The sequence below is a fragment of the Ambystoma mexicanum genome, chromosome 14, assembly GCF_040938575.1.
Source record: "Ambystoma mexicanum isolate Mex_15411 chromosome 14, UKY_AmexF1_1, whole genome shotgun sequence".
Classification (NCBI taxonomy): domain Eukaryota; kingdom Metazoa; phylum Chordata; class Amphibia; order Caudata; family Ambystomatidae; genus Ambystoma; species Ambystoma mexicanum.
Window position 1 is genome coordinate 195,792,997 of NC_090940.1, and position 144,179 is coordinate 195,937,175.

Sequence of the window (144,179 nt, forward strand, 5' to 3'; positions counted from 1 at the left end):
TACAGTGATGCAGAATAAGCTGAACTCCGACGGGTACACTGACATATAGTGATGCAGAATAAGCTCCTCTCCCACAGGCACGCTGACATACAGTGATGCAGAATAAGCTCCTCTTCCACAGGCACGCTGACATACAGTGATGCAGAACAAGCTGCTCTCACGCAGGCAGACTGACATAAAGTGATGGAGAATAGGCTGCTCTCCCACAGGCAAACTGGCATACAGTGATGCAGAACAAGCTGCTCTCCCACAGACACACTGGCATGCAGTGATGCAGAACAAGCTGCTCTCCCACAGACACACTGCCATACAGTGATGCAGAACAAGCTACTCTCCCACAGATACGTTGGCATACAGTGATGCAGAACAAACTGCTCTCCTACAGACACACTGACATACAGTGATGCAGGACAAGCTGCTCTCCCACAGACACACTGACATACAGTGATGCAGAATAAGCTGCTCTCGCACAGGCACACTGACATACAGTGGTGCAGAATAAGATGCTCTCCCAGAGACTAACTGACATTCAGTGATGCAGAATAAGCTGCTCTCCCACAGACACACTGGCATACAGTGATGCAGAATAAGCTGCTCTCCCACAGACACACTGGCATACAGTGATGCAGAACAAGCTGCTCTCCCAAAGACACACTGACATACAGTGAAACAGAATACACTGCTTTCCCACAGACACACTGACATTCTGTGATGCAGAATAAGCTGCTCTCCCAAAGGCACACTGACATACAGTGGTGCAGAATAAGATGCTCTCCCAGAGACTAACTGACATTCAGTGATGCAGAATAAGCTGCTCTCCCACAGACACACTGACATACAGTGACGAAGAACAAGTTGCTCTCCCACAGGCACACTGACATTTAGTGATGCAGAATAAGCTATTCTCCCACATGCACACTGACATACAGTGATGCAGAATAAGCTGCTCTCGCACAGGCACACTGACATTCTGTGATGCAGAATAAGCTGCTCTCCCAAAGGCACACTGACATACAGTGATGCAGAATGAGCTGCTCTCCTATGGGCACACTGACATACAGTGATGTAGAATAAGTTGCTCTCCCACAGGCACACTGACATACAGTGATGCAGAATAAGCTGCTAGCCCGCAGGCACACTGGCATACAGTGATGCAGAATAAGATGAACTCCGATGGGCACACTGACATACAGTGATGCAGAATAAGCTCCTCTCCCACGGGCACGTTGATATACAGTGATGCAGCATAAGCTCCTCTCCCACAGGCACACTGGCATACAGTGATGCAGAACAAGCTGGTCTCCCACAGACACACTGGCATGCAGTGATGCAGAACAAGCTGCTCTCCCAAAGACACACTGACGTACAGTGAAGCAGAATAAGCTGCTCTCCCACAGACACACTGACATACAGTGATGCAGAATATGCGGCTCTCCCAGACACACTGACATACAGTGATGCAGAATACGAAAAAGGCTGCTCTCCCACAGACACACTGGCATACAGTGATGCAGAATAAGCTGCTCTCCCACAGACACACTGACATTCACTGATCTAGAATAAGCTGCTCTCCCACAGACACACTGACATACAGTGAAGCAGAATAAGCTGCTCTCCCACAGACACACTGACATACAGTGATGCAGAACATGCGGCTCTCCCAGACACTGATATACAGTGATACAGAATACAAAAAGGTTGCTCTCCCACAGACACACTGGCATACAGTGATGCAGAATAAGCTGCTCTCCCACAGACACACTGACGTACAGTGATGCAGAATACACTGCTCTCCCACAGACACCCTGACATACAGTGATGCAGAATGTGAATAGGCTGCTCTCCCACAGGCACACTGACATTCTGTGAAGCAGAATAAGCTGCTCTCCCACAGGCACACTGACATACAGTGATGCAGAATACACTGCTCTCCCACAGACACACTGACATACCGTGATGCAGAATACAAATAGGCTGCTCTCCCACAGACACACTGACATTCAGTGATACAGAATTAGCTGCTTTCCCACAGACACTCTGATATAAAGTGAAGATTAATAAGCTGCTCTCCCACAGGCACACAGACATACAGTGATGCAGAATAAGCTTCTCTCCCACAGACACACTGACATACAGTTGTGCAGAATGAGCTGCCCTCCCACAAGCACACTGACATACACTGATGCAGAATAAGCTGCTCTCCCACAGACACACTGACATACAGTGATGCAGAATAAGCTGCTCTGTCCCAGAAACATTGACCTACAGTGATTCAGAGCGAGCTGCTCCCCCCAGACACACTGACATAAAGTGATGAAGAATAGGTTGCTCCCCCACAGGCACACTGACATACAGTGATGAAGAATAAGTTGCTCTCCCACAGGCACACTGACATAAAGTGATTCAGAATGGGCTGCTCTCCCCCATACCCACTGACATACAGTGATTCAGAATAAATTGCTCTCCCACAAACACACTGACATTCAATGATACAGAATTAGCTGCTTTCCCACCACAGACACTCTGATATACAGTGATGAAGAATAAGCTGCTCTCCCACAGGCACACAGACATACAGTGATGCAGAATAAACTGCACTCCCCCAGAGACACTGACATACAGTGATGAAGAATAAGTTGCTCTCCTGCAGACACACTGACATACCGTGATGCAGAATAAGCTGCTCTCCCACAGAAACACTGACATACAGTGATGCAGAATAAGCTGCTCTCCCACAGACACACTGATATACAGTGATGCAGAATACGCTGCTCTGCACAGAGACACTGACATACAGTGATGCAGAATATGCTGCTCTCCCACAGAAACACTGGCATACAGTGAAGCAGAATAAGCTGCTCTCCCACAGACACACTGACATACAGTGATGCCGAATAAGCTGCTCTCCTACAGGCACACTGACATTCTGTGATGCAGAATATGCTGCTCTCCCATGAGCACACTGACATACAGTGATGTAGAATAAGTTGCTCTCCCACAGGCACACTGGCATACAGTGATGCAGAATAAGCTGCTAGCCCACAGGCACATTGACATACAGTGATGCAGGATAAGCTGCTCTCCCACAGAAACACTGACATACAGTGATGCAGAATAAGCTGCTCTCCCACAGACACACTGTTATACAGTGATGCAGAATAAGCTGCTCTGCACAGACACATTGACATACAGCGGTTTAGAATAACCTACTCTCCTACAGACACACTGCATTCAGTGATGAAAAATAAGCTGCTCTCCCACAGGCACACTGACATTCTGTGATGCAGAACAAGCTGCTCTCACGCAGGCAGACTTACATAAAGTGGTGGAGAATAAGCTGCTCTCCCACAGGCAAACTGGCATACAGGGATGCAGAACAAGCTGCTCTCCCACAGACACACTGGCATACAGTGATGCAGAACAAGCTGCTCTCCCACAGACACACTGCCATACAGTGATGCAGAGCAAGCTACTCTCCCACAGACAAGCTGGCATACAGTGATGCAGAAAAAACTGCTCTCCTACGGACACACTGACATACAGTGATGCAGGACAAGCTGCTCTCCCACAGACACACTGGCATAGTGATGCAGGACAAGGTGCTCTCCCACAGACACACTGGCATAGTGATACAGAATAAGATGCTCTCCCACAAACACACACACATACAGTGAAGCAGAATAAGCTGTTCTCCGACAGACACACTGACATACAGTGATGCAGAATATGCTGCTCTCCCACAGACACACTGGCATACAGTGATGCAGAACAGGCTTCTCTCCCACAGACACACTGGCATACAGTGATGCAAAATAAGCTGCTCTCCCACAGACACACTGACATACAGTGATGCAGAACCAGCCGCTCTCCCACAGACACACTGGCATACAGTGATGCAGAAAAGCTGCTCTCCCAAAGACACACTGACATACAGTGAAGCAGAATAAGCTGCTCTCCCACAGACACACTGACATACAGTGATGCAGAACATGCGGCTCTCCCAGACACTGATATACAGTGATACAGAATACGAAAAGGCTGCTCTCCCACAGACACACTGGCATACAGTGATGCAGAATAAGCTGCTCTCCCACAGACACACTGACTTACAGTGATGCAGAATACACTGCTCTCCCACAGACACCCTGACATACAGTGATGCAGAATACAAATAGGCTGCTCTCCCACAGGCACACTGACATTCTGTGAAGCAGAATAAGCTGCTCTCCCAAAAGCACACTGACATACAGTGATGCAGAATAAGCTGCTCTCCCATGGGCACACTGACATACAGTGATGTAGAATAAGTTGCTCTCCCACAGACACACTGGCATACAGTGATGCAGAAAAGCTGCTCTCCCAAAGACACACTGACATACAGTGATGCAGAACATGCGGCTCTCCCAGAAACTGATATACAGTGATACAGAACACGAAAAGGCTGCTCTCCCACAGACACACTGGCATACAGTGATGCAGAATCAGCTGCTCTCCCACAGACACACTGACTTACAGTGATGCAGAATACACTGCTCTTCTACAGACACACTGTTATACAGTGATGCAGAATAAGCTGCTCTGCACAGACATATTGACATACAGCGGTTCAGAATAACCTACTCTCCTACACACACACTGGCATTCAGTGATGAAAAATAAGCTGCTCTCCCACAGGCACACTGACATACAGTGATGCAGGATAAGCTGCTCTCCCACAGGCACACTGACATTCTGTGATGCAGAATAAGCTGCTCTCCCAGAGGCACACTGACATACAGTGATGCAGAATAAGCTGCTCTCCCACATGCACGCTGACATACAATGATGCAGAACAAGCTGCTCTCACGCAGGCAGACTGACATAAAGTGGTGGAGAATAAGCTGCTCTCCCACAGGCAAACTGGCATTCAGTGATGAAAAATAAGCTGCTCTCCCACAGGCACACTGACATTCTGTGATGCAGAATAAGCTGCTCTCGCACAGGCACAGTGACATATAGTGAAGCAGAATAAGCTGCTCTCCCACAGACACACTGACATACAGTGATGCAGAACATGCGGCTCTCCCAGACACAGATATACAGTGATACAGAATACGAAAAGGCTGCTCTCCCACAGACACACTGGCATACAGTGATGCAGAATAAGCTGCTCTCCCACAGACACACTGACGTATAGTGATGCAGAATACACTGCTCTTTCACAGACACCCTGACATACAGTGATGCAGAATACGAATAGGCTGCTCTCCCACAGGCACACTGACATTCTGTGAAGCAGAATAAGCTGCTCTCCCACAGGCACACTGACATACAGTGATGCAGAATAAGCTGCTCTCGCACGGGCACAATGACAAACAGTGATGTAGAATAAGTTGCTCTCCCACAGACACACTGACATACAGTGATGCAGAATAAGCTGCTAGCCCGCTAGCACACTGACATACAGTGATGCAGAATAAGCTCCTCTCCCACGGGCACGCTGACATACAGTGATGCAGAATAAGCTGAACTTCGAAGGGTACACTGACATATAGTGATGCAGAATAAGCTCCTCTCCCACGGGCACGCTGACATACAGTGATGCAGAATAAGCTCCTCTCCCACAGGCACGCTGACATACAGTGATGCAGAACAAGCTGCTCTCACACAGGCAGACTGACATAAAGTGATGGAGAATAAGCTGCTCTCCCACAGGCAAACTGGCATACAGTGATGCAGAACAAGCTGCTCTCCCACAGACACACTGGCATGCAGTGATGCAGAACAATCTGCTCTCCCACAGACACACTGCCATACAGTGATGCAGAACAAGCTACTCTCCCACAGATACGTTAGCATACATAGATGCAGAACAAACTGCTCTCCTACAGACACACTGACATACAGTGATGCAGAACAAGCTACTCTCCCACAGATACGTTGGCATACATAGATGCAGAATAAGCTGTTCTCCCACATGCACACTGACATACAGTGATGCAGAATAAGCTGCTCTCGCACAGGCACACTGACATTCTGTGTTGCAGAATAAGCTGCTCTCCCAAAGGCACACTGACATATAGTGATGCAGAATGAGCTGCTCTCCCATGGGCACACTGACATAGAGTGATGTAGAATAAGTTGCTCTGCCACAGGCACACTGACATAGATCGATGCAGAATAAGCTGCTAGCCCACGGGCACACTGGCATACAGTGATGCAGAATAAGCTGAACTCCGATGGGCACACTGACATACAGTGATGCAGAATAAGCTGAACTCCGATGGGCACACTGACATACAGTGATGCAGAACAAGCTGCTCTCCCACAGACACACTGGCATACAGTGATGCAGAACCAGCCGCTCTCCCACAGACACACTGGCATACAGTGATGCAGAACAAGCTGCTCTCCCAAAGACACACTAACGTACAGTGAAGCAGAATAAGCTGCTCTCCCACAGACACACTGACATACAGTGATGGAGAATATGCGGCTCTCCCAGACACACTGACATACAGTGATGCAGAATACGAAAAAGGCTGCTCTCCCACAGACACACTGGCATACAGTGATGCAGAATAAGCTGCTCTCCCACAGACACATTGGCATTCAGTGATCTAGAATAAGCTGCTCTCCCACAGACACACTGACATACAGTGAAGCAGAATAAGCTGCTCTCCCACAGACACACTGACATACAGTGATGCGGAACATGCGGCTCTCCCAGACACTGATATACAGTGATGCAGAATACGAATAGGCTGCTCTCCCACAGGCACACTGACATTCTGTGAAGCAGAATAAGCTGCTCTCCCATAGGCACACTGACATACAGTGATGCAGAATACACTGCTCTCCCACAGACACACTGACATACCGTGATGCAGAATACAAATAGGCTGCTCTCCCACAGACACACTGACATTCAGTGATACAGAATTAGCTGCTTTCCCACAGACACTCTGATATAAAGTGATGAAGAATAAGCTGCTCTCCCACAGGCACACTGACATACAGTGATGCAGAATAAGCTGCTCTCGCACGGGCACAATGACATACAGTGATGTAGAATAAGTTGCTCTCCCACAGGCACACTGACATACAGTGATGCAGAATAAGCTGCTAGCCCGCTAGCACACTGACATACAGTGATGCAGAATATGCTGCTCTCCCACAGACACACTGGCATACAGTGATGCAGAACAGGCTGCTCTCCCCACAGACACAATGGCATACAGTGATGCAGAATACGAATAGGCTGCTCTCCCACAGACACACTGGCATACAGTGATGCATAATGAGCTGTTCTTCCACAGACACGCTGACATACAGTGATGCAGAATAAGCTGCTCTCCCACAGACACACTGTTATACAGTGATGCAGAATAAGCTGCTCTGCACAGACACATTGACATACAGCTGTTCAGAATAACCTGCTCTCCTACAGACACACTGGCATTCAGTGATGAAAAATAAGCTGCTCTCCCACAGGCACACTGACATACAGTGATGCAGAATAAGCTGCTCTCCCACAGGCAAACTGACATACAGTGATGTAGAATGAGTTGCTTTCCCACAGGCACACTGACATACAGTGATGCAGAATAAGCTGCTAGCTCATGGGCACACTGGCATACAGTGATGCAGAATAAGCTGAACTCCGACCGGCACACTGACATACAGTGATGCAGAATAAGCTCCTCTCCCACGGGCACGCTGACATACAGTGATGCAGAATAAGCTCCTCTCCCACGGGCACGCTGACATACAGTGATGCAGAACAAGCTGCTCTCACTCAGGCAGACTACCATACAGTGATGCAGAGCAAGCTACTCTCCCACGGGCACGCTGACATACAGTGATGCAGAATAAGCTGAACTACGACGGGTACACTGACATAAAGTGATGCAGAATGAGCTCCTCTCCCACGGGCACGCTGACATACAGTGATGCATTATAAGCTCCTCTCCCACAGGCACGCTGACATACAGTGATGAAGAACAAGCTGCTCTCACGCAGGCAGACTGACATAAAGTGATGGAGAATAAGCTGCTCTCCCACAGGCAAACTGGCATACAGTGATGCAGAACAAGCTGCTCTCCCACAGACACACTGGCATACAGTGATGCAGAACAAGCTGCTCTCCCACAGACACGCTGCCATAGAGTGATGCAGAACAAGCTACTCTCCCACAGATACGTTGGCATACAGCGATGCAGAACAAACTGCTCTCCTACAGACACACTGACATACAGTGATGCAGGACAAGCTGCTCTCCCACAGAACACTGGCATAGTGATGCAGGACAAGGTGCTCTCCCACAGACACACTGGCATAGTGATACAGAATAAGCTCCTCTCCCACAGACACACTGACATACAGTGAAGCAGAATAAGCTGCTCTCCCACAGACACACTGACATACAGTGATGCAGAACAAGCTGCTCTCACGCAGGCAGACTGACATAAAGTGATGGAGAATAAGCTGCTCTCCCACAGGCAAACTGGCATACAGTGATGCAGAACAAGCTGCTCTCCCACAGACACACTGGCATGCAGTGATGCAGAATAAGCTGCTCTCCCACAGACACACTGCCATACAGTGATGCAGAACAAGCTACTCTCCCACAGATACGTTGGCATACAGTGATGCAGAACAAACTGCTCTCCTACAGACACACTGACATACAGTGATGCAGGACAAGCTGCTCTCCCACAGACACACTGGCATACAGTGATGCAGAACAAGCTTCTCTCCCACAGACACACTGGCATACAGTGATGCAGAATAAGCTGCTCTCCCACAGACACACTGGCATAGTGATGCAGGACAAGGTGCTCTCCCACAGACCCACTTGCATAGTGATACAGAATAAGCTGCTCTCCCACAAACACACACACATACAGTGAAGCAGAATAAGCTGCTCTCCGACAGACACTCTGACATATAGTGATGCAGAATATGCGGCTCTCCCAGACAAACTGACATATAGTGATGCAGAATACAGAAAGGCTGCTCTCCCACAGACACACTGGCATACAGTGATTCAGAATAAGCTGCTCTCCCACAGACACACTGACATACAGTGATGCAGAACCAGCCGCTCTCCCACAGACACACTGGCATACAGTGATGCAGAAAAAGCTGCTCTCCCAAAGACACACTGACATACAGTGAAGCAGAATAAGCTGCTCTCCCACAGACACACTGACATACAGTGATGCAGAACATGCGGCTCTCCCAGACACAGATATACAGTGATACAGAATACGAAAAGGCTGCTCTCCCACAGACACACTGGCATACAGTGATGCAGAATAAGCTGCTCTCCCACAGACACACTGACGTACAGTGATGCAGAATACACTGCTCTTTCACAGACACCCTGATATACAGTGATGCAGAATACGAATAGGCTGCTCTCCCACAGGCACACTGACATTCTGTGAAGCAGAATAAGCTGCTCTCCCACAGGCACACTGACATACAGTGATGCAGAATAAGCTGCTCTCCCACGGGCACAATGACATACAGTGATGTAGAATAAGTTGCTCTCCCACAGGCACACTGACATACAGTGATGCAGAATAAGCTGCTAGCCCACTAGCACACTGACATACAGTGATGCAGAATAAGCTCCTCTCCCACGGGCACGCTGACATACAGTCATGAAGAATAAGCTGAACTCCGACGGGTACACTGACATATAGTGATGCAGAATAAGCTCCTCTCCCACGGGCACGCTGGCATACAGTGATGCAGAATAAGCTCCTCTCCCACAGGCACACTGACATACAGTGATGCAGAATAAGCTGCTAGCCCACTAGCACACTGACATACAGTGATGCAGAATAAGCTCCTCTCCCACGGGCACGCTGACATACAGTGATGCAGAATAAGCTGAACTTCGACGGGTACACTGACATATAGTGATGCAGAATAAGCTCCTCTCCCACGGGCACGCTGACATACAGTGATGCAGAATAAGCTCCTCTCCCACAGGCACGCTGACATACAGTGATGCAGAACAAGCTGCTCTCACGCAGGCAGACTGACATAAAGTGATGGAGAATAAGCTGCTCTCCCACAGGCAAACTGGCATACAGTGATGCAGAACAAGCTGCTCTCCCACAGACACACTGGCATGCAGTGATGCAGAACAAGCTGCTCTCCCACAGACACACTGCCATACAGTGATGCAGAACAAGCTACTCTCCCACAGATACGTTGGCATACAGTGATGCAGAACAAACTGCTCTCCTACAGACACACTGACATACAGTGATGCAGGACAAGCTGCTCTCCCACAGACACACTGGCATAGTGATACAGAATAAGCTCCTCTCCCACAGACACACTGACATACAATGAAGCAGAATAAGCTGCTCTCCCACAGACACACTGACACACAGTGATGCAGAATATGCTACTCTCCCACAGACACACTGGCATGCAGTGATGCAGAACAAGCTTCTCTCCCACAGACACACTGGCATACAGTGATGCAGAATAAGCTGCTCTCCCACAGACACACTGCCATACAGTGATGCAGAACCAGCCGCTCTCCCACAGACACATTGGCATACAGTGATGCAGAACAAGCTGCTCTCCCAAAGACACACTGACATACAGTGAACAGAATACACTGCTTTCCCACAGACACACTGACATTCTGTGATGCAGAATAAGCTGCTCTCCCAAAGGCACACTGACATACAGTGGTGCAGAATAAGATGCTCTCCCAGAGACTGACATTCAGTGATGCAGAATAAGCTTCTCTCCCACAGACACACTGACATACAGTGATGAAGAACAAGTTGCTCTCCCACAGGCACACTGACATTTAGTGATGCAGAATAAGCTATTCTCCCACATGCACACTGACATACAGTGATGCAGAATAAGGTGCTCTCGCACAGGCACACTGACATTCTGTGATGCAGAATAAGCTGCTCTCCCAAAGGGACACTGACATACAGTGATGCAGAATGGGCTGCTCTCCCATGGGCACACTGACATACAGTGATGTAGAATAAGCTCCTCTCCCACAGACACACTGACATACAGTGAAGCAGAATAAGCTGCTCTCCCACAGACACACTGACATACAGTGATGCAGAACAAGCTGCTCTCACGCAGGCAGACTGACATAAAGTGATGGAGAATAAGCTGCTCTCCCACAGGCAAACTGGCATACAGTGATGCAGAACAAGCTGCTCTCCCACAGACACACTGGCATGCAGTGATGCAGAATAAGCTGCTCTCCCACAGACACACTGCCATACAGTGATGCAGAACAAGCTACTCTCCCACAGATACGTTGGCATACAGTGATGCAGAACAAACTGCTCTCCTACAGACACACTGACATACAGTGATGCAGGACAAGCTGCTCTCCCACAGACACACTGGCATACAGTGATGCAGAACAAGCTTCTCTCCCACAGACACACTGGCATACAGTGATGCAGAATAAGCTGCTCTCCCACAGACACACTGGCATAGTGATGCAGGACAAGGTGCTCTCCCACAGACCCACTTGCATAGTGATACAGAATAAGCTGCTCTCCCACAAACACACACACATACAGTGAAGCAGAATAAGCTGCTCTCCGACAGACACTCTGACATATAGTGATGCAGAATATGCGGCTCTCCCAGACAAACTGACATATAGTGATGCAGAATACAGAAAGGCTGCTCTCCCACAGACACACTGGCATACAGTGATTCAGAATAAGCTGCTCTCCCACAGACACACTGACATACAGTGATGCAGAACCAGCCGCTCTCCCACAGACACACTGGCATACAGTGATGCAGAAAAAGCTGCTCTCCCAAAGACACACTGACATACAGTGAAGCAGAATAAGCTGCTCTCCCACAGACACACTGACATACAGTGATGCAGAACATGCGGCTCTCCCAGACACAGATATACAGTGATACAGAATACGAAAAGGCTGCTCTCCCACAGACACACTGGCATACAGTGATGCAGAATAAGCTGCTCTCCCACAGACACACTGACATACAGTGATGCAGAATACACTGCTCTTTCACAGACACCCTGATATACAGTGATGCAGAATACGAATAGGCTGCTCTCCCACAGGCACACTGACATTCTGTGAAGCAGAATAAGCTGCTCTCCCACAGGCACACTGACATACAGTGATGCAGAATAAGCTGCTCTCCCACGGGCACAATGACATACAGTGATGTAGAATAAGTTGCTCTCCCACAGGCACACTGACATACAGTGATGCAGAATAAGCTGCTAGCCCACTAGCACACTGACATACAGTGATGCAGAATAAGCTCCTCTCCCACGGGCACGCTGACATACAGTCATGAAGAATAAGCTGAACTCCGACGGGTACACTGACATATAGTGATGCAGAATAAGCTCCTCTCCCACGGGCACGCTGGCATACAGTGATGCAGAATAAGCTCCTCTCCCACAGGCACACTGACATACAGTGATGCAGAATAAGCTGCTAGCCCACTAGCACACTGACATACAGTGATGCAGAATAAGCTCCTCTCCCACGGGCACGCTGACATACAGTGATGCAGAATAAGCTGAACTTCGACGGGTACACTGACATATAGTGATGCAGAATAAGCTCCTCTCCCACGGGCACGCTGACATACAGTGATGCAGAATAAGCTCCTCTCCCACAGGCACGCTGACATACAGTGATGCAGAACAAGCTGCTCTCACGCAGGCAGACTGACATAAAGTGATGGAGAATAAGCTGCTCTCCCACAGGCAAACTGGCATACAGTGATGCAGAACAAGCTGCTCTCCCACAGACACACTGGCATGCAGTGATGCAGAACAAGCTGCTCTCCCACAGACACACTGCCATACAGTGATGCAGAACAAGCTACTCTCCCACAGATACGTTGGCATACAGTGATGCAGAACAAACTGCTCTCCTACAGACACACTGACATACAGTGATGCAGGACAAGCTGCTCTCCCACAGACACACTGGCATAGTGATACAGAATAAGCTCCTCTCCCACAGACACACTGACATACAATGAAGCAGAATAAGCTGCTCTCCCACAGACACACTGACACACAGTGATGCAGAATATGCTACTCTCCCACAGACACACTGGCATACAGTGATGCAGAACAAGCTTCTCTCCCACAGACACACTGGCATACAGTGATGCAGAATAAGCTGCTCTCCCACAGACACACTGCCATACAGTGATGCAGAACCAGCCGCTCTCCCACAGACACATTGGCATACAGTGATGCAGAACAAGCTGCTCTCCCAAAGACACACTGACATACAGTGAACAGAATACACTGCTTTCCCACAGACACACTGACATTCTGTGATGCAGAATAAGCTGCTCTCCCAAAGGCACACTGACATACAGTGGTGCAGAATAAGATGCTCTCCCAGAGACTGACATTCAGTGATGCAGAATAAGCTTCTCTCCCACAGACACACTGACATACAGTGATGAAGAACAAGTTGCTCTCCCACAGGCACACTGACATTTAGTGATGCAGAATAAGCTATTCTCCCACATGCACACTGACATACAGTGATGCAGAATAAGGTGCTCTCGCACAGGCACACTGACATTCTGTGATGCAGAATAAGCTGCTCTCCCAAAGGGACACTGACATACAGTGATGCAGAATGGGCTGCTCTCCCATGGGCACACTGACATACAGTGGTGTAGAATATGTTGCTCTCCCACAGGCACACTGACATACAGTGATGCAGAATAAGCTGCTAGCCCACGGGCACACTGGCATACAGTGATGCAGAATAAGCTGAACTCCGATGGGCACACTGACATACAGTGATGCAGGATAAGCTCCTCTCCCACGGGCACGTTGATATACAGTGATGCAGAATAAGCTCCTCTCCCACAGGCACACTGGCATACAGTGATGCAGAACAAGCTGGTCTCCCACAGACACACTGGCATACAGTGATGCAGAACAAGCTGCTCTCCCAAAGACACACTGACATAAAGTGATTCAGAATGAGCTGCTCTCCCCCATACCCACTGACATACAGTGATTCAGAATAAATTGCTCTCCCACAAACACACTGACATTCAATGATACAGAATTAGCTGCTTTCCCACCACAGACACTCTGATATACAGTGATGAAGAATAAGCTGCTCTCCCACAGGCACACAGACATACAGTGATGCAGAATAAACTGCACTCCCCCAGAGACACTGACATACAGTGATGAAGAATAAGTTGCTCTCCCACAGACACACTGACATACAGTGATGAAGAACAAGTTGCTCTCCCACAGGCACACTGACATTTAGTGATGCAGAATAAGCTATTCTCCCACATGCACACTGACATACAGTGATGCAGAATAAGGTGCTCTCGCACAGGCACACTGACATTCTGTGATGCAGAATAAGCTGCTCTCCCAAAGGGACACTGACATACAGTGATGCAGAATGGGCTGCTCTCCCATGGGCACACTGACATACAGTGATGTAGAATATGTTGCTCTCCCACAGGCACACTGACATACAGTGATGCAGAATAAGCTGCTAGCCCACGGGCACACTGGCATACAGTGATGCAGAATAAGCTGAACTCCGATGGGCACACTGACATACAGTGATGCAGGATAAGCTCCTCTCCCACGGGCACGTTGATATACAGTGATGCAGAATAAGCTCCTCTCCCACAGGCACACTGGCATACAGTGATGCAGAACAAGCTGGTCTCCTAGGACACACTGGCATACAGTGATGCAGAACAAGCTGCTCTCCCAAAGACACACTGACATAAAGTGATTCAGAATGAGCTGCTCTCCCCCATACCCACTGACATACAGTGATTCAGAATAAATTGCTCTCCCACAAACACACTGACATTCAATGATACAGAATTAGCTGCTTTCCCACCACAGACACTCTGATATACAGTGATGAAGAATAAGCTGCTCTCCCACAGGCACACAGACATACAGTGATGCAGAATAAACTGCACTCCCCCAGAGACACTGACATACAGTGATGAAGAATAAGTTGCTCTCCTGCAGACACACTGACATACCGTGATGCAGAATAAGCTGCTCTCCCACAGACACACTGACATACAGTGATGCAGGATAAGCTGCTCTCCCACAGAAACACTGACATACAGTGATGCAGAATAAGCTGCTCTCCCACAGACACACTGGCATACAGTGATGCAGAATAAGCTGCTCTCCCACAGACACACTGGCATACAGTGATGCAGAACAAGCTGCTCTCCCAAAGACACACTGACATACAGTGAACAGAATACACTGCTTTCCCACAGACACACTGACATTCTGTGATGCAGAATAAGCTGCTCTCCCAAAGGCACACTGACATACAGTGGTGCAGAATAAGATGCTCTCCCAGAGACTAACTGAAATTCAGTGATGCAGAATAAGCTTCTCTCCCACAGACACACTGACATACAGTGATGAAGAACAAGTTGCTCTCCCACAGGCACACTGACATTTAGTGATGCAGAATAAGCTATTCTCCCACATGCACACTGACATACAGTGATGCAGAATAAGGTGCTCTCGCACAGGCACACTGACATTCTGTGATGCAGAATAAGCTGCTCTCCCAAAGGGACACTGACATACAGTGATGCAGAATGGGCTGCTCTCCCATGGGCACACTGACATACAGTGATGTAGAATAAGTTGCTCTCCCACAGGCACACTGACATACAGTGATGCAGAATAAGCTGCTAGCCCACGGGCACACTGGCATACAGTGATGCAGAATAAGCTGAACTCCGATGGGCACACTGACATACAGTGATGCAGAATAAGCTGCTCTCCCACAGACACACTGACTTACAGTGATGCAGAATACACTGCTCTCCCACAGACACCCTGACATACAGTGATGCAGAATACAAATAGGCTGCTCTCCCACAGGCACACTGACATTCTGTGAAGCAGAATAAGCTGCTCTCCCAAAAGCACACTGACATACAGTGATGCAGAATAAGCTGCTCTCCCATGGGCACACTGACATACAGTGATGTAGAATAGGTTGCTCTCCCACAGACACACTGGCATACAGTGATGCAGAAAAGCTGCTCTCCCAAAGACACACTGACATACAGTGATGCAGAACATGCGGCTCTCCCAGAAACTGATATACAGTGATACAGAACATGAAAAGGCTGCTCTCCCACAGACACACTGGCATACAGTGAAGCAGAATCAGCTGCTCTCCCACAGACACACTGACTTACAGTGATGCAGAATACACTGCTCTTCTACAGGCACACTGACATTCTGTGATGCAGAATATGCTGCTCTCCCATGAGCACACTGAAATACTGTGATGCAGAATAAGCTGCTCTCCCACAGGCACACTGACATACAGTGATGCAGAATAAGCTGCTCTCCCACAGGCACACTGACATACAGTGATGCAGAATAAGCTGCTAGCCCACAGGCACACTGACATACAGTGATGCAGGATAAGCTGCTCTCCCACAGAAACACTGACATACAGTGATGCAGAATAAGCTGCTCTCCCACAGACACATTGTTATACAGTGATGCAGAATAAGCTGCTCTGCACAGACACATTGACATACAGCGGTTCAGAATAACCTACTCTCCTACACACACACTGGCATTCAGTGATGAAAAATAAGCTGCTCTCCCACAGGCACACTGACATACAGTGATGCAGGATAAGCTGCTCTCCCACAGGCACACTGACATTCTGTGATGCAGAATAAGCTGCTCTCCCAGAGGCACACTGACATACAGTGATGCAGAATAAGCTGCTCTCCCACATGCACGCTGACATACAATGATGCAGAACAAGCTGCTCTCACGCAGGCAGACTGACATAAAGTGGTGGAGAATAAGCTGCTCTCCCACAGGCAAACTGGCATTCAGTGATGAAAAATAAGCTGCTCTCCCACAGGCACACTGACATTCTGTGATGCAGAATAAGCTGCTCTCGCACAGGCACAGTGACATACAGTGAAGCAGAATAAGCTGCTCTCCCACAGACACACTGACATACAGTGATGCAGAACATGCGGCTCTCCCAGACACAGATATACAGTGATACAGAATACGAAAAGGCTGCTCTCCCACAGACACACTGGCATACAGTGATGCAGAATAAGCTGCTCTCCCACAGACACACTGACGTATAGTGATGCAGAATACACTGCTCTTTCACAGACACCCTGACATACAGTGATGCAGAATACGAATAGGCTGCTCTCCCACAGGCACACTGACATTCTGTGAAGCAGAATAAGCTGCTCTCCCACAGGCACACTGACATACAGAGATGCAGAATAAGCTGCTCTCGCACGGGCACAATGACAAACAGTGATATAGAATAAGTTGCTCTCCCACAGACACACTGACATACAGTGATGCAGAATAAGCTGCTAGCCCGCTAGCACACTGTCATACAGTGATGCAGAATAAGCTCCTCTCCCACCGGCACGCTGACATACAGTGATGCAGAATAAGCTGAACTTCGAAGGGTACACTGACATATAGTGATGCAGAATAAGCTCCTCTCCCACGGGCACGCTGACATACAGTGATGCAGAATAAGCTCCTCTCCCACAGGCACGCTGACATACAGTGATGCAGAACAAGCTGCTCTCACACAGGCAGACTGACATAAAGTGATGGAGAATAAGCTGCTCTCCCACAGGCAAACTGGCATGCAGTGATGCAGAACAAGCTGCTCTCCCACAGACACACTGGCATGCAGTGATGCAGAACAAGCTGCTCTCCCACAGACACACTGCCATACAGTGATGCAGAACAAGCTACTCTCCCACAGATACGTTGGCATACATAGATGCAGAACAAACTGCTCTCCTACAGACACACTGACATACAGTAATGCAGGACAAGCTGCTCTCCCACAGACACACTGGCATAGTGATACAGAATAAGCTCCTCTCCCACAGACACACTGACATACAGTGAAGCAGAATAAGCTTCTCTCCCACAGACACACTGGCATACAGTGATGCAGAATAAGCTGCTCTCCCACAGACACACTGCCATACAGTGATGCAGAACAAGCTTCTCTCCCACAGACACACTGGCATACAGTGATGCAGAATAAGCTGCTCTCCCACAGACACACTGCCATACAGTGATGCAGAACCAGCCGCTCTCCCACAGACACACTGGCATACAGTGATGCAGAACAAGCTGCTCTCCCAAAGACACACTGACATACAGTGAAACAGAATACACTGCTTTCCCACAGACACACTGACATACAGTGATGCAGAATAAGCTGCTCCCGCACAGGCACACTGACATTCTGTGATGCAGAATAAGCTGCTCTCCCAAAGGCAGACTGACATACAGTGATGCAGAATACGAATAGACTGCTCTCCCACAGGCACACTGACTTACAGTGGTGCAGAATAAGCTGCTCTCCCAGAGACAAACTGACATTCAGTGATGCAGAATAAGCTGCTGTCCCACAGACACACTGACATACAGTGACGAAGAACAATTTGCTCTCCCACAGGCACACTGACATTTAGTGATGCAGAATAAGCTGTTCTCCCACATGCACACTGACATACAGTGATGCAGAATAAGCTGCTCTCGCACAGGCACACTGACATTCTGTGATGCAGAATAAGCTGCTCTCCCAAAGGCACACTGACATACAGTGATGCAGAATGAGCTGCTCTCCCATGGGCACACTGACATACAGTGATGTAGAATAAGTTGCTCTGCCACAGGCACACTGACATAGAGTGATGCAGAATAAGCTGCTAGCCCACGGGCACACTGGCATACAGTGATGCAGAATAAGCTGAACTCCGATGGGCACACTGACATACAGTGATGCAGAATAAGCTGAACTCCGATGGGCACACTGACATACAGTGATGCAGAACAAGCTGCTCTCCCACAGACACACTGGCATACAGTGATGCAGAACCAGCCGCTCTCCCACAGACACACTGGCATACAGTGATGCAGAACAAGCTGCTCTCCCAAAGACACACTAACGTACAGTGAAGCAGAATAAGCTGCTCTCCCACAGACACACTGACATACAGTGATGGAGAATATGCGGCTCTCCCAGACACACTGACATACAGTGATGCAGAATACGAAAAAGGCTGCTCTCCCACAGACACACTGGCATACAGTGATGCAGAATAAGCTGCTCTCCCACAGACACATTGGCATTCAGTGATCTAGAATAAGCTGCTCTCCCACAGACACACTGACATACAGTGAAGCAGAATAAGCTGCTCTCCCACAGACACACTGACATACAGTGATGCGGAACATGCGGCTCTCCCAGACACTGATATACAGTGATACAGAATACAAAAAGGTTGCTCTCCCACAGACACACTGGCATACAGTGATGCAGAATAAGATGCTCTCCCACAGACACACTGACGTACAGTGATGCAGAATACACTGCTCTCCCACAGACACCCTGACATACAGTGATGCAGAATACGAATAGGTTGCTCTCCCACAGACACACTGACATTCTGTGAAGCAGAATAAGCTGCTCTCCCATAGGCACACTGACATACAGTGATGCAGAATACACTGCTCTCCCACAGACACACTGACATACCGTGATGCAGAATACAAATAGGCTGCTCTCCCACAGACACACTGACATTCAGTGATACAGAATTAGCTGCTTTCCCACAGACACTCTGATATAAAGTGATGAAGAATAAGCTGCTCTCCCACAGGCACACAGACATACAGTGATGCAGAATAAGCTGCTCTCGCACGGGCACAATGACATACAGTGATGTAGAATAAGTTGCTCTCCCACAGGCACACTGACATACAGTGATGCAGAATAAGCTGCTAGCCCGCTAGCACACTGACATACAGTGATGCAGAATATGCTGCTCTCCCACAGACACACTGGCATACAGTGATGCAGAACAGGCTGCTCTCCCCACAGACACAATGGCATACAGTGATGCAGAATACGAATAGGCTGCTCTCCCACAGACACACTGACATACAGTGATGCAGAATAAGCTGCTCTCCCACAGACACACTGTTATACAGTGATGCAGAATAAGCTGCTCTGCACAGACACATTGACATACAGCTGTTCAGAATAACCTGCTCTCCTACAGACACACTGGCATTCAGTGATGAAAAATAAGCTGCTCTCCCACAGGCACACTGACATACAGTGATGCAGAATAAGCTGATCTCCCACAGGCAAACTGACATACAGTGATGTAGAATGAGTTGCTTTCCCACAGGCACACTGACATACAGTGATGCAGAATAAGCTGCTAGCTCATGGGCACACTGGCATACAGTGATGCAGAATAAGCTGAACTCCGACCGGCACACTGACATACAGTGATGCAGAATAAGCTCCTCTCCCACGGGCACGCTGACATACAGTGATGCAGAATAAGCTCCTCTCCCACGGGCACGCTGACATACAGTGATGCAGAACAAGCTGCTCTCACTCAGGCAGACTGACATAAAGTGGTGGAAAATAAGATGCTCTCCCACAGGCAAACTGGCATACAGTGATGCAGAACAAGCTGTTCTCGCATAGACACACTGGCATACAGTGATGCAGAACAAGCTGCTCTCCCACAGACACACTGCCATACAGTGATGCAGAGCAAGCTACTCTCCCACAGACACGCTGGCATACAGTAATGCAGAAAAAACTGCTCTCCTACGGACACACTGACATACAGTGATGCAGGACCAGCTGCTCTCCCACAGATACACTGGCATAGTGATGCAGGACAAGGTGCTCTCCCACAGACACACTGGCATAGTGATACAGAATAAGCTGCTCTCCCACAAACAAACACACATACAGTGAAGCAGAATAAGCTCCTCTCCGACAGACACACTGACATACAGTGATGCAGAATATGCTGCTCTCCCACAGACACACTGGCATACAGTGATGCAGAACAGGCTTCTCTCCCACAGACACACTGGCATACAGTAATGCAGAATAAGCTGCTCTCCCACAGACACACTGACATACAGTGATGCAGACCAGCCGCTCTCCCACAGACACACTGGCATACAGTGATGCAGAAAAAGCTGCCCTCCCAAAGACACACTGACATACAGTGAAGCAGAATAAGCTGCTCTCCCACAGACACACTGACATACAGTGATGCAGAACATGTGGCTCTCCCAGACACTGATATACAGTGATACAGAATACAATAAGGCTGCTCTCCCACAGTCACACTGACTTACAGTGATGCAGAATACACTGCTCTCCCACAGACACCCTGACATACAGTGATGCAGAATACGAATAGGCTGCTCTCCCACAGGCACACTGACATTCTGTGAAGCAGAATAAGCTGCTCTCCCACAGGCACACTGACATACAGTGATACAGTATAAGCTGCTCTCCCACGGGCACACTGACATACAGTGATGTAGAATAAGTTGCTCTCCCACAGGCACACTGACATACAGTGATGCAGAATAGGCTACTAGCCCACTGGCACACTGGCATACAGTGATGCAGAATAAGCTGAACTCCGACGGGCACACTGACATACAGTGATGCAGAATAAGCTCCTCTCCCACGGGCACGCTGACATACAGTGATGCAGAATAAGCTGAACTCCGACGGGTACACTGACATAAAGTGATGCAGAATGAGCTCCTCTCCCACGGGCACGCTGACATACAGTGATGCAGAATAAGCTCCTCTCCCACAGGCACGCTGACATACAGTGATGAAGAACAAGCTGCTCTCAAGCAGGCAGACTGACATAAAGTGATGGAGAATAAGCTGCTCTCCCACAGGCAAACTGGCATACAGTGATGCAGAACAAGCTGCTCTCCCACAGACACACTGGCATACAGTGATGCAGTATAAGCTGCTCTCCCACGGGCACACTGACATACAGTGATGTAGAATAAGTTGCTCTCCCACAGACACACTGGCATACAGTGATGCAGAACAAGCTGCTCTCCCACAGACACGCTGCCATACAGTGATGCAGAGCAAGCTACTCTCCCACAGACACGCTGGCATACAGTAATGCAGAAAAAACTGCTCTCCTACGGACACACTGACATACAGTGATGCAGGACAAGCTGCTCTCCCACAGACACACTGGCATAGTGATGCAGGACAAGGTGCTCTCCCACAGACCCACTTGCATAGTGATACAGAATAAGCTGCTCTCCCACAAACATACACACATACAGTGAAGCAGAATAAGCTGCTCTCCGACAGACACTCTGACATATAGTGATGCAGAATATGCGGCTCTCCCAGACAAACTGACATATAGTGATGCAGAATACAGAAAGGCTGCTCTCCCACAGACACACTGGCATACAGTGATTCAGAATATGCTGCTCTCCCACAGACACACTGACATACAGTGATGCAGAACCAGCCGCTCTCCCACAGACACACTGGCATACAGTGATGCAGAAAAAGCTGCTCTCCCAAAGACACACTGACATCCAGTGAAGCAGAATAAGCTGCTCTCCCACAGACACACTGACATACAGTGATGCAGAACATGCGGCTCTCCCAGACACAGATATACAGTGATACAGAATACGAAAAGGCTGCTCTCCCACAGACACACTGGCATACAGTGATGCAGAATAAGCTGCTCTCCCACAGACACACTGACGTACAGTGATGCAGAATACACTGCTCTTTCACAGACACCCTGATATACAGTGATGCAGAATACGAATAGGCTGCTCTCCCACAGGCACACTGACATTCTGTGAAGCAGAATAAGCTGCTCTCCCACAGGCACACTGACATACAGTGATGCAGAATAAGCTGCTCTCCCACGGGCACAATGACATACAGTGATGTAGAATAAGTTGCTCTCCCACAGGCACACTGACATACAGTGATGCAGAATAAGCTGCTAGCCCACTAGCACACTGACATACAGTGATGCAGAATAAGCTCCTCTCCCACGGGCACGCTGACATACAGTCATGAAGAATAAGCTGAACTCCGACGGGTACACTGACATATAGTGATGCAGAATAAGCTCCTCTCCCACGGGCATGCTGACATACAGTGATGCAGAATAAGCTCCTCTCCCACAGGCACACTGACATACAGTGATGCAGAATAAGCTGCTAGCCCACTAGCACACTGACATACAGTGATGCAGAATAAGCTGAACTTCGAAGGGTACACTGACATATAGTGATGCAGAATAAGCTCCTCTCCCACGGGCACGCTGACATACAGTGATGCAGAATAAGCTCCTCTCCCACAGGCACGCTGACATACAGTGATACAGAACAAGCTGCTCTCACACAGGCAGACTGACATAAAGTGATGGAGAATAAGCTGCTCTCCCACAGGCAAACTGGCATGCAGTGATGCAGAACAAGCTGCTCTCCCACAGACACACTGGCATGCAGTGATGCAGAACAAGCTGCTCTCCCACAGACACACTGCCATACAGTGATGCAGAACAAGCTACTCTCCCACAGATACGTTGGCATACATAGATGCAGAACAAACTGCTCTCCTACAGACACACTGACATACAGTAATGCAGGACAAGCTGCTCTCCCACAGACACACTGGCATAGTGATACAGAATAAGCTCCTCTCCCACAGACACACTGACATACAGTGAAGCAGAATAAGCTGCTCTCCCACAGACACACTGACATACAGTGATGCAGAATATGCTGCTCTCCCACAGACACACTGGCATACAGTGATGCAGAACAAGCTTCTCTCCCACAGACACACTGGCATACAGTGATGCAGAATAAGCTGCTCTCCCACAGACACACTGCCATACAGTGATGCAGAACCAGCCGCTCTCCCACAGACACACTGGCATACAGTGATGCAGAACAAGCTGCTCTCCCAAAGACACACTGACATACAGTGAAACAGAATACACTGCTTTCCCACAGACACACTGACATACAGTGATGCAGAATAAGCTGCTCCCGCACAGGCACACTGACATTCTGTGATGCAGAATAAGCTGCTCTCCCAAAGGCAGACTGACATACAGTGATGCAGAATACGAATAGACTGCTCTCCCACAGGCACACTGACTTACAGTGGTGCAGAATAAGCTGCTCTCCCAGAGACAAACTGACATTCAGTGATGCAGAATAAGCTGCTGTCCCACAGACACACTGACATACAGTGACGAAGAACAATTTGCTCTCCCACAGGCACACTGACATTTAGTGATGCAGAATAAGCTGTTCTCCCACATGCACACTGACATACAGTGATGCAGAATAAGCTGCTCTCGCACAGGCACACTGACATTCTGTGATGCAGAATAAGCTGCTCTCCCAAAGGCACACTGACATACAGTGATGCAGAATGAGCTGCTCTCCCATAGGCACACTGACATACAGTGATGTAGAATAAGTTGCTCTGCCACAGGCACACTGACATAGAGTGATGCAGAATAAGCTGCTAGCCCACGGGCACACTGGCATACAGTGATGCAGAATAAGCTGAACTCCGATGGGCACACTGACATACAGTGATGCAGAATAAGCTGAACTCCGATGGGCACACTGACATACAGTGATGCAGAACAAGCTGCTCTCCCACAGACACACTGGCATACAGTGATGCAGAACCAGCCGCTCTCCCACAGACACACTGGCATACAGTGATGCAGAACAAGCTGCTCTCCCAAAGACACACTAACGTACAGTGAAGCAGAATAAGCTGCTCTCCCACAGACACACTGACATACAGTGATGGAGAATATGCGGCTCTCCCAGACACACTGACATACAGTGATGCAGAATACGAAAAAGGCTGCTCTCCCACAGACACACTGGCATACAGTGATGCAGAATAAGCTGCTCTCCCACAGACACATTGGCATTCAGTGATCTAGAATAAGCTGCTCTCCCACAGACACACTGACATACAGTGAAGCAGAATAAGCTGCTCTCCCACAGACACACTGACATACAGTGATGCGGAACATGCGGCTCTCCCAGACACTGATATACAGTGATACAGAATACAAAAAGGTTGCTCTCCCACAGACACACTGGCATACAGTGATGCAGAATAAGATGCTCTCCCACAGATACACTGACGTACAGTGATGCAGAATACACTGCTCTCCCATAGACACCCTGACATACAGTGATGCAGAATACGAATAGGTTGCTCTCCCACAGACACACTGACATTCTGTGAAGCAGAATAAGCTGCTCTCCCATAGGCACACTGACATACAGTGATGCAGAATACACTGCTCTCCCACAGACACACTGACATACCGTGATGCAGAATACAAATAGGCTGCTCTCCCACAGACACACTGACATTCAGTGATACAGAATTAGCTGCTTTCCCACAGACACTCTGATATAAAGTGATGAAGAATAAGCTGCTCTCCCACAGGCACACTGACATACAGTGATGCAGAATAAGCTGCTCTCGCACGGGCACAATGACATACAGTGATGTAGAATAAGTTGCTCTCCCACAGGCACACTGACATACAGTGATGCAGAATAAGCTGCTAGCCCGCTAGCACACTGACATACAGTGATGCAGAATATGCTGCTCTCCCACAGACACACTGGCATACAGTGATGCAGAACAGGCTGCTCTCCCCACAGACACAATGGCATACAGTGATGCAGAATACGAATAGGCTGCTCTCCCACAGACACACTGGCATACAGTGATGCATAATGAGCTGTTCTTCCACAGACACGCTGACATACAGTGATGCAGAATAAGCTGCTCTCCCACAGACACACTGTTATACAGTGATGCAGAATAAGCTGCTCTGCACAGACACATTGACATACAGCTGTTCAGAATAACCTGCTCTCCTACAGACACACTGGCATTCAGTGATGAAAAATAAGCTGCTCTCCCACAGGCACACTGACATACAGTGATGCAGAATAAGCTGATCTCCCACAGGCAAACTGACATACAGTGATGTAGAATGAGTTGCTTTCCCACAGGCACACTGACATACAGTGATGCAGAATAAGCTGCTAGCTCATGGGCACACTGGCATACAGTGATGCAGAATAAGCTGAACTCCGACCGGCACACTGACATACAGTGATGCAGAATAAGCTCCTCTCCCACGGGCACGCTGACATACAGTGATGCAGAATAAGCTCCTCTCCCACGGGCACGCTGACATACAGTGATGCAGAACAAGCTGCTCTCCCAAAGACACACTGACATACACTGAAACAGAATACACTGCTTTCCCACAGGCACACTGACATACAGTGATGCAGAATAAGCTGCTCTTGCACAGGCACACTGACATTCTGTGATGCAGAATAAGCTGCTCTCCCAAAGGCACACTGACATACAGTGATGCAGAATACGAATAGACTGCTCTCCCACAGGCACACTGACTTACAGTGATGCAGAATATGCTGCTCTCCCAGAGACAAACTGACATTCAGTGAGGCAGAATAAGCTGCTCTCCCACAGACACACTGACATACAGTGACGAAGAACAAGTTGCTCTCCCACAGGCACACTGACATTTAGTGATGCAGAATAAGCTGTTCTCCCACATGCACACTGACATACAGTGATGCAGAATAAGCTGCTCTCGCACAGGCACACTGACATTCTGTGATGCAGAATAAGCTGCTCTCCCAAAGGCACACTGACATACAGTGATGCAGAATGAGCTGCTCTCCCATGGGCACACTGACATAGAGTGATGTAGAATAAGTTGCTCTCCCACAGGCACGTTGATATACAGTGATGCAGAATAAGCTCCTCTCCCACAGGCACACTGGCATACAGTGATGCAGAACAAGATGCTCTCCCACAGACACACTGGCATACAGTGATGCAGAACCAGCCGCTCCCCCACAGACACACTGGCATACAGTGATGCAGAACAAGTTGCTCTCCCAAAGACACACTAACGTACAGTGAAGCAGAATATGCTGCTCTCCCACAGACACACTGACATACAGTGATGCAGAATATGCAGCTCTCCCAGACACACTGACATACAATGATGCAGAATACAAAAAAGGCTGCTCTCCCACAGACAAACTGGCATACAGTGATGCAGAATAAGCTGCTCTCCCACAGACACACTGGCATTCAGTGATCTAGAATAAGCTGCTCTCCCACAGACACACTGACATACAGTGAAGCAGAATAAGCTGCTCTCCCACATACACACTGACATACAGTGATGCAGAACATGCGGCTCTCCCAGACACTGATATACAGTGATACAGAATAGAAAAAGGTTGCTCTCCCACAGACACACTGGCATACAGTGATGCAGAATGAGCTGCTCTCCCACAGACACACTGACGTATAGTGATGTAGAATACACTGCTCTCCCACAGACACACTGACATACAGTGATGCAGAATACGAATAGGCTGCTCTCCCACAGGTACACTGACATTCTGTGAAGCAGAATAAGCTGCTCTCCCATAGGCACACTGACATACAGTGATGCAGAATACACTGCTCTCCCACAGACACACTGACATACCGTGATGCAGAATACAAATAGGCTGCTCTCCCACAGACACACTGACATTCAGTGATACAGAATTAGTTGCTTTCCCACAGACACTCTGATATAAAGTGATGAAGTATAAGCTGCTCTCCCACAGGCACACAGACATACAGGGATGCAGAATAAGCTTCTCTCCCACAGACACACTGACATACAGTTGTGCAGAATGAGCTGCCCTCCGACAAGCACACTGACATACAGTGATGCAGAATAAGCTGCTCTGTCCCAGAAACACTGACCTACAGTGATTCAGAGTGAGCTGCTCCCCCCAGACACACTGACATAAAGTGATGAAGAATAGGTTGCTCCCCCACAGGCACACTGACATACAGTGATGAATAATAAGTTGCTCTCCCACAGGCACACTGGCATAAAGTGATTCAGAATGAGCTGCTCTCCCCCATACCCACTGACATACAGTGATTCAGAATAAATTGCTCTCCCACAAACACACTGACATTCAATGATACAGAATCAGCTGCTTTCCCACAGACACACTGTTATACAGTGATGAAGAATAAGCTGCTCTCCCACAGGCACACTGACATACAGTGATGCAGAATAAGCTGCTAGCCCACAGGCACACTGACATACAGTGATGCAGGATAAGCTGCTCTCCCACAGAAACACTGACATACAGTGATGCAGAATAAGCCGCTCTCCCACAGACACACTGTTATACAGTGATGCAGAATAAGCTGCTCTGCACAGACATATTGACATACAGCGGTTCAGAATAACCTACTCTCCTACACACACACTGGCATTCAGTGATGAAAAATAAGCAGCTCTCCCACAGGCACACTGACTTTCTGTGATGCAGAATAAGCTGCTCTCCCACAGGCACACTGACATACAGTGATGCAGAATAAGCTGCTCTCCCACAGGCACGCTGACATACAGTGATGCAGAATAAGCTGCTCTCACGCAGGCAGACTGACAAAGTGGTGGAGAATAAGCTGCTCTCCCACAGGAAAACTGGCATACAGTGATGCAGAACAAGCTGCTCTCCCACAGACACACTGGCATGCAGTGATGCAGAACAAGCTGCTCTCCCACAGACACACTGCCATACAGTGATGCAGAGCAAGCTACTCTCCCACAGACACGCTGGCATAGAGTGATGCAGAAAAAACTGCTCTCCTATGGACACACTGACATACAGTGATGCAGGACAAGCTGCTCTCCCACAGACACACTGGCATAGTGATGCAGGACAAGGTGCTCTCCCACAGACACACTGGCATAGTGATACAGAATAAGCTGCTCTCCCACAAACACACACACATACAGTGAAGCAGAATAAGCTGCTCTCCGACAGACACACTGACATACAGTGATGCAGAACAGGCTTCTCTCCCACAGACACACTGGCATACAGTGATGCAAAATAAGCTGCTCTCCCACAGACACAGACATACAGTGATGCAGAACCAACCGCTCTCCCACAGACACACTGGCATACAGTGATGCAGAAAAAGATGCTCTCCCAAAGACACACTGACATACAGTGAAGCAGAATAAGCTGCTCTCCCACAGACACACTGACATACAGTGATGCAGAACATGCGGCTCTCCCAGACACTGATATACAGTGATACAGAATACGAAAAGGCTGCTCTCCCACAGACACACTGGCATACAGTGATGCAGAATAAGCTGCTCTCCCACAGACACACTGACTTACAGTGATGCAGAATACACTGCTCTCCCACAGACACCCTGACATACAGTGATGCAGAATACCAATAGGCTGCTCTCCCACAGGCACACTGACATACAGTGATGCAGAATAAGCTGCTCTCCCATGGGCACACTGACATACAGTGATGTAGAATAAGTTGCTCTCCCACAGACACACTGGCATACAGTGATGCAGAAAAAGCTGCTCTCCCAAAGACACACTGACATACAGTGATGCAGAACATGCGGCTCTCCCAGACACTGATATACAGTGATACAGAATATTAAAAGGCTGCTCTCCCACAGACACACTGGCATACAGTGATGCAGAATCAGCTGCTCTCCCACAGACACACTGACTTACAGTGATGCAGAATAAACTGCTCTCCTACAGGCACACTGACATTCTGTGATGCAGAATATGCTGCTCTCCCATGAGCACACAGAAATACTGTGATGCAGAATAAGCTGCTCCCCCACAGGCACACTGACATACAGTGATGCAGAATTAGCTGCTCTTCCACAGGCACACTGACATACAGTGATGTAGAATAAGTTGCTCTCCCACAGGCACACTGTTATACAGTGATGCAGAATATGCTGCTCTGCACAGACATATTGACATACAGTGGTTCAGAATAACCTACTCTCCTACACACACACTGGCATTCAGTGATGAAAATTAAGCTGCTCTCCCACAGGCACACTGACATACAGTGATGCAGAATAAGCTGCTCTCCAACAGGCACGCTGACATACAGTGATGCAGAACAAGCTGCTCTCACGCAGGCAGACTGACATAACGTGGTGGAGAATAAGCTGCTCTCCCACAGGCAAACTGGCATTCAGTGATGAAAAATAAGCTGCTCTCCCACAGGCACACTGACATTCTGTGATGCAGAATAAGCTGCTCTCCCACAGGCACACTGACATACAGTGAAGCAGAATAAGCTGCTCTCCCACAGACACACTGACATACAGTGATGCAGAACATGCGGCTCTCCCAGACACAGATATACAGTGATACAGAATACGAAAAGGCTGCTCTCCCACAGACACACTGGCATACAGTGATGCAGAATAAGCTGCTCTCCCACAGACACACTGACGTACAGTGATGCAGAATACACTGCTCTTTCACAGACACCCTGACATACAGTGATGCAGAATACGAATAGGCTGCTCTCCCACAGGCACACTGACATTCTGTGAAGCAGAATAAGCTGCTCTCCCACAGGCACACTGACATACAGTGATGCAGAATAAACTGCTCTCCCACGGGCACAATGACATACAGTGATTTAGAATAAGTTGCTCTCCCACAGGCACACTGACATACAGTGATGCAGAATAAGCTGCTAGCCCACTAGCACACTGACATACAGTGATGCAGAATAAGCTCCTCTCCCACGGGCATGCTGACATACAGTGATGCAGAATAAGCTGAACTCCGACGGGTACACTGACATATAGTGATGCAGAATAAGCTCCTCTCCCACGGGCACGCTGACATACAGTGATGCAGAATAAGCTCCTCTCCCACAGGCAGGCTGACATACAGTGATGCAGAACAAGCTGCTCTCACGCAGGCAGACTGACATAAAGTGATGGAGAATAAGATGCTCTCCCACAGGCAAACTGGCATACAGTGATGCATAACAAGCTGCTCTCCCACAGACACACTGGCATGCAGTGATGCAGAACAAGCTGCTCTCCCACAGACACACTGCCATACAGTGATGCAGAACAAGCTACTCTCCCACAGATACGTTGGCATACAGTGATGCAGAACAAACTGCTCTCCTACAGACACACTGACATACAGTGATGCAGAATAAGCTGCTCTCCCACAGGCACGCTGACATACAGTGATGCAGAACAAGCTGCTCTCACGCAGGCAGACTGACATAACGTGGTGGAGAATAAGCTGCTCTCCCACAGGCACACTGACATTCTGTGATGCAGAATAAGCTGCTCTCCCACAGGCACACTGACATACAGTGAAGCAGAATAAGCTGCTCTCCCACAGACACACTGACATACAGTGATGCAGAACATGCGGCTATCCCAGACACAGATATACAGTGATACAGAATACGAAAAGGCTGCTCTCCCACAGACACACTGGCATACAGTGATGCAGAATAAGCTGCTCTCCCACAGACACACTGACGTACAGTGATGCAGAATACACTGCTCTTTCACAGACACCCTGACATACAGTGATGCAGAATACGAATAGGCTGCTCTCCCACAGGCACACTGACATTCTGTGAAGCAGAATAAGCTGCTCTCCCACAGGCACACTGACATACAGTGATGCAGAATAAGCTGCTCTCCCACGGGCACAATGACATACAGTGATGTAGAATAAGTTGCTCTCCCACAGGCACACTGACATACAGTGATGCAGAATAAGCTGCTAGCCCACTAGCACACTGACATACAGTGATGCAGAATAAGCTCCTCTCCCACGGGCACGCTGACATACAGTGATGCAGAATAAGCTGAACTCCGACGGGTACACTGACATATAGTGATGCAGAATAAGCTCCTCTCCCACGGGCACGCTGACATACAGTGATGCAGAATAAGCTCCTCTCCCACAGGCAGGCTGACATACAGTGATGCAGAACAAGCTGCTCTCACGCAGGCAGACTGACATAAAGTGATGGAGAATAAGATGCTCTCCCACAGGCAAACTGGCATACAGTGATGCATAACAAGCTGCTCTCCCACAGACACACTGGCATGCAGTGATGCAGAACAAGCTGCTCTCCCACAGACACACTGCCATACAGTGATGCAGAACAAGCTACTCTCCCACAGATACGTTGGCATACAGTGATGCAGAACAAACTGCTCTCCTACAGACACACTGACATACAGTGATGCAGGACAAGCTGCTCTCCCACAGACACACTGGCATAGTGATACAGAATAAGCTCCTCTCCCACAGACACACTGACATACAGTGAAGCAGAATAAGCTGCTCTCCCACAGACATACTGACATACAGTGATGCAGAATATGCTGCTCTCCCACAGACACACTGGCATACAGTGATGCAGAACAAGCTGCTCTCCCAAAGACACACTGACATACAGTGAAACAGAATACACTGCTTTCCCACAGACACACTGACATACAGTGATGCAGAATAAGCTGCTCTCGCACAGGCACACTGACATTATGTGATGCAGAATAAGCTGCTCTCCCAAAGGCACACTGACATACAGTGATGCAGAATGAGCTGCTCTCCCATGGGCACACTGACATACAGTGATGTAGAATAAGTTGCTCTCCCACAGGCACACTGACATACAGTGATGCAGAATAAGCTGCTAGCCCACGGGCACACTTGCATACAGTGATGCAGAATAAGCTGAACTCCGATGGGTACACTGACATACAGTGATGCAGAATAAGCTCCTCTCCCACGGGCACGTTGATATACAGTGATGCAGAATAAGCTCCTCTCCCACAGGCACACTGGCATACAGTGATGCAGAACAAGCTGCTCACCCACAGACACACTGGCATACAGTGATGCAGAACCAGCCACTCTCCCACAGACACACTGGCATACAGTGATGCAGAACAAGCTGCTCTCCCAAAGACACACTAACGTACAGTGAAGCAGAATAAGCTGCTCTCCCACAGACACACTGACATACAGTGATGCAGAATATGCGGCTCTCCCAGACACACTGACATACAGTGATGCAGAATACGAAAAAGGCTGCTCTCCCACATATACTCTGGCATACAGTGATGCAGAATAAGCTGCTCTCCCACAGACACACTGGCATTCAGTGATCTAGAATAAGCTGCTCTCCCACAGACACACTGACATACAGTGAAGCAGAATAAGCTGCTCTCCCACAGACACACTGACATACAGTGATGCAGAATACAAATAGGCTGCTCTCCCACAGACACACTGGCATACAGTGATGGAGAATAAGCTGCTCTCCCACAGACACACTGGCATTCAGTGATGCAGAATACGCTGCTCTCCCACAGACACATTGACATACAGTGATGCAGAATACGAATAGGCTGCTCTCCCACAGACACACTGACATTCAGTGATACAGAATTAGCTGCTTTCCCACAGACACTCTGATATAAAGTGATGAAGAATAAGCTGCTCTCCCACAGGCACACAGACATACAGTGATGCAGAATAAGCTTCTCTCCCACAGACACACTGACATACAGTTGTGCAGAATGAGCTGCCCTCCCACAAGCACACTGACATACACTGATGCAGAATAAGCTGCTCTGTCCCAGAAACACTGACCTACAGTGATTCAGAGTGAGCTGCTCCCCCCAGACACACTGACATAAAGTGATGAAGAATAGGTTGCTCCCCCATAGGCACCCTGACACACAGTGATGAAGAATAAGTTGCTCTCCCACAGGCACACTGACATAAAGTGATTCAGAATGAGCTGCTCTCCCCCATACCCACTGACATACAGTGATTCAGAATTAATTGCTCTCCCACAAACACACTGACGTTCAATGATACAGAATTAGCTGCTTTCCCACCACTGACACTCTGATATACAGTGATGAAGAATAAGCTGCTCTCCCACAGGCACACAGACATACAGTGATGCAGAATAAGCTGCTCTCCCCCAGACACACTGACATACAGTGATGAAGAATAAGTTGCTCTCCCGCAGACACACTGACATACCGTGATGCAGAATAAGCTTCTCTCCCACAGACACACTGACATACAGTGATGCAGGATAGGCTGCTCTCCCACAGAAACACTGACATACAGTGATGCAGAATAAGCTGCTCTCCCACAGACACACTGATATACAGTGATGCAGAATACCCTGCTCTGCACAGACACACTGACATACAGTGATGCAGAATACGCTGCTCTCCCACAGAAACACTGGTATACGTGAAGCAGAATAAGCTGCTCTCCCACAGACACACTGACATAGAGTGATGCAGAATAAGCTGCTCTCCTACAGGCACAATGACATTCTGTGATGCAGAATATGCTGCTCTCCCATCGGCACACTGACATACAGTGATGTAGAATAAGTTGCTCTCCCACAGGCACACTGACATACAGTGATGCAGAATAAGCTGCTAGCCCACAGGCACACTGGCATACAGTGATGCAGAATAAGCTGAACTCCGACGGGCAAACTGACATACAGTGATGCAGAATAAGCTCCTCTCCCACGGGCACGCTGACATACAGTGATGCAGAATAAGCTCCTCTCCCACGGGCACGCTGACATACAGTGATGCAGAATAAGCTCCTCTCCCACGGGCACACTGCCATACAGTGATGCAGAACAAGCTACTCTCCCACAGACACGCTGGCATACAGTGATGCAGAAAAAACTGTTCTCCTACGGACACACTGACATACAGTGATGCAGGACAAGCTGCTCTCCCAAGGACACACTGGCATAGTGATGCAGGACAAGGTGCTCTCCCACAGACACACTGGCATAGTAATACAGAATAAACTGCTCTCCCACAGACACACTGACATACAGTGAAGCAGAATAAGCTGCTCTCCCACAGACACACTGCATACAGTGTTGCAGAACAGGCTGCTCTCCCCACAGACATGATGGCATACAGTGATGCAGAATACGAATAGGCTGCTCTCCCACAGACACATTGGCATACAGTGATGCAGAATAAGCTGCTCTCCCACAGACACACTGACATACAGTGATGCAGGATAAGCTGCTCTCCCACAGAAACACTGACATACAGTGATGGAGAATAAGCTGCTCTCCCACAGACACACTGTTATACAGTGATGCAGAATAAGCTGCTCTGCACATACACATTGACATACAGCGGTTCAGAATAACCTGCTCTCCTACAGACACACTGGCATTCAGTGATGAAAAATAAGCTGCTCTCCCACAGGCACACTGACATTCTGTGATGCAGAATAAGCTGCTCTCCCACAGGCACACTGACATACAGTGATGCAGAATAAGCAGCTCTCCCACAAGCACACTCACATACAGTGATGTAGAATTAGTTGCTCTCCCACAGGCACACTGACATACAGTGATGCAGAATAAGCTGCTATCCCACGGGCACACTGGCATACAGTGATGCAGAATAAGCTGAACTCCGACGGGCACACTGGCATACAGTGAAGCAGAATACACTGCTCTTCCACAGACACACTGACATACAGTGATGCAGAATAAGCTGCTCTCCTACAGGCACACTGACATTCTGTGATGCAGAATATGCTGCTCTCCCATGGGCACACTGACATACAGTGATGTAGAATAAGTTGCTGCTCTCCCACAGGCACACTGACATACAGTTATGCAGAATAAGCTGCTAGCCCACAGGCACACTGGCATACAGTGATGCAGAATAAGCTGAACTCCGACGGGCAAACTGACATACAGTGATGCAGAATAAGCTCATCTCCCACGGACACGCTGACATACAGTGATGCAGAATAAGCTCCTCTCCCACGGGCACGCTGACATACAGTGATGCAGAACAAGCTGCTCTCACGCAGGCAGACTGACATAAAGAGATGGAGAATACGCTGCTCTCCCACAGGCACACTGACATACAGTGATGCAGAATAAGCTGCTCTCCCACAGGCACACTGACATACAGTGATGCAGAACAAGCTGCTCTCCCACAGACACACTACCATACAGTGATGCAGAACAAGCTACTCTCCCACAGACACGCTGGCATACAGCGATGCAGAAAAAACTGCTCTCCTACGGACACACTGACATACAGTGATGCAGGACAAGGTGCTCTCCCACAGACACACTGGCATAGTGATGCAGGACAAGGTGCTCTCCCACAGACACACTGGCATAGTGATACAGAATAAACTGCTCTCCCACAGACACACTGACATACAGTGAAGCAGAATAAGCTGCTCTCCCACAGACACACTGACATACAGTAATGCAGAATATGCTGCTCTCCCACAGACACACTGGCATACAGTGATGCAGAACAGGCTGCTCTCCCCACAGACACAATGGCATACAGTGATGCAGAATACGAATAGGCTGCTCTCCCACAGACACACTGGCATACAGTGATGCATAATGAGCTGTTCTTCCACAGACACGCTGACATACAGTCATGCAGAATAAGCTGCTCTCCCACAGACACACTGACATACAGTGATGCAGAATAAGCTGCTCTCCCACAGACACACTGTTATACAGTGATGCAGAATAAGCTGCTCTGCACAGACACATTGACATACAGCGGTTCAGAATAAACTGCTCTCCTACAGACACACTGGCATTCAGTGATGAAAAATAAGCTGCTCTCCCACAGGCACACTGACATACAGTGATGCAGAATAAGCTGCTCTCCCACAGGCAAACTGACATACAGTGATGTAGAATGAGTTGCTTTCCCACAGGCACACTGACATACAGTGATGCAGAATAAGCTGCTAGCTCATGGGCACACTGGCATACAGTGATGCAGAATAAGCTGAACTCCGACCGGCACACTGACATACAGTGATGCAGAATAAGCTCCTCTCCCACGGGCACGCTGACATACAGTGATGCAGAATAAGCTCCTCTCCCACGGGCACGCTGACATACAGTGATGCAGAACAAGCTGCTCTCACTCAGGCAGACTGACATAAAGTGGTGGAAAATAAGCTGCTCTCCCACAGGCAAACTGGCATACAGTGATGCAGAACAAGCTGCTCTCGCACAGACACACTGGCATACAGTCATGCAGAACAAGCTGCTCTCCCACAGACAAACTGCCATACAGTGATGCAGAGCAAGCTACTCTCCCACAGACACGCTGGCATACAGTGATGCAGAAAAAACTGCTCTCCTACGGACACACTGACATACAGTGATGCAGGACCAGCTGCTCTCCCACAGACACACTGGCATAATGATGCAGGACAAGGTGCTCTCCCACAGACACACTGGCATAGTGATACAGAATAAGCTGCTCTCCCACAAACAAACACACATACAGTGAAGCAGAATAAGCTCCTCTCCGACAGACACACTAACATACAGTGATGCAGAATATGCTGCTCTCCCACAGACACACTGGCATATAGTGATGCAGAACAGGCTTCTCTCCCACAGACACACTGGCATACAGTAATGCAGAATAAGATGCTCTCCCACAGACACACTGACATACAGTGATGCAGAACCAGCCACTCTCCCACAGACACACTGGCATACAGTGATGCAGAAAAAGCTGCTCTCCCAAAGACACACTGACATACAGTGAAGCAGAATAAGCTGCTCTCCCACAGACACACTGACATACAGTGATGCAGAACATGCGGCTCTCCCAGACACTGATATACAGTGATACAGAATACAAAAAGGCTGCTCTCCCACAGTCACACTGACTTACAGTGATGCAGAATACACTGCTCTCGCACAGACACCCTGACATACAGTGATGCAGAATACGAATAGGCTGCTCTCCCACAGGCACACTGACATTCTGTGAAGCAGAATAAGCTGCTCTCCCACAGGCACACTGACATACAGTGATGCAGTATAAGCTGCTCTCCCACGGGCACACTGACATACAGTGATGTAGAATAAGTTGCTCTCCCACAGGCACACTGACATACAGTGATGCAGAATAAGCTGCTAGCCCACTGGCACACTGGCATACAGTGATGCAGAATAAGCTGAACTCCGACGGGCACACTGACATACAGTGATGCAGAATAAGTTCCTCTCCCACGGGCACGCTGACATACAGTGATGCAGAATAAGCTGAACTCCGACGGGTACACTGACATAAAGTGATGCAGAATAAGCTCCTCTCCCACGGGCACGCTGACATACAGTGATGCAGAATAAGCTCCTCTCCCACAGGCACGCTGACATACAGTGATGAAGAACAAGCTGCTCTCACGCAGGCAGACTGACATAAAGTGATGGAGAATAAGCTGCTCTCCCACAGGCAAACTGGCATACAGTGATGCAGAACAAGCTGCTCTCCCACAGCCACACTGCCATACAGTGATGCAGAACAAGCTACTCTCCCACAGATACATTGGCATACAGTGATGCAGAACAAACTGCTCTCCCACAGACACACTGACATACAGTGATGCAGGACAAGCTGCCCTCCCACAGAACACTGGCATAGTGATGCAGGACAAGGTGCTCTCCCACAGACACACTGGCATAGTGATACAGAATAAGCTCCTCTCCCACAGACACACTGACATACAGTGAAGCAGAATAAGCTGCTCTCCCACAGACACACTGACATACAGTGATGCAGAACAAGCTGCTCTCACGCAGGCAGACTGACATAAAGTGATGGAGAATAAGCTGCTCTCCCACAGGCAAACTTGCATACAGTGATGCAGAACAAGCTGCTCTCCCAGAGACACACTGGCATACAGTGATGCAGAACAAGCTGCTCTCCCACAAACACACTGCCATACAGTGATGCAGAGCAAGCTACCCTCCCACAGACACGCTGGCATACAGTAATGCAGAAAAAACTGCTCTCCTACGGACACACTGACATACAGTGATGCAGGACAAGCTGCTCTCCCACAGACACACTGGCATAGTGATGCAGGACAAGGTGCTCTCCCACAGACAAAACTTGCATAGTGATACAGAATAAGCTGCTCTCCCACAAACACACACACATACAGTGAAGCAGAATAAGCTGCTCTCCGACAGACACTCTGACATATAGTGATGCAGAATATGCGGCTCTCCCAGACAAACTGACATATAGTGATGCAGAATACAGAAAGGCTGCTCTCCCACAGACACACTGGCATACAGTGATGCAGAATAAGCTGCTCTCCCACAGACACACTGACATACAGTGATGCAGAACCAGCCACTCTCCCACAGACACACTGGAATACAGTGATGCAGAAAAAGCTGCTCTCCCAAAGACACACTGACATACAGTGAAGCAGAATAAGCTGCTCTCCCACAGACACACTGACATACAGTGATGCAGAACATGCGGCTCTCCCAGACACAGATATACAGTGATACAGAATACGAAAAGGCTGCTCTCCCACAGACACATTGGCATACAGTGATGCAGAATAAGCTGCTCTCCCACAGACACACTGACGTACAGTGATGCAGAATACACTGCTCTTTCACAGACACCCTGACATACAGTGATGCAGAATACGAATAGGCTGCTCTCCCACAGGCACACTGACATTCTGTGAAGCAGAATAAGCTGCTCTCCCACAGGCACACTGACATACAGTGATGCAGAATAAGCTGCTCTCCCACGGGCACAATGACATACAGTGATGTAGAATAAGTTGCTCTCCCACAGGCACACTGACATACAGTGATGCAGAATAAGCTGCTAGCCCACTAGCACACTGACATACAGTGATGCAGAATAAGCTCCTCTCCCACGGGCACGCTGACATACAGTAATGCAGAATAAGCTCCTTTCCCACAGGCACACTGACATACAGTGATGCAGAATAAGCTTCTAGCCCACTAGCACACTGACATACAGTGATGCAGAATAAGCTCCTCTCCCACGGGCACGCTGACATACAGTGATGCAGAATAAGCTGAACTCCGACGGGTACACTGACATATAGTGATGCAGAATAAGCTCCTCTCCCACGGGCACGCTGACATACAGTGATGCAGAATAAGCTCCTCTCCCACAGGCACGCTGACATACAGTGATGCAGAACAAACTGCTCTCATGCAGGCAGACTGACATAAAGTGATGGAGAATAAGCTGCTCTCCCACAGGCAAACTGGCATACAGTGATGCAGAACAAGCTGCTCTCCCACAGACACACTGGCATGCAGTGATGCAGAACAAGCTGCTCTCCCACAGACACACTGGTATACAGTGATGCAGAACAAGCTACTCTCCCACAGATACGTTGGCATACAGTGATGCAGAACAAACTGCTCTCCTACAGACACACTGACATACAGTGATGCAGGACAAGCTGCTCTCCCACAGACACACTGGCATAGTGATACAGAATAAGCTCCTCTCCCACAGACACACTGACATACAATGAAGCAGAATAAGCTGCTCTCCCACAGACACACTGGCATACAGTGATGCAGAATATGCTACTCTCCCACAGACACACTGGCATACAGTGATGCAGAACAAGCTTCTCTCCCACAGACACACTGGCATACAGTGATGCAGAATAGGCTGCTCTCCCACAGACACACTGCCATACAGTGATGCAGAACCAGCCGCTCTCCTACAGACACACTGGCATACAGTGATGCAGAACAAGCTGCTCTCCCAAAGACACACTGACATACAGTGAAACAGAATACACTGCTTTCCCACAGACACACTGACATACAGTGATGCAGAATAAGCTGCTCTCGCACAGGCACACTGACATTTAGTGATGCAGAATAAGCTATTCTCCCACATGCACACTGACATACAGTGATGCAGAATAAGCTGCTCTCGCACAGGCACACTGACATACAGTGATGCAGAATAAGCTGCTCTCCCACAGGCACACTGACATTTAGTGATGCAGAATAAGCTATTCTCCCACATGCACACTGACATACAGTGATGCAGAATAAGCTGCTCTCGCACAGGCACACTGACATACAGTGATGCAGAATAAGCTGCTCTCCCACAGGCAAACTGACATACAGTGATGTAGAATGAGTTGCTTTCCCACAGGCACACTGACATACAGTGATGCAGAATAAGCTGCTAGCTCATGGGCACACTGGCATACAGTGATGCAGAATAAGCTGAACTCCGACCGGCACACTGACATACAGTGATGCAGAATAAGCTCCTCTCCCACGGGCACGCTGACATACAGTGATGCAGAATAAGCTCCTCTCCCACGGGCACGCTGACATACAGTGATGCAGAACAAGCTGCTCTCACTCAGGCAGACTGACATAAAGTGGTGGAAAATAAGCTGCTCTCCCACAGGCAAACTGGCATACAGTGATGCAGAACAAGCTGCTCTCGCACAGACACACTGGCATACAGTGATGCAGAACAAGCTGCTCTCCCACAGACAAACTGCCATACAGTGATGCAGAGCAAGCTACTCTCCCACAGACACGCTGGCATACAGTGATGCAGAAAAAACTGCTCTCCTACGGACACACTGACATACAGTGATGCAGGACCAGCTGCTCTCCCACAGACACACTGGCATAATGATGCAGGACAAGGTGCTCTCCCACAGACACACTGGCATAGTGATACAGAATAAGCTGCTCTCCCACAAACAAACACACATACAGTGAAGCAGAATAAGCTCCTCTCCGACAGACACACTAACATACAGTGATGCAGAATATGCTGCTCTCCCACAGACACACTGGCATATAGTGATGCAGAACAGGCTTCTCTCCCATAGACACACTGACATACAGTAATGCAGAATAAGCTGCTCTCCCACAGACACACTGACATACAGTGATGCAGAACCAGCCACTCTTCCACAGACACACTGGCATACAGTGATGCAGAAAAAGCTGCTCTCCCAAAGACACACTGACATACAGTGAAGCAGAATAAGCTGCTCTCCCACAGACACACTGACATACAGTGATGCAGAACATGCGGCTCTCCCAGACACTGATATACAGTGATACAGAATACAAAAAGGCTGCTCTCCCACAGTCACACTGACTTACAGTGATGCAGAATACACTGCTCTCGCACAGACACCCTGACATACAGTGATGCAGAATACGAATAGGCTGCTCTCCCACAGGCACACTGACATTCTGTGAAGCAGAATAAGCTGCTCTCCCACAGGCACACTGACATACAGTGATGCAGTATAAGCTGCTCTCCCACGGGCACACTGACATACAGTGATGTAGAATAAGTTGCTCTCCCACAGGCACACTGACATACAGTGATGCAGAATAAGCTGCTAGCCCACTGGCACACTGGCATACAGTGATGCAGAATAAGCTGAACTCCGACGGGCACACTGACATACAGTGATGCAGAATCAGTTCCTCTCCCACGGGCACGCTGACATACAGTGATGCAGAATAAGCTGAACTCCGACGGGTACACTGACATAAAGTGATGCAGAATAAGCTCCTCTCCCACGGGCACGCTGACATACAGTGATGCAGAATAAGCTCCTCTCCCACAGGCACGCTGACATACAGTGATGAAGAACAAGCTGCTCTCACGCAGGCAGACTGACATAAAGTGATGGAGAATAAGCTGCTCTCCCACAGGCAAACTGGCATACAGTGATGCAGAACAAGCTGCTCTCCCACAGCCACACTGCCATACAGTGATGCAGAACAAGCTACTCTCCCACAGATACATTGGCATACAGTGATGCAGAACAAACTGCTCTCCCACAGACACACTGACATACAGTGATGCAGGACAAGCTGCCCTCCCACAGAACACTGGCATAGTGATGCAGGACAAGGTGCTCTCCCACAGACACACTGGCATAGTGATACAGAATAAGCTCCTCTCCCACAGACACACTGACATACAGTGAAGCAGAATAAGCTGCTCTCCCACAGACACACTGACATGCAGTGATGCAGAACAAGCTGCTCTCACGCAGGCAGACTGACATAAAGTGATGGAGAATAAGCTGCTCTCCCACAGGCAAACTGGCATACAGTGATGCAGAACAAGCTGCTCTCCCAGAGACACACTGGCATACAGTGATGCAGAACAAGCTGCTCTCCCACAAACACACTGCCATACAGTGATGCAGAGCAAGCTACTCTCCCACAGACACGCTGGCATACAGTAATGCAGAAAAAACTGCTCTCCTACGGACACACTGACATACAGTGATGCAGGACAAGCTGCTCTCCCACAGACACACTGGCATAGTGATGCAGGACAAGGTGCTCTCCCACAGACAAACTTGCATAGTGATACAGAATAAGCTGCTCTCCCACAAACACACACACATACAGTGAAGCAGAATAAGCTGCTCTCCGACAGACACTCTGACATATAGTGATGCAGAATATGCGGCTCTCCCAGACAAACTGACATATAGTGATGCAGAATACAGAAAGGCTGCTCTCCCACAGACACACTGGCATACAGTGATGCAGAATAAGCTGCTCTCCCACAGACACACTGACATACAGTGATGCAGAACCAGCCGCTCTCCCACAGACACACTGGCATACAGTGATGCAGAAAAAGCTGCTCTCCCAAAGACACACTGACATACAGTGAAGCAGAATAAGCTGCTCTCCCACAGACACACTGACATACAGTGATGCAGAACATGCGGCTCTCCCAGACACAGATATACAGTGATACAGAATACGAAAAGGCTGCTCTCCCACAGACACATTGGCATACAGTGATGCAGAATAAGCTGCTCTCCCACAGACACACTGACGTACAGTGATGCAGAATACACTGCTCTTTCACAGACACCCTGACATACAGTGATGCAGGATAAGCTGCTCTCCCACGGGCACAATGACATACAGTGATGTAGAATAAGTTGCTCTCCCACAGGCACACTGACATACAGTGATGCAGAATAAGCTGCTAGCCCACTAGCACACTGACATACAGTGATGCAGAATAAGCTCCTCTCCCACGGGCACGCTGACATACAGTGATGCAGAATAAGCTCCTTTCCCACAGGCACACTGACATACAGTGATGCAGAATAAGCTTCTAGCCCACTAGCACACTGACATACAGTGATGCAGAATAAGCTCCTCTCCCACGGGCACGCTGACATACAGTGATGCAGAATAAGCTGAACTCCGACGGGTACACTGACATATAGTGATGCAGAATAAGCTCCTCTCCCACGGGCACGCTGACATACAGTGATGCAGAATAAGCTCCTCTCCCACAGGCATGCTGACATACAGTGATGCAGAACAAACTGCTCTCATGCAGGCAGACTGACATAAAGTGATGGAGAATAAGCTGCTCTCCCACAGGCAAACTGGCATACAGTGATGCAGAACAAGCTGCTCTCCCACAGACACACTGGCATGCAGTGATGCAGAACAAGCTGCTCTCCCACAGACACACTGCCATACAGTGATGCAGAACAAGCTACTCTCCCACAGATACATTGGCATACAGTGATGCAGAACAAACTGCTCTCCTACAGACACACTGACATACAGTGATGCAGGACAAGCTGCTCTCCCACAGACACACTGGCATAGTGATACAGAATAAGCTCCTCTCCCACAGACACACTGACATACAATGTAGCAGAATAAGCTGCTCTCCCACAGACACACTGACATACAGTGATGCAGAATATGCTACTCTCCCACAGACACACTGGCATACAGTGATGCAGAACAAGCTTCTCTCCCACAGACACACTGGCATACAGTGATGCAGAATAGGCTGCTCTCCCACAGACACACTGCCATACAGTGATGCAGAACCAGCCGCTCTCCTACAGACACACTGGCATACAGTGATGCAGAACAAGCTGCTCTCCCAAAGACACACTGACATACAGTGAAACAGAATACACTGCTTTCCCACAGACACACTGACATACAGTGATGCAGAATAAGCTGCTCTCGCACAGGCACACTGACATACAGTGGTGCAGAATAAGATGCTCTTCCAGAGACTGACATTCAGTGATGCAGAATAAGCTGCTCTCCCACAGGCACACTGACATTTAGTGATGCAGAATAAGCTATTCTCCCACATGCACACTGACATACAGTGATGCAGAATAAGCTGCTCTCGCACAGGCACACTGACATTCTCTGATGCAGAATAAGCTGCTCTCCCACAGACACACTGACATACAGTGATGCAGAAGAAGCTGCTCTCATGCAGGCAGACTGACATAAAGTGATGGAGAATAAGCTGCTCTCCCACAGGCAAACTGGCATACAGTGATGCAGAACAAGCTGCTCTCCCAGAGACACACTGGCATACAGTGATGCAGAACAAGCTGCTCTCCCACAAACACACTGCCATACAGTGATGCAGAGCAAGCTACTCTCCCACAGACACGCTGGCAGACAGTAATGCAGAAAAAACTGCTCTCCTACGGACACACTGACATACAGTGATGCAGGACAAGCTGCTCTCCCACAGACACACTGGCATAGTGATGCAGGACAAGGTGCTCTCCCACAGACATACTTGCATAGTGATACAGAATAAACTGCTCTCCCACAAACACACACACATACAGTGAAGCAGAATAAGCTGCTCTCCGACAGACACTCTGACATATAGTGATGCAGAATATGCGGCTCTCCCAGACAAACTGACATATAGTGATGCAGAATACAGAAAGGCTGCTCTCCCACAGACACACTGGCATACAGTGATGCAGAATAAGCTGCTCTCCCACAGACACACTGACATACAGTGATGCAGAACCAGCCGCTCTCCCACAGACACACTGACATACAGTGATGCAGAAAAAGCTGCTCTCCCAAAGACACACTGACATACAGTGAAGCAGAATAAGCTGCTCTCCCACAGACACACTGACATACAGTGATGCAGAACATGCGGCTCTCCCAGACACAGATATACAGTGATACAGAATACGAAAAGGCTGCTCTCCCACAGACACACTGGCATACAGTGATGCAGAATAAGCTGCTCTCCCACAGACACACTGACGTACAGTGATGCAGAACACACTGCTCTTTCACAGACACCCTGACATACAGTGATGCAGAATACGAATAGGCTGCTCTCCCACAGGCACACTGACATTCTGTGAAGCAGAATAAGCTGCTCTCCCACAGGCACACTGACATACAGTGATGCAGAATAAGCTGCTCTCCCACGGGCACAATGACATACAGTGATGTAGAATAAGTTGCTCTCCCACAGGCACACTGACATACAGTGATGCAGAATAAGCTCCTCTCCCACGGGCATGCTGACATACAGTGATGCAGAATAAGCTGAACTCCGACGGGTACACTGACATATAGTGATGCAGAATAAGCTCCTCTCCCACAGGCACGCTGACATACAGTGATGCAGAATAAGCTCCTCTCCCACAGGCACGCTGACATACAGTGATGCAGAACAAGCTGCTCTCACGCAGGCAGACTGACATAAAGTGATGGAGAATAGGCTGCTCTCCCACAGGCAAACTGGCATACAGTGATGCAGAACAAGCTGCTCTCCCACAGACACACTGGCATGCAGTGATGCAGAACAAGCTGCTCTCCCACAGACACACTGCCATACAGTGATGCAGAACAAGCTACTCTCCCACAGATACGTTGGCATACAGTGATGCAGAACAAACTGCTCTCCTACAGACACACTGACATACAGTGATGCAGGACAAGCTGCGCTCCCACAGACACACTGACATACAGTGATGCAGAATAAGCTGCTCTCGCACAGGCACACTGACATACAGTGGTGCAGAATAAGATGCTCTCCCAGAGACTAACTGACATTCAGTGATGCAGAATAAGCTGCTCTCCCACAGACACACTGGCATACAGTGATGCAGAATAAGCTGCTCTCCCACAGACACACTGGCATACAGTGATGCAGAACAAGCTGCTCTCCCAAAGACACACTGACATACAGTGAAACAGAATACACTGCTTTCCCACAGACACACTGACATTCTGTGATGCAGAATAAGCTGCTCTCCCAAAGGCACACTGACATACAGTGGTGCAGAATAAGATGCTCTCCCAGAGACTAACTGACATTCAGTGATGCAGAATAAGCTGCTCTCCCACAGACACACTGACATACAGTGACGAAGAACAAGTTGCTCTCCCACAGGCACACTGACATTTAGTGATGCAGAATAAGCTATTCTCCCACATGCACACTGACATACAGTGATGCAGAATAAGCTGCTCTCGCACAGGCACACTGACATTCTGTGATGCAGAATAAGCTGCTCTCCCAAAGGCACACTGACATACAGTGATGCAGAATGAGCTGCTCTCCTATGGGCACACTGACATACAGTGATGTAGAATAAGTTGCTCTCCCACAGGCACACTGACATACAGTGATGCAGAATAAGCTGCTAGCCCACAGGCACACTGGCATACAGTGATGCAGAATAAGATGAACTCCGATGGGCACACTGACATACAGTGATGCAGAATAAGCTCCTCTCCCACGGGCACGTTGATATACAGTGATGCAGCATAAGCTCCTCTCCCACAGGCACACTGGCATACAGTGATGCAGAACAAGCTGGTCTCCCACAGACACACTGGCATGCAGTGATGCAGAACAAGCTGCTCTCCCAAAGACACACTGACGTACAGTGAAGCAGAATAAGCTGCTCTCCCACAGACACACTGACATACAGTGATGCAGAATATGCGGCTCTCCCAGACACACTGACATACAGTGATGCAGAATACGAAAAAGGCTGCTCTCCCACAGACACACTGGCATACAGTGATGCAGAATAAGCTGCTCTCCCACAGACACACTGACATTCACTGATCTAGAATAAGCTGCTCTCCCACAGACACACTGACATACAGTGAAGCAGAATAAGCTGCTCTCCCACAGACACACTGACATACAGTGATGCAGAACATGCGGCTCTCCCAGACACTGATATACAGTGATACAGAATACAAAAAGGTTGCTCTCCCACAGACACACTGGCATACAGTGATGCAGAATAAGCTGCTCTCCCACAGACACACTGACGTACAGTGATGCAGAATACACTGCTCTCCCACAGACACCCTGACATACAGTGATGCAGAATGTGAATAGGCTGCTCTCCCACACGCACACTGACATTCTGTGAAGCAGAATAAGCTGCTCTCCCACAGGCACACTGACATACAGTGATGCAGAATACACTGCTCTCCCACAGACACACTGACATACCGTGATGCAGAATACAAATAGGCTGCTCTCCCACAGACACACTGACATTCTGTGATACAGAATTAGCTGCTTTCCCACAGACACTCTGATATAAAGTGAAGATTAATAAGCTGCTCTCCCACAGGCACACAGACATACAGTGATGCAGAATAAGCTTCTCTCCCACAGACACACTGACATACAGTTGTGCAGAATGAGCTGCCCTCCCACAAGCACACTGACATACACTGATGCAGAATAAGCTGCTCTCCCACAGACACACTGACATACAGTGATGCAGAATAAGCTGCTCTGTCCCAGAAACATTGACCTACAGTGATTCAGAGCGAGCTGCTCCCCCCAGACACACTGACATAAAGTGATGAAGAATAGGTTGCTCCCCCACAGGCACACTGACATACAGTGATGAAGAATAAGTTGCTCTCCCACAGGCACACTGACATAAAGTGATTCAGAATGGGCTGCTCTCCCCCATACCCACTGACATACAGTGATTCAGAATAAATTGCTCTCCCACAAACACACTGACATTCAATGATACAGAATTAGCTGCTTTCCCACCACAGACACTCTGATATACAGTGATGAAGAATAAGCTGCTCTCCCACAGGCACACAGACATACAGTGATGCAGAATAAACTGCACTCCCCCAGAGACACTGACATACAGTGATGAAGAATAAGTTGCTCTCCTGCAGACACACTGACATACCGTGATGCAGAATAAGCTGCTCTCCCACAGAAACACTGACATACAGTGATGCAGAATAAGCTGCTCTCCCACAGACACACTGATATACAGTGATGCAGAATACGCTGCTCTGCACAGAGACACTGACATACAGTGATGCAGAATATGCTGCTCTCCCACAGAAACACTGGCATACAGTGAAGCAGAATAAGCTGCTCTCCCACAGACACACTGACATACAGTGATGCCGAATAAGCTGCTCTCCTACAGGCACACTGACATTCTGTGATGCAGAATATGCTGCTCTCCCATGAGCACACTGACATACAGTGATGTAGAATAAGTTGCTCTCCCACAGGCACACTGGCATACAGTGATGCAGAATAAGCTGCTAGCCCACAGGCACATTGACATACAGTGATGCAGGATAAGCTGCTCTCCCACAGAAACACTGACATACAGTGATGCAGAATAAGCTGCTCTCCCACAGACACACTGTTATACAGTGATGCAGAATAAGCTGCTCTGCACAGACACATTGACATACAGCGGTTTAGAATAACCTACTCTCCTACAGACACACTGCATTCAGTGATGAAAAATAAGCTGCTCTCCCACAGGCACACTGACATTCTGTGATGCAGAACAAGCTGCTCTCACGCAGGCAGACTTACATAAAGTGGTGGAGAATAAGCTGCTCTCCCACAGGCAAACTGGCATACAGGGATGCAGAACAAGCTGCTCTCCCACAGACACACTGGCATACAGTGATGCAGAACAAGCTGCTCTCCCACAGACACACTGCCATACAGTGATGCAGAGCAAGCTACTCTCCCACAGACAAGCTGGCATACAGTGATGCAGAAAAAACTGCTCTCCTACGGACACACTGACATACAGTGATGCAGGACAAGCTGCTCTCCCACAGACACACTGGCATAGTGATGCAGGACAAGGTGCTCTCCCACAGACACACTGGCATAGTGATACAGAATAAGATGCTCTCCCACAAACACACACACATACAGTGAAGCAGAATAAGCTGTTCTCCGACAGACACACTGACATACAGTGATGCAGAATATGCTGCTCTCCCACAGACACACTGGCATACAGTGATGCAGAACAGGCTTCTCTCCCACAGACACACTGGCATACAGTGATGCAAAATAAGCTGCTCTCCCACAGACACACTGACATACAGTGATGCAGAACCAGCCGCTCTCCCACAGACACACTGGCATACAGTGATGCAGAAAAGCTGCTCTCCCAAAGACACACTGACATACAGTGAAGCAGAATAAGCTGCTCTCCCACAGACACACTGACATACAGTGATGCAGAACATGCGGCTCTCCCAGACACTGATATACAGTGATACAGAATACGAAAAGGCTGCTCTCCCACAGACACACTGGCATACAGTGATGCAGAATAAGCTGCTCTCCCACAGACACACTGACTTACAGTGATGCAGAATACACTGCTCTCCCACAGACACCCTGACATACAGTGATGCAGAATACAAATAGGCTGCTCTCCCACAGGCACACTGACATTCTGTGAAGCAGAATAAGCTGCTCTCCCAAAAGCACACTGACATACAGTGATGCAGAATAAGCTGCTCTCCCATGGGCACACTGACATACAGTGATGTAGAATAAGTTGCTCTCCCACAGACACACTGGCATACAGTGATGCAGAAAAGCTGCTCTCCCAAAGACACACTGACATACAGTGATGCAGAACATGCGGCTCTCCCAGAAACTGATATACAGTGATACAGAACACGAAAAGGCTGCTCTCCCACAGACACACTGGCATACAGTGATGCAGAATCAGCTGCTCTCCCACAGACACACTGACTTACAGTGATGCAGAATACACTGCTCTTCTACAGACACACTGTTATACAGTGATGCAGAATAAGCTGCTCTGCACAGACATATTGACATACAGCGGTTCAGAATAACCTACTCTCCTACACACACACTGGCATTCAGTGATGAAAAATAAGCTGCTCTCCCACAGGCACACTGACATACAGTGATGCAGGATAAGCTGCTCTCCCACAGGCACACTGACATTCTGTGATGCAGAATAAGCTGCTCTCCCAGAGGCACACTGACATACAGTGATGCAGAATAAGCTGCTCTCCCACATGCACGCTGACATACAATGATGCAGAACAAGCTGCTCTCACGCAGGCAGACTGACATAAAGTGGTGGAGAATAAGCTGCTCTCCCACAGGCAAACTGGCATTCAGTGATGAAAAATAAGCTGCTCTCCCACAGGCACACTGACATTCTGTGATGCAGAATAAGCTGCTCTCGCACAGGCACAGTGACATATAGTGAAGCAGAATAAGCTGCTCTCCCACAGACACACTGACATACAGTGATGCAGAACATGCGGCTCTCCCAGACACAGATATACAGTGATACAGAATACGAAAAGGCTGCTCTCCCACAGACACACTGGCATACAGTGATGCAGAATAAGCTGCTCTCCCACAGACACACTGACGTATAGTGATGCAGAATACACTGCTCTTTCACAGACACCCTGACATACAGTGATGCAGAATACGAATAGGCTGCTCTCCCACAGGCACACTGACATTCTGTGAAGCAGAATAAGCTGCTCTCCCACAGGCACACTGACATACAGTGATGCAGAATAAGCTGCTCTCGCACGGGCACAATGACAAACAGTGATGTAGAATAAGTTGCTCTCCCACAGACACACTGACATACAGTGATGCAGAATAAGCTGCTAGCCCGCTAGCACACTGACATACAGTGATGCAGAATAAGCTCCTCTCCCACGGGCACGCTGACATACAGTGATGCAGAATAAGCTGAACTTCGAAGGGTACACTGACATATAGTGATGCAGAATAAGCTCCTCTCCCACGGGCACGCTGACATACAGTGATGCAGAATAAGCTCCTCTCCCACAGGCACGCTGACATACAGTGATGCAGAACAAGCTGCTCTCACACAGGCAGACTGACATAAAGTGATGGAGAATAAGCTGCTCTCCCACAGGCAAACTGGCATACAGTGATGCAGAACAAGCTGCTCTCCCACAGACACACTGGCATGCAGTGATGCAGAACAATCTGCTCTCCCACAGACACACTGCCATACAGTGATGCAGAACAAGCTACTCTCCCACAGATACGTTAGCATACATAGATGCAGAACAAACTGCTCTCCTACAGACACACTGACATACAGTGATGCAGAACAAGCTACTCTCCCACAGATACGTTGGCATACATAGATGCAGAATAAGCTGTTCTCCCACATGCACACTGACATACAGTGATGCAGAATAAGCTGCTCTCGCACAGGCACACTGACATTCTGTGTTGCAGAATAAGCTGCTCTCCCAAAGGCACACTGACATATAGTGATGCAGAATGAGCTGCTCTCCCATGGGCACACTGACATAGAGTGATGTAGAATAAGTTGCTCTGCCACAGGCACACTGACATAGATCGATGCAGAATAAGCTGCTAGCCCACGGGCACACTGGCATACAGTGATGCAGAATAAGCTGAACTCCGATGGGCACACTGACATACAGTGATGCAGAATAAGCTGAACTCCGATGGGCACACTGACATACAGTGATGCAGAACAAGCTGCTCTCCCACAGACACACTGGCCTACAGTGATGCAGAACCAGCCGCTCTCCCACAGACACACTGGCATACAGTGATGCAGAACAAGCTGCTCTCCCAAAGACACACTAACGTACAGTGAAGCAGAATAAGCTGCTCTCCCACAGACACACTGACATACAGTGATGGAGAATATGCGGCTCTCCCAGACACACTGACATACAGTGATGCAGAATACGAAAAAGGCTGCTCTCCCACAGACACACTGGCATACAGTGATGCAGAATAAGCTGCTCTCCCACAGACACATTGGCATTCAGTGATCTAGAATAAGCTGCTCTCCCACAGACACACTGACATACAGTGAAGCAGAATAAGCTGCTCTCCCACAGACACACTGACATACAGTGATGCGGAACATGCGGCTCTCCCAGACACTGATATACAGTGATGCAGAATACGAATAGGCTGCTCTCCCACAGGCACACTGACATTCTGTGAAGCAGAATAAGCTGCTCTCCCATAGGCACACTGACATACAGTGATGCAGAATACACTGCTCTCCCACAGACACACTGACATACCGTGATGCAGAATACAAATAGGCTGCTCTCCCACAGACACACTGACATTCAGTGATACAGAATTAGCTGCTTTCCCACAGACACTCTGATATAAAGTGATGAAGAATAAGCTGCTCTCCCACAGGCACACTGACATACAGTGATGCAGAATAAGCTGCTCTCGCACGGGCACAATGACATACAGTGATGTAGAATAAGTTGCTCTCCCACAGGCACACTGACATACAGTGATGCAGAATAAGCTGCTAGCCCGCTAGCACACTGACATACAGTGATGCAGAATATGCTGCTCTCCCACAGACACACTGGCATACAGTGATGCAGAACAGGCTGCTCTCCCCACAGACACAATGGCATACAGTGATGCAGAATACGAATAGGCTGCTCTCCCACAGACACACTGGCATACAGTGATGCATAATGAGCTGTTCTTCCACAGACACGCTGACATACAGTGATGCAGAATAAGCTGCTCTCCCACAGACACACTGTTATACAGTGATGCAGAATAAGCTGCTCTGCACAGACACATTGACATACAGCTGTTCAGAATAACCTGCTCTCCTACAGACACACTGGCATTCAGTGATGAAAAATAAGCTGCTCTCCCACAGGCACACTGACATACAGTGATGCAGAATAAGCTGCTCTCCCACAGGCAAACTGACATACAGTGATGTAGAATGAGTTGCTTTCCCACAGGCACACTGACATACAGTGATGCAGAATAAGCTGCTAGCTCATGGGCACACTGGCATACAGTGATGCAGAATAAGCTGAACTCCGACCGGCACACTGACATACAGTGATGCAGAATAAGCTCCTCTCCCACGGGCACGCTGACATACAGTGATGCAGAATAAGCTCCTCTCCCACGGGCACGCTGACATACAGTGATGCAGAACAAGCTGCTCTCACTCAGGCAGACTACCATACAGTGATGCAGAGCAAGCTACTCTCCCACGGGCACGCTGACATACAGTGATGCAGAATAAGCTGAACTACGACGGGTACACTGACATAAAGTGATGCAGAATGAGCTCCTCTCCCACGGGCACGCTGACATACAGTGATGCATTATAAGCTCCTCTCCCACAGGCACGCTGACATACAGTGATGAAGAACAAGCTGCTCTCACGCAGGCAGACTGACATAAAGTGATGGAGAATAAGCTGCTCTCCCACAGGCAAACTGGCATACAGTGATGCAGAACAAGCTGCTCTCCCACAGACACACTGGCATACAGTGATGCAGAACAAGCTGCTCTCCCACAGACACGCTGCCATAGAGTGATGCAGAACAAGCTACTCTCCCACAGATACGTTGGCATACAGCGATGCAGAACAAACTGCTCTCCTACAGACACACTGACATACAGTGATGCAGGACAAGCTGCTCTCCCACAGAACACTGGCATAGTGATGCAGGACAAGGTGCTCTCCCACAGACACACTGGCATAGTGATACAGAATAAGCTCCTCTCCCACAGACACACTGACATACAGTGAAGCAGAATAAGCTGCTCTCCCACAGACACACTGACATACAGTGATGCAGAACAAGCTGCTCTCACGCAGGCAGACTGACATAAAGTGATGGAGAATAAGCTGCTCTCCCACAGGCAAACTGGCATACAGTGATGCAGAACAAGCTGCTCTCCCACAGACACACTGGCATGCAGTGATGCAGAATAAGCTGCTCTCCCACAGACACACTGCCATACAGTGATGCAGAACAAGCTACTCTCCCACAGATACGTTGGCATACAGTGATGCAGAACAAACTGCTCTCCTACAGACACACTGACATACAGTGATGCAGGACAAGCTGCTCTCCCACAGACACACTGGCATACAGTGATGCAGAACAAGCTTCTCTCCCACAGACACACTGGCATACAGTGATGCAGAATAAGCTGCTCTCCCACAGACACACTGGCATAGTGATGCAGGACAAGGTGCTCTCCCACAGACCCACTTGCATAGTGATACAGAATAAGCTGCTCTCCCACAAACACACACACATACAGTGAAGCAGAATAAGCTGCTCTCCGACAGACACTCTGACATATAGTGATGCAGAATATGCGGCTCTCCCAGACAAACTGACATATAGTGATGCAGAATACAGAAAGGCTGCTCTCCCACAGACACACTGGCATACAGTGATTCAGAATAAGCTGCTCTCCCACAGACACACTGACATACAGTGATGCAGAACCAGCCGCTCTCCCACAGACACACTGGCATACAGTGATGCAGAAAAAGCTGCTCTCCCAAAGACACACTGACATACAGTGAAGCAGAATAAGCTGCTCTCCCACAGACACACTGACATACAGTGATGCAGAACATGCGGCTCTCCCAGACACAGATATACAGTGATACAGAATACGAAAAGGCTGCTCTCCCACAGACACACTGGCATACAGTGATGCAGAATAAGCTGCTTTCCCACAGACACACTGACGTACAGTGATGCAGAATACACTGCTCTTTCACAGACACCCTGATATACAGTGATGCAGAATACGAATAGGCTGCTCTCCCACAGGCACACTGACATTCTGTGAAGCAGAATAAGCTGCTCTCCCACAGGCACACTGACATACAGTGATGCAGAATAAGCTGCTCTCCCACGGGCACAATGACATACAGTGATGTAGAATAAGTTGCTCTCCCACAGGCACACTGACATACAGTGATGCAGAATAAGCTGCTAGCCCACTAGCACACTGACATACAGTGATGCAGAATAAGCTCCTCTCCCACGGGCACGCTGACATACAGTCATGAAGAATAAGCTGAACTCCGACGGGTACACTGACATATAGTGATGCAGAATAAGCTCCTCTCCCACGGGCACGCTGGCATACAGTGATGCAGAATAAGCTCCTCTCCCACAGGCACACTGACATACAGTGATGCAGAATAAGCTGCTAGCCCACTAGCACACTGACATACAGTGATGCAGAATAAGCTCCTCTCCCACGGGCACGCTGACATACAGTGATGCAGAATAAGCTGAACTTCGACGGGTACACTGACATATAGTGATGCAGAATAAGCTCCTCTCCCACGGGCACGCTGACATACAGTGATGCAGAATAAGCTCCTCTCCCACAGGCACGCTGACATACAGTGATGCAGAACAAGCTGCTCTCACGCAGGCAGACTGACATAAAGTGATGGAGAATAAGCTGCTCTCCCACAGGCAAACTGGCATACAGTGATGCAGAACAAGCTGCTCTCCCACAGACACACTGGCATGCAGTGATGCAGAACAAGCTGCTCTCCCACAGACACACTGCCATACAGTGATGCAGAACAAGCTACTCTCCCACAGATACGTTGGCATACAGTGATGCAGAACAAACTGCTCTCCTACAGACACACTGACATACAGTGATGCAGGACAAGCTGCTCTCCCACAGACACACTGGCATAGTGATACAGAATAAGCTCCTCTCCCACAGACACACTGACATACAATGAAGCAGAATAAGCTGCTCTCCCACAGACACACTGACACACAGTGATGCAGAATATGCTACTCTCCCACAGACACACTGGCATGCAGTGATGCAGAACAAGCTTCTCTCCCACAGACACACTGGCATACAGTGATGCAGAATAAGCTGCTCTCCCACAGACACACTGCCATACAGTGATGCAGAACCAGCCGCTCTCCCACAGACACATTGGCATACAGTGATGCAGAACAAGCTGCTCTCCCAAAGACACACTGACATACAGTGAACAGAATACACTGCTTTCCCACAGACACACTGACATTCTGTGATGCAGAATAAGCTGCTCTCCCAAAGGCACACTGACATACAGTGGTGCAGAATAAGATGCTCTCCCAGAGACTGACATTCAGTGATGCAGAATAAGCTTCTCTCCCACAGACACACTGACATACAGTGATGAAGAACAAGTTGCTCTCCCACAGGCACACTGACATTTAGTGATGCAGAATAAGCTATTCTCCCACATGCACACTGACATACAGTGATGCAGAATAAGGTGCTCTCGCACAGGCACACTGACATTCTGTGATGCAGAATAAGCTGCTCTCCCAAAGGGACACTGACATACAGTGATGCAGAATGGGCTGCTCTCCCATGGGCACACTGACATACAGTGATGTAGAATAAGCTCCTCTCCCACAGACACACTGACATACAGTGAAGCAGAATAAGCTGCTCTCCCACAGACACACTGACATACAGTGATGCAGAACAAGCTGCTCTCACGCAGGCAGACTGACATAAAGTGATGGAGAATAAGCTGCTCTCCCACAGGCAAACTGGCATACAGTGATGCAGAACAAGCTGCTCTCCCACAGACACACTGGCATGCAGTGATGCAGAATAAGCTGCTCTCCCACAGACACACTGCCATACAGTGATGCAGAACAAGCTACTCTCCCACAGATACGTTGGCATACAGTGATGCAGAACAAACTGCTCTCCTACAGACACACTGACATACAGTGATGCAGGACAAGCTGCTCTCCCACAGACACACTGGCATACAGTGATGCAGAACAAGCTTCTCTCCCACAGACACACTGGCATACAGTGATGCAGAATAAGCTGCTCTCCCACAGACACACTGGCATAGTGATGCAGGACAAGGTGCTCTCCCACAGACCCACTTGCATAGTGATACAGAATAAGCTGCTCTCCCACAAACACACACACATACAGTGAAGCAGAATAAGCTGCTCTCCGACAGACACTCTGACATATAGTGATGCAGAATATGCGGCTCTCCCAGACAAACTGACATATAGTGATGCAGAATACAGAAAGGCTGCTCTCCCACAGACACACTGGCATACAGTGATTCAGAATAAGCTGCTCTCCCACAGACACACTGACATACAGTGATGCAGAACCAGCCGCTCTCCCACAGACACACTGGCATACAGTGATGCAGAAAAAGCTGCTCTCCCAAAGACACACTGACATACAGTGAAGCAGAATAAGCTGCTCTCCCACAGACACACTGACATACAGTGATGCAGAACATGCGGCTCTCCCAGACACAGATATACAGTGATACAGAATACGAAAAGGCTGCTCTCCCACAGACACACTGGCATACAGTGATGCAGAATAAGCTGCTCTCCCACAGACACACTGACGTACAGTGATGCAGAATACACTGCTCTTTCACAGACACCCTGATATACAGTGATGCAGAATACGAATAGGCTGCTCTCCCACAGGCACACTGACATTCTGTGAAGCAGAATAAGCTGCTCTCCCACAGGCACACTGACATACAGTGATGCAGAATAAGCTGCTCTCCCACGGGCACAATGACATACAGTGATGTAGAATAAGTTGCTCTCCCACAGGCACACTGACATACAGTGATGCAGAATAAGCTGCTAGCCCACTAGCACACTGACATACAGTGATGCAGAATAAGCTCCTCTCCCACGGGCACGCTGACATACAGTCATGAAGAATAAGCTGAACTCCGACGGGTACACTGACATATAGTGATGCAGAATAAGCTCCTCTCCCACGGGCACGCTGGCATACAGTGATGCAGAATAAGCCCCTCTCCCACAGGCACACTGACATACAGTGATGCAGAATAAGCTGCTAGCCCACTAGCACACTGACATACAGTGATGCAGAATAAGCTCCTCTCCCACGGGCACGCTGACATACAGTGATGCAGAATAAGCTGAACTTCGACGGGTACACTGACATATAGTGATGCAGAATAAGCTCCTCTCCCACGGGCACGCTGACATACAGTGATGCAGAATAAGCTCCTCTCCCACAGGCACGCTGACATACAGTGATGCAGAACAAGCTGCTCTCACGCAGGCAGACTGACATAAAGTGATGGAGAATAAGCTGCTCTCCCACAGGCAAACTGGCATACAGTGATGCAGAACAAGCTGCTCTCCCACAGACACACTGGCATGCAGTGATGCAGAACAAGCTGCTCTCCCACAGACACACTGCCATACAGTGATGCAGAACAAGCTACTCTCCCACAGATACGTTGGCATACAGTGATGCAGAACAAACTGCTCTCCTACAGACACACTGACATACAGTGATGCAGGACAAGCTGCTCTCCCACAGACACACTGGCATAGTGATACAGAATAAGCTCCTCTCCCACAGACACACTGACATACAATGAAGCAGAATAAGCTGCTCTCCCACAGACACACTGACACACAGTGATGCAGAATATGCTACTCTCCCACAGACACACTGGCATACAGTGATGCAGAACAAGCTTCTCTCCCACAGACACACTGGCATACAGTGATGCAGAATAAGCTGCTCTCCCACAGACACACTGCCATACAGTGATGCAGAACCAGCCGCTCTCCCACAGACACATTGGCATACAGTGATGCAGAACAAGCTGCTCTCCCAAAGACACACTGACATACAGTGAACAGAATACACTGCTTTCCCACAGACACACTGACATTCTGTGATGCAGAATAAGCTGCTCTCCCAAAGGCACACTGACATACAGTGGTGCAGAATAAGATGCTCTCCCAGAGACTGACATTTAGTGATGCAGAATAAGCTTCTCTCCCACAGACACACTGACATACAGTGATGAAGAACAAGTTGCTCTCCCACAGGCACACTGACATTTAGTGATGCAGAATAAGCTATTCTCCCACATGCACACTGACATACAGTGATGCAGAATAAGGTGCTCTCGCACAGGCACACTGACATTCTGTGATGCAGAATAAGCTGCTCTCCCAAAGGGACACTGACATACAGTGATGCAGAATGGGCTGCTCTCCCATGGGCACACTGACATACAGTGATGTAGAATAAGTTGCTCTCCCACAGGCACACTGACATACAGTGATGCAGAATAAGCTGCTAGCCCACGGGCACACTGGCATACAGTGATGCAGAATAAGCTGAACTCCGATGGGCACACTGACATACAGTGATGCAGGATAAGCTCCTCTCCCACGGGCACGTTGATATACAGTGATGCAGAATAAGCTCCTCTCCCACAGGCACACTGGCATACAGTGATGCAGAACAAGCTGGTCTCCCACAGACACACTGGCATACAGTGATGCAGAACAAGCTGCTCTCCCAAAGACACACTGACATAAAGTGATTCAGAATGAGCTGCTCTCCCCCATACCCACTGACATACAGTGATTCAGAATAAATTGCTCTCCCACAAACACACTGACATTCAATGATACAGAATTAGCTGCTTTCCCACCACAGACACTCTGATATACAGTGATGAAGAATAAGCTGCTCTCCCACAGGCACACAGACATACAGTGATGCAGAATAAACTGCACTCCCCCAGAGACACTGACATACAGTGATGAAGAATAAGTTGCTCTCCCACAGACACACTGACATACAGTGATGAAGAACAAGTTGCTCTCCCACAGGCACACTGACATTTAGTGATGCAGAATAAGCTATTCTCCCACATGCACACTGACATACAGTGATGCAGAATAAGGTGCTCTCGCACAGGCACACTGACATTCTGTGATGCAGAATAAGCTGCTCTCCCAAAGGGACACTGACATACAGTGATGCAGAATGGGCTGCTCTCCCATGGGCACACTGACATACAGTGATGTAGAATATGTTGCTCTCCCACAGGCACACTGACATACAGTGATGCAGAATAAGCTGCTAGCCCACGGGCACACTGGCATACAGTGATGCAGAATAAGCTGAACTCCGATGGGCACACTGACATACAGTGATGCAGGATAAGCTCCTCTCCCACGGGCACGTTGATATACAGTGATGCAGAATAAGCTCCTCTCCCACAGGCACACTGGCATACAGTGATGCAGAACAAGCTGGTCTCCCACAGACACACTGGCATACAGTGATGCAGAACAAGCTGCTCTCCCAAAGACACACTGACATAAAGTGATTCAGAATGAGCTGCTCTCCCCCATACCCACTGACATACAGTGATTCAGAATAAATTGCTCTCCCACAAACACACTGACATTCAATGATACAGAATTAGCTGCTTTCCCACCACAGACACTCTGATATACAGTGATGAAGAATAAGCTGCTCTCCCACAGGCACACAGACATACAGTGATGCAGAATAAACTGCACTCCCCCAGAGACACTGACATACAGTGATGAAGAATAAGTTGCTCTCCTGCAGACACACTGACATACCGTGATGCAGAATAAGCTGCTCTCCCACAGACACACTGACATACAGTGATGCAGGATAAGCTGCTCTCCCACAGAAACACTGACATACAGTGATGCAGAATAAGCTGCTCTCCCACAGACACACTGGCATACAGTGATGCAGAATAAGCTGCTCTCCCACAGACACACTGGCATACAGTGATGCAGAACAAGCTGCTCTCCCAAAGACACACTGACATACAGTGAACAGAATACACTGCTTTCCCACAGACACACTGACATTCTGTGATGCAGAATAAGCTGCTCTCCCAAAGGCACACTGACATACAGTGGTGCAGAATAAGATGCTCTCCCAGAGACTAACTGAAATTCAGTGATGCAGAATAAGCTTCTCTCCCACAGACACACTGACATACAGTGATGAAGAACAAGTTGCTCTCCCACAGGCACACTGACATTTAGTGATGCAGAATAAGCTATTCTCCCACATGCACACTGACATACAGTGATGCAGAATAAGGTGCTCTCGCACAGGCACACTGACATTCTGTGATGCAGAATAAGCTGCTCTCCCAAAGGGACACTGACATACAGTGATGCAGAATGGGCTGCTCTCCCATGGGCACACTGACATACAGTGATGTAGAATAAGTTGCTCTCCCACAGGCACACTGACATACAGTGATGCAGAATAAGCTGCTAGCCCACGGGCACACTGGCATACAGTGATGCAGAATAAGCTGAACTCCGATGGGCACACTGACATACAGTGATGCAGAATAAGCTGCTCTCCCACAGACACACTGACTTACAGTGATGCAGAATACACTGCTCTCCCACAGACACCCTGACATACAGTGATGCAGAATACAAATAGGCTGCTCTCCCACAGGCACACTGACATTCTGTGAAGCAGAATAAGCTGCTCTCCCAAAAGCACACTGACATACAGTGATGCAGAATAAGCTGCTCTCCCATGGGCACACTGACATACAGTGATGTAGAATAGGTTGCTCTCCCACAGACACACTGGCATACAGTGATGCAGAAAAGCTGCTCTCCCAAAGACACACTGACATACAGTGATGCAGAACATGCGGCTCTCCCAGAAACTGATATACAGTGATACAGAACATGAAAAGGCTGCTCTCCCACAGACACACTGGCATACAGTGAAGCAGAATCAGCTGCTCTCCCACAGACACACTGACTTACAGTGATGCAGAATACACTGCTCTTCTACAGGCACACTGACATTCTGTGATGCAGAATATGCTGCTCTCCCATGAGCACACTGAAATACTGTGATGCAGAATAAGCTGCTCTCCCACAGGCACACTGACATACAGTGATGCAGAATAAGCTGCTCTCCCACAGGCACACTGACATACAGTGATGCAGAATAAGCTGCTAGCCCACAGGCACACTGACATACAGTGATGCAGGATAAGCTGCTCTCCCACAGAAACACTGACATACAGTGATGCAGAATAAGCTGCTCTCCCACAGACACATTGTTATACAGTGATGCAGAATAAGCTGCTCTGCACAGACACATTGACATACAGCGGTTCAGAATAACCTACTCTCCTACACACACACTGGCATTCAGTGATGAAAAATAAGCTGCTCTCCCACAGGCACACTGACATACAGTGATGCAGGATAAGCTGCTCTCCCACAGGCACACTGACATTCTGTGATGCAGAATAAGCTGCTCTCCCAGAGGCACACTGACATACAGTGATGCAGAATAAGCTGCTCTCCCACATGCACGCTGACATATAATGATGCAGAACAAGCTGCTCTCACGCAGGCAGACTGACATAAAGTGGTGGAGAATAAGCTGCTCTCCCACAGGCAAACTGGCATTCAGTGATGAAAAATAAGCTGCTCTCCCACAGGCACACTGACATTCTGTGATGCAGAATAAGCTGCTCTCGCACAGGCACAGTGACATACAGTGAAGCAGAATAAGCTGCTCTCCCACAGACACACTGACATACAGTGATGCAGAACATGCGGCTCTCCCAGACACAGATATACAGTGATACAGAATACGAAAAGGCTGCTCTCCCACAGACACACTGGCATACAGTGATGCAGAATAAGCTGCTCTCCCACAGACACACTGACGTATAGTGATGCAGAATACACTGCTCTTTCACAGACACCCTGACATACAGTGATGCAGAATACGAATAGGCTGCTCTCCCACAGGCACACTGACATTCTGTGAAGCAGAATAAGCTGCTCTCCCACAGGCACACTGACATACAGAGATGCAGAATAAGCTGCTCTCGCACGGGCACAATGACAAACAGTGATGTAGAATAAGTTGCTCTCCCACAGACACACTGACATACAGTGATGCAGAATAAGCTGCTAGCCCGCTAGCACACTGTCATACAGTGATGCAGAATAAGCTCCTCTCCCACCGGCACGCTGACATACAGTGATGCAGAATAAGCTGAACTTCGAAGGGTACACTGACATATAGTGATGCAGAATAAGCTCCTCTCCCACGGGCACGCTGACATACAGTGATGCAGAATAAGCTCCTCTCCCACAGGCACGCTGACATACAGTGATGCAGAACAAGCTGCTCTCACACAGGCAGACTGACATAAAGTGATGGAGAATAAGCTGCTCTCCCACAGGCAAACTGGCATGCAGTGATGCAGAACAAGCTGCTCTCCCACAGACACACTGGCATGCAGTGATGCAGAACAAGCTGCTCTCCCACAGACACACTGCCATACAGTGATGCAGAACAAGCTACTCTCCCACAGATACGTTGGCATACATAGATGCAGAACAAACTGCTCTCCTACAGACACACTGACATACAGTAATGCAGGACAAGCTGCTCTCCCACAGACACACTGGCATAGTGATACAGAATAAGCTCCTCTCCCACAGACACACTGACATACAGTGAAGCAGAATAAGCTTCTCTCCCACAGACACACTGGCATACAGTGATGCAGAATAAGCTGCTCTCCCACAGACACACTGCCATACAGTGATGCAGAACAAGCTTCTCTCCCACAGACACACTGGCATACAGTGATGCAGAATAAGCTGCTCTCCCACAGACACACTGCCATACAGTGATGCAGAACCAGCCGCTCTCCCACAGACACACTGGCATACAGTGATGCAGAACAAGCTGCTCTCCCAAAGACACACTGACATACAGTGAAACAGAATACACTGCTTTCCCACAGACACACTGACATACAGTGATGCAGAATAAGCTGCTCCCGCACAGGCACACTGACATTCTGTGATGCAGAATAAGCTGCTCTCCCAAAGGCAGACTGACATACAGTGATGCAGAATACGAATAGACTGCTCTCCCACAGGCACACTGACTTACAGTGGTGCAGAATAAGCTGCTCTCCCAGAGACAAACTGACATTCAGTGATGCAGAATAAGCTGCTGTCCCACAGACACACTGACATACAGTGACGAAGAACAATTTGCTCTCCCACAGGCACACTGACATTTAGTGATGCAGAATAAGCTGTTCTCCCACATGCACACTGACATACAGTGATGCAGAATAAGCTGCTCTCGCACAGGCACACTGACATTCTGTGATGCAGAATAAGCTGCTCTCCCAAAGGCACACTGACATACAGTGATGCAGAATGAGCTGCTCTCCCATGGGCACACTGACATACAGTGATGTAGAATAAGTTGCTCTGCCACAGGCACACTGACATAGAGTGATGCAGAATAAGCTGCTAGCCCACGGGCACACTGGCATACAGTGATGCAGAATAAGCTGAACTCCGATGGGCACACTGACATACAGTGATGCAGAATAAGCTGAACTCCGATGGGCACACTGACATACAGTGATGCAGAACAAGCTGCTCTCCCACAGACACACTGGCATACAGTGATGCAGAACCAGCCGCTCTCCCACAGACACACTGGCATACAGTGATGCAGAACAAGCTGCTCTCCCAAAGACACACTAACGTACAGTGAAGCAGAATAAGCTGCTCTCCCACAGACACACTGACATACAGTGATGGAGAATATGCGGCTCTCCCAGACACACTGACATACAGTGATGCAGAATACGAAAAAGGCTGCTCTCCCACAGACACACTGGCATACAGTGATGCAGAATAAGCTGCTCTCCCACAGACACATTGGCATTCAGTGATCTAGAATAAGCTGCTCTCCCACAGACACACTGACATACAGTGAAGCAGAATAAGCTGCTCTCCCACAGACACACTGACATACAGTGATGCGGAACATGCGGCTCTCCCAGACACTGATATACAGTGATACAGAATACAAAAAGGTTGCTCTCCCACAGACACACTGGCATACAGTGATGCAGAATAAGATGCTCTCCCACAGACACACTGACGTACAGTGATGCAGAATACACTGCTCTCCCACAGACACCCTGACATACAGTGATGCAGAATACGAATAGGTTGCTCTCCCACAGACACACTGACATTCTGTGAAGCAGAATAAGCTGCTCTCCCATAGGCACACTGACATACAGTGATGCAGAATACACTGCTCTCCCACAGACACACTGACATACCGTGATGCAGAATACAAATAGGCTGCTCTCCCACAGACACACTGACATTCAGTGATACAGAATTAGCTGCTTTCCCACAGACACTCTGATATAAAGTGATGAAGAATAAGCTGCTCTCCCACAGGCACACTGACATACAGTGATGCAGAATAAGCTGCTCTCGCACGGGCACAATGACATACAGTGATGTAGAATAAGTTGCTCTCCCACAGGCACACTGACATACAGTGATGCAGAATAAGCTGCTAGCCCGCTAGCACACTGACATACAGTGATGCAGAATATGCTGCTCTCCCACAGACACACTGGCATACAGTGATGCAGAACAGGCTGCTCTCCCCACAGACACAATGGCATACAGTGATGCAGAATACGAATAGGCTGCTCTCCCACAGACACACTGACATACAGTGATGCAGAATAAGCTGCTCTCCCACAGACACACTGTTATACAGTGATGCAGAATAAGCTGCTCTGCACAGACACATTGACATACAGCTGTTCAGAATAACCTGCTCTCCTACAGACACACTGGCATTCAGTGATGAAAAATAAGCTGCTCTCCCACAGGCACACTGACATACAGTGATGCAGAATAAGCTGATCTCCCACAGGCAAACTGACATACAGTGATGTAGAATGAGTTGCTTTCCCACAGGCACACTGACATACAGTGATGCAGAATAAGCTGCTAGCTCATGGGCACACTGGCATACAGTGATGCAGAATAAGCTGAACTCCGACCGGCACACTGACATACAGTGATGCAGAATAAGCTCCTCTCCCACGGGCACGCTGACATACAGTGATGCAGAATAAGCTCCTCTCCCACGGGCACGCTGACATACAGTGATGCAGAACAAGCTGCTCTCACTCAGGCAGACTGACATAAAGTGGTGGAAAATAAGATGCTCTCCCACAGGCAAACTGGCATACAGTGATGCAGAACAAGCTGTTCTCGCATAGACACACTGGCATACAGTGATGCAGAACAAGCTGCTCTCCCACAGACACACTGCCATACAGTGATGCAGAGCAAGCTACTCTCCCACAGACACGCTGGCATACAGTAATGCAGAAAAAACTGCTCTCCTACGGACACACTGACATACAGTGATGCAGGACCAGCTGCTCTCCCACAGATACACTGGCATAGTGATGCAGGACAAGGTGCTCTCCCACAGACACACTGGCATAGTGATACAGAATAAGCTGCTCTCCCACAAACAAACACACATACAGTGAAGCAGAATAAGCTCCTCTCCGACAGACACACTGACATACAGTGATGCAGAATATGCTGCTCTCCCACAGACACACTGGCATACAGTGATGCAGAACAGGCTTCTCTCCCACAGACACACTGGCATACAGTAATGCAGAATAAGCTGCTCTCCCACAGACACACTGACATACAGTGATGCAGACCAGCCGCTCTCCCACAGACACACTGGCATACAGTGATGCAGAAAAAGCTGCCCTCCCAAAGACACACTGACATACAGTGAAGCAGAATAAGCTGCTCTCCCACAGACACACTGACATACAGTGATGCAGAACATGTGGCTCTCCCAGACACTGATATACAGTGATACAGAATACAATAAGGCTGCTCTCCCACAGTCACACTGACTTACAGTGATGCAGAATACACTGCTCTCCCACAGACACCCTGACATACAGTGATGCAGAATACGAATAGGCTGCTCTCCCACAGGCACACTGACATTCTGTGAAGCAGAATAAGCTGCTCTCCCACAGGCACACTGACATACAGTGATACAGTATAAGCTGCTCTCCCACGGGCACACTGACATACAGTGATGTAGAATAAGTTGCTCTCCCACAGGCACACTGACATACAGTGATGCAGAATAGGCTACTAGCCCACTGGCACACTGGCATACAGTGATGCAGAATAAGCTGAACTCCGACGGGCACACTGACATACAGTGATGCAGAATAAGCTCCTCTCCCACGGGCACGCTGACATACAGTGATGCAGAATAAGCTGAACTCCGACGGGTACACTGACATAAAGTGATGCAGAATGAGCTCCTCTCCCACGGGCACGCTGACATACAGTGATGCAGAATAAGCTCCTCTCCCACAGGCACGCTGACATACAGTGATGAAGAACAAGCTGCTCTCAAGCAGGCAGACTGACATAAAGTGATGGAGAATAAGCTGCTCTCCCACAGGCAAACTGGCATACAGTGATGCAGAACAAGCTGCTCTCCCACAGACACACTGGCATACAGTGATGCAGTATAAGCTGCTCTCCCACGGGCACACTGACATACAGTGATGTAGAATAAGTTGCTCTCCCACAGACACACTGGCATACAGTGATGCAGAACAAGCTGCTCTCCCACAGACACGCTGCCATACAGTGATGCAGAGCAAGCTACTCTCCCACAGACACGCTGGCATACAGTAATGCAGAAAAAACTGCTCTCCTACGGACACACTGACATACAGTGATGCAGGACAAGCTGCTCTCCCACAGACACACTGGCATAGTGATGCAGGACAAGGTGCTCTCCCACAGACCCACTTGCATAGTGATACAGAATAAGCTGCTCTCCCACAAACATACACACATACAGTGAAGCAGAATAAGCTGCTCTCCGACAGACACTCTGACATATAGTGATGCAGAATATGCGGCTCTCCCAGACAAACTGACATATAGTGATGCAGAATACAGAAAGGCTGCTCTCCCACAGACACACTGGCATACAGTGATTCAGAATATGCTGCTCTCCCACAGACACACTGACATACAGTGATGCAGAACCAGCCGCTCTCCCACAGACACACTGGCATACAGTGATGCAGAAAAAGCTGCTCTCCCAAAGACACACTGACATCCAGTGAAGCAGAATAAGCTGCTCTCCCACAGACACACTGACATACAGTGATGCAGAACATGCGGCTCTCCCAGACACAGATATACAGTGATACAGAATACGAAAAGGCTGCTCTCCCACAGACACACTGGCATACAGTGATGCAGAATAAGCTGCTCTCCCACAGACACACTGACGTACAGTGATGCAGAATACACTGCTCTTTCACAGACACCCTGATATACAGTGATGCAGAATACGAATAGGCTGCTCTCCCACAGGCACACTGACATTCTGTGAAGCAGAATAAGCTGCTCTCCCACAGGCACACTGACATACAGTGATGCAGAATAAGCTGCTCTCCCACGGGCACAATGACATACAGTGATGTAGAATAAGTTGCTCTCCCACAGGCACACTGACATACAGTGATGCAGAATAAGCTGCTAGCCCACTAGCACACTGACATACAGTGATGCAGAATAAGCTCCTCTCCCACGGGCACGCTGACATACAGTCATGAAGAATAAGCTGAACTCCGACGGGTACACTGACATATAGTGATGCAGAATAAGCTCCTCTCCCACGGGCATGCTGACATACAGTGATGCAGAATAAGCTCCTCTCCCACAGGCACACTGACATACAGTGATGCAGAATAAGCTGCTAGCCCACTAGCACACTGACATACAGTGATGCAGAATAAGCTGAACTTCGAAGGGTACACTGACATATAGTGATGCAGAATAAGCTCCTCTCCCACGGGCACGCTGACATACAGTGATGCAGAATAAGCTCCTCTCCCACAGGCACGCTGACATACAGTGATACAGAACAAGCTGCTCTCACACAGGCAGACTGACATAAAGTGATGGAGAATAAGCTGCTCTCCCACAGGCAAACTGGCATGCAGTGATGCAGAACAAGCTGCTCTCCCACAGACACACTGGCATGCAGTGATGCAGAACAAGCTGCTCTCCCACAGACACACTGCCATACAGTGATGCAGAACAAGCTACTCTCCCACAGATACGTTGGCATACATAGATGCAGGACAAGCTGCTCTCCCACAGACACACTGGCATAGTGATACAGAATAAGCTCCTCTCCCACAGACACACTGACATACAGTGAAGCAGAATAAGCTGCTCTCCCACAGACACACTGACATACAGTGATGCAGAATATGCTGCTCTCCCACAGACACACTGGCATACAGTGATGCAGAACAAGCTTCTCTCCCACAGACACACTGGCATACAGTGATGCAGAATAAGCTGCTCTCCCACAGACACACTGCCATACAGTGATGCAGAACCAGCCGCTCTCCCACAGACACACTGGCATACAGTGATGCAGAACAAGCTGCTCTCCCAAAGACACACTGACATACAGTGAAACAGAATACACTGCTTTCCCACAGACACACTGACATACAGTGATGCAGAATAAGCTGCTCCCGCACAGGCACACTGACATTCTGTGATGCAGAATAAGCTGCTCTCCCAAAGGCAGACTGACATACAGTGATGCAGAATACGAATAGACTGCTCTCCCACAGGCACACTGACTTACAGTGGTGCAGAATAAGCTGCTCTCCCAGAGACAAACTGACATTCAGTGATGCAGAATAAGCTGCTGTCCCACAGACACACTGACATACAGTGACGAAGAACAATTTGCTCTCCCACAGGCACACTGACATTTAGTGATGCAGAATAAGCTGTTCTCCCACATGCACACTGACATACAGTGATGCAGAATAAGCTGCTCTCGCACAGGCACACTGACATTCTGTGATGCAGAATAAGCTGCTCTCCCAAAGGCACACTGACATACAGTGATGCAGAATGAGCTGCTCTCCCATAGGCACACTGACATACAGTGATGTAGAATAAGTTGCTCTGCCACAGGCACACTGACATAGAGTGATGCAGAATAAGCTGCTAGCCCACGGGCACACTGGCATACAGTGATGCAGAATAAGCTGAACTCCGATGGGCACACTGACATACAGTGATGCAGAATAAGCTGAACTCCGATGGGCACACTGACATACAGTGATGCAGAACAAGCTGCTCTCCCACAGACACACTGGCATACAGTGATGCAGAACCAGCCGCTCTCCCACAGACACACTGGCATACAGTGATGCAGAACAAGCTGCTCTCCCAAAGACACACTAACGTACAGTGAAGCAGAATAAGCTGCTCTCCCACAGACACACTGACATACAGTGATGGAGAATATGCGGCTCTCCCAGACACACTGACATACAGTGATGCAGAATACGAAAAAGGCTGCTCTCCCACAGACACACTGGCATACAGTGATGCAGAATAAGCTGCTCTCCCACAGACACATTGGCATTCAGTGATCTAGAATAAGCTGCTCTCCCACAGACACACTGACATACAGTGAAGCAGAATAAGCTGCTCTCCCACAGACACACTGACATACAGTGATGCGGAACATGCGGCTCTCCCAGACACTGATATACAGTGATACAGAATACAAAAAGGTTGCTCTCCCACAGACACACTGGCATACAGTGATGCAGAATAAGATGCTCTCCCACAGATACACTGACGTACAGTGATGCAGAATACACTGCTCTCCCATAGACACCCTGACATACAGTGATGCAGAATACGAATAGGTTGCTCTCCCACAGACACACTGACATTCTGTGAAGCAGAATAAGCTGCTCTCCCATAGGCACACTGACATACAGTGATGCAGAATACACTGCTCTCCCACAGACACACTGACATACCGTGATGCAGAATACAAATAGGCTGCTCTCCCACAGACACACTGACATTCAGTGATACAGAATTAGCTGCTTTCCCACAGACACTCTGATATAAAGTGATGAAGAATAAGCTGCTCTCCCACAGGCACACTGACATACAGTGATGCAGAATAAGCTGCTCTCGCACGGGCACAATGACATACAGTGATGTAGAATAAGTTGCTCTCCCACAGGCACACTGACATACAGTGATGCAGAATAAGCTGCTAGCCCGCTAGCACACTGACATACAGTGATGCAGAATATGCTGCTCTCCCACAGACACACTGGCATACAGTGATGCAGAACAGGCTGCTCTCCCCACAGACACAATGGCATACAGTGATGCAGAATACGAATAGGCTGCTCTCCCACAGACACACTGGCATACAGTGATGCATAATGAGCTGTTCTTCCACAGACACGCTGTCATACAGTGATGCAGAATAAGCTGCTCTCCCACAGACACACTGTTATACAGTGATGCAGAATAAGCTGCTCTGCACAGACACATTGACATACAGCTGTTCAGAATAACCTGCTCTCCTACAGACACACTGGCATTCAGTGATGAAAAATAAGCTGCTCTCCCACAGGCACACTGACATACAGTGATGCAGAATAAGCTGATCTCCCACAGGCAAACTGACATACAGTGATGTAGAATGAGTTGCTTTCCCACAGGCACACTGACATACAGTGATGCAGAATAAGCTGCTAGCTCATGGGCACACTGGCATACAGTGATGCAGAATAAGCTGAACTCCGACCGGCACACTGACATACAGTGATGCAGAATAAGCTCCTCTCCCACGGGCACGCTGACATACAGTGATGCAGAATAAGCTCCTCTCCCACGGGCACGCTGACATACAGTGATGCAGAACAAGCTGCTCTCACTCAGGCAGACTGACATAAAGTGGTGGAAAATAAGATGCTCTCCCACAGGCAAACTGGCATACAGTGATGCAGAACAAGCTGTTCTCGCATAGACACACTGGCATACAGTGATGCAGAACAAGCTGCTCTCCCACAGACACACTGCCATACAGTGATGCAGAGCAAGCTACTCTCCCACAGACACGCTGGCATACAGTAATGCAGAAAAAACTGCTCTCCTACGGACACACTGACATACAGTGATGCAGGACCAGCTGCTCTCCCACAGATACACTGGCATAGTGATGCAGGACAAGGTGCTCTCCCACAGACACACTGGCATAGTGATACAGAATAAGCTGCTCTCCCACAAACAAACACACATACAGTGAAGCAGAATAAGCTCCTCTCCGACAGACACACTGACATACAGTGATGCAGAATATGCTGCTCTCCCACAGACACACTGGCATACAGTGATGCAGAACAGGCTTCTCTCCCACAGACACACTGGCATACAGTAATGCAGAATAAGCTGCTCTCCCACAGACACACTGACATACAGTGATGCAGACCAGCCGCTCTCCCACAGACACACTGGCATACAGTGATGCAGAAAAAGCTGCCCTCCCAAAGACACACTGACATACAGTGAAGCAGAATAAGCTGCTCTCCCACAGACACACTGACATACAGTGATGCAGAACATGTGGCTCTCCCAGACACTGATATACAGTGATACAGAATACAATAAGGCTGCTCTCCCACAGTCACACTGACTTACAGTGATGCAGAATACACTGCTCTCCCACAGACACCCTGACATACAGTGATGCAGAATACGAATAGGCTGCTCTCCCACAGGCACACTGACATTCTGTGAAGCAGAATAAGCTGCTCTCCCACAGGCACACTGACATACAGTGATACAGTATAAGCTGCTCTCCCACGGGCACACTGACATACAGTGATGTAGAATAAGTTGCTCTCCCACAGGCACACTGACATACAGTGATGCAGAATAGGCTACTAGCCCACTGGCACACTGGCATACAGTGATGCAGAATAAGCTGAACTCCGACAGGCACACTGACATACAGTGATGCAGAATAAGCTCCTCTCCCACGGGCACGCTGACATACAGTGATGCAGAATAAGCTGAACTCCGACGGGTACACTGACATAAAGTGATGCAGAACGAGCTCCTCTCCCACGGGCACGCTGACATACAGTGATGCAGAATAAGCTCCTCTCCCACAGGCACGCTGACATACAGTGATGAAGAACAAGCTGCTCTCACGCAGGCAGACTGACATAAAGTGATGGAGAATAAGCTGCTCTCCCACAGGCAAACTGGCATACAGTGATGCAGAACAAGCTGCTCTCCCACAGACACACTGGCATACAGTGATGCAGTATAAGCTGCTCTCCCACGGGCACACTGACATACAGTGATGTAGAATAAGTTGCTCTCCCACAGACACACTGGCATACAGTGATGCAGAACAAGCTGCTCTCCCACAGACACGCTGCCATACAGTGATGCAGAGCAAGCTACTCTCCCACAGACACGCTGGCATACAGTAATGCAGAAAAAACTGCTCTCCTACGGACACACTGACATACAGTGATGCAGGACAAGCTGCTCTCCCACAGACACACTGGCATAGTGATGCAGGACAAGGTGCTCTCCCACAGACCCACTTGCATAGTGATACAGAATAAGCTGCTCTCCCACAAACATACACACATACAGTGAAGCAGAATAAGCTGCTCTCCGACAGACACTCTGACATATAGTCATGCAGAATATGCGGCTCTCCCAGACAAACTGACATATAGTGATGCAGAATACAGAAAGGCTGCTCTCCCACAGACACACTGGCATACAGTGATTCAGAATAAGCTGCTCTCCCACAGACACACTGACATACAGTGATGCAGAACCAGCCGCTCTCCCACAGACACACTGGCATACAGTGATGCAGAAAAAGCTGCTCTCCCAAAGACACACTGACATCCAGTGAAGCAGAATAAGCTGCTCTCCCACAGACACACTGACATACAGTGATGCAGAACATGTGGCTCTCCCAGACACAGATATACAGTGATACAGAATACGAAAAGGCTGCTCTCCCACAGACACACTGGCATACAGTGATGCAGAATAAGCTTCTCTCCCACAGACACACTGACGTACAGTGATGCAGAATACACTGCTCTTTCACAGACACCCTGATATACAGTGATGCAGAATACGAATAGGCTGCTCTCCCACAGGCACACTGACATTCTGTGAAGCAGAATAAGCTGCTCTCCCACAGGCACACTGACATACAGTGATGCAGAATAAGCTGCTCTCCCACGGGCACAATGACATACAGTGATGTAGAATAAGTTGCTCTCCCACAGGCACACTGACATACAGTGATGCAGAATAAGCTGCTAGCCCACTAGCACACTGACATACAGTGATGCAGAATAAGCTCCTCTCCCACGGGCACGCTGACATACAGTCATGAAGAATAAGCTGAACTCCGACGGGTACACTGACATATAGTGATGCAGAATAAGCTCCTCTCCCACGGGCATGCTGACATACAGTGATGCAGAATAAGCTCCTCTCCCACAGGCACACTGACATACAGTGATGCAGAATAAGCTGCTAGCCCACTAGCACACTGACATACAGTGATGCAGAATAAGCTCCTCTCCCACGGGCACGCTGACATACAGTGATGCAGAATAAGCTGAACTTCGACGGGTACACTGACATATAGTGATGCAGAATAAGCTCCTCTCCCACAGGCACGCTGACATACAGTGATGCAGAACAAGCTGCTCTCACGCAGGCAGACTGACATAAAGTGGTGGAGAATAAGCTGCTCTCCCACAGGCAAACTGGCATACAGTGATGCAGAACAAGCGCTCTCCCACATACACACTGGCATGCAGTGATGCAGAACAAGCTGCTCTCCCACAGACACACTGCCATACAGTGATGCAGAACAAGCTACTCTCCCACAGATACGTTGGCATACAGTGATGCAGAACAAACTGCTCTCCTACAGACACACTGACATACAGTGATGCAGGACAAGCTGCTCTCCCACAGACACACTGGCATAGTGATACAGAATAAGCTCCTCTCCCACAGACACACTGACATACAATGAAGCAGAATAAGCTGCTGCTCTCCCACAGACACACTGACACACAGTGATGCAGAATATGCTACTCTCCCACAGACACACTGGCATACAGTGATGCAGAATAAGCTGCTCTCCCACAGACACACTGACACACAGTGATGCAGAATATGCTACTCTCCCACAGGCACACTGGCATACAGTGATGCAGAACAAGCTTCTCTCCCACAGACACACTGGCATACAGTGATGCAGAATAAGCTGCTCTCCCACAGACACACTGCCATACAGTGATGCAGAATAAGCTGCTAGCCCACTAGCACACTGACATACAGTGATGCAGAATAAGCTCCTCTCCCACGGGCACGCTGACATACAGTGATGCAGAATAAGCTGAACTTCGACGGGTACACTGACATATAGTGATGCAGAATAAGCTCCTCTCCCACGGGCACGCTGACATACAGTGATGCAGAATAAGCTCCTCTCCCACAGGCACGCTGACATACAGTGATGCAGAACAAGCTGCTCTCACGCAGGCAGACTGACATAAAGTGATGGAGAATAAGCTTCTCTCCCACAGGCAAACTGGCATACAGTGATGCAGAACAAGCGCTCTCCCACAGACACACTGGCATGCAGTGATGCAGAACAAGCTGCTCTCCCACAGACACACTGCCATACAGTGATGCAGAACAAGCTACTCTCCCACAGATACGTTGGCATACAGTGATGCAGAACAAACTGCTCTCCTACAGACACACTGACATACAGTGATGCAGGACAAGCTGCTCTCCCACAGACACACTGGCATAGTGATACAGAATAAGCTCCTCTCCCACAGACACACTGACATACAATGAAGCAGAATAAGCTGCTCTCCCACAGACACACTGACACACAGTGATGCAGAATATGCTACTCTCCCACAGACACACTGGCATACAGTGATGCAGAACAAGCTTCTCTCCCACAGACACACTGGCATACAGTGATGCAGAACAAGCTGCTCTCCCAAAGACACACTGACATACAGTGAAACAGAATACACTGCTTTCCCACAGACACACTGACATACAGTGATGCAGAATAAGCTGCTCTCGCACAGGCACACTGACATACAGTGGTGCAGAATAAGATGCTCTCCCAGAGTCTAACTGACATTCAGTGATGCAGAATAAGCTGCTCTCCCACAGACACACTGGCATACAGTGATGCAGAATAAGCTGCTCTCCCACAGACACACTGGCATACAGTGATGCAGAACAAGCTGCTCTCCCAAAGACACACTGACATACAGTGAAACAGAATACACTGCTTTCCCACAGACACACTGACATTCTGTGATGCAGAATAAGCTGCTCTCCCAAAGGCACACTGACATACAGTGGTGCAGAATAAGATGCTCTCCCAGAGACTAACTGACATTCAGTGATGCAGAATAAGCTGCTCTCCCACAGACACACTGACATACAGTGATGAAGAACAAGTTGCTCTCCCACAGGCACACTGACATTTAGTGATGCAGAATAAGCTATTCTCCCACATGCACACTGACATACAGTGATGCAGAATAAGCTGCTCTCCCAAAGGCACACTGACATACAGTGATGCAGAATGGGCTGCTCTCCCATGGGCACACTGACATACAGTGATGTAGAATAAGTTGCTCTCCCACAGGCACACTGACATACAGTGATGTAGAATAAGCTGCTAGCCCGCTAGCACACTGACATACAGTGATGCAGAATATGCTGCTCTCCCACAGACACACTGGCATACAGTGATGCAGAACAGGCTGCTCTCCCCACAGACACAATGGCATACAGTGATGCAGAATACGAATAGGCTGCTCTCCCACAGACACACTGGCATACAGTGATGCATAATGAGCTGTTCTTCCACAGACACTCTGACATACAATGATGCAGAATAAGCTGCTCTCCCACAGATACACTGTTATACAGTGATGCAGAATAAGCTGCTCTGCACAGACACATTGACATACAGCTGTTCAGAATAACCTGCTCTCCTACAGACACACTGGCATTCAGTGATGAAAAATAAGCTGCTCTCCCACAGGCACACTGACATACAGTGATGCAGAATAAGCTGATCTCCCACAGGCAAACTGACATACAGTGATGTAGAATGAGTTGCTTTCCCACAGGCACACTGACATACAGTGATGCAGAATAAGCTGCTAGCTCATGGGCACACTGGCATACAGTGATGCAGAATAAGCTGAACTCCGACCGGCACACTGACATACAGTGATGCAGAATAAGCTCCTCTCCCACGGGCACGCTGACATACAGTGATGCAGAATAAGCTCCTCTCCCACGGGCACGCTGACATACAGTGATGCAGAACAAACTGCTCTCACTCAGGCAGACTGACATAAAGTGGTGGAAAATAAGATGCTCTCCCACAGGCAAACTGGCATACAGTGATGCAGAACAAGCTGCTCTCGCACAGACACACTGGCATACAGTGATGCAGAACAAGCTGCTCTCCCACAGACACACTGCCATACAGTGATGCAGAGCAAGCTACTCTCCCACAGACACGCTGGCATACAGTAATGCAGAAAAAACTGCTCTCCTACGGACACACTGACATACAGTGATGCAGGACCAGCTGCTCTCCCACAGACACACTGGCATAGTGATGCAGGACAAGGTGCTCTCCCACAAACAAACACACATACAGTGAAGCAGAATATGCTGCTCTCCGACAGACACACTGACATACAGTGATGCAGAATATGCTGCTCTCCCACAGACACACTGGCATACAGTGATGCAGAACAGGCTTCTCTCCCACAGACACACTGGCATACAGTAATGCAGAATAAGCTGCTCTCCCACAGACACACTGACATACAGTGATGCAGAAAAAGCTGCTCTCCCAAAGACACACTGACATACAGTGAAGCAGAATAAGCTGCTCTCCCACAGACACACTGACATACAGAGATGCAGAACATGTGGCTCTCCCAGACACTGATATACAGTGATACAGAATACAATAAGGCTGCTCTCCCACAGTCACACTGACTTACAGTGATGCAGAATACACTGCTCTCCCACAGACACCCTGACATACAGTGATGCAGAATATGAATAGGCTGCTCTCCCACAGGCACACTGACATTCTGTGAAGCAGAATAAGCTGCTCTCCCACAGGCACACTGACATACAGTGATGCAGTATAAGCTGCTCTCCCACGGGCACACTGACATACAGTGGTGTAGAATAAGTTGATCTCCCACAGGCACACTGACATACAGTGATGCAGAATAGGCTACTAGCCCACTGGCACACTGGCATACAGTGATGCAGAATAAGCTGAACTCCGACGGGCACACTGACATACAGTGATGCAGAATAAGCTCCTCTCCCACGGGCACGCTGACATACAGTGATGCAGAATAAGCTGAACTCCGACGGGTACACTGACATAAAGTGATGCAGAATGAGCTCCTCTCCCACGGGCACGCTGACATACAGTGATGCAGAATAAGCTCCTCTCCCACAGGCACGCTGACATACAGTGATGAAGAACAAGCTGCTCTCACGCAGGCAGACTGACATAAAGTGATGGAGAATAAGCTGCTCTCCCACAGGCAAACTGGCATACAGTGATGCAGAACAAGCTGCTCTCCCACAGACACACTGGCATACAGTGATGCAGTATAAGCTGCTCTCCCACGGGCACACTGACATACAGTGATGCAGAATAAGTTGCTCTCCCACAGGCACACTGACATACAGTGATGCAGAATAGGCTACTAGCCCACTGGCACACTGGCATACAGTGATGCAGAATAAGCTGAACTCCGACGGGCACACTGACATACAGTGATGCAGAATAAGCTCCTCTCCCACGGGCACGCTGACATACAGTGATGCAGAATAAGCTGAACTCCAACGGGTACACTGACATAAAGTGATGCAGAATGAGCTCCTCTCCCACGGGCACGCTGACATACAGTGATGCAGAATAAGCTCCTCTCCCACAGGCACGCTGACATACAGTGATGAAGAACAAGCTGCTCTCACGCAGCCAGACTGACATAAAGTGATGGAGAATAAGCTGCTCTCCCACAGGCAAACTGGCATACAGTGATGCAGAACAAGCTGCTCTCCCACAGACACACTGGCATACAGTGATGCAGAACAAGCTGCTCTCCCACAGACACGCTGCCATACAGTGATGCAGAGCAAGCTACTCTCCCACAGACACGCTGGCATACAGTAATGCAGAAAAAACTGCTCTCCTACGGACACACTGACATACAGTGATGCAGGACAAGCTGCTCTCCCACAGACACACTGGCATAGTGATGCAGGACAAGGTGCTCTCCCACAGACCCACTTGCATAGTGATACAGAATAAGCTGCTCTCCCACAAACATACACACATACAGTGAAGCAGAATAAGCTGCTCTCCGACAGACACTCTGACATATAGTGATGCAGAATATGCGGCTCTCCCAGACAAACTGACATATAGTGATGCAGAATACAGAAAGGCTGCTCTCCCACAGACACACTGGCATACAGTGATTCAGAATAAGCTGCTCTCCCACAGACACACTGACATACAGTGATGCAGAACCAGCCGCTCTCCCACAGACACACTGGCATACAGTGATGCAGAAAAAGCTGCTCTCCCAAAGACACACTGACATACAGTGAAGCAGAATAAGCTGCTCTCCCACAGACACACTGACATACAGTGATGCAGAACATGCGGCTCTCCCAGACACAGATATACAGTGATACAGAATACGAAAAGGCTGCTCTCCCACAGACACACTGGCATACAGTGATGCAGAATAAGCTGCTCTCCCACAGACACACTGACGTACAGTGATGCAGAATACACTGCTCTTTCACAGACACCCTGATATACAGTGATGCAGAATACGAATAGGCTGCTCTCCCACAGGCACACTGACATTCTGTGAAGCAGAATAAGCTGCTCTCCCACAGGCACACTGACATACAGTGAGGCAGAATAAGCTGCTCTCCCACGGGCACAATGACATACAGTGATGTAGAATAAGTTGCTCTCCCACAGTCACACTGACATACAGTGATGCAGAATAAGCTGCTAACCCACTAGCACACTGACATACAGTGATGCAGAATAAGCTCCTCTCCCACGGGCACGCTGACATACAGTCATGAAGAATAAGCTGAACTCTGACAGGTACACTGACATATAGTGATGCAGAATAAGCTCCTCTCCCACGGGCACGCTGACATACAGTGATGCAGAATAAGCTCCTCTCCCACAGGCACACTGACATACAGTGATGCAGAATAAGCTGCTAGCCCACTAGCACACTGACATACAGTGATGCAGAATAAGCTCCTCTCCCACGGGCACGCTGACATACAGTGATGCAGAATAAGCTGAACTTCGACGGGTACACTGACATATAGTGATGCAGAATAAGCTCCTCTCCCACGGGCACGCTGACATACAGTGATGCAGAATAAGCTCCTCTCCCACAGGCATGCTGACATACAGTGATGCAGAACAAGCTGTTCTCACGCAGGCAGACTGACATAAAGTGATGGAGAATAAGCTGCTCTCCCACAGGCAAACTGGCATACAGTGATGCAGAACAAGCGCTCTCCCACAGACACACTGGCATGCAGTGATGCAGAACAAGCTGCTCTCCCACAGACACACTGCCATACAGTGATGCAGAACAAGCTACTCTCCCACAGATACGTTGGCATACAGTGATGCAGAACAAACTGCTCTCCTACAGACACACTGACATACAGTGATGCAGGACAAGCTGCTCTCCCACAGACACACTGGCATAGTGATACAGAATAAGCTCCTCTCCCACACACAAACTGACATACAATGAAGCAGAATAAGCTGCTCTCCCACAGACACACTGACACACAGTGATGCAGAATATGCTACTCTCCCACAGACACACTGGCATACAGTGATGCAGAACAAGCTTCTCTCCCACAGACACACTGGCATACAGTGATGCAGAATAAGCTGCTCTCCCACAGACACACTGCCATACAGTGATGCAGAACCAGCCGCTCTCCCACAGACACACTGGCATACAGTGATGCAGAACAAGCTGCTCTCCCAAAGACACACTGACATACAGTGAAACAGAATACACTGCTTTCCCACAGACACACTGACATACAGTGATGCAGAATAAGCTGCTCTCGCACAGGCACACTGACATACAGTGGTGCAGAATAAGATGCTCTCCCAGAGACTAACTGACATTCAGTGATGCAGAATAAGCTGCTCTCCCACAGACACACTGGCATACAGTGATGCAGAATAAGCTGCTCTCCCACAGACACACTTGCATACAGTGATGCAGAACAAGCTGCTCTCCCAAAGACACACTGACATACAGTGAAACAGAATACACTGCTTTCCCACAGACACACTGACATTCTGTGATGCAGAATAAGCTGCTCTCCCAAAGGCACACTGACATACAGTGGTGCAGAATAAGATGCTCTCCCAGAGACTAACTGACATTCAGTGATGCAGAATAAGCTGCTCTCCCACAGACACACTGACATACAGTGATGAAGAGCAAGTTGCTCTCCCACAGGCACACTGACATTTAGTGATGCAGAATAAGCTATTCTCCCACATGCACACTGACATACAGTGATGCAGAATAAGGTACTCTCGCACAGGCACACTGACATTCTGTGATGCAGAATAAGCTGCTCTCCCAAAGGCACACTGACATACAGTGATGCAGAATGGGCTGCTCTCCCATGGGCACACTGACATACAGTGATGTAGAATAAGTTGCTCTCCCACAGGCACACTGACATACAGTGATGCAGAATAAGCTGCTAGCCCACGGGCACACTGGCATACAGTGATGCAGAATAAGCTGAACTCCGATGGGCACACTGACATACAGTGATGCAGAATAAGCTCCTCTCCCACGAGCACGTTGATATACAGTGATGCAGAATAAGCTCCTCTCCCACAGGCACACTGGCATACAGTGATGCAGAACAAGCTGGTCTCCCACAGACACACTGGCATACAGTGATGCAGAACAAGCTGCTCTCCCAAAGACACACTGACGTACAGTGAAGCAGAATAAGCTGCTCTCCCACAGACACACTGACATACAGTGATGCAGAATATGCGGCTCTCCCAGACACACTGACATACAGTGATGCAGAATACGAAAAAGGCTGCTCTCCCACAGACACACTGGCATACAGTGATGCAGAATAAGCTGCTCTCCCACAGACACACTGACATTCACTGATCTAGAATAAGCTGCTCTCCCACAGACACACTGACATACAGTGAAGCAGAATAAGCTGCTCTCCCACAAACACACTGACATACAGTGATGCAGAACATGCGGTTCTCCCAGACACTGATATACAGTGATACAGAATACAAAAAGGTTGCTTCCCCACAGACACACTGGCATACAGTGATGCAGAATAAGCTGCTCTCCCACAGACACACTGACGTACAGTGATGCAGAATACACTGCTCTCCCACAGACACCCTGACATACAGTGATGCAGAATACGAATAGGCTGCTCTCCCACAGGCACACTGACATTCTGTGAAGCAGAATAAGCTGCTCTCCCACAGGCACACTGACATACAGTGATGCAGAATACACTGCTCTCCCACAGACACACTGACATACCGTGATGCAGAATACAAATAGGCTGCTCTCCCACAGACACACTGACATTCAGTGATACAGAATTAGCTGCTTTCCCACAGACACTCTGATATAAAGTGATGAAGAATAAGCTGCTCTCCCACAGGCACACAGACATACAGTGATGCAGAATAAGCTTCTCTCCCACAGACACACTGACATACAGTTGTGCAGAATGAGCTGCCCTCCCACAAGCACACTGACATACACTGATGCAGAATAAGCTGCTCTCCCACAGACACACTGACATACAGTGATGCAGAATAAGCTGCTCTGTCCCAGAAACACTGACCTACAGTGATTCAGAGTGAGCTGCTCCCCCCAGACACACTGACATAAAGTGATGAAGAATAGGTTGCTCCCCCACAGGCACACTGACATACAGTGATGAAGAATAAGTTGCTCTCCCACAGGCACACTGACATAAAGTGATTCAGAATGAGCTGCTCTCCCCCATACCCACTGCCATACAGTGATTCAGAATAAATTGCTCTCCCACAAACACACTGACATTCAATGATACAGAATTAGCTGCTTTCCCACCACAGACACTCTGATATACAGTGATGAAGAATAAGCTGCTCTCCCACAGGCACACAGACATACAGTGATGCAGAATAAACTGCACTACCCCAGAGACACTGACATACAGTGATGAAGAATAAGTTGCTCTCCTGCAGACACACTGACATACCGTGATGCAGAATAAGCTGCTCTCCCACAGACACACTGACATACAGTGATGCAGGATAAGCTGCTCTCCCACAGAAACACTGACATACAGTGATGCAGAATAAGCTGCTCTCCCACAGACACACTGATATACAGTGATGCAGAATATGCTGCTCTGCACAGAGACACTGACATACAGTGATGCAGAATACGCTGCTCTCCCACAGAAACACTGGCATACAGTGAAGCAGAATAAGCTGCTCTCCCACAGACACACTGACATACAGTGATGCAGAACATGTGGCTCTCCCAGACACTGATATACAGTGATACAGAATACAATAAGGCTGCTCTCCCACAGTCACACTGACTTACAGTGATGCAGAATACACTGCTCTCCCACAGACACCCTGACATACAGTGATGCAGAATACGAATAGGCTGCTCTCCCACAGGCACACTGACATTCTGTGAAGCAGAATAAGCTGCTCTCCCACAGGCACACTGACATACAGTGATGCAGTATAAGCTGCTCTCCCACGGGCACACTGACATACAGTGATGTAGAATAAGTTGATCTCCCACAGGCACACTGACATACAGTGATGCAGAATAGGCTACTAGCCCACTGGCACACTGGCATACAGTGATGCAGAATAAGCTGAACTCCGACGGGCACACTGACATACAGTGATGCAGAATAAGCTCCTCTCCCACGGGCACGCTGACATACAGTGATGCAGAATAAGCTGAACTCCGACGGGTACACTCACATAAAGTGATGCAGAATGAGCTCCTCTCCCACGGGCACGCTGACATACAGTGATGCAGAATAAGCTCCTCTCCCACAGGCACGCTGACATACAGTGATGAAGAACAAGCTGCTCTCACGCAGGCAGACTGACATAAAGTGATGGAGAATAAGCTGCTCTCCCACAGGCAAACTGGCATACAGTGAAGCAGAATAAGCTGCTCTCCCACAGGCACACTGACATACAGTGATGCAGTATAAGCTGCTCTCCCACGGGCACACTGACATACAGTGATGTAGAATAAGTTGATCTCCCACAGGCACACTGACATACAGTGATGCAGAATAGGCTACTAGCCCACTGGCACACTGGCATACAGTGATGCAGAATAAGCTGAACTCCGACGGGCACACTGACATACAGTGATGCAGAATAAGCTCCTCTCCCACGGGCACGCTGACATACAGTGATGCAGAATAAGCTGAACTCCGACGGGTACACTGACATAAAGTGATGCAGAATGAGCTCCTCTCCCACGGGCACGCTGACATACAGTGATGCAGAATAAGCTCCTCTCCCACAGGCACGCTGACATACAGTGATGAAGAACAAGCTGCTCTCACGCAGGCAGACTGACATAAAGTGATGGAGAATAAGCTGCTCTCCCACAGGCAAACTGGCATACAGTGATGCAGAACAAGCTGCTCTCCCACAGACACACTGGCATACAGTGATGCAGTATAAGCTGCTCTCCCACGGGCACACTGACATACAGTGATGTAGAATAAGTTGCTCTCCCACAGGCACACTGACATACAGTGATGCAGAATAGGCTACTAGCCCATTGGCACACTGGCATACAGTGATGCAGAATAAGCTGAACTCCGACGGGCACACTGACATACAGTGATGCAGAATAAGCTCCTCTCCCACGGGCACGCTGACATACAGTGATGCAGAATAAGCTGAACTCCGACGGGTACACTGACATAAAGTGATGCAGAATGAGCTCCTCTCCCACGGGCACGCTGACATACAGTGATGCAGAATAAGCTCCTCTCCCACAGGCACGCTGACATACAGTGATGAAGAACAAGCTGCTCTCACGCAGGCAGACTGACATAAAGTGATGGAGAATAAGCTGCTCTCCCACAGGCAAACTGGCATACAGTGATGCAGAACAAGCTGCTCTCCCACAGACACACTGGCATACAGTGATGCAGTATAAGCTGCTCTCCCACGGGCACACTGACATACAGTGATGCAGAATAAGTTGCTCTCCCACAGGCACACTGACATACAGTGATGCAGAATAGGCTACTAGCCCACTGGCACACTGGCATACAGTGATGCAGAATAAGCTGAACTCCGACGGGCACACTGACATACAGTGATGCAGAATAAGCTCCTCTCCCACGGGCACGCTGACATACAGTGATGCAGAATAAGCTGAACTCCAACGGGTACACTGACATAAAGTGATGCAGAATGAGCTCCTCTCCCACGGGCACGCTGACATACAGTGATGCAGAATAAGCTCCTCTCCCACAGGCACGCTGACATACAGTGATGAAGAACAAGCTGCTCTCACGCAGGCAGACTGACATAAAGTGATGGAGAATAAGCTGCTCTCCCACAGGCAAACTGGCATACAGTGATGCAGAACAAGCTGCTCTCCCACAGACACACTGGCATACAGTGATGCAGAACAAGCTGCTCTCCCACAGACACGCTGCCATACAGTGATGCAGAGCAAGCTACTCTCCCACAGACACGCTGGCATACAGTAATGCAGAAAAAACTGCTCTCCTACGGACACACTGACATACAGTGATGCAGGACAAGCTGCTCTCCCACAGACACACTGGCATAGTGATGCAGGACAAGGTGCTCTCCCACAGACCCACTTGCATAGTGATACAGAATAAGCTGCTCTCCCACAAACATACACACATACAGTGAAGCAGAATAAGCTGCTCTCCGACAGACACTCTGACATATAGTGATGCAGAATATGCGGCTCTCCCAGACAAACTGACATATAGTGATGCAGAATACAGAAAGGCTGCTCTCCCACAGACACACTGGCATACAGTGATTCAGAATAAGCTGCTCTCCCACAGACAGACTGACATACAGTGATGCAGAACCAGCCGCTCTCCCACAGACACACTGGCATACAGTGATGCAGAAAAAGCTGCTCTCCCAAAGACACACTGACATACAGTGAAGCAGAATAAGCTGCTCTCCCACAGACACACTGACATACAGTGATGCAGAACATGCGGCTCTCCCAGACACAGATATACAGTGATACAGAATACGAAAAGGCTGCTCTCCCACAGACACACTGGCATACAGTGATGCAGAATAAGCTGCTCTCCCACAGACACACTGACGTACAGTGATGCAGAATACACTGCTCTTTCACAGACACCCTGATATACAGTGATGCAGAATACGAATAGGCTGCTCTCCCACAGGCACACTGACATTCTGTGAAGCAGAATAAGCTGCTCTCCCACAGGCACACTGACATACAGTGAGGCAGAATAAGCTGCTCTCCCACGGGCACAATGACATACAGTGATGTAGAATAAGTTGCTCTCCCACAGGCACACTGACATACAGTGATGCAGAATAAGCTGCTAACCCACTAGCACACTGACATACAGTGATGCAGAATAAGCTCCTCTCCCACGGGCACGCTGACATACAGTCATGAAGAATAAGCTGAACTCTGACAGGTACACTGACATATAGTGATGCAGAATAAGCTCCTCTCCCACGGGCACGCTGACATACAGTGATGCAGAATAAGCTCCTCTCCCACAGGCACACTGACATACAGTGATGCAGAATAAGCTGCTAGCCCACTAGCACACTGACATACAGTGATGCAGAATAAGCTCCTCTCCCACGGGCACGCTGACATACAGTGATGCAGAATAAGCTGAACTTCGACGGGTACACTGACATATAGTGATGCAGAATAAGCTCCTCTCCCACGGGCACGCTGACATACAGTGATGCAGAATAAGCTCCTCTCCCACAGGCATGCTGACATACAGTGATGCAGAACAAGCTGTTCTCACGCAGGCAGACTGACATAAAGTGATGGAGAATAAGCTGCTCTCCCACAGGCAAACTGGCATACAGTGATGCAGAACAAGCGCTCTCCCACAGACACACTGGCATGCAGTGATGCAGAACAAGCTGCTCTCCCACAGACACACTGCCATACAGTGATGCAGAACAAGCTACTCTCCCACAGATACGTTGGCATACAGTGATGCAGAACAAACTGCTCTCCTACAGACACACTGACATACAGTGATGCAGGACAAGCTGCTCTCCCACAGACACACTGGCATAGTGATACAGAATAAGCTCCTCTCCCACACACAAACTGACATACAATGAAGCAGAATAAGCTGCTCTCCCACAGACACACTGACACACAGTGATGCAGAATATGCTACTCTCCCACAGACACACTGGCATACAGTGATGCAGAACAAGCTTCTCTCCCACAGACACACTGGCATACAGTGATGCAGAATAAGCTGCTCTCCCACAGACACACTGCCATACAGTGATGCAGAACCAGCCGCTCTCCCACAGACACACTGGCATACAGTGATGCAGAACAAGCTGCTCTCCCAAAGACACACTGACATACAGTGAAACAGAATACACTGCTTTCCCACAGACACACTGACATACAGTGATGCAGAATAAGCTGCTCTCGCACAGGCACACTGACATACAGTGGTGCAGAATAAGATGCTCTCCCAGAGACTAACTGACATTCAGTGATGCAGAATAAGCTGCTCTCCCACAGACACACTGGCATACAGTGATGCAGAATAAGCTGCTCTCCCACAGACACACTTGCATACAGTGATGCAGAACAAGCTGCTCTCCCAAAGACACACTGACATACAGTGAAACAGAATACACTGCTTTCCCACAGACACACTGACATTCTGTGATGCAGAATAAGCTGCTCTCCCAAAGGCACACTGACATACAGTGGTGCAGAATAAGATGCTCTCCCAGAGACTAACTGACATTCAGTGATGCAGAATAAGCTGCTCTCCCACAGACACACTGACATACAGTGATGAAGAGCAAGTTGCTCTCCCACAGGCACACTGACATTTAGTGATGCAGAATAAGCTATTCTCCCACATGCACACTGACATACAGTGATGCAGAATAAGGTACTCTCGCACAGGCACACTGACATTCTGTGATGCAGAATAAGCTGCTCTCCCAAAGGCACACTGACATACAGTGATGCAGAATGGGCTGCTCTCCCATGGGCACACTGACATACAGTGATGTAGAATAAGTTGCTCTCCCACAGGCACACTGACATACAGTGATGCAGAATAAGCTGCTAGCCCACGGGCACACTGGCATACAGTGATGCAGAATAAGCTGAACTCCGATGGGCACACTGACATACAGTGATGCAGAATAAGCTCCTCTCCCACGGGCACGTTGATATACAGTGATGCAGAATAAGCTCCTCTCCCACAGGCACACTGGCATACAGTGATGCAGAACAAGCTGGTCTCCCACAGACACACTGGCATACAGTGATGCAGAACAAGCTGCTCTCCCAAAGACACACTGACGTACAGTGAAGCAGAATAAGCTGCTCTCCCACAGACACACTGACATACAGTGATGCAGAATATGCGGCTCTCCCAGACACACTGACATACAGTGATGCAGAATACGAAAAAGGCTGCTCTCCCACAGACACACTGGCATACAGTGATGCAGAATAAGCTGCTCTCCCACAGACACACTGACATTCACTGATCTAGAATAAGCTGCTCTCCCACAGACACACTGACATACAGTGAAGCAGAATAAGCTGCTCTCCCACAAACACACTGACATACAGTGATGCAGAACATGCGGTTCTCCCAGACACTGATATACAGTGATACAGAATACAAAAAGGTTGCTCTCCCACAGACACACTGGCATACAGTGATGCAGAATAAGCTGCTCTCCCACAGACACACTGACGTACAGTGATGCAGAATACACTGCTCTCCCACAGACACCCTGACATACAGTGATGCAGAATACGAATAGGCTGCTCTCCCACAGGCACACTGACATTCTGTGAAGCAGAATAAGCTGCTCTCCCACAGGCACACTGACATACAGTGATGCAGAATACACTGCTCTCCCACAGACACACTGACATACCGTGATGCAGAATACAAATAGGCTGCTCTCCCACAGACACACTGACATTCAGTGATACAGAATTAGCTGCTTTCCCACAGACACTCTGATATAAAGTGATGAAGAATAAGCTGCTCTCCCACAGGCACACAGACATACAGTGATGCAGAATAAGCTTCTCTCCCACAGACACACTGACATACAGTTGTGCAGAATGAGCTGCCCTCCCACAAGCACACTGACATACACTGATGCAGAATAAGCTGCTCTCCCACAGACACACTGACATACAGTGATGCAGAATAAGCTGCTCTGTCCCAGAAACACTGACCTACAGTGATTCAGAGTGAGCTGCTCCCCCCAGACACACTGACATAAAGTGATGAAGAATAGGTTGCTCCCCCACAGGCACACTGACATACAGTGATGAAGAATAAGTTGCTCTCCCACAGGCACACTGACATAAAGTGATTCAGAATGAGCTGCTCTCCCCATACCCACTGCCATACAGTGATTCAGAATAAATTGCTCTCCCACAAACACACTGACATTCAATGATACAGAATTAGCTGCTTTCCCACCACAGACACTCTGATATACAGTGATGAAGAATAAGCTGCTCTCCCACAGGCACACAGACATACAGTGATGCAGAATAAACTGCACTACCCCAGAGACACTGACATACAGTGATGAAGAATAAGTTGCTCTCCTGCAGACACACTGACATACCGTGATGCAGAATAAGCTGCTCTCCCACAGACACACTGACATACAGTGATGCAGGATAAGCTGCTCTCCCACAGAAACACTGACATACAGTGATGCAGAATAAGCTGCTCTCCCACAGACACACTGATATACAGTGATGCAGAATATGCTGCTCTGCACAGAGACACTGACATACAGTGATGCAGAATACGCTGCTCTCCCACAGAAACACTGGCATACAGTGAAGCAGAATAAGCTGCTCTCCCACAGACACACTGACATACAGTGATGCAGAACATGTGGCTCTCCCAGACACTGATATACAGTGATACAGAATACAATAAGGCTGCTCTCCCACAGTCACACTGACTTACAGTGATGCAGAATACACTGCTCTCCCACAGACACCCTGACATACAGTGATGCAGAATACGAGTAGGCTGCTCTCCCACAGGCACACTGACATTCTGTGAAGCAGAATAAGCTGCTCTCCCACAGGCACACTGACATACAGTGATGCAGTATAAGCTGCTCTCCCACGGGCACACTGACATACAGTGATGTAGAATAAGTTGATCTCCCACAGGCACACTGACATACAGTGATGCAGAATAGGCTACTAGCCCACTGGCACACTGGCATACAGTGATGCAGAATAAGCTGAACTCCGACGGGCACACTGACATACAGTGATGCAGAATAAGCTCCTCTCCCACGGGCACGCTGACATACAGTGATGCAGAATAAGCTGAACTCCGACGGGTACACTCACATAAAGTGATGCAGAATGAGCTCCTCTCCCACGGGCACGCTGACATACAGTGATGCAGAATAAGCTCCTCTCCCACAGGCACGCTGACATACAGTGATGAAGAACAAGCTGCTCTCACGCAGGCAGACTGACATAAAGTGATGGAGAATAAGCTGCTCTCCCACAGGCAAACTGGCATACAGTGAAGCAGAATAAGCTGCTCTCCCACAGGCACACTGACATACAGTGATGCAGTATAAGCTGCTCTCCCACGGGCACACTGACATACAGTGATGTAGAATAAGTTGATCTCCCACAGGCACACTGACATACAGTGATGCAGAATAGGCTACTAGCCCACTGGCACACTGGCATACAGTGATGCAGAATAAGCTGAACTCCGACGGGCACACTGACATACAGTGATGCAGAATAAGCTCCTCTCCCACGGGCACGCTGACATACAGTGATGCAGAATAAGCTGAACTCCGACGGGTACACTGACATAAAGTGATGCAGAATGAGCTCCTCTCCCACGGGCACGCTGACATACAGTGATGCAGAATAAGCTCCTCTCCCACAGGCACGCTGACATACAGTGATGAAGAACAAGCTGCTCTCACGCAGGCAGACTGACATAAAGTGATGGAGAATAAGCTGCTCTCCCACAGGCAAACTGGCATACAGTGATGCAGAACAAGCTGCTCTCCCACAGACACACTGGCATACAGTGATGCAGTATAAGCTGCTCTCCCACGGGCACACTGACATACAGTGATGTAGAATAAGTTGCTCTCCCACAGGCACACTGACATACAGTGATGCAGAATAGGCTACTAGCCCACTGGCACACTGGCATACAGTGATGCAGAATAAGCTGAACTCCGACGGGCACACTGACATACAGTGATGCAGAATAAGCTCCTCTCCCACGGGCACGCTGACATACAGTGATGCAGAATAAGCTGAACTCCGACGGGTACACTGACATAAAGTGATGCAGAATGAGCTCCTCTCCCACGGGCACGCTGACATACAGTGATGCAGAATAAGCTCCTCTCCCACAGGCACGCTGACATACAGTGATGAAGAACAAGCTGCTCTCACGCAGGCAGACTGACATAAAGTGATGGAGAATAAGCTGCTCTCCCACAGGCAAACTGGCATACAGTGATGCAGAACAAGCTGCTCTCCCACAGACACACTGGCATACAGTGATGCAGAACAAGCTGCTCTCCCACAGACACGCTGCCATACAGTGATACAGAGCAAGCTACTCTCCCACAGACACGCTGGCATACAGTAATGCAGAAAAAACTGCTCTCCTACGGACACACTGACATACAGTGATGCAGGACAAGCTGCTCTCCCACAGACACACTGGCATAGTGATGCAGGACAAGGTGCTCTCCCACAGACCCACTTGCATAGTGATACAGAATAAGCTGCTCTCCCACAAACATACACACATACAGTGAAGCAGAATAAGCTGCTCTCCGACAGACACTCTGACATATAGTGATGCAGAATATGCGGCTTTCCCAGACAAACTGACATATAGTGATGCAGAATACAGAAAGGCTGCTCTCCCACAGACACACTGGCATACAGTGATTCAGAATAAGCTGCTCTCCCACAGACACACTGACATACAGTGATGCAGAACCAGCCGCTCTCCCACAGACACACTGGCATACAGTGATGCAGAAAAAGCTGCTCTCCCAAAGACACACTGACATACAGTGAAGCAGAATAAGCTGCTCTCCCACAGACACATTGACATACAGTGATGCAGAACATGCGGCTCTCCCAGACACAGATATACAGTGATACAGAATACGAAAAGGCTGCTCTCCCACAGACACACTGGCATACAGTGATGCAGAATAAGCTGCTCTCCCACAGACACACTGACGTACAGTGATGCAGAATACACTGCTCTTTCACAGACACCCTGATATACAGTGATGCAGAATACGAATAGGCTGCTCTCCCACAGGCACACTGACATTCTGTGAAGCAGAATAAGCTGCTCTCCCACAGGCACACTGACATACAGTGATGCAGAATAAGCTGCTCTTCCACGGGCACAATGACATACAGTGATGTAGAATAAGTTGCTCTCCCACAGGCACACTGACATACAGTGATGCAGAATAAGCTGCTAACCCACTAGCACACTGACATACAGTGATGCAGAATAAGCTCCTCTCCCACGGGCACGCTGACATACAGTCATGAAGAATAAGCTGAACTCCGACGGGTACACTGACATACAGTGATGCAGAATAAGCTCCTCTCCCACGGGCACGCTGACATACAGTGATGCAGAATAAGCTCCTCTCCCACAGGCACACTGACATACAGTGATGCAGAATAAGCTGCTAGCCCACTAGCACACTGACATACAGTGATGCAGAATAAGCTCCTCTCCCACGGGCACGCTGACATACAGTGATGCAGAATAAGCTGAACTTCGACGGGTACACTGACATATAGTGATGCAGAATAAGCTCCTCTCCCACGGGCACGCTGACATACAGTGATGCAGAATAAGCTCCTCTCCCACAGGCATGCTGACATACAGTGATGCAGAACAAGCTGCTCTCACGCAGGCAGACTGACATAATGTGATGGAGAATAAGCTGCTCTCCCACAGGCAAACTGGCATACAGTGATGCAGAACAAGCGCTCTCCCACAGACACACTGGCATGCAGTGATGCAGAACAAGCTGCTCTCCCACAGACACACTGCCATACAGTGATGCAGAACAAGCTACTCTCCCACAGATACGTTGGCATACAGTGATGCAGAACAAACTGCTCTCCTACAGACACACTGACATACAGTGATGCAGGACAAGCTGCTCTCCCACAGACACACTGGCATAGTGATACAGAATAAGCTCCTCTCCCACACACAAACTGACATACAATGAAGCAGAATAAGCTGCTCTCCCACAGACACACTGACACACAGTGATGCAGAATATGCTACTCTCCCACAGACACACTGGCATACAGTGATGCAGAACAACCTTCTCTCCCACAGACACACTGGCATACAGTGATGCAGAATAAGCTGCTCTCCCACAGACACACTGCCATACAGTGATGCAGAACCAGCCGCTCTCCCACAGACACACTGGAATACAGTGATGCAGAACAAGCTGCTCTCCCAAAGACACACTGACATACAGTGAAACAGAATACACTGCTTTCCCACAGACACACTGACATACAGTGATGCAGAATAAGCTGCTCTCGCACAGGCACACTGACATACAGTGGTGCAGAATAAGATGCTCTCCCAGAGACTAACTGACATTCAGTGATGCAGAATAAGCTGCTCTCCCACAGACACACTGGCATACAGTGATGCAGAATAAGCTGCTCTCCCACAGACACACTGGCATACAGTGATTCAGAACAAGCTGCTCTCCCAAAGACACACTGACATACAGTGAAACAGAATACACTGCTTTCCCACAGACACACTGACATTCTGTGATGCAGAATAAGCTGCTCTCCCAAAGGCACACTGACATACAGTGGTGCAGAATAAGATGCTCTCCCAGAGACTAACTGACATTCAGTGATGCAGAATAAGCTGCTCTCCCACAGACACACTGACATACAGTGATGAAGAGCAAGTTGCTCTCCCACAGGCACACTGACATTTAGTGATGCAGAATAAGCTATTCTCCCACATGCACACTGACATACAGTGATGCAGAATAAGGTACTCTCGCACAGGCACACTGACATTCTGTGATGCAGAATAAGCTGCTCTCCCAAAGGCACACTGACATACAGTGATGCAGAATGGGCTGCTCTCCCATGGGCACACTGACATACAGTGATGTAGAATAAGTTGCTCTCCCACAGGCACACTGACATACAGTGATGCAGAATAAGCTGCTAGCCCACGGGCACACTGGCATACAGTGATGCAGAATAAGCTGAACTCCGATGGGCACACTGACATACAGTGATGCAGAATAAGCTCCTCTCCCACGGGCACGTTGATATACAGTGATGCAGAATAAGCTCCTCTCCCACAGGCACACTGGCATACAGTGATGCAGAACAAGCTGGTCTCCCACAGACACACTGGCATACAGTGATGCAGAACAAGCTGCTCTCCCAAAGACACACTGACGTACAGTGAAGCAGAATAAGCTGCTCTCCCACAGACACACTGACATACAGTGATGCAGAATATGCGGCTCTCCCAGACACACTGACATACAGTGATGCAGAATACGAAAAAGGCTGCTCTCCCACAGACACACTGGCATACAGTGATGCAGAACAAGCTGCTCTCCCAAAGACACACTGACATACAGTGAAACAGAATACACTGCTTTCCCACAGACACACTGACATACAGTGATGCAGAATAAGCTGCTCTCGCACAGGCACACTGACATACAGTGGTGCAGAATAAGATGCTCTCCCAGAGACTAACTGACATTCAGTGATGCAGAATAAGCTGCTCTCCCACAGACACACTGGCATACAGTGATGCAGAATAAGCTGCTCTCCCACAGACACACTGGCATACAGTGATGCAGAACAAGCTGCTCTCCCAAAGACACACTGACATACAGTGAAACAGAATACACTGCTTTCCCACAGACACACTGACATTCTGTGATGCAGAATAAGCTGCTCTCCCAAAGGCACACTGACATACAGTGGTGCAGAATAAGATGCTCTCCCAGAGACTAACTGACATTCAGTGATGCAGAATAAGCTGCTCTCCCACAGACACACTGACATACAGTGATGAAGAGCAAGTTGCTCTCCCACAGGCACACTGACATTTAGTGATGCAGAATAAGCTATTCTCCCACATGCACACTGACATACAGTGATGCAGAATAAGGTACTCTCGCACAGGCACACTGACATTCTGTGATGCAGAATAAGCTGCTCTCCCAAAGGCACACTGACATACAGTGATGCAGAATGGGCTGCTCTCCCATGGGCACACTGACATACAGTGATGTAGAATAAGTTGCTCTCCCACAGGCACACTGACATACAGTGATGCAGAATAAGCTGCTAGCCCACGGGCACACTGGCATACAGTGATGCAGAATAAGCTGAACTCCGATGGGCACACTGACATACAGTGATGCAGAATAAGCTCCTCTCCCACGGGCACGTTGATATACAGTGATGCAGAATAAGCTCCTCTCCCACAGGCACACTGGCATACAGTGATGCAGAACAAGCTGGTCTCCCACAGACACACTGGCATACAGTGATGCAGAACAAGCTGCTCTCCCAAAGACACACTGACGTACAGTGAAGCAGAATAAGCTGCTCTCCCACAGACACACTGACATACAGTGATGCAGAATATGCGGCTCTCCCAGACACACTGACATACAGTGATGCAGAATACGAAAAAGGCTGCTCTCCCACAGACACACTGGCATACAGTGATGCAGAATAAGCTGCTCTCCCACAGACACACTGACATTCACTGATCTAGAATAAGCTGCTCTCCCACAGACACACTGACATACAGTGAAGCAGAATAAGCTGCTCTCCCACAAACACACTGACATACAGTGATGCAGAACATGCGGTTCTCCCAGACACTGATATACAGTGATACAGAATACAAAAAGGTTGCTCTCCCACAGACACACTGGCATACAGTGATGCAGAATAAGCTGCTCTCCCACAGACACACTGACGTACAGTGATGCAGAATACACTGCTCTCCCACAGACACCCTGACATACAGTGATGCAGAATACGAATAGGCTGCTCTCCCACAGGCACACTGACATTCTGTGAAGCAGAATAAGCTGCTCTCCCACAGGCACACTGACATACAGTGATGCAGAATACACTGCTCTCCCACAGACACACTGACATACCGTGATGCAGAATACAAATAGGCTGCTCTCCCACAGACACACTGACATTCAGTGATACAGAATTAGCTGCTTTCCCACAGACACTCTGATATAAAGTGATGAAGAATAAGCTGCTCTCCCACAGGCACACAGACATACAGTGATGCAGAACAAGCTTCTCTCCCACAGACACACTGACATACAGTTGTGCAGAATGAGCTGCCCTCCCACAAGCACACTGACATACACTGATGCAGAATAAGCTGCTCTCCCACAGACACACTGACATACAGTGATGCAGAATAAGCTGCTCTGTCCCAGAAACACTGACCTACAGTGATTCAGAGTGAGCTGCTCCCCCCAGACACACTGACATAAAGTGATGAAGAATAGGTTGCTCCCCCACAGGCACACTGACATACAGTGATGAAGAATAAGTTGCTCTCCCACAGGCACACTGACATAAAGTGATTCAGAATGAGCTGCTCTCCCCCATACCCACTGCCATACAGTGATTCAGAATAAATTGCTCTCCCACAAACACACTGACATTCAATGATACAGAATTAGCTGCTTTCCCACCACAGACACTCTGATATACAGTGATGAAGAATAAGCTGCTCTCCCACAGGCACACAGACATACAGTGATGCAGAATAAACTGCACTACCCCAGAGACACTGACATACAGTGATGAAGAATAAGTTGCTCTCCTGCAGACACACTGACATACCGTGATGCAGAATAAGCTGCTCTCCCACAGACACACTGACATACAGTGATGCAGGATAAGCTGCTCTCCCACAGAAACACTGACATACAGTGATGCAGAATAAGCTGCTCTCCCACAGAAACACTGGCATACAGTGAAGCAGAATAAGCTGCTCTCCCACAGACACACTGACATACAGTGATGCAGAACATGTGGCTCTCCCAGACACTGATATACAGTGATACAGAATACAATAAGGCTGCTCTCCCACAGTCACACTGACTTACAGTGATGCAGAATACACTGCTCTCCCACAGACACCCTGACATACAGTGATGCAGAATACGAATAGGCTGCTCTCCCACAGGCACACTGACATTCTGTGAAGCAGAATAAGCTGCTCTCCCACAGGCACACTGACATACAGTGATGCAGGATAAGCTGCTCTCCCACAGAAACACTGACATACAGTGATGCAGAATAAGCTGCTCTCCCACAGACACACTGATATACAGTGATGCAGAATATGCTGCTCTGCACAGAGACACTGACATACAGTGATGCAGAATACGCTGCTCTCCCACAGAAACACTGGCATACAGTGAAGCAGAATAAGCTGCTCTCCCACAGACACACTGACATACAGTGATGCAGAACATGTGGCTCTCCCAGACACTGATATACAGTGATACAGAATACAATAAGGCTGCTCTCCCACAGTCACACTGACTTACAGTGATGCAGAATACACTGCTCTCCCACAGACACCCTGACATACAGTGATGCAGAATACGAATAGGCTGCTCTCCCACAGGCACACTGACATTCTGTGAAGCAGAATAAGCTGCTCTCCCACAGGCACACTGACATACAGTGATGCAGTATAAGCTGCTCTCCCACGGGCACACTGACATACAGTGATGTAGAATAAGTTGATCTCCCACAGGCACACTGACATACAGTGATGCAGAATAGGCTACTAGCCCACTGGCACACTGGCATACAGTGATGCAGAATAAGCTGAACTCCGACGGGCACACTGACATACAGTGATGCAGAATAAGCTCCTCTCCCACGGGCACGCTGACAAACAGTGATGCAGAATAAGCTGAACTCCGACGGGTACACTCACATAAAGTGATGCAGAATGAGCTCCTCTCCCACGGGCACGCTGACATACAGTGATGCAGAATAAGCTCCTCTCCCACAGGCACGCTGACATACAGTGATGAAGAACAAGCTGCTATCACGCAGGCAGACTGACATAAAGTGATGGAGAATAAGCTGCTCTCCCACAGGCAAACTGGCATACAGTGATGCAGAACAAGCTGCTCTCCCACAGACACACTGGCATACAGTGATGCAGTATAAGCTGCTCTCCCACGGGCACACTGACATACAGTGATGTAGAATAAGTTGCTCTCCCACAGGCACACTGACATACAGTGATGCAGAATAGGCTACTAGCCCACTGGCACACTGGCATACAGTGATGCAGAATAAGCTGAACTCCGACGGGCACACTGACATACAGTGATGCAGAATAAGCTCCTCTCCCACGGGCACGCTGACATACAGTGATGCAGAATAAGCTGAACTCCGACGGGTACACTGACATAAAGTGATGCAGAATGAGCTCCTCTCCCACGGGCACGCTGACATACAGTGATGCAGAATAAGCTCCTCTCCCACAGGCACGCTGACATACAGTGATGAAGAACAAGCTGCTCTCACGCAGGCAGACTGACATAAAGTGATGGAGAATAAGCTGCTCTCCCACAGGCAAACTGGAATACAGTGATGCAGAACAAGCTGCTCTCCCACAGACACACTGGCATACAGTGATGCAGAACAAGCTGCTCTCCCACAGACACGCTGCCATACAGTGATGCAGAGCAAGCTACTCTCCCACAGACACGCTGGCATACAGTAATGCAGAAAAAACTGCTCTCCTACGGACACACTGACATACAGTGATGCAGGACAAGCTGCACTCCCACAGACACACTGGCATAGTGATGCAGGACAAGGTGCTCTCCCACAGACCCACTTGCATAGTGATACAGAATAAGCTGCTCTCCCACAAACATACACACATACAGTGAAGCAGAATAAGCTGCTCTCCGACAGACACTCTGACATATAGTGATGCAGAATATGCGGCTCTCCCAGACAAACTGACATATAGTGATGCAGAATACATAAAGGCTGCTCTCCCACAGACACACTGGCATACAGTGATTCAGAATAAGCTGCTCTCCCACAGACACACTGACATACAGTGATGCAGAACCAGCCGCTCTCCCACAGACACACTGGCATACAGTGATGCAGAAAAAGCTGCTCTCCCAAAGACACACTGACATACAGTGAAGCAGAATAAGCTGCTCTCCCACAGACACACTGACATACAGTGATGCAGAACATGCGGCTCTCCCAGACACAGATATACAGTGATACAGAATACGAAAAGGCTGCTCTCCCACAGACACACTGGCATACAGTGATGCAGAATAAGCTGCTCTCCCACAGACACACTGACGTACAGTGATGCAGAATACACTGCTCTTTCACAGACACCCTGATATACAGTGATGCAGAATACGAATAGGCTGCTCTCCCACAGGCACACTGACATTCTGTGAAGCAGAATAAGCTGCTCTCCCACAGGCACACTGACATACAGTGATGCAGAATAAGCTGCTCTCCCACGGGCACAATGACATACAGTGATGTAGAATAAGTTGCTCTCCCACAGGCACACTGACATACAGTGATGCAGAATAAGCTGCTAGCCCACTAGCACACTGACATACAGTGATGCAGAATAAGCTCCTCTCCCACGGGCACGCTGACATACAGTGATGCAGAATAAGCTCCTCTCCCACAGGCACACTGACATACAGTGATGCAGAATAAGCTGCTAGCCCACTAGCACACTGACATACAGTGATGCAGAATAAGCTCCTCTCCCACGGGCACGCTGACATACAGTGATGCAGAATAAGCTGAACTTCGACGGGTACACTGACATATAGTGATGCAGAATAAGCTCCTCTCCCACGGGCACGCTGACATACAGTGATGCAGAATAAGCTCCTCTCCCACAGGCACGCTGACATACAGTGATGCAGAACAAGCTGCTCTCACGCAGGCAGACTGACATAAAGTGATGGAGAATAAGCTGCTCTCCCACAGGCAAACTGGCATACAGTGATGCAGAACAAGCGCTCTCCCACAGACACACTGGCATGCAGTGATGCAGAACAAGCTGCTCTCCCACAGACACACTGCCATACAGTGATGCAGAACAAGCTACTCTCCCACAGATACGTTGGCATACAGTGATGCAGAACAAACTGCTCTCCTACAGACACACTGACATACAGTGATGCAGGACAAGCTGCTCTCCCACAGACACACTGGCATAGTGATACAGAATAAGCTCCTCTCCCACAGACACACTGACATACAATGAAGCAGAATAAGCTGCTCTCCCACAGACACACTGACACACAGTGATGCAGAATATGCTACTCTCCCACAGACACACTGGCATACAGTGATGCAGAACAAGCTTCTCTCCCACAGACACACTGGCATACAGTGATGCAGAATAAGCTGCTCTCCCACAGACACACTGCCATACAGTGATGCAGAACCAGCCGCTCTCCCACAGACACACTGGCATACAGTGATGCAGAACAAGCTGCTCTCCCAAAGACACACTGACATACAGTAAAACAGAATACACTGCTTTCCCACAGACACACTGACATACAGTGATGCAGAATAAGCTGCTCTCGCACAGGCACACTGACATACAGTGGTGCAGAATAAGATGCTCTTCCAGAGACTAACTGACATTCAGTGATGCAGAATAAGCTGCTCTCCCACAGACACACTGGCATACAGTGATGCAGAATAAGCTGCTCTCCCACAGACACACTGGCATACAGTGATGCAGAACAAGCTGCTCTCCCAAAGACACACTGACATACAGTGAAACAGAATACACTGCTTTCCCACAGACACACTGACATTCTGTGATGCAGAATAAGCTGCTCTCCCAAAGGCACACTGACATACAGTGGTGCAGAATAAGATGCTCTCCCAGAGACTAACTGACATTCAGTGATGCAGAATAAGCTGCTCTCCCACAGACACACTGACATACAGTGATGAAGAACAAGTTGCTCTCCCACAGGCACACTGACATTTAGTGATGCAGAATAAGGTGCTCTCGCACAGGCACACTGACATTCTGTGATGCAGAATAAGCTGCTCTCCCAAAGGCACACTGACATACAGTGATGCAGAATGGGCTGCTCTCCCATGGGCACACTGACATACAGTGATGTAGAATAAGTTGCTCTCCCACAGGCACACTGACATACAGTGATGCAGAATAAGCTGCTAGCCCACGGGCACACTGGCATACAGTGATGCAGAATAAGCTGAACTCCGATGGGCACACTGACATACAGTGATGCAGAATAAGCTCCTCTCCCACGGGCACGTTGATATACAGTGATGCAGAATAAGCTCCTCTCCCACAGGCACACTGGCATACAGTGATGCAGAACAAGCTGGTCTCCCACAGACACACTGGCATACAGTGATGCAGAACAAGCTGCTCTCCCAAAGACACACTGACGTACAGTGAAGCAGAATAAGCTGCTCTCCCACAGACACACTGACATACAGTGATGCAGAATATGCGGCTCTCCCAGACACACTGACATACAGTGATGCAGAATACGAAAAAGGCTGCTCTCCCACAGACACACTGGCATACAGTGATGCAGAATAAGCTGCTCTCCCACAGACACACTGACATTCACTGATCTAGAATAAGCTGCTCTCCCACAGACACACTGACATACAGTGAAGCAGAATAAGCTGCTCTCCCACAGACACACTGACATACAGTGATGCAGAACATGCGGTTCTCCCAGACACTGATATACAGTGATACAGAATACAAAAAGGTTGCTCTCCCACAGACACACTGGCATACAGTGATGCAGAATAAGCTGCTCTCCCACAGACACACTGACGTACAGTGATGCAGAATACACTGCTCTCCCACAGACACCCTGACATACAGTGATGCAGAATACAAATAGGCTGCTCTCCCACAGGCACACTGACATTCTGTGAAGCAGAATAAGCTGCTCTCCCACAGGCACACTGACATACAGTGATGCAGAATACACTGCTCTCCCACAGACACACTGACATACCGTGATCCAGAATACAAATAGGCTGCTCTCCCACAGACACACTGACATTCAGTGATACAGAATTAGCTGCTTTCCCACAGACACTCTGATATAAAGTGATGAAGAATAAGCTGCTCTCCCACAGGCACACAGACATACAGTGATGCAGAATAAGCTTCTCTCCCACAGACACACTGACATACAGTTGTGCAGAATGAGCTGCCCTCCCACAAGCACACTGACATACACTGATGCAGAATAAGCTGCTCTCCCACAGACACACTGACATACAGTGATGCAGAATAAGCTGCTCTGTCCCAGAAACACTGACCTACAGTGATTCAGAGTGAGCTGCTCCCCCCAGACACACTGACATAAAGTGATGAAGAATAGGTTGCTCCCCCACAGGCACACTGACATACAGTGATGAAGAATAAGTTGCTCTCCCACAGGCACACTGACATAAAGTGATTCAGAATGAGCTGCTCTCCCCCATACCCACTGACATATAGTGATTCAGAATAAATTGCTCTCCCACAAACACACTGACATTCAATGATACAGAATTAGCTGCTTTCCCACCACAGACACTCTGATATACAGTGATGAAGAATAAGCTGCTCTCCCACAGGCACACAGACATACAGTGATGCAGAATAAACTGCACTCCCCCAGAGACACTGACATACAGTGATGAAGAATAAGTTGCTCTCCTGCAGACACACTGACATACCGTGATGCAGAATAAGCTGCTCTCCCACAGACACACTGACATACAGTGATGCAGGATAAGCTGCTCTCCCACAGAAACACTGACATACAGTGATGCAGAATAAGCTGCTCTCCCACAGACACACTGATATACAGTGATGCAGAATATGCTGCTCTGCACAGAGACACTGACATACAGTGATGCAGAATACGCTGCTCTCCCACAGAAACACTGGCATACAGTGAAGCAGAATAAGCTGCTCTCCCACAGACACACTGACATACAGTGATGCAGAATAAGCTGCTCTCCTACAGGCACACTGACATTCTGTGATGCAGAATATGCTGCTCTCCCATGAGCACACTGACATACAGTGATGTAGAATAAGTTGCTCTCCCACAGGCACACTGGCATACAGTGATGCAGAATAAGCTGCTAGCCCACAGGCACACTGACATACAGTGATGCAGGATAAGCTGCTCTCCCACAGAAACACTGACATACAGTGATGCAGAATAAGCTGCTCTCCCACAGACACACTGTTATACAGTGATGCAGAACAAGCTGCTCTCACGCAGGCAGACTTACATAAAGTGGTGGAGAATAAGCTGCTCTCCCACAGGCAAACTGGCATACAGTGATGCAGAACAAGCTGCTCTCCCACAGACACACTGACATACAGTGATGCAGAACAAGCTGCTCTCACGCAGGCAGACTTACATAAAGTGGTGGAGAATAAGCTGCTCTCCCACAGGCAAACTGGCATACAGTGATGCAGAACAAGCTGCTCTCCCACAGACACACTGGCATACAGTGATGCAGAACAAGCTGCTCTCCCACAGACACACTGCCATACAGTGATGCAGAGCAAGCTACTCTCCCACAGACACGCTGGCATACAGTGATGCAGAAAAAACTGCTCTCCTACGGACACACTGACATACAGTGATGCAGGACAAGCTGCTCTCCCACAGACACACTGGCATAGTGATGCAGGACAAGGTGCTCTCCCACAGACACACTGGCATAGTGATACAGAATAAGATGCTCTCCCACAAACACACACACATACAGTGAAGCAGAATAAGCTGCTCTCCGACAGACACACTGACATACAGTGATGCAGAATATGCTGCTCTCCCACAGACACACTTGCATACAGTGATGCAGAACAGGCTTCTCTCCCACAGACACACTGGCATACAGTGATGCAAAATAAGCTGCTCTCCCACAGACACACTGACATACAGTGATGCAGAACCAGCCGCTCTCCCACAGACACACTGGCATACAGTGATGCAGAAAAGCTGCTCTCCCAAAGACACACTGACATACAGTGAAGCAGAATAAGCTGCTCTCCCACAGACACACTGACATACAGTGATGCAGAACATGCGGCTCTCCCAGACACTGATATACAGTGATACAGAATACGAAAAGGCTGCTCTCCCACAGACACACTGGCATACAGTGATGCAGAATAAGCTGCTCTCCCACAGACACACTGACTTACAGTGATGCAGAATACACTGCTCTCCCACAGACACCCTGACATACAGTGATGCAGAATACAAATAGGCTGCTCTCCCACAGGCACACTGACATTCTGTGAAGCAGAATAAGCTCCTCTCCCACAAGCACACTGACATACAGTGATGCAGAATAAGCTGCTCTCCCATGGGCACACTGACATACAGTGATGTAGAATAAGTTGCTCTCCCACAGACACACTGGCATACAGTGATGCAGAAAAGCTGCTCTCCCAAAGACACACTGACATACAGTGATGCAGAACATGCGGCTCTCCCAGAAACTGATATACAGTGATACAGAATATGAAAAGGCTGCTCTCCCACAGACACACTGGCATACAGTGATGCAGAATCAGCTGCTCTCCCACAGACACACTGACTTACAGTGATGCAGAATACACTGCTCTCCTACAGGCACACTGACATTCTGTGATGCAGAATATGCTGCTCTCCCATGAGCACACTGAAATACTGTGATGCAGAATAAGCTGCTCTCCCAAAGGCACACTGACATACAGTGATGCAGAATAAGCTGCTCTCCCACAGGCACACTGACATACAGTGATGCAGAATAAGCTGCTAGCCCACAGGCACACTGACATACAGTGATGCAGGATAAGCTGCTCTCCCACAGAAACACTGACATACAGTGATGCAGAATAAGCCGCTCTCCCACAGACACACTGTTATACAGTGATGCAGAATAAGCTGCTCTGCACAGACATATTGACATACAGCGGTTCAGAATAACCTACTCTCCTACACACACACTGGCATTCATTGATGAAAAATAAGCTGCTCTCCCACAGGCACACTGACATTCTGTGATGCAGAATAAGCTGCTCTCCCACAGGCACACTGACATACAGTGATGCAGAATAAGCTGCTCTCCCACATGCACGCTGACATACAGTGATGCAGAACAAGCTGCTCTCACGCAGGCAGACTGACATAAAGTGATGCAGAATAAGCTGCTAGCCCGCTAGCACACTGACATACAGTGATGCAGAATAAGCTCCTTTCCCACGGGCACGCTGACATACAGTGATGCAGAATAAGCTGAACTTCGACGGGTACACTGACATATAGTGATGCAGAATAAGCTCCTCTCCCACGGGCACGCTGACATACAGTGATGCAGAATAAGCTCCTCTCCCACAGGCACGCTGACATACAGTGATGCAGAACAAACTGCTCTCACACAGGCAGACTGACATAAAGTGATGGAGAATAAGCTGTTCTCCCACAGGCAAACTGGCATACAGTGATGAAAAATAAGCTGCTCTCCCACAGGCACACTGACATTCTGTGATGCAGAATAAGCTGCTCTCCCACAGGCACACTGACATACAGTGATGCAAAATAAGCTGCTCTCCCACAGACACACTGATGTACAGTGATGCAGAATACACTGCTCTTTCACAGACACCCTGACATACAGTGATGCAGAATACGAATAGGCTGCTCTCCCACAGGCACACTGACATTCTGTGAAGCAGAATAAGCTGCTCTCCCACAGGCACACTGACATACAGTGATGCAGAATAAGCTGCTCTCGCACGGGCACAATGACAAACAGTGATGTAGAATAAGTTGCTCTCCCACAGGCACACTGACATACAGTGATGCAGAATAAGCTGCTAGCCCGCTAGCACACTGACATACAGTGATGCAGAATAAGCTCCTTTCCCACGGGCACGCTGACATACAGTGATGCAGAATAAGCTGAACTTCGACGGGTACACTGACATATAGTGATGCAGAATAAGCTCCTCTCCCATGGGCACGCTGACATACAGTGATGCAGAATAAGCTCCTCTCCCACAGGCACGCTGACATACAGTGATGCAGAACAAGCTGCTCTCACACAGGCAGACTGACATAAAGTGATGGAGAATAAGCTGTTCTCCCACAGGCAAACTGGCATACAGTGATGCAGAACAAGCTGCTCTCCCACAGACACACTGGCATGCAGTGATGCAGAACAAGCTGCTCTCCCACAGACACACTGCCATACAGTGATGCAGAACAAGCTACTCTCCCACAGATACGTTGGCATACAGTGATGCAGAACAAACTGCTCTCCTACAGACACACTGACATACAGTGATGCAGGACAAGCTGCTCTCCCACAGACACACTGGCATAGTGATACAGAATAAGCTCCTCTCCCACAGACACACTGACATACAGTGAAGCAGAATAAGCTGCTCTCCCACAGACACACTGACATACAGTGATGCAGAATATGCTGCTCTCCCACAGACACACTGGCATACAGTGATGCAGAACAAGCTTCTCTCCCACAGACACACTGGCATACAGTGATGCAGAATAAGCTGCTCTCCCACAGACACACTGCCATACAGTGATGCAGAACCAGCCGCTCTCCCACAGACACACTGGCATACAGTGATGCAGAACAAGCTGCTCTCCCAAAGACACACTGACATACAGTGATGCAGAATATGCTGCTCTCCCACAGACACACTGGCATACAGTGATGCAGAACAAGCTTCTCTCCCACAGACACACTGGCATACAGTGATGCAGAATAAGCTGCTCTCCCACAGACACACTGACATACAGTGATGCAGAATAAGCTGCTCTCGCACAGGCAGACTGACATTCTGTGATGCAGAATAAGCTGCTCTCCCAAAGGCACACTGACATACAGTGATGCAGAATACGAATAGACTGCTCTCCCACAGGCACACTGACTTACAGTGGTGCAGAATAAGCTGCTCTCCCAGAGACAAACTGACATTCAGTGATGCAGAATAAGCTTCTCTCCCACAGTCACACTGACATACAGTGACGAAGTACAAGTTGCTCTCCCACAGGCACACTGACATTTAGTGATGCAGAATAAGCTGTTCTCCCACATGCACACTGACATACAGTGATGCAGAATAAGCTGCTCTCGCACAGGCACACTGACATTCTGTGATGCAGAATAAGCTGCTCTCCGAAAGGCACACTGACATACAGTGATGCAGAATGAGCTGCTCTCCCATGGGCACACTGACATACAGTTATGTAGAATAAGTTGCTCTCCCACAGGCACACTGACATACAGTGATGCAGAATAAGCTGCTAGCCCACGGGCACACTGGCATACAGTGATGCAGAATAAGCTGAACTCTGATGGGCACACTGACATACAGTGATGCAGAATAAGCTCCTCTCCCACGGGCACGTTGATATACAGTGATGCAGAATAAGCTCCTCTCCCACAGGCACACTGGCATACAGTGATGCAGAACAAGCTGCTCTCCCAAAGACACACTGGCATACAGTGATGCAGAACCAGCCGCTCTCTCACAGACACACTGGCATACAGTGATGCAGAACAAGCTGCTCTCCCAAAGACACACTAATGTACAGTGAAGCAGAATAAGCTGCTCTCCCACAGACACACTGACATACAGTGATGGAGAATATGCGGGTCTCCCAGACACACTGACATACAGTGATGCAGAATACGAAAAAGGCTGCTCTCCCACAGACACATTGGAATTCAGTGTTCTAGAATATGCTGCTCTCCCACAGACTCACTGACATACAGTGAAGCAGAATAAGCTGCTCTCCCACAGACACACTGACATACAGTGATGCAGAACATGCGGCTCTCCCAGACACTGATATACAGTGATACAGAATACAAAAAGGTTGCTCTCCCACAGACACACTGGCATACAGTGATGCAGAATAAGCTGCTCTCCCACAGACACACTGACGTACAGTGATGCAGAATACACTGCTCTCCCACAGACACCCTGACATACAGTGATGCAGAATATGAATAGGCTGCTCTCCCACAGGCACACTGACATTCTGTGAAGCAGAATAAGCTGCTCTCCCATAGGCACACTGACATACAGTGATGCAGAATACACTGCTCTCCCACAGACACACTGACATACCGTGATGCAGAATACAAATAGGCTGCTCTCCCACAGACACACTGACATTCAGTGATACAGAATTAGCTGCTTTCCCACAGACACTCTGATATAAAGTGATGAAGAATAAGCTGCTCTCCCACAGGCACACTGACATACAGTGATGCAGAATAAGCTGCTCTCGCACGGGCACAATGACTGTCATGATCTCTGCTTCCAAAAGATCAGGATTTGCCCGACTCCCTTGGAAGCAGACCCATAACCCCGGTTCCGAGTGCCAGCCAGTCCCAATTGGGACCTTTTGGACCCTGTCCTGGCGCCAGTGGCACCAGGCTCATAAAGATGCCCAGTCCCAGTGCTGGAAGCGCCGGGCTCATAATGCTTGGGTGGACTTACCTGCAGCAGACCATGCTGCTTACTTACCTGCCAGTTGAACCCCTGATCCTCTTCTGTTTGGGACTACTTTTCCTGTTGGGTGGGGCAGGAGCCACTCCCTAGGTTCAGAACACTGGAACTCTTCTGGAAAGCAGGAACTCTTTTCTTAGGCGTGGCTGTGGAAGGAGACACCTAAGCACTACAGGAGGCTATTTAAACCACACCCGATGGATGAATCTTGCTTTGCGTTATTCTGCATTCTCTGCAGCAGAACGCTCATCGTGTCTTCTGCTTCTGATCCTGGGCCTAAGGGAACAAAGGCTTACCATCCTGGAATCCAGTCTTCAGCAGCACCTGTAAAGACAAAGAAAGAACAGGTTAGCACTACGGTCTTCAGTGGCAGCGCATCTCTTACCTGGTCCATCGGCTGTCACCAACGCCTCGCGCTGCATTCCGGCATCTGAAAGACAAAGGCTTACCTACTCTTCGCATGCTCCGGAGGTCTTCGCACTGCATTCCGGCATCTGAAAGACAAAAGCTTACCAGCTCTTTGCACGCTCCGGAGGCCTTCGGCGCTGCATCCCGCATCTGAAAGACAAAAGAAGGTGCGTTTAAAGACATTGGGCAACTTTATTACTCACGTGCCATTACTCCTTCCCACGCCGAATCCAGTGGGTATTCCAGCACCCTTCAGCTTTTCTAAAGCTCCGAACTTGTACCTGCAAGATAAAAGGGACAGTTAGTGCGCATCGTGAAGCAGGCTACAAGCGCTTACTTACGTGCTTCCAGGCGCTTCTATTCCTCACGCGGGTTCGATCCTCAACTCTCATCAGCCAGCCATCCGCCATCGCCGGAACCCTGCAAAACAAGAGATATCATTACAAAAGACTTTTAAGACATTTGAAGTGCCCAGAACTTACCGTTCGTGCAGTTAACGACGGACAGCAGTCCTCGGAGGTCAAGAGGCCTGCACCCTTATCCAGTGAAGAAACTGGTTACGGCACCCTGCCCCGAGGCAGATGGAGAGCTCGGCGTTCACTTACCTAAGGTGAGGGTGTTAACCTTTGGGGTTCTACAGGAGAAGAGAAAGGGAAGAGGAGAGAGGCACCCAATAACCACAGTTCATTAATCCCATATTTTCTATCTGCAGACATCTTACTCTTCGAGTCAGACATACAGTGCACAGAGGTCGAGCCCAAAGAGCCAACCGTGTGTTACACATCACCTTTGAAGATACGGCATTCACCCAGTCAAGACCGGCGCCTCTGCGGGAATCAGGTGAGCGTTACAGAACGCAAAGCCAATCGCAAAACTCCCACCCAGGCGCTATGGAAACCTTGGATACCGACCAGCTAGCCCAGTTACTTGGGGAACTAAGAGCAGAAGTGCATGCAGCCCGTCAGGAAACAAATGCTCTAAGAAGGGAACTGATTATTTCCAAGGAGCGAACAGACGATCTCGCTAGACAATTGCTACAGTCACAAGCCGGACAAACTCTGTTACCCGCATCAGGGGCAAATCTTCCTTCAACATCCTCTACAAACCCAGTGCAGATCAACCTACCTGGGAATGTACCTCTGGCTCCGCCCGAACGATTTTCTGGTGACCCAAAGAGGTTTGCAGTATTTATAAATCAGTGCCGGTTGTACTTCTTATGCCGGCCAGCAGCCTTTCCAACTGATCAAGCTAAGGTAGCTTTCGTGCTTTCGTACCTTAGTGGCAATGCGGCAGACTGGTCGATCCCTCTAGTTAATCAAGATGATCCGGTTCTCCATGATTTTCAAGCTTTTCAGCTCAGTATGGAAAAACTGTTTGCAAGACATTCACGGGGCAGGCCTTGGACAATGAGCTCCTTTCATTGCGACAGGGTAATCAAGACCTTTTGGCTTATATTGCGTCTTTCAACAGACTGATAGTGGAAACTCGATGGCCTGAGGACAAAAGGATTACGTTGTTTTATAGAGGTCTACGTGGAGAGCTCAAAGATGTGTTAGCCCAAGTAGTGAATCCCCCGCAAGACTGTTCGGACTATATTGACTTAGTCGTTCAAATTGACCACAGACTGCAGAACAGGAAGGCCGATCGTTCCAAGTTTGATGCTCGAGTATTTTCCAAACCACCAACTCCTACCAAAGGAGTAGACTCCGGGGAACCCATGCAAATAGGGGGCCTGAAAGGACCACTAACACAAAAGGAGCGGGAAAGGAGAAAACAGCTGCAATTATGCCTCTATTGCGGAAACTCGGGGCACTTTCTTCGAGACTGTCCGGTGAAACCAGCCAAGAAGGCAGTAGGAGCTGCAGTTACCAGGGTCACAAACTCTGAGCAGGGAAACGACCTCGCCCGACAAGAATAGAGGTCCTCTTGCCGAGCGTTAAAACCAGTTCCGTGACCTCGCATTTCGTGATACCTATGGTCCTCATTAGCCCTGAACATCCGGATCGATTACATGCGATTGAAGCTTACGTCGACAGCGGTGCCATCGGCAATTATGTGGATCATGAAATGGTTTTGAGGATGAATCTGACTCTTTGTCCAAAGGCTGTAAAGGACGTCATTACTACGGTGGATGGTACGGAGATAGCCTCCGGACCAGTAACGCATACCACCCAAGAAGTGACGCTAGTAAGTCAAGATGGACACCATGAGAAGATCGTGTTCGATGTGATCAAGGCCCCCAGTTCCAGATTATTCTAGGAATTCCTTGGTTAGAGAAGCACAATCCTCAGATCGATTGGCGAGCAAGAACGGTTCAGTTTCCAGAATGTGTCTCCACTTGTCACCCTCGACCTGGTGTTGCACTGGCAGCAATTTCCTCGGAGGCTCCTCAGTTACCTCCTGAATACCTAGAATTCCAAGATGTTTTCCGGAAGGATCAGGCTAACTCTCTACCTCCTCATAGGTCTTATGACTGCCAGATAGACCTGATACCTGGATCTACTCCTCCTTGTAGTAGAATGTATGCCCTCACCGAGCCTGAGAATCTTCACCTCCGACAATACCTGGATCAATACCTAGCGAATAGGTTTATTCGTCCTTCCAAGTCCCCTGCTTCCTCAGCTTTGTTCTTCGTTCCAAAAAAAGAAGGGGACCTTAGAACTTGTATAGATTATCGCGCCCTGAACCAGATCACCGTTAAGAATAGATATCCGTTAACTTTGATCCCTGAACGCCTGGACCAAGTCAGAAAAGCATGCATATATATATACAAAGCTTGATCTTAGAGGAGCCTACCACTTGGTACGAGTAAAAGAGGGCGATGAATGGAAGACAGCCTTCCGCACCAAGTATGGGCTATTTGAATATCAGGTCATGCCCTTCGGACTTTGCAATGCCCCGGCCGCCTTTCAATATTTTATGAACGATGTCCTCAGAGAGCTCATAGATGTGTGTGTTGTTGCTTACATTGACGACATCCTCGTTTATTCTTCATCGGAAACTGAACATCGGAAACACGTGAAAATGGTCCTCGAGAGATTGCGTCAACACAAACTTTTCGCTAAATTGGAAAAATGTGTTTTCAACGTGACTGAAGTTGAATTCTTGGGATTCATATTCTCACCTAGCGGAGTGCGTATGGATTCAAAGAAGGTCGATGCAATTCTCAAATGGACATCGCCATCCTCCGTAAAAGGTGTTCAAAGCATGTTAGGCTTTGCTAACTTTTACCGCAGGTTTATCCCCGAATTCTCTCGAATAGTCCAGCCCATCACCGCCTTGTTAAAGAAAAACAAACGTTTTGAATGGTCTACCGAGGCGGAACAAGCTTTCCAGAATTTGAAGACTAGATTTATCTCTGCACCGATCTTAAAACATCCTCGCCCAGAACTCCCCTACATCGTTGAAACTGATGCTTCGAGCCTTGCCATGGGGGCAGTTCTATCACAAAAGGACCCAGTAACCAATCAGTTGCATCCCGTGGCATTTTGGTCCCGCAAATTCTCGCCTCCTGAAATCAATTACACTATTACTGATAAGGAACTTCTAGCTATCAACTCCGCCTTTAAGGCTTGGCGGCATTATCTTCTGGGGGCCCGACACACCGTTACTGTGATTACAGATCACCGAAACCTTCAATATTTGAAAACCGCAAAAGCTCAATCCTCTAGGCAACTCCGTTGGGCACTATTCTTTGCCGAGTTTGACTTCATAATTACCTATCGACCTGGTACAAAAAATGGTAAAGCTGATGCCCTTTCTCGGATGGGAGTGGAAGAACATTTGATCAATCCTAAACCTGTACCTATCATTCCCGAACAAAGAAGTCTAGGTGTAATCGCCACACAATCCATAGAGGAAGTTAAGGATAAAGCCAGGCTACTGGTAACTCCAGCAGACATACAGAATTGGCATCTGCAGGGAAAGGACTTTACGGTGAAGGACAACCTATTATATTTCCAAGAACGGTTATACCTGCCCAGCACAGATTTACAGAAAAAGGTAATCTCTTGTTATCACGATTCTTTAATGGAAGGACATCCCGGTATGACCAAGACCTCGGAAAAGATCAAGCCCTACTTCTGGTGGCCGTCTTGGAAAAAAGATATCAGAGACTTTATAATGTCCTGTGGAGTATGCGCCCAAAACAAGAGTCAAAAGGAAAAACCAGCCGGCCTCTTACGCCCTATTGACATCCCGCCTCGCCCTTGGCATACGCTTTCTATGGACTTCATCACCGATCTACCTCCATGCTCCGGATACAATACGATCCTAGTAATCGTGGACCTATTCTCCAAGATGGCGCATTTCATTCCACTCAAAGGCTTACCAACAGCAGCAACTCTGGCCCGAGAATTTCTCGAAAACATCGTCCGACTGCACGGTTTTCCTTCAGTTCTAATTTCGGATCGAGGTAGTCAATTTATTTCTCATTTTTGGCAAAGTTGCTGTCGGTCGGCTCAAATTGATGTGAGACTTTCGACCAGCGACCACCCTCAAACCGACGGACAAACCGAGAGGACCAATCAAACTCTGGAACAGTATTTGCGCTGCATGCTACAACAAACTGAAAAAACTTGAAAAGATATCCTCTGGATAGCCGAATATGCCTACAATAACTCTGTCCACTCGGGAACTGGGAAGACCCTGTTTTTTCTTTTATACGGTAGTCACCCTCGAACCTCGGAGTTGGATCCACTCCAAGATCTTGGAACACCAGCAGTAGACCACCTGCATTCTACAATCACCCAAGCCTTTAAGGAAGCCATTTCTCACCTTCAAAGGGCTAAAGAACAATACAAGAAAGGAGCAGACCAACATCGGAAGGAAGCCCCCCAATATCAAGTAGGAGATCAAGTCTGGTTATCCACCAAATATCTACCTCTAAAAGGACCACGCACATTCAACCCAAGATACCTTGGTCCCTATTCCATCACTACCATAGTAAATCCTGTAGCGGTCAAGTTGGACTTGCCCCCTCACATAAAGATACATCCGGTCTTCCACGTCTCTCTATTAAAACCAGTGCAACCTCAAACCCGACTAACTACATCTCCAAAACCTATTCTAGTTGATGGAGAACTCGAGTTTGAAGTCAAAAACATCCTGGATTCCAAGATCTCCAAATCTAAACTATTTTACCTGACTGACTGGAAAGGCTACGGTCCCCAAGAAAGATCCTGGGAACCTGCAGAATATGTCCACGCGCCTCGTCTAATCAAAAGATTTCATCGAACATTTCCTAACAAGCCTAAACCCCCGGAGAAGCCCGGTTTGGGAGGGGCCTTGAGGGGGGCGCTGTCATGATCTCTGCTTCCAAAAGATCAGGACTTGCCCGACTCCCTTGGAAGCAGACCCATAACCCCGGTTCCGAGTGCCAGCCAGTCCCAATTGGGACCTTTTGGACCCTGTCCTGGCGCCAGTGGCACCAGGCTCATAAAGATGCCCAGTCCCAGCGCTGGAAGCGCCGGGCTCATAATGCTTGGGTGGACTTACCTGCAGCAGACCATGCTGCTTACTTACCTGCCAGTTGAACCCCTGATCCTCTTCTGTTTGCGACTACTTTTCCTGTTGGGTGGGGCAGGAGCCACTCCCTAGGTTCAGAACACTGGAAGTCTTCTGGAAAGCAGGAACTCTTTTCTTAGGCGTGGCTGTGGAAGGAGACACCTAAGCACTACAGGAGGCTATTTAAACCACACCCGATGGATGAATCTTGCTTTGCGTTATTCTGCATTCTCTGCAGCAGAACGCTCATCGTGTCTTCTGCTTCTGATCCTGGGCCTAAGGGAACAAAGGCTTACCATCCTGGAATCCAGTCTTCAGCAGCACCTGTAAAGACAAAGAAAGAACAGGTTAGCACTACGGTCTTCAGTGGCAGCGCATCTCTTACCTGGTCCATCGGCTGTCACCAACGCCTCGCGCTGCATTCCGGCATCTGAAAGACAAAGGCTTACCTACTCTTTGCATGCTCCAGAGGTCTTCGCACTGCATTCCGGCATCTGAAAGACAAAAGCTTACCAGCTCTTCGCATGCTCCGGAGGCCTTCGGCGCTGCATCCCGCATCTGAAAGACAAAAGAAGGTGCGTGTAAAGACATTGGGCAACTTTATTACTCACGTGCCATTACTCCTTCCCACGTCGAATCCAGTGGGTATTCCAGCACCCTTCAGCTTCTCTAAAGCTCCGAACTTGTACCTCCAAGATAAAAGGGACAGTTAGTGCGCATCGTGAAGCAGGCTACAAGCGCTTACTTACGTGCTTCCAGGCGCTTCTATTCCTCACGCGGGTTCGATCCTCAACTCTCATCAGCCCGCCATCCGCCATCGCCGGAACCCTGCAAAACAAGAGATATCATTACAAAAGACTTTTAAGACATTTGAAGTGCCCAGAACTTACCGTTCGTGCAGTTAACGACGGACAGCAGTCCTCTGAGGTCAAGAGGCCTGCACCCTTATCCAGTGAAGAAACTGGTTACGGCACCCTGCCCCGAGGCAGATGGAGAGCTCGGCGTTCACTTACCTAAGGTGAGGGTGTTAACCTTTGGGGTTCTACAGGAGAAGAGAAAGGGAAGAGGAGAGAGGCACCCAATAACCACAGTTCATTAATCCCATATTTTCTATCTGCAGACATCTTACTCTTCGAGTCAGACATACAGTGCACAGAGGTCGAGCCCAAAGAGCCAACCGTGTGTTACACATCACCTTTGAAGATACGGCATTCACCCAGTCAAGACCGGCGCCTCTGCGGGAATCAGGTGAGCGTTACAGAACGCAAAGCCAATCGCAAAACTCCCACCCAGGCGCTATGGAAACCTTGGATACCGACCAGCTAGCCCAGTTACTTGGGGAACTAAGAGCAGAAGTGCATGCAGCCCGTCAGGAAACAAATGCTCTAAGAAGGGAACTGATTATTTCCAAGGAGCGAACAGACGATCTCGCTAGACAATTGCTACAGTCACAAGCCGGACAAACTCCGTTACCAGCATCAGGGGCAAATCTTCCTTCAACATCCTCTACAAACCCAGTGCAGATCAACCTACCTGGGAATGTACCTCTGGCTCCGCCCGAACGATTTTCTGGTGACCCAAAGAGGTTTGCAGTATTTATAAATCAGTGCCGGTTGTACTTCTTATGCCGGCCAGCAGCCTTTCCAACTGATCAAGCTAAGGTAGCTTTCGTGCTTTCGTACCTTAGTGGCAATGCGGCAGACTGGTCGATCCCTCTAGTTAATCAAGATGATCCGGTTCTCCATGATTTTCAAGCTTTTCAGCTCAGTATGGAAAAACTGTTTGCAAGACATTCACGGGGCAGGCCTTGGACAATGAGCTCCTTTCATTGCGACAGGGTAATCAAGACCTTTTGGCTTATATTGCGTCTTTCAACAGACTGATAGTGGAAACTCGATGGCCTGAGGACAAAGGGATTACGTTGTTTTATAGAGGTCTACGTGGAGAGCTCAAAGATGTGTTAGCCCAAGTAGTGAATCCCCCGCAAGACTGTTCGGACTATATTGACTTAGTCGTTCAAATTGACCACAGACTGCAGAACAGGAAGGCCGATCGTTCCAAGTTTGATGCTCGAGTATTTTCCAAACCACCAACTCCTACCAAAGGAGTAGACTCCGGGGAACCCATGCAAATAGGGGGCCTGAAAGGACCACTAACACAAAAGGAGCGGGAAAGGAGAAAACAGCTGCAATTATGCCTCTATTGCGGAAACTCGGGGCACTTTCTTCGAGACTGTCCGGTGAAACCAGCCAAGAAGGCAGTAGGAGCTGCAGTTACCAGGGTCACAAACTCTGAGCAGGGAAACGACCTCGCCCGACAAGAATAGAGGTCCTCTTGCCGAGCGTTAAAACCAGTTCCGTGACCTCGCATTTCGTGATACCTATGGTCCTCATTAGCCCTGAACATCCGGATCGATTACATGCGATTGAAGCTTACGTCGACAGCGGTGCCATCGGCAATTATGTGGATCATGAAATGGTTTTGAGGATGAATCTGACTCTTTGTCCAAAGGCTGTAAAGGACGTCATTACTACGGTGGATGGTACGGAGATAGCCTCCGGACCAGTAACGCATACCACCCAAGAAGTGACGCTAGTAAGTCAAGATGGACACCATGAGAAGATCGTGTTCGATGTGATCAAGGCCCCCAGTTCCAGATTATTCTAGGAATTCCTTGGTTAGAGAAGCACAATCCTCAGATCGATTGGCGAGCAAGAACGGTTCAGTTTCCAGAATGTGTCTCCACTTGTCACCCTCGACCTGGTGTTGCACTGGCAGCAATTTCCTCGGAGGCTCCTCAGTTACCTCCTGAATACCTAGAATTCCAAGATGTTTTCCGGAAGGATCAGGCTAACTCTCTACCTCCTCATAGGTCTTATGACTGCCAGATAGACCTGATACCTGGATCTACTCCTCCTTGTAGTAGAATGTATGCCCTCACCGAGCCTGAGAATCTTCACCTCCGACAATACCTGGATCAATACCTAGCGAATAGGTTTATTCGTCCTTCCAAGTCCCCTGCTTCCTCAGCTTTGTTCTTCGTTCCAAAAAAAGAAGGGGACCTTAGAACTTGTATAGATTATCGCGCCCTGAACCAGATCACCGTTAAGAATAGATATCCGTTACCTTTGATCCCTGAACGCCTGGACCAAGTCAGAAAAGCATGCATATATATATACAAAGCTTGATCTTAGAGGAGCCTACCACTTGGTACGAGTAAAAGAGGGCGATGAATGGAAGACAGCCTTCCGCACCAAGTATGGGCTATTTGAATATCAGGTCATGCCCTTCGGACTTTGCAATGCCCCGGCCGCCTTTCAATATTTTATGAACGATGTCCTCAGAGAGCTCATAGATGTGTGTGTTGTTGCTTACATTGACGACATCCTCGTTTATTCTTCATCGGAAACTGAACATCGGAAACACGTGAAAATGGTCCTCGAGAGATTGCGTCAACACAACCTTTTCGCTAAATTGGAAAAATGTGTTTTCAACGTGACTGAAGTTGAATTCTTGGGATTCATATTCTCACCTAGCGGAGTGCGTATGGATTCAAAGAAGGTCGATGCAATTCTCAAATGGCCATCGCCATCCTCCGTAAAAGGTGTTCAAAGCATGTTAGGCTTTGCTAACTTTTACCGCAGGTTTATCCCCGAATTCTCTCGAATAGTCCAGCCCATCACCGCCTTGTTAAAGAAAAACAAACGTTTTGAATGGTCTACCGAGGCGGAACAAGCTTTCCAGAATTTGAAGACTAGATTTATCTCTGCACCGATCTTAAAACATCCTCGCCCAGAACTCCCCTACATCGTTGAAACTGATGCTTCGAGCCTTGCCATGGGGGCAGTTCTATCACAAAAGGACCCAGTAACCAATCAGTTGCATCCCGTGGCATTTTGGTCCCGCAAATTCTCGCCTCCTGAAATCAATTACACTATTACTGATAAGGAACTTCTAGCTATCAACTCCGCCTTTAAGGCTTGGCGGCATTATCTTCTGGGGGCCCGACACACCGTTACTGTGATTACAGATCACCGAAACCTTCAATATTTGAAAACCGCAAAAGCTCAATCCTCTAGGCAACTCCGTTGGGCACTATTCTTTGCCGAGTTTGACTTCATAATTACCTATCGACCTGGTACAAAAAATGGTAAAGCTGATGCCCTTTCTCGGATGGGAGTGGAAGAACATTTGATCAATCCTAAACCTGTACCTATCATTCCCGAACAAAGAAGTCTAGGTGTAATCGCCACACAATCCATAGAGGAAGTTAAGGATAAAGCCAGGCTACTGGTAACTCCAGCAGACATACAGAATTGGCATCTGCAGGGAAAGGACTTTACGGTGAAGGACAACCTATTATATTTCCAAGAACGGTTATACCTGCCCAGCACAGATTTACAGAAAAAGGTAATCTCTTGTTATCACGATTCTTTAATGGAAGGACATCCCGGTATGACCAAGACCTCGGAAAAGATCAAGCCCTACTTCTGGTGGCCGTCTTGGAAAAAAGATATCAGAGACTTTATAATGTCCTGTGGAGTATGCGCCCAAAACAAGAGTCAAAAGGAAAAACCAGCCGGCCTCTTACGCCCTATTGACATCCCGCCTCGCCCTTGGCATACGCTTTCTATGGACTTCATCACCGATCTACCTCCATGCTCCGGATACAATACGATCCTAGTAATCGTGGACCTATTCTCCAAGATGGCGCATTTCATTCCACTCAAAGGCTTACCAACAGCAGCAACTCTGGCCCGAGAATTTCTCGAAAACATCGTCCGACTGCACGGTTTTCCTTCAGTTCTAATTTCGGATCGAGGTAGTCAATTTATTTCTCATTTTTGGCAAAGTTGCTGTCGGTCGGCTCAAATTGATGTGAGACTTTCGACCAGCGACCACCCTCAAACCGACGGACAAACCGAGAGGACCAATCAAACTCTGGAACAGTATTTGCGCTGCATGCTACAACAAACTGAAAAAACTTGAAAAGATATCCTCTGGATAGCCGAATATGCCTACAATAACTCTGTCCACTCGGGAACTGGGAAGACCCTGTTTTTTCTTTTATACGGTAGTCACCCTCGAACCTCGGAGTTGGATCCACTCCAAGATCTTGGAACACCAGCAGTAGACCACCTGCATTCTACAATCACCCAAGCCTTTAAGGAAGCCATTTCTCACCTTCAAAGGGCTAAAGAACAATACAAGAAAGGAGCAGACCAACATCGGAAGGAAGCCCCCCAATATCAAGTAGGAGATCAAGTCTGGTTATCCACCAAATATCTACCTCTAAAAGGACCACGCACATTCAACCCAAGATACCTTGGTCCCTATTCCATCACTACCATAGTAAATCCTGTAGCGGTCAAGTTGGACTTGCCCCCTCACATAAAGATACATCCGGTCTTCCACGTCTCTCTATTAAAACCCGTGCAACCTCAAACCCGACTAACTACATCTCCAAAACCTATTCTAGTTGATGGAGAACTCGAGTTTGAAGTCAAAAACATCCTGGATTCCAAGATCTCCAAATCTAAACTATTTTACCTGACTGACTGGAAAGGCTACGGTCCCCAAGAAAGATCCTGGGAACCTGCAGAATATGTCCACGCGCCTCGTCTAATCAAAAGATTTCATCGAACATTTCCTAACAAGCCTAAACCCCCGGAGAAGCCCGGTTTGGGAGGGGCCTTGAGGGGGGTGCTGTCATGATCTCTGCTTCCAAAAGATCAGGACTTGCCCGACTCCCTTGGAAGCAGACCCATAACCCCGGTTCCGAGTGCCAGCCAGTCCCAATTGGGACCTTTTGGACCCTGTCCTGGCGCCAGTGGCACCAGGCTCATAAAGATGCCCAGTCCCAGCGCTGGAAGCGCCGGGCTCATAATGCTTGGGTGGACTTACCTGCAGCAGACCATGCTGCTTACTTACCTGCCAGTTGAACCCCTGATCCTCTTCTGTTTGCGACTACTTTTCCTGTTGGGTGGGGCAGGAGCCACTCCCTAGGTTCAGAACACTGGAAGTCTTCTGGAAAGCAGGAACTCTTTTCTTAGGCGTGGCTGTGGAAGGAGAGACCTAAGCACTACAGGAGGCTATTTAAACCACACCCGATGGATGAATCTTGCTTTGCGTTATTCTGCATTCTCTGCAGCAGAACGCTCATCGTGTCTTCTGCTTCTGATCCTGGGCCTAAGGGAACAAAGGCTTACCATCCTGGAATCCAGTCTTCAGCAGCACCTGTAAAGACAAAGAAAGAACAGGTTAGCACTACGGTCTTCAGTGGAAGCGCATCTCTTACCTGGTCCATCGGCTGTCACCAACGCCTCGCGCTGCATTCCGGCATCTGAAAGACAAAGGCTTACCTACTCTTTGCATGCTCCAGAGGTCTTCGCACTGCATTCCGGCATCTGAAAGACAAAAGCTTACCAGCTCTTCGCATGCTCCGGAGGCCTTCGGCGCTGCATCCCGCATCTGAAAGACAAAAGAAGGTGCGTGTAAAGACATTGGGCAACTTTATTACTCACGTGCCATTACTCCTTCCCACGTCGAATCCAGTGGGTATTCCAGCACCCTTCAGCTTCTCTAAAGCTCCGAACTTGTACCTCCAAGATAAAAGGGACAGTTAGTGCGCATCGTGAAGCAGGCTACAAGCGCTTACTTACGTGCTTCCAGGCGCTTCTATTCCTCACGCGGGTTCGATCCTCAACTCTCATCAGCCCGCCATCCGCCATCGCCGGAACCCTGCAAAACAAGAGATATCATTACAAAAGACTTTTAAGACATTTGAAGTGCCCAGAACTTACCGTTCGTGCAGTTAACGACGGACAGCAGTCCTCTGAGGTCAAGAGGCCTGCACCCTTATCCAGTGAAGAAACTGGTTACGGCACCCTGCCCCGAGGCAGATGGAGAGCTCGGCGTTCACTTACCTAAGGTGAGGGTGTTAACCTTTGGGGTTCTACAGGAGAAGAGAAAGGGAAGAGGAGAGAGGCACCCAATAACCCCAGTTCATTAATACCATATTTTCTATCTGCAGACATCTTACTCTTCGAGTCAGACATACAGTGCACAGAGGTCCAGCCCAAAGAGCCAACCGTGTGTTACACATCACCTTTGAAGATACGGCATTCACCCAGTCAAGACCGGCGCCTCTGCGGGAATCAGGTGAGCGTTACAATGACATACAGTGATGTAGAATAAGTTGCTCTCCCACAGGCACACTGACATACAGTGATGCAGAATAAGCTGCTAGCCCGCTAGCACACTGACATACAGTGATGCAGAATAAGCTCCTCTCCCACGGGCACGCTGACATACAGTGATGCAGAATAAGCTGAACTCCGACGGGTACACTGACATATAGTGATGCAGAATAAGCTCCTCTCCCACGGGCACGCTGACATACAGTGATGCAGAATAAGCTCCTCTCCCACAGGCACGCTGACATACAGTGATGCAGAACAAGCTGCTCTCACACAGGCAGACTGACATAAAGTGATGGAGAATAAGCTGCTCTCCCACAGGCAAACTGGCATACAGTGATGCAGAACAAGCTGCTCTCCCACAGACACACTGGCATGCAGTGATGCAGAACAAGCTGCTCTCCCACAGACACACTGCCATACAGTGATGCAGAACAAGCTACTCTCCCACAGATACGTTGGCATACAGTGATGAAGAACAAACTGCTCTCCTACAGACACACTGACATACAGTGATGCAGGACAAGCTGCTCTCCCACAGACACACTGGCATAGTGATACAGAATAAGCTCCTCTCCCACAGACACACTGACATACAGTGAAGCAGAATAAGCTGCTTTCCCACAGACACACTGACATACAGTGATGCAGAATATGCTGCTCTCCCACAGACACACTGGCATACAGTGATGCAGAACAAGCTTCTCTCCCACAGACACACTGGCATACAGTGATGCAGAATAAGCTGCTCTCCCACAGACACACTGCCATACAGTGATGCAGAACCAGCCGCTCTCCCACAGACACACTGGCATACAGTGATGCAGAACAGGCTGCTCTCCCAAAGACACACTGACATACAGTGAAACAGAATACACTGCTTTTCCACAGACACACTGACATACAGTGATGCTGAATAAGCTGCTCTCGCACAGGCACACTGACATTCTGTGATGCAGAATAAGCTGCTCTCCCAAAGGCACACTGACATACAGTGATGCAGAATACGAATAGACTGCTCTCCCACAGGCACACTGACTTACATTGGTGCAGAATAAGCTGCTCTCCCAGAGACAAACTGACATTAAGTGATGCAGAATAAGCTGCTCTCGCACAGACACACTGACATACAGTGACGAACAACAAGTTGCTCTCCCACAGGCACACTGACATTTAGTGATGCAGAATAAGCTGTTCTCCCACATGCACACTGACATACAGTGATGCAGAATAAGCTGCTCTCGCACAGGCACACTGACATTGTGTGATGCAGAATAAGCTGCTCTCCCAAAGGCACACTGACATACAGTGATGCAGAATGAGCTGCTCTCCCATGGGCACACTGACATACAGTGATGCAGAATGAGCTGCTCTCCCATGGGCACACTGACATACAGTGATTTAGAATAAGTTGCTCTCCCACAGGCACACTGACATACAGTGATGCAGAATAAGCTGCTAGCCCACAGGCACACTGGCATACAGTGATGCAGAATAAGCTGAACTCCGATGGGCACACTGGCATACAGTGATGCAGAATAAGCTCCTCTCCCACAGGCGCGTTGATATACAGTGATGCAGAATAAGCTCCTCTCCCACAGGCACACTGGCATACAGTGATGCAGAACAAGCTGCTCTCCCACAGACATACTGGCATACAGTGATGCAGAACCAGCCGCTCTCCCACAGACACACTGGCATACAGTGATGCAGAACAAGCTGCTCTCCCAAAGACACACTAACGTACAGTGAAGCAGAAAAAGCTGCTCTCCCACAGACACACTGACATACAGTGATGCAGAATACGAAAAAGGCTGCTCTCCCACAGACACACTGGCATACAGTGATGCAGAATAAGCTGCTCTCCCACAGACACATTGGCATTCAGTGATCTAGAATAAGCTGCTCTCCCACAGACACACTGACATACAGTGAAGCAGAATAAGCTGCTCTCCCACAGACACACTGACATACAGTGATGCAGAACATGCGGCTCTCCCAGACACTGATATACAGTGATACAGACTACAAAAAGGTTGCTCTCCCACAGACACACTGGCATACAGTGATGCAGAATAAGCTGCTCTCCCACAGACACACTGACGCACAGTGATGCAGAATACACTGCTCTCCCACAGACACCCTGACATACAGTGATGCAGAATACGAATAGGCTGCTCTCCCACAGGCACACTGACATTCTGTGAAGCAGAATAAGCTGCTCTCCCATAGGCACACTGACATACAGTGATGCAGAATACACTGCTCTCCCACAGACACACTGACATACCGTGATGCAGAATACAAATAGGCTGCTCTCCCACAGACACACTGACATTCAGTGATACAGAATTAGCTGCTTTCCCACAGACACTCTGATATAAAGTGATGAAGAATAAGCTGCTCTCCCACAGGCACACTGACATACAGTGATGCAGAATAAGCTGCTCTCGCACGGGCACAATGACATACAGTGATGTAGAATAAGTTCTCTCCCACAGGCACGCTGACATACAGTGATGCAGAATAAGCTGCTAGCCCGCTAGCACACTGACATACAGTGATGCAGAATAAGCTCCTCTCCCACGGGCACGCTGACATACAGTGATGCAGAATAAGCTGAACTCCGACGGGTACACTGACATATAGTGATGCAGAATAAGCTCCTCTCCCACGGGCACGATGGCATACAGTGATGCAGAATAAGCTCCTCTCCCACAGGCACGCTGACATACAGTGATGCAGAACAAGCTGCTCTCACACAGGCAGACTGACATAAAGTGATGCAGAATAAGCTGCTCTCCCACAGGCAAACTGGCATGCAGTGATGCAGAACAAGCTGCTCTCCCACAGACACACTGGCATGCAGTGATGCAGAACAAGCTGCTCTCCCACAGAAACACTGCCATACAGTGATGCAGAACAAGCTACTCTCCCACAGATACGTTGGCATACAGTGATGCAGAACAAACTGCTCTCCTACAGACACACTGACATACAGTGATGCAGGACAAGCTGCTCTCCCACAGACACACTGGCATAGTGATACAGAATAAGCTCCTCTCCCACAGACACACTGACATACAGTGAAGCAGAATAAGCTGCTCTCCCACAGACACACTGACATACAGTGATGCAGAATATGCTGCTCTCCCACAGACACACTGGCATACAGTGATGCAGAACAAGCTTCTCTCCCACAGACACACTGGCATACAGTGATGCAGAATAAGCTGCTCTCCCACAGACACACTGCAATACAGTGATGCAGAACCAGCCGCTCTCCCACAGACACACTGGCATACAGTGATGCAGAACAAGCTGCTCTCCCAAAGGCACACTGACATACAGTGAAACAGAATACACTGCTTTCCCACAGACACACTGACATACAGTGATGCAGAATAAGCTGCTCTCGCACAGGCACCCTGACATTCTGTGATGCAAAATAAGCTGCTCTCCCAAAGGCACACTGACATACAGTGATGCAGAATACGAATCGACTGCTCTCCTACAGGCACACTGACTTACAGTGGTGCAGAATAAGCTGCTCTCCCAGAGACAAACTGACATTCAGTGATGCAGAATAAGCTGCTCTCCCACAGAAACACTGACATACAGTGACGAAGAACAAGTTGCTCTCCCACAGGCACACTGACATTTAGTGATGCAGAATAAGCTGTTCTCCCACATGCACACTGACATACAGTGATGCAGAATAAGCTGCTCTCGCACAGGCACACTGACATTCTGTGATGCAGAATAAGCTGCTCTCCCAAAGGCACACTGACATACAGTGATGCAGAATGAGCTGCGCTCCCATGGGCACACTGACATACAGTGATGTAGAATAAGTTGCTCTCCCACAGGCACACTGACATACAGTGATGCAGAATAAACTGCTAGCCCACGGGCACACTGGCATACAGTGATGCAGAATAAGCTGAACTCCGATGGGCACACTGACATACAGTGATGCAGAATAAGCTCCTCTCCCACGGGCACGTTGATATACAGTGATGCAGAATAAGCTCCTCTCCCACAGGCACACTGGCATACAGTGATGCAGAACAAGCTGCTCTCCCACAGACACACTGGCATACAGTGATGCAGAACCAGCCGCTCTACCACAGACACAATGACATACAGTGATGTAGAATAAGTTGCTCTCCCACAGGCACACTGACATACAGTGATGCAAAATAAGCTGCTAGCCCACTAGCACACTGACATACAGTGATGCAGAATAAGCTCCTCTCCCAAGGGCACGCTGACATACAGTGATGCAGAATAAGCTGAACTCCGACGGGTACACTGACATATAGTGATGCAGAATAAGCTCCTCTCCCACAGGCACGCTGACATACAGTGATGCAGAATAAGCTCCTCTCCCACAGGCACACTGACATAACATACAGTGATGCAGAATAAGCTGCTAGCCCACTAGCACACTGACATACAGTGATGCAGAATAAGCTCCTCTCCCACGGGCACGCTGACATACAGTGATGCAGAATAAGCTGAACTCCGACGGGTACACTGACATATAGTGATGCAGAATAAGCTCCTCTCCCACGGGCACGCTGACATACAGTGATGCAGAATAAGCTCCTCTCCCACAGGCACGCTGACATACAGTGATGCAGAACAAGCTGCTCTCACGCAGGCAGACTGACATAAAGTGATGGAGAATAAGCTGCTCTCCCACAGGAAAACTGGCATACAGTGATGCAGAACAAGCTGCTCTCCCACAGACACACTGGCATGCAGTGATGCAGAACAGGCTGCTCTCCCACAGACACACTGCCATACAGTGATGCAGAACAAGCTACTCTCCCACAGATACGTTGGCATACAGTGATGCAGAACAAACTGCTCTCCTACAGACACACTGACATACAGTGATGCAGGACAAGCTGCTCTCCCACAGACACACTGGCATAGTGATACAGAATAAGCTCCTCTCCCACAGACACACTGACATACAATGAAGCAGAATAAGCTGCTCTCCCACAGACACACTGACATACAGTGATGCAGAATATGCTACTCTCCCACAGACACACTGGCATACAGTGATGCAGAACAAGCTTCTCTCCCATAGACACACTGGCATACAGTGATGCAGAATAAGCTGCTCTCCCACAGACACACTGCCATACAGTGATGCAGAACCAGCCGCTCTCCCACAGACACACTGGCATACAGTGATGCAGAACAAGCTGCTCTCCCAAAGACACACTGACATACAGTGAAACAGAATACACTGCTTTGCCACAGACACACTGACATACAGTGATGCAGAATAAGCTGCTCTCGCACAGGCACACTGACATACAGTGGTGCAGAATAAGATGCTCTCCCAGAGACTAACTGACATTCAGTGATGCAGAATAAGCTGCTCGCTCTCCCACAGACACACTGGCATACAGTGATGCAGAATAAGCTGCTCTCCCACAGACACACTGGCATACAGTGATGCAGAACAAGCTGCTCTCCCAAAGACACACTGACATACAGTGAAACAGAATACACTGCTTTCCCACAGACACACTGACATTCTGTGATGCAGAATAAGCTGCTCTCCCAAAGGCACACTGACATACAGTGGTGCAGAATAAGATGCTCTCCCAGAGACTAACTGACATTCAGTGATGCAGAATAAGCTGCTCTCCCACAGACACACTGACATACAGTGACGAAGAACAAGTTGCTTTCCCACAGGCACACTGACATTTAGTGATGCAGAATAAGCTATTCTCCCACATGCACACTGACATACAGTGATGCAGAATAAGCTGCTCTCGCACAGGCACACTGACATTCTGTGATGCAGAATAAGCTGCTCTCCCAAAGGCACACTGACATACAGTGATGCAGAATGAGCTGCTCTCCCATGGGCACACTGACATACAGTGATGTAGAATAAGTTGCTCTCCCACAGGCACACTTACATACAGTGATGCAGAATAAGCTGCTAGCCCACTGGCACACTGGCATACAGTGATGCAGAATAAGCTGAACTCCGATGGGCACACTGAAATACAGTGATGCAGAATAAGCTCCTCTCCCAAAAGGCACACTGGCATACAGTGATGCAGAACAAGCTGGTCTCCCACAGACACACTGGCATACAGTGATGCAGAACAAGCTGCTCTCCCAAAGACACACTGACGTACAGTGAAGCAGAATAAGCTGCTCTCCCACAGACACACTGACATACAGTGATGCAGAATATGCGGCTCTCCCAGACACACTGACATACAGTGATGCAGAATACGAAAAAGGCTGCTCTCCCACAGACACACTGGCAGTCAGTGATGCAGAATAAGCTGCTCTCCCACAGACACACTGGCATTCAGTGATCTAGAATAAGCTGCTCTCCCACAGACACACTGACATACAGTGAAGCAGAATAAGCTGCTCTCCCACAGACACACTGACATACAGTGATGCAGAACATGCGGCTCTCCCAGACACTGATATACAGTGATACAGAATACAAAATGGTTGCTCTCCCACAGACACACTGGCATACAGTCGTACAGTGATGCAGAATACACTGCTCTCCCACAGACACCCTGACATACAGTGATGCAGAATACAAATAGGCTGCTCTCCCACAGGCACACTGACATTCTGTGAAGCAGAATAAGATGCTCTCCCACAGGCACACTGACATACAGTGATGCAGAATACACTGCTCTCCCACAGACACACTGACATACCGTGATGCAGAATACAAATAGGCTGCTCTCCCACAGACACACTGACATTCAGTGATACAGAATTAGCTGCTTTCCCACAGACACTCTGATATAAAGTGATGAAGAATAAGCTGCTCTCCCACAGGCACACAGACATACTGTGATGCAGAATAAGCTTCTCTCCCACAGACACACTGACATACAGTGATGCAGAATAAGCTGCTCTGTCCCAGAAACACTGACCTACAGTGATTCAGAGTGAGCTGCTCCCCCCAGACACACTGACATAAAGTGATGAAGAATAGGTTGCTCCCCCACAGGCACACGACATACAGTGATGAAGAATACGTTGCTCTCCCACAGGCACACTGACATAAAGTGATTCAGAATGAGCTGCTCTCCCCCATACCCACTGACATACAGTGATTCAGAATAAATTGCTCTCCCACAAACACACTGACATTCAATGATACAGAATTAGCTGCTTTCCCACCACAGACACTCTGATATACAGTGATGAAGAATAAGCTGCTCTCCCACAGGCACACAGACATACAGTGATGCAGAATAAACTGCACTCCCCCAGAGACACTGACATACAGTGATGAAGAATAAGTTGCTCTCCTGCAGACACACTGACATACCGTGATGCAGAATAAGCTGCTCTCCCACAGACACACTGACATACAGTAATGCAGGATAAGCTGCTCTCCCACAGAAACACTGACATACACTGATGCAGAATAAGCTGCTCTCCTACAGGCACACTGACATTCTGTGATGCAGAATAAGCTGCTCTCCCATGAGCACACTGACATAAAGTGATGTAAAATAAGTTGCTCTCCCACAGGCACACTGACATACAGTGATGCAGAATAAGCTGCTAGCCCACAGGCACACTGACATACAGTGATGCAGGATAAGCTGCTCTCCCACAGAAACACTGACATACAGTGATGCAGAATAAGCTGCTCTCCCAGAAACACACTGTTATACAGTGATGCAGAATAAGCTGCTCTGCACAGACACATTGACATACAGCGGTTCAGAATAACCTACTCTCCTACAGACACACTGGCATTCAGTGATGAAAAATAATCTGCTCTCCCACAGGCACACTGACATTCTGTGATGCAGAATAAGCTGCTCTCCCACAGACACACTGATATACAGTGATGCAGAATACGCTGCTCTGCACAGAGACACTGACATACAGTGATGCAGAATACGCTGCTCTCCCACAGAAACACTGGCATACAGTGAAGCAGAATAAGCTGCTCTCCCACAGACACACTGACATACAGTGATGCAGAATAAGCTGCTCTCCTACAGGCACACTGACATTCTGTGATGCAGGATATGCTGCTCTCCCATGAGCACACATGACATACAGTGATGTAGAATAAGTTGCTCTCCCACAGGCACACTGACATACAGTGATGCAGAATAAGCTGCTAGCCCACAGGCACACTGACATACAGTGATGCAGGATAAGCTGCTCTCCCACAGAAACACTGACATACAGTGATGCAGAATAAGCTGCTCTCCCACAGACACACTGTTATACAGTGATGCAGAATAAGCTGCTCTGCACAGACACATTGACATACAGCGGTTCAGAATAACCTACTCTCCTACAGACACACTGGCATTCAGTGATGAAAAATAAGCTGCTCTCCCACGGGCACAATGACATTCTATGATGCAGAATAAGCTGCTCTCCCACAGGCACACTGACATACAGTGATGCAGAACAAGCTGCTCTCACGCAGGCAGACTTACATAAAGTGGTGGAGAATAAGCTGCTCTCCCACAGGCAAACTGGCATACAGTGATGCAGAACAAGCTGCTCTCCCACAGACACACTGGCATACAGTGATGCAGAACAAGCTGCTCTCCCACAGACACACTGCCATACAGTGATGCAGAGCAAGCTACTCTCCCACAGACACGCTGGCATACAGTGATGCAGAAAAAACTGCTCTCCTACGAACACACTGACATACAGTGATGCAGGACAAGCTGCTCTCCCACAGACACACTGGCATAGTGATGCAGGACAAGGTGCTCTCCCACAGACACACTGGCATAGTGATACAGAATAAGATGCTCTCCCACAAACACACACACATACAGTGAAGCAGAATAAGCTGCTCTCCGACAGACACACTGACATACAGTGATGCAGAATATGCTGCTCTCCCACAGACACACTGGCATACAGTGATGCAGAACAGGCTTCTCTCCCACAGACACACTGGCATACCGTGATGCAAAATAAGCTGCTCTCCCACAGACACACTGACATACAGTGATGCAGAACCAGCCGCTCTCCCACAGACACACTGGCATACAGTGATGCAGAAAAGCTGCTCTCCGAAAGACACACTGACATACAGTGAAGCAGAATAAACTGCTCTCCCACAGACACACTGACATACAGTGATGCAGAATAAGCTGCTCTCCCACAGACACACTGACTTACAGAGTACAGAATACACTGCTCTCCCACAGACACCCTGACATACAGTGATGCAGAATACAAATAGGCTGCTCTCCCACAGGCACACTGACATTCTGTGAAGCAGAATAAGCTGCTCTCCCACAAGCACACTGACATACAGTGATGCAGAATAAGCTGCTCTCCCATGGGCACACTGACATACAGTGATGTAGAATAAGTTGCTCTCCCACAGACACACTGGCATACAGTGATGCAGAAATGCTGCTCTCCCAAAGACACACTGACATACAGTGATGCAGAACATGCGGCTCTCCCAGACACTGATATACAGTGATACAGAATATGAAAAGGCTGCTCTCCCACAGACACACTGGCATACAGTGATGCAGAATCAGCTGCTCTCCCACAGACACACTGACTTACAGTGATGCAGAATACACTGCTCTCCTACAGGCACACTGAAATACTGTGATGCAGAATAAGCTGCTCTCCCACAGGCACACTGACATACAGTGATGCAGAATAAGCTGCTCTCCCACAGGCACACTGACATACAGTGATGCAGAATAAGCTGCTAGCCCACAGGCACACTGACATACAGTGATGCAGGATAAGCTGCTCTCCCACAGAAACACTGACATACAGTGATGCAGAATAAGCCGCTCTCCCACAGACACACTGTTATACAGTGATGCAGAATAAGCTGCTCTGCACAGACATATTGACATACAGCGGTTCAGAATAACCTACTCTCCTACACACACACTGGCATTCAGTGATGAAAAATAAGCTGCTCTCCCACAGGCACACTGACATTCTGTGATGCAGAATAAGCTGCTCTCCCACAGGCACACTGACATACAGTGATGCAGAATAAGCTGCTCTCCCACATGCACGCTGACATACAGTGATGCAGAACAAGCTGCTCTCACGCAGGCAGACTGACATATAGTGGTGGAGAATAAGCTGCTCTCCCACAGGCAAACTGGCATTCATTGATGAAAAATAAGATGCTCTCCCACAGGCACACTGACATTCTGTGATGCAGAATAAGCTGCTCTCCCACAGGCACACTGACATACAGTGAAGCAGAATAAGCTGCTCTCCCACAGACACACTGACATACAGTGATGCAGAACATGCGGCTCTCCCAGACACAGATATACAGTGATACAGAATACGAAAAGGCTGCTCTCCCACAGACACACTGGCATACAGTGATGCAGAATAAGCTGCTCTCCCACAGACACACTGACGTACAGTGATGCAGAATACACTGCTCTTTCACAGACACCCTGACATACAGTGATGCAGAATACGAATAGGCTGCTCTCCCACAGGCACACTGACATTCTGTGAAGCAGAATAAGCTGCTCTCCCACAGGCACACTGACATACAGTGATGCAGAATAAGCTGCTCTCGCACGGGCACAATTACATACAGTGATGTAGAATAAGTTGCTCTCCCACAGGCACACTGACATACAGTGATGCAGAATAAGCTCCTCTCCCACGGGCACGCTGACATACAGTGATGCAGAATAAGCTGAACTCCGACAGGTACACTGACATATAGTGATGCAGAATAAGCTCCTCTCCCACGGGCACGCTGACATACAGTGATGCAGAATAAGCTCCTCTCCCACAGGCACGCTGACATACAGTGATGCAGAACAAGCTGCTCTCACACAGGCAGACTGACATAAAGTGATGGAGAATAAGCTGCTCTCCCACAGGCAAACTGGCATACAGTGATGCAGAACAAGCTGCTCTCCCACAGACACACTGGCATGCAGTGATGCAGAACAAGCTGCTCTCCCACAGACACACTGCCATACAGTGATGCAGAACAAGCTACTCTCCCACAGATACGTTGGCATACAGTGATGCAGAACAAACTGCTCTCCTACAGACACACTGACATACAGTAATGCAGGACAAGCTGCTCTCCCACAGACACACTGGCATAGTGATACAGAATAAGCTCCTCTCCCACAGACACACTGACATACAGTGATGCAGAATAAGCTGCTCTCCCACAGACACACTGACATACAGTGATGCAGAATATGCTGCTCTCCCTCAGACACACTGGCATACAGTGATGCAGAACAAGCTTCTCTCCCACAGACACACTGGCATACAGTGATGCAGAATAAGCTGCTCTCCCACAGACACACTGCCATACAGTGATGCAGAACCAGCCGCTCTCCCACAGACACACTGGCATACAGTGATGCAGAACAAGCTGCTCTCCCAAAGACACACTGACATACAGTGAAACAGAATACACTGCTTTCCCACAGACACACTGACATACAGTGATGCAGAATAAGCTGCTCTCGCACAGGCACACTGACATTCTGTGATGCAGAATAAGCTGCTCTCCCAAAGGCACACTGCCATACAGTGATGCAGAATACGAATAGACTGCTCTCCCACAGGCACACTGACTTACAGTGGTGCAGAATAAGCTGCTCTCCCAGAGGCAAACTGACATTCAGTGATGCAGAATAAGCTGCTCTCCCACAGACACACTGACATACAGTGACGAAGAATAAGTTGCTCTCCCACAGGCACACTGACATTTAGTGATGCAGAATAAGCTGTTCTCCCACATGCACACTGACATACAGTGATGCAGAATAAGCTGCTCTCGCACAGGCACACTGACATTCTGTGATGCAGAATAAGCTGCTCTCCCAAAGGCACACTGACATACAGTGATGCAGAATGAGCTGCTCTCCCATGGGCACACTGACATACAGTGATGTAGAATAAGTTGCTCTCCCACAGGCACACTGACATACAGTGATGCAGAATAAGCTGCTAGCCCACGGGCACACTGGCATACAGTGATGCAGAAAAAGCTGAACTCCGATGGGCACACTGACATACAGTGATGCAGAATAGGCTCCTCTCCCACAGGCACACTGGCATACAGTGATGCAGAACAAGCTGCTCTCCCACAGACACACTGGCATACAGTGATGCAGAACCAGCCGCTCTCCCACAGACACACTGGCATACAGTGATGCAGAACAAGCTGCTCTCCCAAAGACACACTAACGTACAGTGAAGCAGAATAAGCTGCTCTCCCACAGACACACTGACATACAGTGATGGAGAATATGCGGCTCTCCCAGACACACTGACATACAGTGATGCAGAATACGAAAAAGGCTGCTCTCCCACAGACACACTGGCATACAGTGATGCAGAATAAGCTGCTCTCCCACAGACACATTGGCATTCAGTGATCTAGAATAAGCTGCTCTCCCAAAGACACACTGACATACAGTGAAGCAGAATAAGCTGCTCTCCCACAGACACACTGACATACAGTGATGCAGAACATGCGGCTCTCCCAGACACTGATCTACAGTGATACAGAATACAAAAAGGTTGCTCTCCCACAGACACACTGGCATACAGTGATGCAGAATAAGCTGCTCTCCCACAGACACACTGATGTACAGTGATGCAGAATACACTGCTCTCCCACAGACACCCTGACATACAGTGATGCAGAATACGAATAGGCTGCTCTCCCACAGGCACACTGACATTCTGTGAAGCAGAATAAGCTGCTCTCCCATAGGTACACTGACATACAGTGATGCAGAATACACTGCTCTCCCACAGACACACTGACATACCGTGATGCAGAATACAAATAGGCTGCTCTCCCACAGACACACTGACATTCAGTGATACAGAATTAGCTGCTTTCCCACAGACACTCTGATATAAAGTGATGAAGAATAAGCTGCTCTCCCACAGGCACACTGACATACAGTGATGCAGAATAAGCTGCTCTCGCACGGGCACAATGACTTACAGTGATGTAGAATAAGTTGCTCTCCCACAGGCACACTGACATACAGTGATGCAGAATAAGCTGCTAGCCCGCTAGCACACTGACATACAGTGATGCAGAATAAGCTCCTCTCCCACGGGCATGCTGACATACAGTGATGCAGAATAAGCTGAACTCCGACGGGTACACTGACATATAGTGATGCAGAATAAGCCCCTCTCCCACGGGCACGCTGACATACAGTGATGCAGAATAAGCTCCTCTCCCACAGACACGCTGACATACAGTGATGCAGAACAAGCTGCTCTCACACAGGCAGACTGACATAAAGTGATGGAGAATAAGCTGCTCACCCACAGGCAAACTGGCATACAGTGATGCAGAACAAGCTGCTCTCCCACAGACACACTGGCATGCAGTGATGCAGAACAAGCTGCTCTCCCACAGACACACTGCCATACAGTGATGCAGAACAAGCTACTCTCCCACAGATATGTTGGCATACAGTGATGCAGAACAAACTGCTCTCCTACAGACACACTGACATACAGTGATGCAGAATACACTGCTCTCCCACAGACACACTGACATACCGTGATGCAGAATACAAATAGGCTGCTCTCCCACAGTCACACTGACATTCAGTGATACAGAATTAGCTGCTTTCCCACAGACACTCTGATATAAAGTGATGAAGAATAAGCTGCTCTCCCACAGGCACACTGACATGCAGTGATTCAGAATGAGCTGCTCTCCCCCAGACACACTGACATACAGTGATGAAGAATAAATTGCTCTCCCACAGGCTCACTGACATACAGTGGTGCAGAATAAGCTGCTCTCCCACGGGCACACTGACATACAGTGATGCAGCATAAGTTGCTCTCCCAGAGACAAACTGACATACAGTGATGCAGCATAAGTTGCTCTCCCACAGGCACACTGACATGCAGTGATGCAGAATAAACTGCTCTCCCACAGGCACACTGGCATAGAGTGATGCAGAATAAGCTGCACTCCCACGGGCACACTGACATACAGTGATGCAGAATACGCTGCTCTCCCATGGGCACGCTGACATACAGTGATGCAAAATAAGCTGCTCTCGCACAGACATGCTGACATGCAGTGATGCAGAATAAGCTGCTCTCCCACAGGCACACTGGCATAGAGTGATGCAGAACAAGCTGCTCTCTTACGGACACACTGACATACAGTGAAGCAGAATAAGCTGCTCTCTCACGGGCACGCTGACATACAGTGATGCAAAATAAGCTGCTCTCCCACAGACACGCTGGCATACAGTGATGCAGAACAAGGTGCTCTCTTACGGACACACTGACATACAGTGATGCAGGACAATCTGTTCTCCCACAGACACACTGGCATAGTGATACAGAATAAGCTGCTCTCCCACAGACACACTGACATACAGTGATGCAGAATAAGCTGCTCTCCCACAGACACACTGACATACAGTGATGAAGAATAGGTTGCTCTCCCATAGGCACACTAACATACAGTGATGAAGAATAAGTTGCTCTCCCACAGGCACACTGACATACAGTGATGCAGAATAAGTTGCTCTGATATACAGTGATGCAGAATAGGCTGCTCTCCCACAGACACGCTGACATACATTGATGCAGAATAAGCTGCTCTCCCCCAGACACGCTGACATACAGTGATTCAGAATAAGCTGCTCTCCCACAGGCACACTGACATACAGTGATTCAGAATATGCTGCTCTCCCCCAGACACACTGACATACAACTATGAAGAATAAGTTGCTCTCCCACAGGCACACTGACATACAGTGATGCAGAATAGGCTGCTCTCGCACAGACACGCTGACATACAGTGATTCAGAATAAGTTGCTCTCCCCCAGACACACTGACATACAGTGATTCAGAATGTGCTGCTCTCCCCCAGACACAATGACATACAGCTATGAAGAATAAGTTGCTCTCCCACAGGCACACTAACATTCAGTGATGAAGAATAAGTTGCTATCCCACAGGCACACTGACATACATTGGTGCAGAACAAGCTGGTCTCCCAGAGACAAACTGACATTCAGTGATGCAGAATAAGCTGCTCTCCCATAGACAACTGACATTCAGTGATGCAGAATAAGTTGCTCTGAAATACAGTGATGCAGAATAGGCTGCTCTCCCACAGACACGCTGACATACAGTGATGCAGAATACACTGCTCTCCCACAGACACACTGACATACCGTGATGCAGAATACAAATAGGCTGCTCTCCCACAGACACACTGACATTCAGTGATACAGAATTAGCTGCTTTCCCACAGACACTCTGATATAAAGTGATGAAGAATAAGCTGCTCTCCCACAGGCACACTGACATACAGTGATGCAGAATAAGCTGCTCTCGCACGGGCACAATGACATACAGTGATGTAGAATAAGTTGTTCTCCCACAGGCACACTGACATACAGTGATGCAGAATAGGCTGCTCTCACACAGACATGCTGACATACAGTGATTCAGAATAAGCTGCTCTCCCACAGGCACACTGACATACAGTGATTCAGAATATGCTGCTCTCCCCCAGACACACTGACATACAACTATGAAGAATAAGTTGCTCTCCCACAGGCACACTGGCATACAGTGATGCAGAATAGGCTGCTCTCGCACAGACACGCTGACATACAGTGATTCAGAATAAGTTGCTCTCCCCCAGACACACTGACATACAGTGATTCAGAATGTGCTGCTCTCCCCCAGACACAATGACATACAGCTATGAAGAATAAGTTGCTCTCCCACAGGCACACTAACATTCAGTGATGAAGAATAAGTTGCTATCCCACAGGCACACTGACATACATTGGTGCAGAACAAGCTGCTCTCCCAGAGACAAACTGACATTCAGTGATGCAGAATAAGCTGCTCTCCCATAGACAAACTGACATTCAGTGATGCAGAATAGGCTGCTCTCCCACAGACACGCTGACATACAGTGATGCAGAATAAGCTGCTCTCCGCCAGACACACTGACATAAGGTGATGAAGAATAAGTTGCTCTCCCACAGGCACACTAACATACAGTGATGAAGAATAGGTTGCTCTCCCACAGGCACACTGACATACAGTGATGCAGAATAGGTTGCTCTGACATACAGTGGTGCAGTATAGGCTGCTCTCCCACAGACACGTTGACATACAGTGATGCAGAATAAGCTGCTCTCCCCCAGACACACTGACATACAGCAATGCAGAATAAGCTGCTCTCCCACAGGCAGAGCTTATATGCAGTGATTAAGAATGAGCTGCTCTACCCCAGACACACTGACATACAGTGATTCAGAATGAGCTGCTCTCCCCCAGACACACTGACATACAGCTATGAAGAATAGGATGCTCTCTCACAGGCACACTGACATTCGGTGATGCAGAATAAGCTGCTCTCCCAGAGACAAACTGACATTCAGTGAAGCAGAATAAGCTGCTCTCCCATAGACACACTGACATTCAGTGATGCAGAATAAGCTGCTCTCCCACAGGCACACTGACATACAGTGATGCAGAATAAGCTGCTCTCCCACGGGCACACTGACATACAGTGATGCAGAATAAGCTGCTCTCCCATGGGCACACTGACATACAGTGATGCAGAATAAGTTGCTCTCCCACAGGCACACTGACATGCAGTGATACAGAATAAACTGCTCTCCGACAGGCACACTGGCATACAGTGATGCAGAATAAGCTGCACTCCCACGGGCACACTGACATACAGTGATGCAGAATAAGCTGCTCTCCCACGGGCACGCTGACATACAGTGATGCAAAATAAGATGCTCTCGCACAGATACGCTGACATACAGCTATGAAGAATAAGTTGCTCTACCACAGGCACACTAACATTCAGTGATGAAAAATAAGTTGTTCTCCCACAGGCACACTGACATGCAGTGATACAGAATAAACTGCTCTCCCACAGGCACACTGGCATACAGTGATGCAGAATAAGCTGCACTCCCACAGGCACACTGACATACAGCGTTGCAGAATAAGCTGCTCTCCCACGGGCACACTGACATGCAGTGATGCAGCATAAGTTGCTCTCCCAGAGACAAACTGACATACAGTGATGCAGCATAAGTTGCTCTCCCACAGGCACACTGACATGCAGTGATGCAGAATAAACTGCTCTCCCACAGGCACACTGGCATAGAGTGATGCAGAATAAGCTGCACTCCCACGGGCACACTGACATACAGTGATGCAGAATACGCTGCTCTCCCATGGGCACGCTGACATACAGTGATGCAAAATAAGCTGCTCTCGCACAGACATGCTGACATGCAGTGATGCAGAATAAGCTGCTCTCCCACAGGCACACTGGCATAGAGTGATGCAGAACAAGCTGCTCTCTTACGGACACACTGACATAGAGTGATGCAGGACAATCTGTTCTCCCACAGACACACTGGCATAGTGATACAGAATAAGCTGCTCTCCCACAGACACACTGACATACAGTGAAGCAGAATAAGCTGCTCTCCCACAGACACGCTGGCATACAGTGATGCAGAACAAGGTGCTCTCTTACGGACACACTGACATACAGTGATGCAGGACAATCTGTTCTCCCACAGACACACTGGCATAGTGATACAGAATAAGCTGCTCTCCCACAGACACACTGACATACAGTGAAGCAGAATAAGCTGCTCTCCCACAGACACACTGGCATACAGTGATGCAGAACAAGCTACTCTCCCACAGACGCACTGACATACAGTGACGCAGAATAAGCTGCTCTCCCACAGGCACACAGACATACAGTGATGCGTAATAAGTTGCTCTGACATACAGTGATGCAGAATAGGCTGCCATACAGTGATGCAGAATAAGTTGCTCTCCCCCAGACACACTGACATACAGTGATGAAGAATAGGTTGCTCTCCCATAGGCACACTAACATACAGTGATGAAGAATAAGTTGCTCTCCCACAGGCACACTGACATACAGTGATGCAGAATAAGTTGCTCTGATATACAGTGATGCAGAATAGGCTGCTCTCCCACAGACACGCTGACATACAGTGATGTAGAATAAGCTGCTCTCCCCCAGACACACTGACATACAGTGATGCAGAATAAGCTGCTCTCCCACAGGCAGAGCTTACATGCAGTGATTAAGAATGAGCTGCTCTACCCCAGACACACTGACATACAGTGATTCAGAATGACCTGCTCTCCCCCAGACACACTGGCATACAGCTATGAAGAATAGGTTGCTCTCCCACAGGCACACAGACATTCGGTGGTGCAGAATAAGCTGCACTCCCAGAGACGACCTGACATTCAGTGAAGCAGAATAAGCTGCTCTCCCATAGACACACTGACATTCAGTGATGCAGAATAAGCTGCTCTCCCACAGGCACACTGACATACATTGATACAGAATAAGCTGCTCTCCCACGGGCACACTGACATACAGTGATGCAGCATAAGTTGCTCTCCCAGAGACAAACTGACATTCAGTGATGCAGAATAAGCTGCACTCCCACGGGCACACTGACATACAGTGATGCAGAATAAGCTGCTCTCCCACAGGCACACTGACATACAGTGATGCGGCAAAGGTTTCTCTCCCACAGGCACACTGACATGCAGTGATGCAAATAAGTTGCTCTCCCACAGGCACACTGGCATACAGTGATGCAGAATAAGCTGCACTCCCACGGGCACACTGACATACAGTGATGCAGAATAAGCTGCTCTCCCACGGGCATGCTGACATACAGTGATGCAAAATAAGCTGCTCTCGCACAGACACGCTGACATACAGCTATGAAGAATAAGTTGCTCTCCCACAGGCACACTAACATTCAGTGATGAAGAATAAGTTGCTATCCCACAGGCACACTGACATACAGTGGTGCAGAATAAGCTGCTCTCCCAGGGACAAACTGACATTCAGTGATGCAGAATAAGCTGCTCTCCCATAGACACACTGACATACAGTGACGAAGAACAGGTTTCTCTCCCACAGGCACACTGACATTTAGTGATGCAGAATAAGATGCTCTCTCACAGGCACACTGACATTCAGTGTTGCAGTATAAGCTTCTCTCCCACAGCCACACTGACATATAGTGATGCAGAATAAGCTGCTCTCCCATGGGCACACTGACATACAGTGATGCAGAATAAGTTGCTCTGACATACAGTGATGCAGAATAGGCTGCTCTCCCACAGACACGCTGACATTCAATGATGCAGAATAAGCTGCTCTCCCACAGGCACACTGACATGCAGTGATTCAGAATGAGCTGCTCTCCCCCAGACACACTGACATACAGTGATGAAGAATAATTTGCTCTCCCACAGGCTCACTGACATACATTGGTGCAGAAAAAGCTGCTCTCCCACAGGCACACTGACATGCAGTGATTCAGAATGAGCTGCTCTCCCCCAGACACACCCACATACAGTGATGAAGAAAAAGTTGCTCTCCCACAGGCTCACTGACATACAGTGGTGCAGAATAAGCAGCTCTCCCACGGGCACACTGACATACAGTAATGCAGCATAAGTTGCTCTCCCAGAGACAAACTGACATTCAGTGATGCAGAATAAGCTGCACTCCCACAGGCACACTGAAATACAGTGATGCAGAATAAGCTGCTCTCCCACGGGCACACTGACATACATTGATGCAGCATAAGTTGCTCTCCCACAGGCACACTGACATGCAGTGATACAGAATAAGCTGCTCTCCCACAGGCACACTGACATACAGTGAAGCAGAATAAGCTGCTCTCCCACAGACACACTGGCATACAGTGATGCAGAACAAGCTACTCTCCCACAGACACACTGACATACAGTGACGCAGAATAAGCTGCTCTCCCACGGGCACACTGACATACAGTGATGCAGAATAAGTTTCTCTGACATACAGTCATGCAGAATAGGCTGCTCTCCCACAGACACGCTGCCATACAGTGATGCTGAATAAGCTGCTCTCCGCCAGACACACTGACATACAGTGATGAAGAATAAGTTGCTCTCCGACAGGCACACTAACATACAGTGATGAAGAATAAGTTGCTCTCCCACAGGCACACTCACATACAGTGATGCAGAATAAGTTGCTCTGATATACAGTGATGCAGAATAGGCTGCTCTCCCACAGACACGCTGACATACAGTGATGCAGAATAAGTTGCTCTCCCCCAGACACACTGACATACAGTGATGCAGAATAAGCTGCTCTTCCACAGGCAGAGCTTACATGCAGTGATTAAGAATGAGCTGCTCTCCCCCAGACACACTGACATACAGCTATGAAGAATAAGTTGCTCTCCCAGAGGCACACTGACATACAGTGATGCAGAATAGGCTGCTCTCGCACAGACACGCTGACATACAGTGATTCAGAATAAGCTGCTCTCCACCAGACACACTGACATACAGTGATTCAGAATGTGCTGCTCTCCCCCAGACACACTGACATACAACTATGAAGAATAAGTTGCTCTCCCACAGGCACACTGACATACAGTGATGCAGAATAGGCTGCTCTCGCACAGACACGCTGACATACAGTGATTCAGAATAAGCTGCTCTCCCCCAGACACACTGACATACAGTGATTCAGAATGTGCTGCTCTCCCCCAGACACACTGACATACAGCTATGAAGAATAAGTTGCTCTACCACAGGGACACTAACATTCAGTGATGAAGAATAAGTTGCTATTCCACAGGCACACTGACATACAGTGGTGCAGAACAAGCTGCTCTCCCGGAGACAAACTGACATTCAGTGATGCAGAATAAGCTGCTCTCCCATAGATACACTGAGATACAGTGACGCAGAATAAGCTGCTCTCCCACGGGCACACTGACATATAGTGATGCAGAATAAGTTGCTCTGACATACAGCGATGCAGAATAGGCTGCTCTCCCACAGACACGCTGACATACAGTGATGCAGAATAAGATGCTCTCCCCCAGACACACTGACATAAGGTGATGAAGAATAAGTTGCTCTCCCACAGGCACACTAACATACAGTGATGAAGAATAAGTTGCTCTCCCACAGGCACACTAACATACAGTGATGCAGAATAGGTTGCTCTGACATACAGTGGTGCAGTATAGGCTGTTCTCCCACAGACACGCTGACATACAGTGATGCAGAATAAGATGCTCTCCCCCAGACACACTGACATACAGCGATGCAGAATAAGCTGCTCTCCCACAGGCAGAGCTTACACTCAGTGATTAAGAATGAGCTGCTCTACCCCAGACACACTGACATACAGTGATTCAGAATGAGCTGCTCTCCCCCAGACACACTGACATACAGCTATGAAGAATAGGTTGCTCTCTCATAGGCACACTGACATTCGGTGATGCAGAATAAGCTGCTCTCCCAGAGACAAACTGACAT